General features: G+C 39.6%; 1 protein-coding gene across 8 annotated transcripts; it reads right to left on the bottom strand.

Moving 5' to 3' along the window:
• Positions 1–4,157: 4,157 nt before the first annotated feature.
• RALGAPB (Ral GTPase activating protein non-catalytic subunit beta) lies at positions 4,158–108,354 on the bottom strand. Of its 8 annotated transcripts, none has more exons than XM_060189881.1 (31): positions 103,547–103,674; positions 99,648–99,793; positions 87,878–88,093; positions 82,709–82,911; positions 78,893–79,056; positions 76,564–76,750; positions 72,477–72,608; positions 66,096–66,274; positions 63,786–63,934; positions 63,444–63,660; positions 59,722–59,923; positions 55,937–56,104; positions 55,074–55,188; positions 54,548–54,695; positions 47,946–48,010; positions 43,939–44,068; positions 41,902–42,035; positions 38,393–38,575; positions 35,813–35,964; positions 33,599–33,786; positions 28,853–28,959; positions 27,042–27,194; positions 25,092–25,301; positions 23,128–23,286; positions 21,053–21,218; positions 16,139–16,261; positions 14,141–14,277; positions 8,474–8,582; positions 7,233–7,311; positions 5,755–5,903; positions 4,158–4,980 (listed from the first exon to the last, which is right to left on the bottom strand). In XM_060189881.1, exons 3-31 carry the CDS (start codon positions 88,061–88,063, stop codon positions 4,787–4,789), a joined length of 4,488 nt encoding a protein of 1,495 aa, XP_060045864.1. In that variant the 5' UTR covers positions 88,064–88,093; positions 99,648–99,793; positions 103,547–103,674; the 3' UTR covers positions 4,158–4,786. The 8 variants fall into 8 exon arrangements, with proteins under 8 accessions (XP_060045864.1, XP_060045872.1, XP_007521696.1 ...); XM_060189889.1 differs by having other exon boundaries at positions 99,664–99,793; XM_007521634.3 differs by lacking the exons at positions 99,648–99,793; positions 103,547–103,674 and adding an exon at positions 108,081–108,354.
• Between the last annotated feature and the right edge of the window lie 7,984 nt (positions 108,355–116,338).

Below are 116,338 nucleotides of genomic sequence, written 5' to 3'. Positions count from 1 at the left end.
CATAGAGAAAAAGACTTGGCCCAGTTGTGGGGTGACTATAAAGTCCCCAGAAAAGGAGCCCAAACAGATAGTATCAGAATGTGCATCCAAGAACAGTCCCCTGGCAGGCTGTGCCAGACTCAGAACTGAAGACCAGAAATTACATAGACTGGGTTGGGATTAGGGTGACTTCCTGGCACTGGGTGCTGAAGGGGCCAGGGTTAGGAAAGAGCTAAGTAGCACAGTGGGGATAACTTGAACATGTCAGAAAAGTCATTTTTCTGTTTTTCAGTGCAAAAATGCGTCATGACTTTTCCGACAACCAATTATTTTCTTGCCAGAGCCTAAAATAAGGCCACTGTGAAGTCAGCCCAGGGAAGCTTCCCCAGTTACCTGGGCCCAGCTGGATGTCCTTTGGATGTAGGCAGAGCAGGCATAAACACACCACTACAGGCGTTGACAACTCCCAACACTGACTTCCAGGTGGAGTTAGAGGAGTCACATACTAACATCATGTCAAGCCAATGCCACTCTCAGCAAAAGACATGCACTATCTTTGCAGCACTTTTATCCGAAGTGCTACAGTCACCTCACACTTATGATTCGGGCATTAAGGTAGTAATCTACCCACCATGGAGCCCTGTGCAACTCACCCAGATCCAAGGACGGGATGGGGATGACCTTCATGCCTCTCCCCTCTCCTCACTGCCCAGGCCTGGCAGACCTCAGGTTTTCTGCAGAAAGACAGTATAGCTGGCGTTCACGTTTTCAGGACAGTGAGTCTATAAGGTAGGTTTGTAGGCAGTGCTTTAGTTATCCCAGCTCCTTCCACCACGAAGGTTACTTTTCATGAAACTATAAAAGTTGAATAAAAAACCCACATAATCTAAATCAAGAAGGGCAGCCAAAGCAGAGCAGATGCCCCCTGGAAACAGCAAATCAGGAACACACATACACAAGCCAAAGTCCCAGTCTGTTACCAAAAGCACACACAGCATTACTAGATAAGAATCTCCTTAAAATTTAATTGACTAGATGTATTACATTAATTATTCCATGGATTTCTTCTGGACAAAGGATCAGCATAAATACAAACAAGCCTCTCTGGGCCTTATTCCCTACCCGACGAAGAGAAAACACAAGAGGCAAACGGACACAGGTACATCTTCATATTTACATTTTGCCTTTACTTTACAGTTCAGTGCCTGAAATATTTACAGAAAATACAATAAGAAAAAGATCATGTCTTGGCAACATACCGACATTCATACAAACTGTATATATGATTTCAAGCAAATAATGATACTGTGTATTTTTAGCCACAAATGCCAAGCCCTTCAGAGGAGAAAGATGTTCTTGGTCACTGCAAGAGACAAGAACTTGGAAAACTTGTTTTGCTTCAACAAATATTTATTGGGCGCCTACTATATGCAAGGCACTGTGGAATCCCAAATTAAACCTTTTCCTTCACCATAAAAAAAAGTAAAGTATCTGAAGAACATAAGATGATATTCTGAGAAAAATGCTATACAGTACATGGCTTCTTTAGCTACTGAGAACCACAGTTTGATTCCACATTGAGCGGCAGGATTACTTCCCATTTATCTCAGGAAAATAGGCTATTAAGGAAATCTTTACAACAGACCACCTAGCTCAACTTAATTGTTTCATGTAAACATATAAATCAATTCTTTTTAGGAATATATAACCTGAATGGGCTTTAAATGCTGAATGGAGAACTACTGCCAGCAGGAGTGTCAAATTATCTCCAATATTATCTCTTGTACTCTACCACAAAGCATATCTTTGAGCCAGGCTGGCTCCCACTTTGGGAGATCTATGGATTTTCCACCTTCCAATAGAAATAAATACTCTTAAAGACTCTGCCTTTCTAGAAGTCTGCAGAGTCTGACAATTACATCCCCAGCATACATTACATTACACACACACACACACACATACACACACACACACACACACACACACTTTAGACCACTACATACTAGCCAAAGATGTACGTATTTGTATGAGTCCAGAAGAGAAGGAGCTGCCCTGAAATAGAGGACCTGGACATGGAGGACAGGACAGGATACTATGCATATGGCCAGGGCAGGAGAGGGTCACCCACCATTTAACTACTTATAGCAAAAAGTCAACAGAAAGGAAGAGGATTACTAGGAGTAAACACTGGATAAAAAGATGAAAGGTTAGAAAGGTATTCCTTCCTTTCCCCATCTTCAGTGCTTCTAAGCTGAGAGGAGGAGGAAAGCCTAGTCTCCAAATGTGGAAAAGTATTATGAGGTGCTGCCTCTTTCATTTGGGTAATGCTTTTCTTATCATTGAATACCACATTCACATACAGTGACTGAACTGTCTAAGCCACAGACCAAACTGGCCCTGGCTTCTCCCATAAAGGATATGAACACACAGTAACAAATTTACCTAGTGCACTATCAAATATTATTAGAAACTAAGTATGTTCCTCTGATATTATTCTACTTAAAATGATTTTTAACAAAGGCAGTTGGGTGAACCTAGTGACAGTGAACTCAAACCCACACTTGTGAAAGGTTCATGGGTTCTCTCACCATACTTAGTAGATGTCAGTTTAGAGCAGAAGGAACCAGCACCTGATGAGATAGATGTACTCCATATTCTATTTGCACTGTACATAAAGGAGTGTCATACTTCAGGGGCTGCATGATCTGGAACCCAATCCCTCCTTCCCTGGGAGACCACAAAGTTTTCCAGATCATACACTGCACTCAATATAGCTGTTCACTTACCAAAGCCATTAACAAATACAGAGTTGCCAGAAATTAGAGCAGACTGAGGAATCAGCAAGCCACCCTCCTACATACTCCACTGCACATTCGGCTGACAGTAAGACTATGGCAAAGAGAAAAATCTGAAGAATCACACTGATCAATTAACTTAAACCCCTACATCAGCTATTTTTTTTAACCTGTGGAATGTTATAAGTTGCACATCAATCTATAGCCTTCTTCATTCACTTCCACTAAAACAAGGACACATTTTCCCTCTGAAATATCAATCTGGCGTTTCTATTAAAATTGTAAAACCTTACCTTACACCTGTTGAGCTACTAGAAAACTTTTTGAGAACTTGCTAATCTTTATTATATAATGCCCCAATGAAACCATCTGGAAACATCAACTTATTGCCCAGATTAAAAAGAAAGTTAATTACTAAGTAATAGTATACCCTGAATGGAAACTGGAGGAAGTTACCTTTTACCTGAGCTTAAAATGAACATGAAGAAAAGGGGTGTGGCAAACTTAAAACAGTTATGTCTGAATTTCTTGCCCATAGATGATAGAATTTATGTTTTAGAACAGAAACATCTGCATAGGGAACTAGTTTCTACATTATTCCCAACCCTGTGATTAAATTACTAAAATAAACCAAACAGGCCATGTATAACCTTGGTCTACAGAATCTATTGACATCAGAGTTCAAGTGGGAAGACAGCCCTTCTACAACTATGATTACTTCTCTTTGGACTTTAAATATGACTTATTTACTAAATGTAAAATGATCCTAATAAAGAAGAAAGCAATAAAGACGAGGACTCTAGCACTACAACAGGAATCCTTGTAGAGATGCAATGTATCTGGCCACCTCAAAACTTTTATCCCTGGTAGAAAAGTAGCAGCGAGGTAACAGAAGTATATCTAAAACCCTGGCAAGGATTTGTTGTGCAGAAGGTCCAGAAAAAAAAGACAAACATTTCTAACAGTCACACAAGGAGGTGGTAGTCACTAATGTTTTTGCCAATTTGATGAAATCCAGTAGCTCTTAGGGAGAGATCTGAATTAGTAGCATTGAGACTACTTCTTAAACCCCAAATCAGAATCCTTTATAACTACTACAGTTTGTTGCTTGGTCCTGAAATGAGACAGTGGAGGAAATAAAGTAATTTTCAAGCCTTCCTGTGCATTTACATTCTTAATATTTAACAAAGAAATTAAAAATATTTTAATCTACTGATATGTGACCAAGCTACACAGTAATGGAGAGTAGAGGTATCATTGCTCTCTTACAACTGTCCACAACCTCCATTTGGATCCCACTAAAGGACAAGGTTGTACCTCCATTTTTTATATATATATAAAATATATATATATATATATATATATTTTTTTTTTTTTTTTCCCCCTGGGTCACCCAGGAACCTACAGATCTGTGCAGTGATGAGAATAACTTTTTGAAATGTGGAGAGAAAATTTAAAGTACTTAAACATCATAATTGTTATCTGAATAAAAAGCATTTATGTTCTTTTCTATCAATTTGACAGCTGAATAAAGTGAGCAGAAGGTGAAGATTTCTTTTCTTTTTCATACTATCAGCATGATGGCCTGGAAGATTCTCAGACAGATTTAAATTTTGAACATAACCTCCTAAAAAATGAGGTATAAAACTATCTCCAAATTCTAATTTGCAAATGTGATACTATCAATGCACATGTTTAACTGAGTTGCATAAAAGCCTTTCTCCTCAAAAGGTATATATTTAACCAAAATTGTCACTTAAAAGAAAGTTCATGGCTAAAATGTATATCTTCATTACCAGTAGGAATATGATTGTGTCTGGGAGCCCATTTCACTAGAAGGTCAAAAGTCTTCTATCAAATGGGCTTATAATGTGTTTCTTCTATTCTGGTGATTAAACAGTAAGCTCTTCAGGAGTGATTTGCTTTTATTTTTACAGTGATCACCTATCAAACTGTTTTGCTTTGATATTATAGCCCCAAACTGGAGTTCAATAGTTCCAGACAGCAGTATATTAAGAACTGCAGTTCTTGAGTCCAATTTCCTGGAAAAGTGAAGTATAAAATTCTGGCTCCAACTGCTTATTTCGGTACTTGTTGACAATGTCGGTGATTTTCTGTTTCCGGCGGACATGTGGTGGACTATAGGAATCACTTTCCAGTCTCTTTCTTCTACAAATATTAATGACAGTCTGCCTCACCAGAAAACCTTGAAAACAAAGGATTTTTAAAATAAAAGTGAATAACTAGTCAGTTGGTGAGCTATTATCTGAACATTCAAGCTACTTCATTCTAATTAAACTTCCTGTCTCTGGAGAGATGGACAGAGCCATTACACTATGGCAGAACTGTCAGAAGAAGTACATGCTGACAAGAATAAAACAGCATCAGAATATGATCTGACAACCGATTCCTGTCCTGAATTATAAATAACTATCTGCACTAATACTTGATGTTTATGGATTAGAATTCTACTCATATTTAATAGGTTAAAGCACAGTGCAGAAGAAAACATACTTCCTTTTTAACCTGAGCCACAATATTTTCCATATGTGGGATCTATAACATCACTGTTTGTTTATTTATTTATTTATTCGTTCATTCATTCATTCCCTTTTGTTGCCCTTGTTGTTTTATTATTGTAGTTATTATTTGTTGTTGTTATTGATGTCACTGTTGACGGATAGGACAGAGAGAAATGGAGAGAGGAGGGGAAGGCAGACAGGGGGAGAGAAAGATAGACACCTGCAGACCTGCTTCACTGCCTGTGAAGCGACTCCCCTGCAGGTGGGGAGCCGGGGGCTCGAACCGGGATCCTTACACCGGTCCTTGCACTTTGTGCCACCTGTGCTTAACTTGCTGTACTACCACCCAACTCCCAGCATCACTGTTTTTTTATTTAAGTTCATTTTGGGTCACAAAATATTATAGGAAAATGCCCCCCAAGGTATCCTAACCCTTCAGTCACATACTCGATGCTTACCAAGGGCTCTCCTGCTGACTATCATCCCATCCACAAGAGGGATGACCATGTTAAATTTTCCAGTGGCTCCTTGAATTTTTATACGGAATAATCCAGTGTTTAAAGGGTGAATGAAGATGACAGGAACTTCTTTTTCCAGAGTGGTAGATCTTAAGAAAAGAAAGAAAGCTTTTTTTTTAACCCCAGAGCTAATCCCCCACATGCACTGTAAGAAATGGGGCTGGGCAGTGGAGCACCCAGTTAAGTGTGTGTCACAAAGTGCAAGGACCCAAGTTCAAGTCTCTAGTCCCTATCTGTAGGAGGGAAGCCAAGAACAAAACAATAAGGTCACAACATACATGAAAAAGACCACAAAGAAATTGCTTGACTTGGCTCTCAAACAAGCTTCCACAACAAAGGAAGACTTGTTCCTCACCACCTCACCCAAAGGAAGAAGCCTGCCAATCAGCTCTGACCCCTTCTCCTGCAGTTCTATCATCCCATTCCACAGTGAGTTCCTTCTTACACTAAGCAAACTGTTAGAATAAATTTATCTTATGTACAATGGGAACAAATTACGTAGCATAAGGAATATACTTAACAAAAAGTTTTGAATGATATCAAGAGGAGCTCTGTGATGTATGAGATATGATTATTTGTATTTGGTGTCAGACACCATGAACCAGATTACTTTCTCCTTCATGTACTGGCTATGTGACTTAAAGGAATAACAACTGAAAGTCTACTGTATCCCATTTGTAAAATAACTTATTTCAAAGTATTTGCTTAAAGCAAAAACCAAATAACCTTAAAAAAAAAAAAAGCCTTGAAACTATACACATAACATTGTTACTTTTCTTAGAATCATATTATTTCTTTTGTATTCTTTTTGTTTGCATAAGCAACTGAAGTAGACATCTTAACACTATAATAAAGTTGGTGTTATATTTATTTACAAATTGGGGGGGAGTGCTAAAAGTTAACTCAACCAGCATAGAACACACTTCCCTGTCTATGACGTTCTAGGGCCAAGGCATAGAACTACATGGGAGCACCCTGGACTGCACCTAAAGAAGAATATCTGTCCCATCTGCATCTCCTCTCAAAAAAATAAAAATAAAAATCATTCTATTAAATAGTCCATATGACCAGGATAATTTAATTTAACTGCTACCTATTCACAACCAATGTAGCTCCATTGTTTCTACCTGGTGTTGCTATTTTTATCATGTTCTTTGCTAATATTTATTGCCTCTACTTCCATCTTTCTTTGAGCTGCAGCTAAATATAAAATAGTAGTTATTTTAAAACCCTTGCTAATTTGATCACCTGGTACATTTATCCTCAAATACCTTTGATTTTTCCCAATCACGCTTATTTCCTACTGCCTTCACTCCTTTTTATTATTTCCCTATTAAACTACAATTAACATATATGTCAAATAGGTTTTTCTATGCTTCAATATCTGTTGATAAATTTCAAGCAAATAAAGAGTGTACCTTAAAGAAGTGCTACTATTTGCAGTAGTTTCTACACCAGTGCTGATTTCTGTCATCAGGTCTGAGAGGGGAAAGTTTTCTAAAAGGAAATAATAGTACTAAAGTTAATATCATTGTCATATTCCCCAGATAAATAACAGAAAGTATGATTTTCTAATCTAATTTACTTATACAAGAAAACAAATACATGGATTGTGATATCCTAAAATGTATGATCTTATCTATTTCCCACAAGTTAAAAAGAAACAATTCTCTGAAGACATGGTCTTACTAAGTTTGGAGCAGAGAGTTTTAAAGGAACATTATCTGTGGGACTGGAGAGAGAGCATGAAAAGACTTCATGCTTGAGGCTCTGAGTTTCCAAGTTCAATCCCCAACACCACCATAAGCCAGAGCTGAGCAGTGCTCTGGTATCTGACTCTCTCTGTGTATATCTTCCTTTCTGTGTCTATATTTCATTTAAAAATGAATATTTTAAAGTTTATTTATTTTATTCTAATGAGAGAGATACAGATGGAAAGTTACAGAGAGAGAAAGACCAAAACACTGTGCAATTCTGGCTTATGGTGGTGCTGGAGAATGAACCTGGGACCTGGAAGCCTCAGGCATAAAAGTTTTTTTTTTTTTGCATAACCATTATGCTGTTTCCCCAGCCCCTGAATAAATATATATATTTAAAGATTTTATTTATTTATTCATGAGAAAGACAGGAGAAAGAACCAGATATCACTCTGGTACATGTGCTGCTAGGGATTGAACTCAGGACCTTATGCTTAAGAGTCCAATGCTTTATCTACTGTGCCACCTCCAGGACCACAATATTTTTTAAAAGAGCATTATCTGTGGTCTCTGAGGATTTAGTTGAAATGCAGCTACCATACTTCTCAACAAATTGGGTAAGATTTTAGAAACTTATCCATAGTCAACATCCTAAAGACAAATCAATCTTTATATTAGACTAAATAATAGGGTTCATGGAGAGAAAGTGAGAAGCACTCCTCCTTCCCCTTTTCAGGTGTCCTGGATAACCATGAGCTACAAGCAGCAGGACCAACTGACAACAAACTATGAACTGTTACACTGAATATTGCTAACTTGTTGTAATCAGCAATCTGATCAAATCTCCACAACCAGCCCCCTTTTGGTCAACACACCATACACAAGCCACCACTCATTTTAGACAATTAGCATGTCACTGTTATTCTGTGATTTTATTTATAAATAAAGTTTATATATAGTACCGATATCATCATAGCGTTCCACCCAGACTACAGAAACTCTTGTCTCAGGTCCAAGGGGAGGTATAGGGCGACCCTGAGGCAGTTTCTTCACTCTGGAACTGGGACTGAGCTATATGAGGCACAGGAAGGCAAAAGAGGAGGGAAGGGGGGGGGGGGGAAACTGGTTTAGTATAGACTATCCAAACATACGTTATCAAGTTGCCCAGTAACTCATTAGGTCTTAAGAAACTAGTTCAGGAAAAAAAATTAATATAATACACTGGCAAGAAAGCTCTTCCTTGAATCTTCTTCTTCTTTCTTTATTTATTTATTCCCTTTTGTTGGCCTTGTTGGATAGGACAGAGAGAAATGGGGAGCCGGGGGCTCAAACCAGGATCCTTATATCGGTCCTTGAGCTTTGCGCCTCCACCCAACTCCTCGACTCTTCTATTTACTAAGTCCCAACCTAGAACAAAAGCATGCAGACCTTAAATTCTCAAAGGAAAAGTAAGGAATATTGAGCAATAACTTACATTAATAAAAAGTAATAAATATTTCTGTAGTGTTAAGAACATTTTTTTATATCTCTATGGGCAGAAAGAATTTCTACCCCATCACAGCAATATCATTGACTTGTCTGGGATTCTAATCTCTAAAACGTCCAACAAAAAAGATGATCCTAGTTATCAGAACAGGTGTTTACTACTGCACTCTAGGCAAAAAGAAATGGGGGTGGGTGGGATTTAATCCTTTGTCATCAAAAAGAGAAAAAAGTTGCACAAGTTTTTACTATCTTGAAGAGGGCTTGCTTCTAGTTTCTCTGTCCACAAGCTGACTAACAGGACAATGGAATCCCTCTTTAGCAAACTGGCACTCTGAGTCCTACTAGTTTCAAATCATACAACAAAGTTTATGTTAAAAGTCCTAAACAAAACTCATACATATAAAGACATAAGAATCTCTTTTGTAAGTTGAATTTTTAAAAATACAGCAAATGTACAAGTTCTTAACTTGTACATTTAAATATCCAGTAGCTATAGCCCAAAGATATTTCCCCAGATTTTATTCAGTTCTGGATTTATAGAAAAAGACTGACTGTGGCCTGGGTGGTGGCATAGTGGCACAAGTATTGGACCCTCAAGCATGAGGTCCTGAATTTGATCAGATCCCCAGCATCACATGTCCCAGGGTGATACTCTAGTTCTCTGTCTTCTCTTGTAAATAAATCAATCTTTAAAAAAAAAAGAAAAAGAAAAAAAAGGAAGAAAGAGAAAAAGGAAACGGGAGAGGAAAGGAGAGAAAAAGAAAAAAAAAAGGAAATGACTGGGAGCAAGACGGTGGTGCACCTGATTAAGCACACACATTGCAGTGTGCCTGGACCTGGGTTCAAGCCCTTGGTCGCCACCTGCAGGGGGAAAGCTTCACAAGAGGTGAAGCAGAGCTGTAGCTGTTTCTGTCTCTTTCCCTCTCTATCTTTCCCTCCCCCCTCAATTCCTCTGTCTCTATTCAATAATAAATAAAAATAATTGAAGGGAGAAAAAAATGACTGTGACCAAGAAACTTCTCTCCAAACAAATGGCAGATATTCAGCCACTCAGACTATTTTCTTAGCATCATGACTCATAGTCAGCTTTGAATCAACCTTTGACTTCTCAGCAAAGACTGAAAGGGTTCTTGTGAACAAGTCAGGCCTACCTGTATAATCTTCTTTGTAAATTACTCAAAGAAACACTAACTACATTGAAAAAATTCCTAGGGTGGGGTGATAGCGTGATGGGTATGCAAAGAGACTCTCATGTCTAAGGCTCCAAGGTCTCAGCTTCACGCCCCCAGCTACCATAAGCAAGAGATGAGCAGTGCTCTGGTAATAAATAAATAAATATAGAATAAAATAAAATCAACACAGGAAAAAGGCCCTGTTGCCATACAGTATAGCATAATCACAGAATATCTTTCTCATTCAAAAGTTCCACCACAGGTAAGAGGAGGACATTATACAAAACCAAAGTTATTGGGAATCATGTTAGATTTGCATACATTGGTGTCTCTCAACTAACTTTCTTTTTCTCACAAAAATATTACCCTTCTGAAAAATATGTTTTGGGAGCCAAGAAGTAGTACACCAGGTTAAGTATAAAGTGCAAGGACCCATGCAAGGATCCCAGTTCAAGCCCCCGGCTACCCACCTGCCAAGAGAATTGCTTCACAAGTGGTGAAGCAGGTCTGCAGGTGTCTATCTTTTTCTCTCCCTCTCATCTCAATTTCTCTCTGTCCTATCCAATTAAAAAAAAAAAAAAGGAAAGGAAAGGAAAATATGTTGCAATAAAATTCTTTATAAAGCAATAGTTACATTGCAAACAACTAAATTTATATTAAGACATATAACAAGTCCAGTTCAGTTTTTGAAGGCATCTTTATCCTGTTTAATCCCAAAAGCATTACTGGGTCTTCGGGGAGAAAAGAAAACCTTAGTTTTTCTATAAACTTTTTATGGTAGGAATTAGTGAGCATATAGGAATAAAAGATTAATATAATGAATACAACTTATTATCTTTAATTTCCAACTAGTTGAAACATATGGTCTGTTTAGACTTGCTATGCACTACTACTGAAAACCCGTTATTATATAACCTAATGTCTCCATTGAAAGTTCTAAAAGCTAGAGAGAGAATTTTGCCCCATACACTGACATTTATTTCTTTATGGATACAGGGAGAAACTGAGAGGGGAGGGGAAATAGAGATGGAGAGAGAAAGAAGCACCTGTAGCACAGATTGACCACTCGTGAAACTTGCTCCTGAAGTTTGGGCACTGGGGGCTTGAACCTGGGTCCCTGCACATCATAACATGTACAGCTGACCAAGTGCACCACCACCTGGTCTCTACACTGACCTTTTGATCTAAACTCTTGTTAAACTCACTCAATAGTGCTACTAGATTAAAAAAAAAAAAAAAGGGGGTTTCTTAAAGTTTCCCACATATATTATGTCATCTGCAAATATAGTTTTACTTCTTCCTTTCCAAGCATTATGCATTTTATTTATTTTACTTTATCGCACTACAATGAACCTCCAGTACTATGTTGAACAGAAGTGGTGAGCACTGATATCCTGATCTTGTCCTCCATTCAGGGCAAAAGCATTAAAGAATAAAGTATATTTGTGGGGAGCTGGGTGGTAGCGCAGCAGGTTAAGCGCACGTGGTGCAAAGCTCAAGGACCGGCATAAGGATCCCAGTTCGAGCCCCCAGCTCCCCACCTGCAGGGTAGTCGCTTCACAAGTGGTGAAGCAGGTCTGCAGGTGTCTATCTTTCTCTCCCTCTCTGTCTTCCCCTCCTCTCTCCATTTCTCTCTGTCCTATCCAACAACAATGACATCAAAACAACAATAAAAAAGGGCAACCAAAGGGAATAAATTAATATTAAAAAAATACCTTTAAAAAAAGTATATTTGTGAAAGTATAATGTTAACTATAGGCTCTAGGAGACCTATATTTCAGACTGAGGACATCCCCTATTATTCATGGTATGCTGAAAGTTGTTCTCGTGACTCAGTATTGACTTTTTGTCAACTAATTTTATTTTCCTACATTTACTGAGATGATGACGAATCTTATTTTTTTTGTTAGCAGTCTGCAAAGTACAAGTGATAAAAGTACCATAGGTACTTTTTAGTATATGTTCTAAATCAGTCTCTTGCATTTATGAACTAAACCGATGCTCTTGTTATCGGTGGCTAGCTGGTCATTTTCCAATACGGATTAAGAGGTAATGAGAGGAAAACACAGATAAAGAAAATGTTGGGTCTGGGTAATGGTACATGTTATCATGTCCAAGGACCTGGATTTGATCCTCACTCCCTACTTATAGAGGAGAGGCATCACAACCAATGAAGCAAGCTGCAGGTATTTCTCTTTCCCTCTCTTGCACTATTTCTCTCGTTTATCATCATCATAACAACAACTAAAATAATAGGAAAGAAATGACTGTCAGAAGTGGTGGATTTATCATGCAGGTACCAAGCCCCAGAATAACCCTAGTGGAAAGGAAAAAAAAAAAAAAAAGAGGGAAAATCTATTGAAATGTCAAGAAAAAACACAAAAGCAAAGTATTTTCTTATATAATAGCTGCTTTGTCTCTGATTTCATAGACCGATTCACATAATGGGCTATGCTAACATGGGGTGGGGGCGCCTGAGTGGTGGTGCACCCCTTTAAGCACACATATTACCAAGGGCAAGGACCCCTGGCTCCCCACCTGCAGTGGGCCAGTTTCACAAGTGGTGAAGCAGGTCTGTAGGTGTCTTTCTCTCCTTCTCTATCTTGCCATCCTCTCTCAATTTCTCTCTGTCCTAATGTAAATTAGAAATAAAAAATTAAAGAAAAAATGGCCACCAGGAACAGTGGGATTTACAGGACAAGTATCGAGCCCCACAATAACTCTGGTGGCAATTAAAAAAAAGCTGCTACTGGTATATAGTCAGACCTGTTTAAGCTAGATGTTTTATGACTAGAGGTGTAGATAGAAATTTACTGCTGAATTACAGAAGCCAGATCTCCCACCTTCTGCACCCCATGATGATCCTGGTTCCATACTCCCAGAGGGATGAAGAATAGGAAAGCTATCAGGGGAGAGGATTGGATACGGAGATCTGGTGGTGGGAACTGTGTGTGATTGTACTGCTCTTAGCCTATGGTCTTGTAAATATTTCCATTTTATAAATAAAAATTTTAAAAAGGGAACTAGAAAAAAAAAGAAATTTACTGATGAAATATTAGTGGTTAAAACACAAAACGAGGGGTGTCGGGTGGTAGCGCAGCGGGTTAAGCACATGTGGTGTGAAGCGCAAGGATGGGAGTAAGGATCCCGGTTTGAGCCCCTGGTTCCTTACCTGCAGGGGGTTGCCTCACAAGCCGTGAGGCAGGTCTGCAGGTGTCTATCTTTCTCTCCCCCTCTCTGTCTTCCCCTCCTCTCTCGATTTCTCTCTGTTGTATCCAACGACAGTAATAACAACAACGAAACAACAAAGGCAACAAAAGGGGCCTCCAGGAGTAGTGGATTCATGGTGCAGGTACCGAGCCCCAGCAATAACCCCGGAAGCAAAAAAAAAAAAAAAAAAAAAAAAAAAGGCAAGGGTAGATAGCATAATGGCTATGCAAAGAGACTCTCATGCCTGAATCTCCAAAGTCCCAGGCTTAATCCCCTGTACCACCATAAGCAAGAGTTGAGCAGTGCTCTGGTTAATAAAAAAAAAAAAAAAAACCAAACTAGGTTTGAAAAGAAATGAGGGCAGAAAAATAGCATAATGGTTATGCAAAACAACTCATGCCTAAGGTCCTTTTCCTAGATTCAATCTCTTATACTGCCAGCAGCCAGATCTGAACAGTGCTCTGGGGATTGGGGGAGAGGCTGGAGAATGAGTGAGAGAAGCAGAGTGGTTAACAGAATGGCTATATGGCTATCTTAAAATTATCTGTTACAACCTTAAAATCTACTTGTTGTAAGCAAGCTTTAAAAAAAAAAAAAAAAAAGAAAGAAAGCATGAGAATCTGATTTTCAATAAGTAATATTTTAATGAATCAGTACTGCTATAATTACTCTCTGGATTAAAGCTAAAGCTTTTCAAGCATGATTCTATAATTATCCCATTTCACTACCAATTTGTGGCTATATATTAACAAAGTGACTTACCCTCTGTGAGGAATTAAGATTGTCTGTGTGATTAGGGAAAAGCTCAAGTGTCAGGGATGGCTGTTTCAGAATTCCTGGCATAAGATCCATGTTTGAATCACTATCTTGGTCCGAGATATTACTTTCTAATGAATCAGCTATGAGGTAAAGAAAAAAGCAATTATAATACTTGTTGATCTTTGGGGTGAAACCTGTTTATACAAATAGTTTAAGCAATGTACTGTTTTTAGAGGAATGATTGGCAAACATTTTCTATAAACAATCAGGAAATAAATGCTTTAGGCTTGCGGACTATCTCTGCTGCATAATCTGTGTTTTATTACAACTCTTTAAAGATATGAAAACTAGGGTCAGGTGGTGGCTCACCCAATACCATGAACACATTACCATGTGGCAAAGACCTGGGTTCAAACCCTTAACCCCACCTGCAGGGGTGGGGGAGGGGGGGAAGGGAGGGAAGCTTCACAGGTAGAGTAGTGCTGCATGTATCTTTCCTTTTCTCTGTCTCTTTCTTCCACCCTCTCTCACCCTCATCAAAAAGAAAGGGGGAAAAATGAGGGGAAAGGCCTTTGGAAATGGTGAAGCCATGCAAGCATTAAGCCCAGCCAGTAATCCTGGTGGCAATAAATTACACACACATGCAAACTCTCTGTTCCTAATGATCTCAGTTTGGTCTCTGCCATAGTTTGCAAGCTCCTGCTCTACAGGGTAATTGAGGTAGACCAGAGTATATTTGTCTTTTCAGATATAGAACGTGAAAAGCATCTTGGTTATTTTCTGAATTATTTTGATTATATATTCAATAATGCAGCACAGTGCCAAGTAACATGGGAACCCCCTTAAGTTACAAAGAATCTACTCTCTCTAAGAAAGAATATATCTTGTTAGAGACAAATATAAAGAGAGTTATAAAATTTGAAATAGAAAAAAAAATTTTAAACAAATCTCAAGTAAAAGTTAAGTAGAAGTTAAGCTGGAAAAAAAAAAAAAGAAGTTAAGCTGAACAAGTATAGTTGATGTAGTAGGTATTTCATGGCAGGAGGTGAAGACCTAACTATGGAAACTACAGTGCAACGACAAAAATCTAGTTCTGGGAGGTCTAAATTCATACAAACATGTTGGGCAAGAACAGAGACTCAGTAAAGAAAACAGATGGGGCCTGGCTTCTGGAGTGAGGGTGGTAATTCGTAGCCCTAACAGAAAAGCAAACTGTTGTTAAGATATTAACATAGACTATGGAAAGTTCATTCAGCTAGGGACATGCCTGGCCCAAGCATATAAGATAAGGAGAGATCTTGAGTGAGAAATCAAAGCTCTAACTACAAAGGTCAAGAAGCTGTCAAGGTAGGTCATGTGTGAAAGTCATTAGCCTGGAGATGAAACCAAGAAGTATGCAACCCACCCTACAATGGTCTCAGTGAAGAAGAAACATCCCATCAACTGCCTGGTTGGGCACAAAGAAATGGTTTTAATTTGTAAGAACCACAAGTTCTAGGCAAAGTAAAACTGAGTTCAGATGAGAAGTAACAATCACTTCTGGTCCCTTAAGAACAGTTCTGATCATCTTTTCTAGAATGTTAAATTTTCTTCTGTTTAGGTCATTCAGATGACATGAGAAAACTACAGAATTTTCTGAGTTTCCATAAAAAGATTGTCACATGTAAATAGGGAAGTAGACAGGGTCCATTCATAATCAGAGAAAGAAATAAACTAGAAAGCAGGCTTCTAGATATTGATTAATAAAGACATTAAAGAATGGGTTGATGTGGGGTTCTTTCACCATTTAAGATTATTATTAGTTTCCTCATCTTTAATTCTGTAAGAAAAAGAAGGTAACCTCCTTTACTTCTGCATAATCTAAAAGCTATCAAGCCTCAAACCTAAAAAAAAAAAAAATGCTTTAAATGATTTCAGAATTTCTTTTAGTATAGTACTGTATAAACCAGTGGGGGAAAAAAAAAAGGCCTGAAAACACCACCATATAGAAAATGTTCTTACTTAGGGACTCCACAGGAGAAGGAACCACAAAAGCTATTTCTGTAAGGGCATCAGCATAATACAGCACCTTCTTCTGTCCATTGAAAATGCTAGCCCCAATATCTTCAGAGGCGATCATTTCATCTAGGAATGAGAAACACTACATCACTGCTCCAAAAAGTGGTAAAAACCAGTATCATCCTGCTTCATGAAATTTTAAGTTAGTAAAATGATATAATAGCAGAAGGTTTATTTCTGACAAGAACAAGTATGCATGAAGAATGTACTATAAATATGTACTAAGTCTGTCTCTTTTTGGTGGAACTGGGTCCTCATAAATGTGTGATTTCGCTGCTCTGGGCCACTTTTTATATTCAACTACAGACATAGACATATAGAGTGAGGAGACAACACAACACCAAGCTTTCCCCATTACCACAGTACCTCCCATGTGGTGGCAGGGTTTGACCCTGAACTATACACATGGAGAGTAAGCAATGTTACCTCTTCAGACCCTTATTAAATATCTTCACATGAACTTTAAATCATGACTTATTTTTAAAATATTTATTTCTGAGAAAGAGAGAGAGAAAAACAGAGGGGACAGCACCACTAATCTTTGGCTTACAGTGTGTCATAGAAGCTGGGAACCCTGGGGTCTCAGGTATAAAAGTCTAGTACACAGGGGCTGGGAACTAGGGCTATTATCAGTTGTATGTACTCTGGCTTTCTGATCTTTACTGTTTCTCAGCTTCATTTCCATTCTACCCCTCTTAACAGTGACATTATATAAAAAGTCATAGGCATTTAGTATTAGTACCTGCTCCAAGTCAGCAGTATTTGTTAACTACAAAAAATAAATTTATTAAGACTGAATTAATCGGGAGTCGGTCGGTAGCGCAGCAGGTTAAGCGCACGTAGCACAATGCACAAGGACTGGCGTAAGGATACTGATTCGAGCCCCCAGCTCCCCACCTGCAGGGGAGTCGCTTCCCCCTCTCTGTTCTTCCCTCCTCTCTCCATTTCTCCCTGTCCTATCCAAAAATGACAACATCAATAACAAAAATAACTACAACAATATAAAACAAAAGGGAATAAATAAATTTTTTTAAAGTTAACCTTTAAAAAAAAAGACTGAATAAAGAAAAATCTTAAGCCTTAGTACACCATCCTAACTGCCATGGGTCCTCAATAGGTGATGCAGTGGTATGTGTGTGTGTGTGTGTGTGTGTGTGTGTGTACACACTAATACACAGATGACCAATATTTTGATGAAACTTGAAAAGTGTAAATGAAGAGTAGTTCGCAAAGATAAATAAGTAAATACTCAAATGCAATCATAGTTATTTTTTTCCTCCTTGGGCCAGGGAGATGGTTCAGTGGTTAAGCACAGGATATGCATGCATCAGGTCCTAAGTCTGATCCTTGGTACCACCTTATACTAGAGCTGAGGGGAAATTCTTTTTTCTTTTTTTTTTAAGATTTTAAAAAAATATTTATTTATTTATTTATTCCCTTTTGTTGCCCTTGTTTTATTGTTGTTGCTGTTATTGATGTCGTTGTTGGACAGGACAGAAAAATGGAGAGAGGAGGGGAAGACAGAGGGGGAGAGAAAGACAGACATTTGCAGGCCTGCTTAAAGGTGGGGGGCTTAAACCCCCTTAAAGGTGGGGGGCTGGGGGGCTTGAACCAGGATCCTTACGCTGGTCCTTGCGCTTTGCGCCATGTGTGCTTAACCCGCTGCACTACCACCCGACTCCTGAGGGGAAATTCTAAAAACAAAAATTCTTCACCTTGAATAATAGGAGATACCTAATGCTGGTAAGAATTCTAGAGTTTAACAAACTTTTTCTGTAACTTATCAGACAACAAGACTTTGTACACTCTGTCACAATTAGTTCTGCCACCACAGCATGAAAGTAGTCACAGACTCATATGAGTGAGTGTGGTTAAGTTCAATAACTTTACTTACAAAAACAGGCACAGAGAGTGGCTCAGAAGTAAAGTATATGACTTGAACATATGAGGTTCTGGCTTCTATCCCTGGCAACACCACATAAAATGATGATACTTTGGTATATGCCTCTTTTGCAATTACAGAAAGAAAGAAAGAAAGAAAGAAAGAAAGAAAGAAAGAAAGAAAGAAAGAAAAGACAAGAAAAATATGAGATAAAGCTTGTTGATTTGTGGGTTAGATGGTTTCACAGGTGGAGGCACTTTGTACCTTCTATGGTAGTCACCTCAACAACTACTCTACTCTTCCCTTATCTGCCGCAGGCATGGAACATGTGTGGTACTGGCCTTGCAGACCAGGTCTACCTGTTCTTTCTTAATAGATACAGAGAAGGCAGAGAAGCAAAGAGAGAGTGAAAGCAAGATGGCAGCACAGAAATTTTCTTCAATGTAGTATGGGTTGGGTTGCATACATGGTAAAGTAGCACACTATCCAAGAGTTATTTCACCATTCCACTTATCTATATATTTCAATTGGGGTCACTGATCTCTGTTGTCATAGGGACAGACTTAGGGTGGCTCAAGCACTGTGTAAATCAGGATTTTTAGAGTAAGAGGGTTCTGTAACCCAGTTAATCTCCCTTAAGCTAGTGTGATATGTGAACATAAAAGCCTGGAATTTGGAATTGCCTTTTTTTCACTATGAAAGAATATAGAGGATAAAACCAACACAGAGAACAAAGTTAGAGAAAAATTACAAAGAAAAACAGTGGTGACAAAATGGTAACAAAAGTGCATACTAATGCTCCCAGAGGGATAAAGAATGGGAAAGCTTTCAATGGAGGGAATGGGATACAAAATTCTGGTGGTGGGAATCGTACCCCTCTTATCCTATTGTCTTGTTGATCATTAGTAAATCATTAAAAAGAAAAATATATATACTACTCTCCAGAATTTTCAATAGCAATGGCAATAAATTACTTTCAAAATCTAAGTCAGTTTTTTTTTAATTTTTAAAAATATTAATTTTTTTCCCTTTTGTTGCCCTTGTTGTAGTTATTATTGTTATTGATGTCGTCATTAGGTAGGACAGAGAGAAATGGAGAGAGGAGGGGAAGACAGAGAGGGGGAAAGACAGACACCTGCAGACCTGCTTCACCACCTGTGAAGTTACCCCCCTGCAGGTGGGGAGCCGGGGGCTTGAAGTGGGATCCTTATGCCTGTCCTTGCGCTTTGCGCCACGTGCACTTAAGCCGCTGCGTTACCGCCTGACTCTCCTCAGTTTGATTCATGTTTTCTGCAACCTGCAAACCACTATAATTGTCCAACTGATGTTATCAGGACAAACATGCATATTTTTACCTATTTTGCTTAAGCACATATTAAAGGGTATGTGTAAATTAAAATTACTGTGTAACTCCAAATGCTGATTCAGCTTTGCAAGAAATTACAGATCACAAGCCACAATGCTATCTCGTGAAATTTTAAGAGAGTGTTATAAAAGTATGTTTAATTTTATGATGTAAATCATTGGGCACAGGCATTATTCACTTTGGAGAAATAATAATTAAAGTTCAGTGACTTTAGGAGCCTTTAAAACAAAAAACATTAGCCAGGTAGGGCAAAGGTCTTAGGTTTAAATTTGCTCTGGTACTTGCTCTGGTACTTGTTATCCTGAATATAGTTCCACAGAATTTGCAGAGATGAGGAGGAACCTCTTAGAGGTAATCAGCTGCTTACAAAGGTTTTTATATAATAACCCTAGGGTGCAACCTTTAATGATAGCCACAAAGTCTACAAAAGATATTTGTTAAAAAGAAAAACCTGAAGACTTCAGGTGTGGAATGACAACCCTTCAGCTTCATCACTCGAGTGACCTTTCCTTTCATAGTATTCTCTAATTCCATTCCAGGTGGTCCACTCCCCAATAAAGTCCCCAAACCTAGATATAGACCAGGTCCCCTGAGATAGAGCATATGTTCACAGGGAAAAATATATACCTGAAAGCAGAAGTACACAAGAGTCTGCAGGGAGTACCCCGCAATACTTCATCGCACTATTCCAGCCTTTAGGTCCATGATTGGTCAACAATTTGTTTGCTTTGTATGTTAACTCTCTTTATAGCCACCAGGTTCCAGATGCCAGCATGATGCCAACCAGACTTCTCTGGACTGACGACCCCACCAATGTGTCCCGGAGCCCCTGTGTCCTGGAGCCCCACTTCCCCAGAGACCTACCCTACTAGGGAAAGAGAGAGGCAGACTGGGAGTATGGACTGACCAGTCAACGCCCATGTTCAGCGGGGAAGTAATTACAGAAGCCAAACCTTCTACCTTCTGCAACCCACAATGACCCTGGGTCCATGCTCCCAGAGGGATAAAGAATGGGAAAGCTATCAGGGGATGGGATATGGTGATCGGATGATAGGAATTGTGTGGAGTTGTACCCCTCCTATCCTACGGTTTTGTTAATGTCTCCTTTCTTAAATAAAAAAATTAATAAATAAATAAAAAGAAAAACCTGCATTTATTAGACAAAATATACTTGTTAAGAAACTGTATTACTTATCACAGATAACCTAAATTTACTATATTGTTAGAGAAAATTGAATTTACTCATACTCTGAAACAATAACTTTAACAGCCCTGTAATAACTAAACTACTTATTTCAAATTATCATTTTACACACATAAAATTTATTTTAATACATACAATGATATATATATGTGTGTGTATATATATATATATATATATATATATATAAAATGGTAAACTAGTTTAAATGTATATTACCCATGTACATAGAAACTGTCTAAAAGATTATAAAAATATTAGCCTCCTGTGATGACTGGGATTTAGAAAAAAGAGAACTTTTCCTTTATAAACCTTCATTTTTGTTTAAAAAAAAAAGTAAAAACTCAATAGTAAAGAGAGAAAAGGCAAGAGTGACAAACAAAAAAATATATATATTATGAATTTTACCTTGTTCAGGTCCTTCACCATCATCACAACTATTAATAGACCAACTGGTGGAAACATGCCCAGTCCAACCAGGATGTCTGCCCACATCAACTGACCAGCCAAGAGAGAGCAAAAATTCAAGGAAATGTGGCTGAACATTCCTGGAAGATTCCACATTCTTTAAAATCTGAAATATATAACACTCATTAGCTATAGTGAAGGAAACAAAAAAGCATTTCCAAATAAATCTTCATAAAATTCTCTTTTTCTGTTTGAAGTGTCTAACAAATCAAGACTAAGCTCAGAATAAATTTGAGAAATTATCACTGTAGTTAAAGGTGTGCGCTTCAGAGTTGAACAGATTTGGGTTCATATTCAGACTTAACTTGTGGCAAATTTCCTTCCTTCCCCTCCCTCTCTCCTCTCTGTTCCTAGTAGTCACCTCTAGGATTTGTTATGCAGGGGATAGAACCTGGGACTTGGGAGCCTTGGGCATGAGAGTTTCTTTACATAAGAATTATGCTACCTATCTCCCTCTGTCTCTCTCTCCCTCTCTCATATTTTATTTATATGAAATAGAGACAGACTGAGACCAGAGCACTGCTCAACTCTGGCTAATGGCGATGCTGGGGTTTGAACCTGGGACCTCAGAGCCTCAGGCATGAGTCTTTTACATAACCATTATACTCTCTCTCCAGCCCCTTTCTTTTGTTTCTTAAATTCCTCCTAGAAGTGAGATCATCTGCTAATGTTCTTCCCTCTCCTTTTGATTTCTCACTTATTTTACATAGTTCCTTCAAGATCCATTCGAGTTAGCCTACCTTTCAAATGGTCAGCCTTCAATCTCTATAAGCAATGCTTTTGAATTGTTTCTGTTTCATTCTTTTAAACTTATATACTTCTCCATAATCATTTAGTTTCAAAGGATTTAAATACTAACTACATGATGATGATTCTAAAATTCATGTCTCAGTTTAGACATCTCCCTGGAGCTCCAGATACTCATATCCAACTACATACTTAACTCTTGGATGTCTAATAAATACCAAAAACATAATGGAACTAAAACAAGCTCTGATTAAGACCTTCAGTAAAATCAGCATGTCCCATGTTACGTATCCTCATCATGACAAACATCATGACTAACCTACATAGCTGTTCATCTAACTGCCACCCCCTCCACAACACACACCTCACATTCAGTCCATCAGTCAACTCTGTTGGTTCTACCTTCATAACATACATCTATTTAAACTTCTCTCCATTTCGACTATTAAAATCCAAATACAAGACATGATCATCTCTCTCTGGACTGTTTTATTTATTAATTTATTCCCTTTTGTTGCCCTTGTTGTTTTTTATTGTTGTAGTTATTAACTGTTGTTACTGATGTCGTCGTTGTTGGATAGGACAGAGAGAAATGGAGAGCGCAGGGAAAGACAGAGGGGGAGAGAAAGATAAGACACCTGCAGACCTGCTTCACCACCTGTGAAGCGACTTCCCTGCATATGGGGAGCTGGGGGCTCAAACTGGGATCCTTACACCAGTCCTTGCTGGTCCTTGCACTTTGTGCCACCTGTGCTTAACCTGCTGTGCTACCGCCTGACTCCTTCTGGATTGTTCCTAACTGTTCTTCTGTGTCTAGACTACTCATCAATGATTTGGGGTTACATAAGGGGAGCAAAGCATTGCTATAGCTCGTCTCTAAATTACAATTGTTGGAAATCAAAGAGGCCTGGGATGTCAAATATCAGTTTCCATCATTTCAGAAACTACTGAGTCACAACAAAACTTTAAACATCAAGTATAATTCATTTCCTATCATGGATACGCAAAAAGTCATGTACAGCATTAGAAATCTTACCTCGGGCTGGGGAGACAACACAATGGTTATGGAAAAGCTTTTCAAGCCTGAGGCTTTGAGGTCTCAGGTTCAATCCCCGGCCCCAACATAAGCAAGAACTTAGCAGTGTTCTGGTCTCTTTCTTTCTCTCCCTCTCTCTCTCTCTTTGGATCTTTCCCTCTGTATCTATTCTTTCTCATTAAAATAAACTAAATAAAAATTAAAAAAAAAGAAAAGAAAAAAGAAATCTTACCTCTTGGCTGGTTTTCTGACCCGGCTTCATATAGAAAATAAAAACAGTATCAAAGGGACGACATGGCAAGAGATCCAGATACCCAATGTCATCAAAAAATCCAGGTATCATGGAGTCAAGTGCAATAAGGTGAGGAGGTAGACGACTATTTGCAGGTTCCTACCATCAAATAAAGAAATTAATTCTTTTGTTCCTATTATATTTTTTTCATCACTCTAGTTAAAAATGAGTAGCTCACAGCTTAGTAAACATAATAAAATGACAGAATTAGAGCACAACCCTCTTGTATAACATTCTTGTATACTTCCTGCTAGTTCCTTCATTTCCCTTTGTTATTGTTAAGCACAACTACAGTAAATAAATGTTGGGTCCTATTTTCTCTATGATGTATCTTCCACAATTTTTTTCTTTATTATTTAGCTGGAGAAATGATGATTTATAAGACTGTTGTATAGGTGTCTAGAAGTTTTAAAGATATTTTTCTCATTCATTCCAAGATTAAAGTACAAAATGGAAAAACCACTTTATTACATAGTCTGGCAGTTTCTAGCAAAGATGAACATATTTTTACCATAAACACAAGATTGAACACAATGGTATTCACCCAAATGAATTAAAAAAAAAAAACAAAAACATGTCTAACCCAAATCTGAACACAGATATTTGTAGCAGCTTATTTATAACTGCCCAAGCTTGGAAACAATCAAGGTGTGGGTGAATGGATAACACCTATAGACTAGCTTCACCACTCATGAAGCATTCCTCCTGCGGGGGGTGGGGGGGTGGGGTCGGGGGGAGATATGAAACCATAGCACTAAAGCTTTCTTCATTGCCCTAACATCTCCCATGTGATGCCAGGTCTTGAACCTGGGTCACATACATAGCAAGCAAATATTCTACCTAGTGAACTATATCTCCAGCTCTTTGCACCATCTATCTGTTTAGTCTATCTACCTACCTACCTACCTCAGAGAATTGCTCAAATATGGCTTGTATGGCATTGAACCTGGAACTTTGAAGCCTCAGGCATGAAAGTCTTTTTGCATAATAATAAAAACTGAAAGTCTGTGTCAATCTTGTAGCTACACCATTTTTTTCAATAGCATATGCTCACTTCATATGTGTCACATTTTATATCTAAGATGGCGAACTTAACTGATGAATGTATGTAATTTTGACTACTCTACTAGTCTCACATCTCTCTCCCTCTCCTTGGGCTTCCCTACTCTCTGTGCCACACTACTGAAATGAAGTCAATTAACAATTCTACACTGGTTTCTAAATATTCAAGTGAAAGGGAGAATGCATTATCTCTCACTTTAATTCAAAGTTGAAAGGTGAAACAAGTAAAAAGCTAGGTCTCTGTGACAGTGAGCCTAGCTGTAAAAGGGAAAGTTTTTGAAGGAAATTAAGTATACTGCAATGAACAAACTAATGATTTTAAAAAAAGGGGGGGTGTCTAAGGCTTTACTGCTGATATGGAGAATGTTTCAGTAATTTTAACAGAAGATCAAACTAGCAATAATATTCCTTATGCCAACAACTAGCTCAAAGAAAGGCCATTATTTTTTTCAATTCTATAAAGGCTGACAGAAAGCCACAGATGAAAAAATCTGAAGGCAGTAAAGGTTGATTTGTGAAGCTTAAGAAACCATCTCTATAACACTAAGTACAGAACAAAGGAGCAGGTATAGAAGCTGCAGCAAGTTACCCAGTAAATATTTAAGATTATTAATGAAGATGGTTTGCCCATTTCAAGGTAGCTAAAATGGCTCTCTACTGAAAGAAAAAGCCCTTTGTGAGATGTGATGGTAACTATAATAGCATGACGTTCATTTACTTGCATGCACTGTAAGATTTTAAAATTAAAAGTTTAAAATTCATCTACTGTCATAAAATTGCTTTAGCTATCATCACCTGGAATAAACATAAATAATTTATAGATAAAATTTTATGAAACTTACCTTCAATGCTTCTAATGACAAAAATCCAAAATGTGAAAGAAAAAGACGTGCTGTTTGGAATTCCTGGGCAGGAGGTGGGGGCTTACAGTCGGTAACTGGATCAGGAAAACTCCTCTTCTGCAATTCTTCCTCACTTTGTTGTTCAAGGTGTATTTCATAAGCAATCTGCTGGGCCATACCATTCCTTAATTTTTCATGTCTCTCTTCTAACTGAAATGAAACCAATCCTCATTTTTGAGCTATTATAAAAGTTACACATTAATCTTAATTTTAAAATGAAAGTAAAGCTACAAGACAAAAAAGTGAAGACCATTTTCACTGCTCGATCACTGCGTTTCAATTCAATACAGAGTATGCACCTTAGCAAACACGTTTCAAGGTTTAAAACAAATACAAAAACGAACAAAAAGCCCCTACTTCATAGCCTCAACAAATGACTTGTTGTAAATTAAGCCACCCTATCTCTGTTTCACTTTGAATAGGCAAGAATGGGGGTAGAGTTTTTGCTGTCCCCTCTCCGTCACTATCTATCTTTCATCCTGTGTGATTCCGTTTTGAAGTCATCCATATGGATTACTGGATTATCTTTCAGAGATACCTGTGTCCTCTCCTCCTTCCCTTCCAAACAATCCATTTTCTCTGATGAAAAGTGGTCCTTTTAACCTGATTTACAATTCTACAATATCCTTGCCTTCACATCTTTGACTATCTATAAAACATACTTTGTGCTTGAGATGTGTACTTTTAAAAGTTACAATGCTGAAATTCCCTCCTCTAACCATAAGTCTCTACCAGTAGCTCTCTAGTCTTTATTCCAGGCTCACACTTAGCTGTCATTGTGATATCTGATATTTCCCCAGGTCATCAGCATATTTCCAGCTTTATCTACTTTCCCACCAAGCTTAAACCACCAAACTGAAAAAATATTTATTTATTGAATAGAGACAAAGAAAACTTGATAGGAAAGGGAGAGATAGAAAGGGAGAAAGCCACCTGCAACACAGCTTCATCACCTGTGAAGCTTCTCCCCTCCTCCCCCACAGGTGGGTACCACAGGCTTGAACCTGGTTTCTTGAGTATTGTAACACGTTCATTCTACCAGGTGTGCCACCATCTGGGGCATCAAACTGAACATCTTAATATTCTCTCCTAAGAACAGAAAATGGCTGTTGACATTTTCCCTTCCATATTCTCTCCCCTGTCAATCTCCTCACCATTCAAATTTCTGACAAGTTAGGATCCAAGGATATTCGAATAGTCAGCAGAGTTACTACCTCACTATAGAGGTAATGCTATTAACCACAGCTGGATTGCCTGGCAATTTTAAGTACCTTCTTTGATTCTCTATTTTATTTCTAAGAATTATGATTAAAATTTACTCAAGTTATTTCAGTTTCCCTTCTTCCCACCTCTCTTCCAACAGAAAAATCTGATCATGTTATCACATTACTGATATCTAACCATGGACCAACTGAAGCAGTCCAGAGACACTTTTAAAAGATGACCAGCTTCTTTCAATCGAACACAATCTATACTTATCTAACTACTGGGATGTTGAAAAAGTCATTGACGTATTTGTTCTGCTTTTCTATGTAACTATGCATCATGACTTTTCTGACAACCCAATGCATAGTAACCTCCTAGACCACAGAGTTCTGGGTTATCTTACTGTAACATTCAAGAAAAGACTCCTGAGCTGTCTATCAATAGGCATTCTGGGGGTCAGGAGATGGCTCACCTGGTAGAGTGCACTTTACAATGCATGAGGATGTGGGTTCGAGCCCCCAGTCACCCTGTGGGAGCAAACTGAAGGAACTGGGGAAGCTTCATGAGCAGTGGAGCAGTGTCCTGGTGTCTCTTTCCTTTCTCTTCTCCTCTCCCTCTCCCTCCCTGTCTCTCACCCGCTATCTTAAAAAAAAAAAAAATTCTCTTAACAATAATTAATCTTACTTCTTCAGTGACAATTTCATGCAAATCTGGTATGCTCAGATCTGCTTTCACAAAAGGAATCTTATCCACCTCTTCAGGAAATGGTCGATGTTTCACAGTATATTTAAATCCAACATCATTTTTAGGAACTGGACGAGGTTCAGGCACAAACAGCTGTTAAAATAAAGTAACATAATGCTTGTATTACACCTGCAGTCCTCTATGACAACAGGTATCTTCCTTTCTCTTAGACTTCTGTGTTTCCCTAGGACTATGTAACACATGAACTTAACAGAATGTGCAAATCCAACTATTAGCAGTTAAGGATAAAAAGTCTGTGTACCAGTGTACTCTATTTTTATAAAAATGTTCATCAGTTTGATTAAGGGTGAAATGTACTGATACCTATCTTGGGGAGATGTTAAAATGTATACTTATGACAACAAAGATCCTATAAATCAACATTTCCTTAATTAAAAAAGAATTATAACTCTATTATCTTATGGCTTTGTAGATCAATATTAAATCACTAATAAAAAATTAAAATATAAGGGACCGGGTGGTGGCACACCTGGTTCAGCACATCTGCTAAAGTGCACAAGGACCCAGGTTCAAGCCCCCAGTCCCCACCTGCAGGGGGAAGCTTTATGAGTGGTGAATCAGGGCTGCAGGTGTCTCTCTGTCTCTCTCCCTCTCTATCTTCCCCTTCCTTCTTGATTTCTATTTCACATTTCTATTTCGATTGTCTCTATCCAATAATAAATAAAGGCAATAAAAAATTAAAATGTATATAAAATAAATAAGATGGTAAATATTAAACAAAAGAAGAAAAATCTCCAGCAGATTTAATGACTAGAAAACACAAGTAGAACATGAACTGGAGTTGGTGTATTGCACCAAAGTAAAAGACTCTGCGGTGGGTGGGGGGAGAATACAGGTCCAAAAAGGATGACAGGACTTAATGAGGGTTGTATTGTTGTATGGAAAACTAAGAAATGTTATGCATGTACAAACTATTGTATTTACTGTCAAATGTAAAACATTTATCCCCCAAGAAAGAAATTTTAAAAATTCCAATTTGAATAAAAAATATAGAACACACACACACACACACACACACACACACACACAGACTTAATGACTAATATTTGAGCTTTAGACCTCAAGTGCCCTAGATGTGAATCTCCCATATTCAACAGTAAATCAGAGGGTAAGGCTCACATTTCCTTCTTTTCCAGGACCTCTCAAATCATTCCATACAATAAAGTTTACTGCACATGTCTGGATACTATGTTCATTTAGAACTTTAGTGTGGCTATCGTCTCTCAGTTAAGCCACACTAAAGTTCTAAATGAATCACCATCACCATAAATTAGAGCTGAGCAGTACTCAAAAAAAGACTGTGCATATATAGTCATATAAGAGTAAGTCATATAAAGCAAACTGAAATTAAATTCTGTTGTCAAAGACATCATACAAGGTGTATACCTAATTTTATCTAACACTGTATGACACTGTATGTGAGGCCATTCAAAGTAGTCATTTTTAATTATAAGGAAATAACAGAATTACTTGGAAAGCTTTCTGAAAATAAACCTGCCTTAAAAACATCTTATAGAAAAACTAAATGGATCTGTAATTTTCAGATGATATTGGCATGAACCCACTGTCAGAAAGGTGGCTATGATCAAAAGTACTTACTTGATATATGTCAAACATTTTTATCTTTGTTTTTTGTTGAAATGTTGGATTTGACTTTTTAATCACATCCTTCCCACCCTCTCAGCCCACCCTGCCTTCACTCTGGGCCACTCCCCTGTAACCTGGAATACCTTCTGATTTGCTTTTGCTCCTCTGGGTAAAAGGCAAAGCTGTTGTGCCCAAGCAAGTCTTCCAGACATTCCCCGGACCAACACAGTGACAGAGGGGAAGAAATCATCTAAAATAAAACATTGGTGTGAAAGTTTTATTTCAGAAAACAACCATTTGAAATATACCTATTATCAATGTGCAGAGTTTCTAGTAAGCAAAGTGCCATCAGAGTGCTTCCTAAACTTTCATTCTCTGCATTACCTGTGGTTTCTGTCACACCTGTGGGGTATTAGGTGCTATCATCTTATTTGTGTCAAACGCTTTAATTAATTTAAATCTATTTTAAAAGAAAACTGTGTATCTCTATTTTAACAGAAAAATGAGTTTGGATGGTTTAACTATATGCATTTTAAAACACATGCTTAAAATAAGGTTCACCAATGTATCTATTACCATGAGCTCACATACCTCGGTGTTTACACTTAAACAGTTTTAAGAAATCACTGTCCTAGCAAATACTCTTAACTTTCAATGCTAAGAATTATGTAAGTGCAGAAGATAGACTGTCTGGATGTTTAAATGCTGGTGTTACACTGACCTAGGTCTTTGTGAACCCACTGCTAATCATAGTCAAGTATCTTTCTGTCCCAGCAGAAGTTATGGGGCAGTGTCCGGGAGGTGGTGTAGTAGATAGGGCATTGGCATTGGACTTTCACGCATGAGGTCCTGAGTTCAATCCCTGGCAGCACATGTACCAGAGTGATGTCTGGTTCTTTTTCTCTCTCCTCCTATCTTTCTCACTGATAAATAAAATCTTAATTAAAAAAAAAAAAGAATTGACCAGTTATTAAAAAAAAGTTATGGGGCAACATGAAGAGGGTAAATAGTTTAGGGCTAGACATCTGGGGGCGAGAGTGGGGTTTACTACACCATTATTTATTTTTTGTCTCTAGTAGGAGTCAAATTTGTCCAAACCTCTCTCTGACCTATTTCATAAATTACTGTAATGAACTACTAAGATGTCTACACAATTCCAATTTTTTTATATCTTTGGTAGATTTCCAATAAAATTACTTAGAATGAGAGCAGGAGAGTCTTTGAGAATATGGAAAAGGATTGACATTTGCCTCCTCATGTGTGGAAACCTGAAGGAGATGGTAGGAATCAGCAGATTGCTTGGGAGTAGGAGGGTAAAGGAATCAGGAATAAGCAGCAACTGGCCAGGGAAGCTTAACAAGTCCTAATTTGGGATAGAGAAAGAAGAGGTGCTTTCAGGAAACACTTGAGACCAGCACTTTTGGAGTTGGACTATAAGAAAAGACCTTGACTATTTTATATTCAAGTCACTGTATCTTCAACTACTGGGTAGTTTTGCTCATATGTGAATTATAGGGAACTAAAACACATGGACTTGAAAAAAAAATCTTTTTTTGACCAACCTGTCTCTAATACTTTGTGAGAACTATGGAGATTATCATAGAGGGAGGCAGGGTGTCACGAGAGTTTTGATGGTGGCTGCAATATATACCTATACCTATTAGTATGGGACAATGGAAACAGACAGGGACAGTACAGGATTCAGAAAATTAGAAATGTAGTCCAAGTCAAACTTTAAACTTCTCATGTAATCCTGGATAAGTCAAATATGCTCACTGAGGCTATTTCTTCATGTGAAAATAAGGGAGCACCACACTAGATGATTCCCTTTATGCTCACAGATTCTAAAACCTTTTCTTAACCATCATTATAATAAGGGTCTCTTTGAGAAAATGTTTGTTTAATATAGTGGTTAATTCTAATTATCATATGGAAAATATATGTAGTTTGACTGGTTTGAGTTGTAGTAATAATTAAATAAAACTTGGGGTGGCTATAATTATAGGGGAAAGGAAGACACCAATGCATTTTTGTTAGTGGAAAAATCACTAGGGAGTTTTCAGTAGAGCATTTGAACAGTTATATCAGTATTTGAAGATGAATATTACAATGGCAGCAAGTAGGGTGGAAGTAAGGATAATTTTTTTTTCACAATCAGAGTTATTGTTGGGGGCTCAGTACCTGCACTATGAATGTGTACACTGCATCTGGTGACCATCTTTTTTTTTCCCCCTAATTTTTTTATTAGATAGAACAAAGAAAAACTGAGAATGGAGGGGAAGGTAGAGAGAGAAAAGCTATACACCTGCAGAACTGCTTCACTGCTGGTGAAGTGTCCCTACTGCAGCTGGTAGTATGTGCGCTGAACCAGGTGTACTTCTGTTGGGGCCTGATAAGTAATTTTTTTTTCCTCCAGGGTTATTGCTGGGCTCGGTGCCTGCACCATGAATCCACTGCTCCTGGAGGCCATTTTTCCCCCTTTTTGTTGCCCTGTTGTTGTAGCCTTGTTGTGGTTACTATTATTACCACTGTTGATGTTGTTCATTGTTGGATAGGACAGAGATAAATGGAGAGAGGAGGGGAAGACAGAGAGGGGGAGAGAAAGATAGACACCTGAAGACCTGCTTCACCACCTGTGAAGCAACTCCCCTGCAGGTGGGGAGCCAGGGGCTCGAAACGGGATCCTTACGCCAGTCCTTGCGCTTTGCGCCACATGCGCTTAACCCACCGAGCCACCGCCTGACGCCCAATAAGTAATTTTTTAACTGGAAGGAAGTGGGAAGATAAGACCAAATAAAAATAAAATGCAGCAGGGCACCAATGTAAAAACACTGTGGTGAAGGGGAGGGTGGCCACTGGGCTTCCCGGCATGGCGGGGGGGGTGGGGGGTAGGGGTGGGAAGTGGGGATGGGACACAGTCTTTTGGTGGTGGGAGTGGTGTTTATGTACAATCCTATTAAAGTGTAAACATATAAATCACTAATTAATATGAGAGGCGAAAAACTGATCATATGTCTAGAACTTCTTAAAACACAGACTGAGTCTTTTTAATACATAGGCTGTCTTCGATATGTTGTCTCTCCCAAAAGCCTAGACCAGGGAGAACAGAAGCAACTGGTAGCACAGCTATATACAAGATGCTGGGTATTATCCAGCAAACCCTAACAAAGGGACTTTCCAAAGTTAACCCTATCACCAAATAATGTGACGATAACAATAACTATCCATTTTCTTCTTGAACCCTAAGACAACAGGAACCTCACATTTCCACTATAGAGCCTATATTTCCCCCAGTCCTGGAACCGTAGGGTGGGGCCTACTTTTCTGCATGCTGCTCTCAATTCAAATCAAATAATATTGCATCCGCGGATTGCAACCTAATCAACACGAGTGCCACCCCAGCATGCTTCACTTCAGACTGTGACCAGAGACTTCAGGTGTGGAATGACAACCCTTCAGCTTCATCACTTGGGTGAGACCTTTCCTTTCATAGTATTCTCTAATTCCATCCCAGGTGTTCTACTCCCCAATAAAGTCCCCAAACCTAGGTATAGTCCAGGTACCCTGAGATAGAGCATAGGTTCACACGTGCCCATAAACTAGGGGAAAAATATATACCTGAAAGCAGAAGTACACAAGAGCATGCAGGGAATACCCCCAACACTTCATCTGCACTATTCCAGTCTTTAGATCCATGATTGTTCAACAATTTGTTTGGCTTTGTATGTTAACTCTCTTTTCAGCCACCAGGTTCCGGATGCCAGCAAGATGCTGACCAGACTTCCCTGGACAGACGAGCCCATCAATGTGTACTGGAGCTCCACTTCCTCAGAGCCCCACCCTACTAGGGAAAGAGAGAGGCAGACTGGGAGTATGGATCGACCAGTCAATGCCCATGTTCAGCGGGGAAGCAATTACAGAAACCAGACCTTCCACCCTCTGCAATTCACAAGGACCCTGGATCCATACTCCCAGAGAGAGAATGGGAAGACTATCAGGGGAGGGGATGGGATATGGAGATCGGGTTATGGGAATTGTGCGGAATTATACCCCTCTTATTCTATGGTTTTGTTAATGTCTCCTTTCTTAAATAAAAAAATAAAATAAAAAATAAAAATAAATAAATAAATAACAAAATGCAACAATTTAGGCAAAAAATAATAAGGTACTACACTTGGGATGTACCGAGAAGTTTGCAGAGGAAAGGAAAAATTCAAGTCAATGGGGAAGTGGAAACTTAGGAAGTAACAGGAAGGAGAAAGCAAAGACTTCTCAGAGTTCAACCCTGTGCAGGTTATACCAATAATTGAAACAAAACAGTGGGGAGTGTGGTGAAGGAAAGAAGGTAGGAAAGATTCAAAGTTCAAAAGGGAGGAGTGATACTGATTTTCTTTTTAATTATAATTATTATTTTGGATAGAGACAGAGAAAAGTTGAGGGAACGTGGAGGGGGGGGATAGAAAGGAAGAGACACCTGCAACACTTCTTCAATGCTTGTGAAGTTTCCACCTTGAGGTGAGGACCAGGGGCTTAAAGAAGGGTCTTTCAGCATCATTACATGTGTGTTTTACCAGGTGCATCCCTGCCCAGCCCTTGATACTGATTTTTATAAACATTAAGCACCAGAAAATACCTTCTAGAATAAAACTTTGTATAAAATCACAGTTTTTTTCCCCTGAAATTCAGATACATATATAAAACTTGCAAAAAAAAAAAATTCTACTTTTCCTTTTCGGGCCCTCTGTTTCCCATAACCAGAATTCTAATGGATTAATGAAAAATTACATGTAATCTTTTATTCTCAGGTTCTGGAAAGATCAGTACAACTTGAAAACACTGAAAAACATGTTGATTTAGCAGTGAAAAAGGTGTAAAAAGCTAAAACTTACTCTGTTCATTTCCAAGAGGCTGCTCCAGCATTGCTAGGATAACACTGTTATCCAGGACAAAGTACCGGAAACTATGCTTGTTTACGGTTGGCAGTCTGGAGTATTTAATCAAAGTGGTCTCATTCACCAAACTACAAGGAGAGGCAGGACCACTGGGTGAAGGGAATGCACCAAGCAACTGCATAATACTGTGGGGAATGAAATACAGCAGTTAATTTCTAAAGTAAAACCTTAAGTTTACTTCATGAATCTACATGTCCTTCTACTCTTCTGAATTTTAACTGACCACAGTCATGCTTCCATTTACAGATCAGATTTACTCCCTGTATTGGACACTGTGGTGTGGTGTTCAGATTTCCCTCTCTCCAAGACTGAGAAATCTATTTTCCCATATGCAGAAAGATGATGGTCACAGCTTTCTTTTTAATGGGGGATTAATAGTTTATAGTAAATGCGTGAAATTTCTCAGTTTTCTGCAAAACACTTTCACCCCCAACCTAGGTCTTCCTCCATCATCATGCACCAGGACCTGAAAGCTGACCACTCCCCATGCTAAACCCCAGTCCTTGCTTTGGTGCAATACACCAAGCCCAGTCCAAATTCTACTTTTATTTCGCTTTATGCTCATATTTCTTTTTTTATTTTGTTTATTTTTATACTTATTTATTTTCCCTTTTGTGGCCCTTGTTTTCTTATTGTTCTAGTTATTATTGCTGTCGTTGTTGGATAGGACAGAGAGAAATGGAGAGTGGAGGGGAAGACAGAAAGGGGGAAAGAAATATAGACATCTGCAGACCTGCTTCACTGCCTGTGAAGCGACTCCCCAGCAGATAGGGAGCCAGGGGCTCAAACCAGGATCCTTATTCGGGTCCTTGCACTTTGTGCCATGTGCGCTTAACTCGCTGCGCTACCGCTCGACTCCCTCTGCTCCTATTTCTTAACTTCTGTCTATGAGGAGATGATTCCATACTCATCCTTCTCTCTGGCTTATCTCACTTCACATGATTCCTTCAAGCTCCATCCAAGATAAGGTGAAGGTGAATTCATCATTCTTAGTAGCTGAGTACTATTCCATTCTGTATATATACCACAACTTTCTCAGCTACTCATCTGTTATTGGATATCTGGATTACTTCCAGGTTTTAGCTATTACAAATTGTGCTGCTATAAACAGGATAGCCACAGCTTTCATATGAGTTCCTCTCCAGAACTATACCTTTTATCAGTGAGAATTAGTTAAACCCCAAATATTTTCTTCCTAGGACAGTCCATATTCAATAAATGGCTGATGCAGGTATATATAATCCCAATTTCTCTGCACTAACTTGAGAGAACTCCAAAGAGTCTAGTGTGCCAACTAGGCCATTAAAGTGAAGAGGCTCTCTAAAATCCTTTTTCTTAAAAGAAAAAAAAATTTTAATTGTCTATTTATTTATTTATTGGATAGTCAGAAATGGAGATGGCAGGGGAAGGTAGAGAAAAGAGAGACACCTGTAGCCCTGCACCACTGTTCATGAAGCTTTCCCCCTACAGGTGGGGACGAGGGGCTCAAACATGGGTCCTTGTGCATTAAAAGATGTACACTCAACCAGGTGCACCACCAACCACCTAAAATCCTTTTCTAATTCTAATATAAATGACTTTAATCAATGTGAATCTTTTTGTTGGGGGGGGGAGTGTGTGAAGGGGGTCCAGAGAAGGTCCAAGCTTTCAGTCCTAAGTTCCTGATTAAAACAAACACACATACATACACACACACACACCTTTTAAAAAATGTATCCTGAGAAAATTATCTTGAGGGGGTTGGGAGGGCACACCCAGTTGAGCACACATGCCACCATGCACAAGGACCCAGGTTCAAGCCTCCAGTCCCCACTTGCAGGGGGGGAGCTTCTTTGGGGAAGCAGTGCTGCAGGGGTCTCTCTTTTTCTTGCTCCTTTTCTATCTTCCCTTCCCCTTTCAATTTCTCTTTGATGCTATCCAATAATAAAATAAATCCTCCTTGATACCTTTGTCTCTGTTCCTGTCCCTCCCTCCCTCCCTATCTCCTTTGCCCCTATCAATTTTTCTGTCCTGTCAAGTTATAATAAACATAAGATTAAAAAAAAAAACTAAAAAATTCTGAAAAGGCTATACTTAAACAATTGAAGTAGAAATAAAACAATACAGATCACAGCTCATTCACGCAGTTACTAGGTACAATCACTTCCATACCATGTTAGGGTAGCTTCAGCAGCATCCTTCACCCTCATGGATGCAGGGTTGGGCTCCTTATCTCCTTTGTACTTGACCTCTTGTTCACTGTTCTTAGACTTACTTCCTGATATACCAAGTTCCACAATCTCCAATACTTCCTTAAGACAGTCCTACAAGAAGGATGAAAAAAGTCAGTTTTTTTAAAATAATTTTTATCTATTTATTTATTTTTTATTTATTTATTTATTTTAACCAGAGCACTGCTCAGCTCTGGCTTATGGTGGTTCGGGGGATTGATCCTGGAACTTTGGAGCCTCAGACATGAGAGTCTCTTTGCATAACCATTATCTACCCTCCAGCCAAAAAAAGGTCAGTTTTTATAGTAATATTCAGTGAGAAAACAACAAAAAAAAAAACATTAATTACCCTTATTCATAGTTTGAAATATCCCTGGTCAATAAAGATCTAAAAATATTTCATTAGAAAAAAGATATTTTGGGCTAAGTCTATAGCATAATGTTACACAAAAGACTCTCATGCCTAAGTTCCAGGTTCAATTCCTGGCATTACCATAAGCCAGAGCTGAGCAGTGCTCTGGTTAAAAAAAAAAAATCTGTGCCCCAGGATGTAGCACAATGGATAATGTGTTGGGCTCTCAAGTATGAGGGTCTGCATTGAGCCCTAGCATTGTATGTGCCAGAGTAATGCTCTGGATCTTTCTCTTTCTCTCTCTCTATTTCCCTCTCTCCCTCATATAAATGCATTAAGAAAAAAAGGTATTTTGAGAACAGCTGGGATGGAGGTGTGCAATGAATAGAGTGTTGGACTCTCAAGCTTGAGTTTAATCCCAGACATCACTCAAGCCAGAGCGGTGCTCTGATTTCTCTCTCTCCCCTAAATAGATAAACAAATAAATAAATGTTTTTAACATGTATTCTGAGAAACCACACTGAAATAATATTAAAGTACATTATTATAATTACTGTTTTTGTTGTTCATCTCCTAGTGTGCTTAATTTATAACAACTTTATCTTAAGTATGTGTGTATGTAATATCCACAATTTCAGACAGACTGAAGGACTGGGGGGGGGGGTTTAGCATGGATAATAGGAAACACTGAATTCTAACAGTGGTTGTTCCAGTGATAAGAGTCAGTTTTTTTCTAACTTTCCTTAATTGGAACACATTAATTTCATGATAAAATAACCCCCCAAATTTCTCTAATTATGTTTATTCAAGATAGAGACCAGAGCACCATTCAATCTTATCAATTATATTCTTGTAAATTTTCATAGATGAAGAAATCAGAAAAACCCAAGATAAAGAGGTATAAACAATAACTGAGTTAAACATGGATGGATTACAGTATGCCAGATTATCCAAATAATCCAAGTTTATCATCAGCTACAGGTATTTAAAAATAATTTCTGGTATCATAACTTTAGAAGCTATAATAAAAATAACATTGGGTTTAATCAGCAATATTGTCTTCAAATCGAATAAAGTGCTGTGTAAATATCCAGAGTGTGTTGTCTCATTACACAGTGAATGTCTACCTATAAAGAATTATGTCTTGAAGGCAGAGAAATATATATGAAACAGAATTTTCAGATACCAGTAATAATTACAACCAAGTGGTGCTCTAGGTTTACAATCTGGCTATCAACTACTCTTCTTGGTTTGTAAACAAAATGCCTACTGGCTATCTTGTGGCTACCATCCTTTCATAAAAGAACTTTTTGTTGTTTTGCGTGGGCTATGTTGTTTTCACCGGGCTAGCTTCACGGGCGGGTAACAGACGACCAGGGACTCATGGCTGGGTTGTACGCAGTATCTCTTTATTCATGCAGGACGCAACACAATCTAAGACGAGCTAAGCTAAACTCAAGGTAAAGTACTCTAAAACTCACAATGCTGTCTTTATATATACTTCCCAAGTAGGGTGGAAACAGGATGTGACATAGAGAGGGTGGAGAGAAAAGTGACTGGTGAAAATCAGAGTGTGACAAAGAGGGGGCAGATTAGGTGAGAATCCTATCACTGAACCACAAATGCCCTAGAGAGAGGGTGGAACTTGTTAACAGTGGTTATGTAAATAGAATGAAGTGGTTATATAAATAGAATAGTGTTAAGCAGGGGGGGATTTAAACCAAATGAAACAGAAGGGGTCTCATGCATACCAACACTTTTTTCATCAGATAACTTAGTCAAGGCCCAGTTTGTCCTGTGATTTCACCACTCTGGGCTGCTTTTTTCATTCAGATGGGGGCTAAGAATGGGAACATGATAAAACAACACTAGAGTTTCCTCTGATGCTTTATCACCTCCCATGTGATGATGGGGCTCAAACAAGGACCATTCACATTGCAAGGCATATACCCTATACAATTACCTCTCTGGCTATCAAAGCCCCAAATATCATGAGTAAGCATAATGACAGATTTTAAATTGTGTTCAAAGGACAGTGTTCTGCCAAAACAGAACAAGCATAGTTAAAGTGTTATTATTACACTTAAAATTTAGATAATCATTTTAAAAGGTAATTTCTGACAGTGCATCTTTATTTCTACTTACTATTTTAAAATCTCAAGAACTAACCTTCTCATCAAGTATATCAGGGTGTTCTGTCAGCCAGACACAGAGACACTGAAAAGCTGCCACTATCATGGAGTGCAGATCCCGGGAGTGAAGAGGAGCTGGCCGGCTACACTGGTAGACAATGTAGCTGCACACAGAACTGATGGCTCGCTTCTGGTCTACTGAGTCAACCACGACCTTCACCTGAGTATAGTCACATGGGAAACACAGTTAGGCAGGAACCAATGTGCTGACTTCAAAGCATCTGTACTGACACCTGGCCTCTCAAAGAACATCATAAACTAAAGGAAGTCTCACTTTTTAAATAAGCATAAAGAATTAAATAACTAAAATGTGCCCTCAAATAATACTGAATTAAAAGATGTTACTTAGGGAGTTGGTCGGTAGTGCAACGGATTGAGCGCACATGGCATGAAGCGCAAGGACAGGCTTAAGGATCCCAGTTCCCCATCCACAGGGGGGTGGCTTCACAGGCAGTGAAGCAGGTCTGCAGGTGTCTGTCCTTCTCTCCCCCTCTGCCTCCCCTCCTCTCTCAATTTCTCTCTGTCCTTATCCAACAACAACATCAATGGTAACAATAACAATAACGACAATAAGGGCAACAAAAATGGGAAAAAATGGCCTCCAGGAGCAGTGGATTCGTGGTGCAGACACTAAGCCCCAGCAATAACCCTGGAAGCAAAAAAAAAAAAAAAAAAAAGGAGTTGGGTGGTAGCGCAGCGGGTTAAGCACACATGGCACAAAGCACAAGAACCGGCTTAAGGATCCCAGTTCGAGCCCTGGCTCCCCACCTGCAGGGGCATCACTTCACAGGCAGTGAAGCAGGTCTGCAGGTGTCTATCTTTCTCTCCCCCTCTCAGTGGCTTACAGTTTCTATTTCTGAGAACATATGTTCACAGCAGCGCTATTCACAATAGCAACCCCAATACACATCAACAGATGAATGAATATACAAACTGCTGCATATAAATAAGGTATTATTTAGTCATGAAATGAAGTAAATTCCGACATATTCTATAACATAAATGAATCTCAAAAACATTTAAGTAAAAAAAAGTCAGAGACTGGGTCTGGACAGTGGCACACACATTACATACAGTACCCAAGGACCCAAGTTTAATCCCTCAGTCCTCACCTGCAGGGAGGAAGCTTCACAAATGGTGAAGCAGTGCTACAGATGTCTCTTTTTCTCTCCTCTATCTCACCTTACCTCTTGTTTTCTGTCTCTTTCAAATAAATAAATACGATTAAAAAAAATCAGTCACATATTGTATAACTCAATTTGTAACAAAACATTCTAAATAGGTAAATTCTTTGCCAAAACACGGATTGATGGCTGTCAGGGATTAGGGGTGGGGAGAATCAGAAAGCAATCAATAATGAATAAAGAGTTTCTTTCAGAAATGTACAGTCATGGAATCATTAAAATGGCTAGCTTTATTTTATATGAATTTCACCTCAACAACAAAAACAAAAAGTAGCGGGGGGAGAAGGGAAGAAAGAGAGAAGAAATAGAAACAGCCACACATTTCTAAGGTTCAACAAAACTTAAATAAAGTTACAGAAGAAATCTGATAGTACAGTCAATTTATACTAATAGTGGGAGGTGGGGGAGTTGCACAGAGAGCCAACTGAAATGTTTTAAAATAGGCATTTGGCGCAGGTGCCGCTGCTTGACACAATACCAGCTTCACAGGGAGTTCAACATGGCTGGAGTCTCCAGGCCAAACTGAAACCATCTTGCCTTTTGCCATGTATAGGGCTTTGGATTAAGCTCTGTGTGGTCTTAATAATATTTACCTATGGCCAGGCTCAGAGCCTGACCAATAACAAAAGTAATGACAAAACCTGCACTGTACTCTGTAAGACTGATCATAATGGAACAAGCAATATCAGCAATGTGGAGTTTTTCAGGAGGCTCCAATAGGAAAAATTGTTTTCCCCTTTATCTACATCACTTCCTTTAGTATTCCCCCTAAAATATAAAGATTGGTGGTTCCCACAGTGGAGGGGCCACCTTACATAGCATAATTAATTAAGAGAAAGTTATGGTACCTGCCTAAATACAATGGGCCTTTTAATCTACCACCCACCACTATGCTCCTACTTCCTTATGCAGGAATAGTACATGAGAACCTAGGTCACACAGTGAGCATACACAGAAGATGGATTCCAGCTACAGAGCTTAACTTTATGGAGAGGATGGCCAGGTCAGCATCACCTTAGTGCCTTCTCAGTAAGGAACAAAACTCCTTGATCAAACAATGGAACAGATTTTATGAAAAATGTGCTGTTCAATTTGTTTAAGGCCCCTAGAAACATGACAAGCTTGAGCTTTCTATAAACCATTGGCTTCTGATGCATAGGGGCAAGAGAATGGCATAAACATACAGGTAGAATATTAATCTTAATCAATAGGAAATCCACCGAGCACACAGGTACAAGAGTAACAAAAAATATAAAACTATGATGTGATATCTAGGGAGAAAAGTGCTCCTGGAATGTGAATGTTCCACAAAGCAGGAGGTGTTCCTTACCTGTGCTGTTCTTACTTGGTGATTTTTGTTTTAATAATCAAAAACTTGGTGATTTCTGTATTAGTGACTAAAGCCTTGGTGATTTTTGTTTTAATAATCTAAGCCTTATGAGACTATAAAAATAAAGTTCTGCTTGAGTATGACAGAGATGTCTGCTTGAGCTTGATTCAGCATCAACTCACTGGTCTCTCATTCTTCCTCATTCTTCACCGACGCCTCTCCTCTTTCAGGTTACCCTAATAACCTGCTAGGGCTGTGCCCCGGCAGGCACTGTTTATAAAGAGTCCTTTTCTTTCCTTTACCAAATTTTGATTCATTAAACTCGATGATCTTACAATGTCTTGCTGAAATTTATATTAAATACAAATCATAAGTATCCTATTATTGTGTGCAAATAAACTAGTAGCTGTATTAAAATGCTTACTGATACAATTTATTAATCTATTTATTTTTATATTTATTTATTTTCCCTTTTTGTTACCCATTGCTTTTTTATTGTTTTATTGTTGTTGTAGTTATTGATGTCGTCGTTGTTAAATAGGACAGACAGAAATGGAGAGGGGAAGACAGAGGGGGGAGAAAAAGATAGACAACTGCAGACCTGCTTCACTGCTTGTGAAACGACTCCCATGCAGGTGGGGAGCCAAGGGCTTGAACCAGGATCCTTACTCCGGCACTTCACACCACATGTGCTTAACCCACTGCCCAACTACCACTGATACAATTTAAAAGCAAAATGCATCATTCCTATTCTCTGACTCTATAAAAGAAAAGTAGTGTTCATTTTTATAAAATATCATCTAGAGATGCATTTTTACACACTGTGGATAGAAATTGTTTGGATATAACTAATAATGTAATATAATAGCCATCTCAAAGAATAAGGAGTCATGGGGGTGGGGGGCTAGGAAGTGAAAGAAAGACTCATGGTCTAAAGTTGCTGGGCTAACATAAAATGAATGTTCTCCTCACCTTTGCCAGGCCAGAGAGCAACTCTAGGGCTGCCAGTGATATGCTCATGTCTTGCCGCCATTGGGAGTTGAGTCTTTGAGTGACGAGATGAATGCTGCGAATCAGGAGTCCAGCAGCTGAATCTGTATTAAGAGCTAGGATATAACCCCAATGCCACATCCCACAGGGAGGGAAAACAACTAAGCATTAGTAACAAGAAGCACAGCATTCCACTAGGCACAGACCACAGCAGCCACAGTGAGCACAACAGGCACCCAAGACAGTGCTATGCTCCCATCCCCCTAGCCTGAGCATCAAGCCTGACTCAACAGTGCATAAGGTACACATACCAGCCTACATACAGTACTTTCAGCTCCCAGCTTAGGGATTACCATACAGACAATCACTAGGATCTAGCAGTTTTAGTGTCATTCTTACAATAATGTAATTTACAACAATGCAAATCTTAAAATTTCTAAATTAACTCAGAGAGTTGCATTAAAAGATCGTAGAAAGACTATTAATGGTTTCCTTAGGTTTTTATACAGGAATGGATTTTAAATTTAGAATCTCTTCAGATGCTGGGAATTACCCTAAAACATCTGTTGAAATTATTATGAGGGTTTAAACCATCAAAGTCACATGCAATGCCTTCTCAAATGTATTTTAACATTCAAGTCTCCAAGACTTTTTTACACTTGTAGAAAGATTGAATAGTCAAGTCAGTGTATTTTTTTGGGCCTACAAAGTAATTATTATTTAGCTAGTAGTAAATTAGGGCAAGTTAAACTGAATTTACAAAGGAAGCTTTAGGGATATTATACCTGTCAATCCTATCAGAAAGAGGGCAGTGACAACAGAAAAAGGAATGATCATTAAAGAGAGACATTCATGCAACACTAACACATATCTGGATTTCTTAGTAAAAAATATTTTACAACTTAACAAGCAGAACTCACTAACACCAATTCAAAATGCTGAAACAAACAGTAATCACTTCAACACTTACATTAGGACACATGCAATAAGGCACAATTTTATTTAGTTTAAAAGTGTTTTTGAAGCATGAAAAAAGTCATTTTAACCTGTAGTGTACTTCAATCAGTGAACATAATGTGTAAAGTAACATTTTAAATAGCTTCTTTATAAATGCATGCTGAAAAGTATTGGACATCCACATAGTGACTTTAAGTATTTGATATGCTCTATATTGACAGTAAACTTAAACCAATGAAACATGTCTCAAGTCCCAGGCTCATCAATTCTCCAAATGACTGAAGATTTTAACTTACATCTAAAAATCAAGACTTCATTCCAAACTAGTTGAAATTAATACCCACAGACTCAATGTGGGTATTAATTAATTATACTATTAGAATTTGTGGAAAAAAGAAAAACAGGGGCTATGTAGCATAATGGTTATGCAAAGAGACTCTCATGCCTGAGGCTCTGAAGTTCTAGGTTCAGTGCCTCACACCACCATGAACCAGAGCTGAGCAGTGCACTGGTAAAAAAAAAAAAAAGAACAGAGGCACTCACAAATCCAATAAAATTACAGCAGAGAGTAAAGAAGGCCACTGAACAGGATGCTCTGCTAATGAGTGTTTTATTTGATAAGGTAAAAAGAACCTAACCAAGTATAGCAGGATCATAAGCTTCAAACATGAAAACAGAGTCTTCTCATGTTCTCATCTAATGAATATTTTTTCACTCCCGAACCACAAAGAAAAGACATTTTGCATGAATAACATTATAGATTTAAGGTAGAGCCCACATATTCTTTGACTCTGTTAATCACTACCTGGTATAAAAATCCATTACTATTCTAACATATAAAATTTAATAATATATCACCCAAAGTCTAACTGCTAAAATTTATAGAATTGAATTAAAAAGATTTTATTTTCTTACTATTTTAGCCTATTTTATATCCGATTATACTTAAATACATGAAAATTTGTTAACATTAAAATTATGCTTAACATATTTATTTTGTAGATCTGTGCATTCTGTAAACTTTAAATTAAAAAAAATAAATCAGCACCAAACACAGCTTACCATAGTCCCTAAGAAGAGCCTGAGCAGGTCTTTCACTATCAGGAGTTGTAGGCTCTGTACTTCCACCACTTGCTGAACTAATTCCACTATTAGTGCGACTGTGACTCTTCAAGTTATTTTCTCCACCACCCTAGTCAAATGAAAATGAATCAAATGCTTAACGCTATATCTATAGCTTATGAATAGAAGCTTATGAATAGAGGCAGAAGTAAATCAATATTGTAAACCATTATTAAATCACTAATAAAAATAAAAAAGCTATGCCTGAGGCTGCAAAGTCCCAGGTTCAATCCCCCGCACCACCATAAGCCACAGCTGAGAAGTGCTCTGGTAAAAATAAATAAGTAAACAAAAATAAATAAATAAATAAAAATAAGTCATTCGTTAAAAATTCATGGTCTGGGAGATGGCATAGTGGATAAAGCATTTGACTCTGAAGCATGAGGTCCTGAGTTCAATCCCTGGCAGCACATAGACCAGAGTGATGTCTGGTTCTTTCTCTCCACTTATCTTTCTCATTAATAAATAAAATCCTCAAAAAAAATTCATGTTGATAAAATGAAATATGCCAACTAAATAGCACCCAGTGTAATGATAAAAACTAAAAAGGAGTTTAAATGTGGTGTTTTTGCCGTCAGTCCACAATCTTCCCCCTTTTTTCCACCCAGGGCTGTGGCTAGGACTTCATGCCTACATGATTCTACCATTCCTGGAGGAATTTCATTTTTATTGCCCCCAAGGTTACTGCTGGGACTCACTGCCTACATGATGATACCACCACTCCCAGTGACCACTTTTTTCTTTCCCACAATAGAAGAAAAAGAGAAATATGGGGGGGGGGGGAGAGACCTATAGTGCTGCTCCACCACTTGTGAAGCCTCCCCTGCCCCACATGCACATACAAGTGGGGACTGGGTCCAAAACCCAGCTGCTTGCACATGGTAACCTGTGTATCCAATCCCTGGAGGACATTTTTTTCTTTTATTTCCAGCTAGCAAGGAAGAGAAAGAGACATAGAAGAAGAAACTGCACAATATTGCTTCATCACTTAAGTTGCCCAGATGAGTGGTGCTACCATGTGGTGGCCAGGGCTTGAGTCTAGCTCCTTGCACATGGTATAGTATAGCATATGTTCTACTGGGTGACCTACCTTCCAGTGCCTCCTTTTCATTTTAACTAAATTTCACTAGCTAATAACTCTTAGTTCTTAAAAAAGGAACCAAGAGCTTCCCACCAAAATTTCAGACAGGAATGCAATCTTAAAAATATACAAACTGGGGGTTGGGCAGTAGCACAGAGGGTTAAGCACACCTGGCGCAAAGCTCAAGTACTGGTGTAAGGATCCTGGTTTGAGCCCCCAGCTCCCCACCTGCAGGGGAGTCGCTTCACAGAATTATTTTAATGGTTTACAGTATAGTCTTTAACGCATTGACAGTCTCTCATTTCCCCTTGATTGGTGTCTAGGAGACACACCAGGATCCCAATGTCCCTTCACCCTGTCCCATTCCCTCCTTCCCCAGAGTCCTTTGCTTTGGTGCAAGAGTTTCACCTTACATTTTCCCTTACTGTTCTCTGGTCTTAAGTTCTTCCTATAAGTAAGAACATTTGGAATTGGTCTTTCTCTTTCTGGTTTGTTTCAGTCAACATGTCTTCGAATTCCAACCACAATATTGGCAAAAGAGATGACCTTATTTATCATTTTAACAGTTCCAAATTATATTCCTCCATGAGGATAATTTCTGGAACCTTCCGTTCCACCCCGGTTCCATGGCTGCCAATTCTTAGCAACATCACCCCGCCAGATATTCGTTGGGATGCGGCATCATCTAAGTTCATTTCCCACGTCTACGCTCGACCGGACCTGCCAATATACGCGGATATCTTCGCCCACCCTGTCCAAACGCTTGACGTCTCGTCACCCAATCTGGTCCCCTATGCCTACACTGAACTTCTCTGTTCCAGTCTCTTGGAAACAGAGTTGGCAGTCAGCTGAGGTAAAGAACAAACACCTCATCACAGACCCCTGCAAGCGACCCGGCTTTGACCTAGCACGTTATGATTGGGCCCTCCTCAATCGCTATCGAACAGGCCATGGCCGGTGCGCCGCTATGTTCCATCGCTGGGGAGCCAGAGACGACCCGAACTGCCCCTGCGGCTACAGACAGACTATGACCCACATAGTCAACGACTGCCACCTCTCCAGATTCAAAGGAGGTCTCGAAACTTTACATCAGGCTCAACCTGACGCTGTTGACTGGCTACGGAAGAAGGGCAAAACGCTAGAAGAAGAAGAACAGCTGCATAGTACTCCATCGAGTATATGTACCATTAACTTCCATAGTCTCTTAACTAACGTTTGGCATCTGGGTTGCTTCTAGATTTGGGCTATTACAAACCATGCTGCTATGAGCACTGATGTGCATAGGTCTTTCTGGTCAAGTGTTTTTATTTTTCCTGAGTAACCCTAGGAGAGGGACTGCTAGATCAAAAGGTAGATTCATTTCTAGAGGTCTGATGAATCTCCAGACTGTTTTACATATAAGTTGAACCAAGTTACATTCCCGCCAGCAATGTAGGAGAGTCCCTCTTCCCCTATAGCCTCTCCAACAGTTGGTGTTTCTATCTTTTCTAATATGTGATATTCTCACAGGTGTAAAGTGGTATCTTGTTTTTATTTGCATTGAGCATTTTTTTCATATGTCTGTTTGCCCTCTGGATGTTTTCTTTGGAGATTCTACCCATATCTCACCCACATTTTTTCAATAGGGTTGTTTGTCTTTGTATAGTTGAGTTCTGTGAGCTCACTAAGTATTTTGGTTATCAGTCCTCTGTCTGATATTTGACACATAAAGGTTTGCTCCCATTCTGTGGGGGATCTCTGTTACCATATTGATTCCTTTTGCCGTGCAGCAGCTTTTCACTATGATATAGTCCTTTTGGGCTATTCCTGCTTTTGTTTTCCTTGCAATTAGATTTGAGTCAGTGAAGATGCTGCAAAAATTTGTGCAGAAGACAGTTCTGCCTTTTTAAATTTAATATTATATTGTTTCTAGTTTAACTTCTAAGTCTTTGATGCACTTAAGAGTTAACTTTTGTATATGATGAAATTTAGTGGTCCAGTTTCATTCTTCTGTATGTTTCAACCCAGTTTTCCCAACACCATTTGTCGAACAGGCTCTCCTTTTTCCATTTCATGTTTTGGGTACCCTTGTCAAAAATTAGCTGACCATTGCTGTGGTGGCAGAAATAAGAATCTTAAGTAGACACTATCTAGAAATGAAGACAGTGTTTAGCTGGAATTTCTTTCAGGTACTTGATATATATTAATGAAGCACCGAAAGGTAAAAAAAGAAAAAAATCTTTAAATATATGATATTTTTAATTAATTTTTAAAAATTTATTTCCTTTTTGTTACCCTTATTTTACTGTTGTAGTTATTACTGCTGATGTTCTCGTTGTTGGATAGGACAGAGAGAAATAGAGAGAGGAGGGGAAGACAAGAGAGGGGGAGTGAAATATAGACACCTGAAGACCCACTTCACCACCTGTGAAGCAACGCCCCTGCAGGTGGGGAGCTGGGGGCTCCAACCAGGATCCTCATGCTGGTCCTTGCGCTTTGCGCCACATGCACTTAACCCACTGCGCTACTACCCAACTCCCAAAATATATGGTATTTTAAAATAGGATCCCTCTGAGTCAGTGAACTGAATTTACAAATAAGATGCTTTTAAAAATTATAAGATAGCAGCTAGAGAAATAGTTCAGCTGGCAGAGCACTGGACTTGCATGCCTGAGGTTCTAGGTTTGATTCATAGTGCTACATTTACCAGAGTGTTGCTCTGACTTATATCTCTTTCACTCTCTGTCTCATGTGAAATTCACTCTCCTTCATATATGATAAATAAAACACATCTTTAAAAAGGTATAAGGACAGCCATTTTGGAATACCAGTGATATATCAGAAGTTAATCTATTTGCTGACAGATTTTATGTGGTATGCTTCTTACCATCTCCATTTGGCAACCAATGGCTTCTAAAAGTGCTGAATCCTGTACAATATTTAACATTGCCCCTGCAAGAGCAAAAAAAAAAAAAAAAAATTATATAAAATACATGGCAGAAATATTAAGTGACTAAAATTCTCAATAGGAGTTTTTTAGCTGAATACTAATAAAATTTACATAAGTTACTAATAAACCTACTGATATCCCAGACAGATGCTTTTAAAATAATACTTATTAAATTATTTACTGGAGACAGAAATAAAGAGAGGGAAGGGGGAGATATAGAGGGACAGAGACAGAAAGATACCTACAGTACTTGTTTCATCATTCATGAAGCTTTCCTACTGCAGGTGGGAGGGCTTGAACCTGGGTTCTTGTGTACTATAGCATGTGTACTCAACCAGGAACACCACTACCCAGCACCCAAAAAGTTTTTTTAGAAATGCTCTAGTTTTGATCTGTGCCTGAAGTTTTTTTTTTTGTTTTGTTTTGTTTTGATTTGATTTTTACCAGAGCACTGATCAACTCTGGCTTATAGTGGTGACGGAGATTGAACTTGGGACTTGGAACCCTCAGGCATGAGAGTGTCTTTGCATAACCATTATGCTATCTAGCCCTGTGCTGTGCCTGCAGTTTTAAAACTACATTTTTCTAAAAAAGAACATAAAGATCAAACTTTATTTAATGGTATAGAATGTTCATTATCAAAAATTCTTAACTTGCATGAGAAGCCAGATATATACATCCCTATTTCAAGGATAATAAAAACTAAGAAAATACTATAGAATATACAAAGCAATAAAAACAACAAAAAACAGGTTCTAATCTTAAAAACTTACAAAATGAGGACCAGGTGGTAGCACAATAGGTTAAGCACACATGGCGTGAAGCCCAAGAATTGCCTCAAGCATCCCAGTTCAAGCCCCAGCTTCCCACCTGCAGGGAGGTCGCTTCACAAGCAGTGAAGCAGGTCTGCAGGTGTCTGCCTCTCCCCCTCTCTGTCTTCCCCTCCCCTCTCCATTTCTCTCTTTCCTATCCAACAACAACAACAGCAGTGGCAAAAATAACAAGGGCAACAGAATGGAGAAAATGGCCTCTAGGAGCAGTGGATTTATAGATCAGGCACCAAGCCCCAGGGATAACCATAGAGGCAGAGGGGAAAGAAAAAAAAAAAAAAAGCAGGAGTCGGGCAGTAGTGCAGCAGGTTAAGCACACATGGCGCAAAGTGCAAGGACCGGCATAAGGATCCCGGTTCAAGATGCCGGCTCCCCACCTGCAGGGGAGTCGCTTCACAGGTGGTGAAGCAGGTCTGCAAGTGTCTATCTTTCTCTCTCCCTCCTGTCTTCCCCTCCTCTTTCCATTTCTCTCTGTCCTATCCAACAATGACAACATCAATAACAACAATAATAGCTACAACAATAAAACCAAGGGCAACAAAAGGGAGTAAATAAAAATAAAAACTTACAAAATAAAAATCACAGCTCTATCTTTCTGACCACACTGCTTTTTAAGAGTGATCAAAGTCACACAGCTCAAGGGCTTGCTCATGGCTGTATATTGTCAAGACACACTGCACATATTTATCATCAAGGAACTTAAATCCCTGGAAAGGATAACACTGAAACAAGATGGTGAGCATTGCACACTACCTCTTATCCTGTTATAGGAGTATTCTTGTCCACAATGGAAAAAAGAGAGGACGGACACAGCTTTGCCAAGCTATAACAAGAATGGCAATTGACTCTTCTTGGAAATAGGGAGTTCAGAACACGAGTAATAAAGCAAAATCAAATGCTCTATCCACTATAGAAATTATCTGATTTCAAGTTATATGTTATTTATATAACCTAAAACACATAACTTAGAAGAACATTTATATCAAGTCATTCCCCTACATAACACCCTCTATGTTCAAAATGTATTGGATAGTGTGTCAATGCATTTGGGAAGAGATTTAATCTTTGGTCACAGTGATTATGCCAAGTTCAAAATGTTTCTAAATGCCCAGCCTAAACAAGAATACATACATTATTTTTAAAATTATTAAAATGCTGTATCATGAACCTCAGATATGGGAATGCAAACAGCAAATAAAACTTTACTGTGAATCTAGAAGACGGTGCATGTAATTAATGAAATTAATGGAATTTGAGATTTGTCTTTTACCTAGTTGTCTCTTACTTTAGTTACTCACTAATTAGGTGTTTTGGCAACTCTGACCTATCTCATCAGAAGCAATCTCTTTCAGTTGTAAAGCTTTTAAGAACCACAACTTCTCTTTTGGTGATGTAAAGATTTTAAGTAAACGTATAATCTCACCTTTCAACAGGATAAGTACCTAAAGACATTAAAAATAAGGCCAATTCAGAACTTATGAAGCCTATAACTACTTCCCAAGACATTCTTAGGGATCAGTTTCTCCAAAGGCATGAAGTTCTGCCTCTAAGGTTTTGCAGGCTGGGATGTTATTTGGATTCACTTGCTTCAGTAAGACCTCTTTCAGGTGGCTAAAGAATCCTGCCTTTCTGAGCCACCACTACTTATAGTTGTGATATTGGTGCCCAGGGTTGAACGTCAGTGTTAATACTAAGATAAAGTAACGAATGAAAACTCCTTGCTCTCCAATACAATAATCTGAGCACTGAATTTTGTATACCAGGATCTTCCTGAACTTGTTTAAGGAAAGTTACTCGGTACAATACTAGGTCTCTCAGTCAATCCAAAAAATATTTGTTTCGCACCAAAGTAAAAGACTCTCAGGTGGGTGGGTGGGGAGAATACAGGTCCATGAAGGATGATAGAGGACCTAGTGGGGGGTGTATTGTTATATGGGAAACTGGGGAATGTTATGCATGTACAAACTATTGTATTTACTGTTGAATGTAAAACATTAATTCCCCAATAAAGAAATTTTAAAAAATAATAATAAAATAAATTTTTTAAAAAATTTGTTGACATATTTTTGCTGGGGCAATCAAACATTTAAACAATGAAGATAATTTCAGACAATCTGCTATGAAAAAAATACATAAGACCATTTTTTTCAATTTTTTAAATATTTATTCCCTTTTGTTGTCCTTGTTTTTTGTTGTTACTGATGTTGTTGTTGGATAGGACACAGAGAAACGGAGAGAAGATGAGAAGAGAAAAAGGGGGAGAGAAAGATAGACACCTGCAGACCTGTTTCACCACCTGTGAAGCGACTCCCCTGCAGGTGGGGAGCCGGGGGCTCGAACCAGGATCCTTATGCCTATCCTTGCGCTTTGCACCATGTGCACTTAACCCGCTGCACTAATGCCCAACTCCCAGATAAGACCAGTTCTAGCAGGAGTGTGTAAGGAAGGGGTTCCCTAAGAAGATGACAATGGAAAAAAAAAACAAGCAGACATGTACAGAAAAAAAAAAAATTCTAAAGCAGGAGAAAATAGCAAGTATGGCCCTGGAGTAGTAAGGATCTGGATATGTTAAACAGATGGGGAGGCAGAGTGGAGCCCGGTATGAATCAAGAGCAGAAACCAAACAGGAAAGCAGAAACAGAGAAGTCTTGAGAAGTATAACTCTAGCACCTCAGCAGGTCAGAAGGAACATGGATGTTGTTCTATTATAATGGTAAGTCACTGGGATAGAGACAAGTATTATCTAGTGTATTTTTTATTTTTTGGATACAAACAGAGAAATCAAGAGAGATGGGGAAGACAGACACCTTGGGGCTGGATGGAATGTACCTGATTGAGTGCATGTTACAATGTTTAAGGACCCTTGTTAGAGCCGCTGCCACACCTGCTGGGGAAAAGCTTTTTGAGTGGTAAAGCAGTGCTGGTGTCTCACTTTCTCTTTCCATTCTTGATCTCCCCCTACCCTCTCAATTTCTGGCTGCCTTTATTCAATAAAGGGAATAATGATAGTAAAAAATAAAATGAAATAAAGACATATTCAGCTGTGCCTCACTGCTTTTTATTTTTCAAAGTGTATTTTAAAATAAAGGAAAACTAATCATAAACTATGCTTGTCTTATACCAAACTGTCCTCTTTTGCCTCTAGCATCCGTGCAGCTGGGGACCAGGCGGTAGCACAGTGAGTGCTAACGCACGTGATGCAAAGCACAAGGACCGGCATAAGAATTGGGGCTTGAGCCCCCAGCTTCACACCTGCAGGGGAGTCACTTCACAGGTGGTGAAGCAGGTCTGCAGGTGTCTATCTTCCTCTCCTGTCTTTCCTCCTCTCTCAATTTCTCTCTGTCCTATCAAACGACAGCAATAACGACAATGATAATAACAATAAACAACAAGGGCAACAAAAGGAAGAAAGAAAAAAAAAGAATCAGTGCAGCCATGTTAACCAAATAGAGTCAATCCAGCTTCAATTTCTTGCATATAGTAAAAGCCCAGACTTGTCTCACCCTATACTTTTGTGAATAAACTGGAAATACTAGTTTTAAAACATATTATTCTTTTTTTATTTCCTTTTGTTGCCCTTGTTGTTTCATTGTTGTTGGATAGGACAGAGAGAAATAGAGAGAGGAGGGGAAGACAGAGAGAGGGAGAGAAAGACAGACACCTACAGACCTGCTTTACCACTTGTGAAGCGATTCCCCTGCAGGTGGGGAGCTGGGAGCTCAAACCGGGATCCTTATGCTGGTCCTTGTGCTTTGTGCCACCTGTGCTTAACCCGCTGCGCTACTGCCCAACTCCCAAAAATATATTATTTTTTAATAAGGACTGGAAACTCTATATGCTTTAATATGTTATCTCAGTACTAAAATGAAAAGTTTGGTGGAATTTCACATTAAAATTCAGTTATATTTACCAGTACTCATAAAAGAATGTAGTTGGGGGTCAGGCAGTAGCGTAGTGGGTTAATCGCACATGGCGCAAAGCACAAGGACCCGCAGAAGGATCCCAGTTCAAGCCCCCGGCTCCCCACCTGCAGGGCAGTTGCTTCACAGGTGGTGAAGCAAGTCTGCAGGTGTCTATCTTTCTTTCCCCCTCTGTATCCCCCCCCCATCTCTCTCTGTCCTATCCAACAAAAACAACATCAATAACAACGATAATAATAACCACAACAATGGTAAATCAACCAGGGTAACAAAAGGGAAATAATGGCCTCCAGAAACAGTGGATTCAGGTGCAGGCACCCAGCCCTGGCAATAACCCTGGAGGCAAATAAAATAAAATAGAATGTAGTTATGGGATGGCTTTTTTTTTTTTTTTCTTCTTTTTCCTTTTGGTTTAACTATCTGCTTTACTGATTGCGAAACTTTCCCCCTGCAGGTGGAAATTGGAGTCTTGAACCCAGGTCATAGTAGATGATAACATGTGTGCTCTACCAGGTGTGCCACCACCTGGCCCCTCTAGAATATTCTTTAGAATAATCACTTTACCTGTTGTGCCAAGTAAAATGACAGCAGAAATTTCATAATCAGTGATAAAGGTGTCTCTTTCTACATTATCTCCTCCTTCCCTCTCAATTTCTGTCTCTACTCTAAATAAGTAAATATAGTAAAGTAAAATAATTAAGAGAGGAAGAATTTTCATCTAAGAAACTTTTTCTTTCAGAGTATCCAAATTATCACCAAAGTGAAAGAGGAAAGCAAGGACTGCAGATATGAGAGTTAACAGAAAAGTGAAACATAGTAAAAGTTATGCACAGAAAGGTGCTTTTTTTTTTTTTAAATTATATTCACAAGTCTATAGGTATAATCAGCACTGTTTAACCCTAGTGCAAGGCTAGGATAAACTGTCATCTGGGTTTAAGCAAAGATAGAGTTTAGAAGTGTTAAAGGATATGATATCTAAGCTAAGGAGGAAAGAGGTGACATAACAAATAGTGGAAATGAGGATTTAAAGTTAGAGTGGGGAGGGCAGGATTGGGGTCTTGGGTTGGGGGTGAGAGTTTGCAGATACACATGATGCCAAGCTGGGGAATGTAGCCCATATGGGTAGACACTGTGCTACAAACCATTAACTTCCTAATAAAATGGGAGAGGCAAAAAGAAAAAGACAAAAATAATTTTAAAATAAAGGGAAAACATTAAGTAAATAGTGTTGGGGAAATGGGGTCAAAATGTATAGAAAAATGAACCAGGACCATCACATGCCATCATACACAAAAGTACAAGTTGGATTAGGTATGGTAAAACCAAGAACTTTGGGGTAGAAGAGGAAGAGAGGGAAAGGGGACTGTGAACTCAATGCATGGTAATGGAGGAGGGTTTAAGTTGGTATTGTGAGTGATGTGCAAATATCTATCACAGAAAGATAAGAAACTGCATTCATGTGACAACTATCTTATAAATCATAATTTATCTGATAAAATGGTTAAAAAAGAAAATTTTTCATCAAAAATTTAGTTAAAAAACAAACTTATATGCAATTGCATAGTATATCTTCTAAATGGCTGAGTTCTCGTATTTCCATTTCTATTCTCTCTTTTTCAAGTTTCTAGGACCTTGTAAACAATAATGTGAAAAAGGAAATATGATAGCCCATTTCTTTAACATCTTTCCAAAATGAAAGGGTTTATTCTTCCATAACCAACTTAATATTATACTATACTTTCAAGCACCCCAACCACTATTGTCAAAAAAACAATGGGTGAACACAAACCTAATATCATTTGAGTGTTGTTGGGATCTGTTTCCGTTTGCAAGGCACCTATTAGTATATTCACAAGTCTCAACTTCAGGGACAAAAAAGTTATTGGTTTATCATAGGAAGAGCTGTCATCATTGCTGAACTTTCCTTCCAGGACCACCTGAGGAAGAAAGCAAATATTTAAGATTGACTGTTCTAGTGCACTACACCCAGAAAGAAAATGCTACAGTGAATGACAAAGAGAAGAGTACTTAGCAAACAAGAATTTCAGACTCACTAAAAATAACCACTGTGCTAAGTCTGTCACTAACTCACATAACATACGTTATCAGATGTCATTAGCCTATGATCACTTGAAATGATAGAAGGCATGCTGGCAGACTGACAGAAGAAACATCACAACAAATCAACTCTGTTAATCCGCTTGAAATAATATGAATGTTTAAAAAGCTCATGCTCCATCTTTTTAATACAATTTGACTTGAATTAGTACACCAAAGAGAATACAGAACACAAAAACGTTTTAATCAAAAATTACCTCAGATTTGACTGTGCCAAAATGATGAGGGAGGGGTAATAAAGAAAGCAGGATGTTAATGGAAGATCTTCTCAGTTCTGTTGGATTTACATAGCTTTTGAATTTTGAAAGTTCTCTGGGTGGGGAAAAAAAAAAATATATATATATATATTAGTATTTTAAAGTATGCTTTTGGCCAAACATAGGTATCTCAATTTTTGCATAATTTAAGTACTGGGCTGGTTCTACAAAGAATACTTCAACTACTCACCACTGAGTTTATATTCTGCAATATGAATACATATGCATGTGTGCTCTCATGTTTATGTACATAAGTGTCTCTATGCAAAATGGTTAGAGATTAATAAAATTATTACAGATTTAACAAATATGACTGATTCTAGACTTTCTTCTTTTTTTAAAATTATTTTTATTGGATACAGACAGCCAGAAATCGATAGAATGAGAGAGAGAGATAGACACCTGCAGCACTGCTTCACCACTCGCAAAGCTTTCCCCCTACAGGTGGGGACCAGGGGTTCAAACCTGTGTCCTTGCACATTGTAATATGTGCGCTCAACCAGGTGCACCACTACCTGGCCCCTGACTGATTCTAAATGTACATTCTATTTCATAAAGGTAGAGTTGGGACTACTCATCCCTTTAGGCCAAATCAAAAATAATTCAACCAGCATATGGACAAATGAGAATTGAAAGGCATCAGGGGATAAGGAAGATGCAGGTGTTCTACACTCACTTAATGTGGCCCAAGTTCTCTTGGGCTATGAAGACAACTAAGCAAATTAGGAAATTGGGAAGGAAGCATCAAAGCAGAGCAGGCCAAACCAGATTATTGATATAGTAGTAAAGAAATGATGGCTTACCTGTCAGGCAAAATGGTTTCAAGAGCTGAAATAAAGTAAGGAACCACAACATCAATCCCTTTCAAGTCACAGCAGAACAAAGGAGGGGAGTTTAGAATAACGCTGGCCAAGACAGGATGGCACACATAATCATTTATCTGCAAACCTTGAATTAAAAGCATGTAAAATCTAGGAAAGCAAGAAAAAAAATTTAAACAAACTGCTATTTGTTTTCACAAATAATGTTTTCTATAGTCATCTGAGAGTTCATTTCCAGTTTCCAATATTTCTATCTTTTAAAGGTATTACTGAACTTAGAACAATTCAGATCAAATACACTAAGAATCAAATAGTTTATCCTAATGAAAAGGAAAAACAAACATGTAAGTTTATTACACCCTCTTAAGGTTTTAACTTTACAAGTCAAAATTATAGATGGCATAAAATGAAGAAGCCAAAACAAAACAAATAGCTGTTGTAATTATCACTCAGCTGAAAGCATTACTCAATTGAAGTAAATGGAGCAAAATTTTGCAGTTTTCTACAATTACTGAGGGAAAAAATATTTCTTTTTCCTGCTTTCTCATAATTATTTTGGGAGGAGTTTATAGAGAAAACTTATTCAATCTTGCATTTATGATATGAAGTTACTGAAAAAAGACTCCTTTTAGGAAAATATCTGAGTATACCTAACTTTTTTTTTTCTTAATTTTTTTGGGAAAATGTTGCTTTACAAGACAGTTGTCTGAAGGGTACAAATATAAAAGAACCACATGTTTTGGCATGTTGCAGGTCAGGGCTGATAGACAGTAACTGTAACTACATTACACTGAGAATCAGTGAAAGAGCACATGGCACATGTCCTAACAGCAGCCACACTTCGTGAGTCAGCTTATGTCATAAGTCTGTTCTCCAGCAACTTTCCAAGTTGCTCTCTAGGGAGATATTCCTTACTTTTCTCTTTTCTTTTTTTGCTTCCAGAGTTATTGCTGGGGCTCAGTGCCTGCATCATGAATACACTGCTCCTGGAGGCCGTTTTTTCCCCCTTTTGTTGCCCTTGTTGTTTACTTTTAACCTCATCCCCTAAACCTCAACAACCAAGCATTCTAGCTTCCATCATCCAAGAACACCTATATTGATACACTCTTCTCCCATCATATGACATTGTTCTCTTAAGATAAATATAAAAGTAAATTTAAAAACCTCTTCAGGAATAACTATCTCGGCTCCTTATCACATTTCAACTTATTTCAATTTATCTTCTATCCCTAGAAATCAATTAAAAGACATTGTTAGCTAATAGCCAATACCTTCTCAACTGCTAAATCTAAAAGTCATATCTAAATATTAAATCATTCTAACTTTTTAAAGTCCTCAACCTATTACATCCCTACCTCATTATTTTTTGGCGATTTTCTTCAAAGATTGCCTTCTCTTTACTAGTCTTTCTTTTTGTTTGTTTTTATCCCCTTTTGTTGGCTATTGTTGTAGTTATGTCATTATTGATGTTGTTGGTGTTGGATAGGACAAAGAGAAATGGAGAGAAGGGGGAAAGACAGAGAGGGGGAGAGAAAGATAGACACCTGCAGACCTGTTTCACCGCCTGTGAAGCGACTCCCCTGCAGGTGGGGATCTGGGGGGCTGGAACCTGGATCCTTGTCGGTCACTGGCTTCACACCACGTGTGCTTAACCCACTGCGCTACTGCCTGACTCCTTTCTAGTCTGGTTTTAAACACTACTTAATCACCAGATGTAATCAAATCAGTCTATAATCCGTATGTACTTCTCTATTAAGCTTCAGATCTGTCTGTCAAAAGCTTACGGGGGGGAGTTGGGCAGTAGTGCAGTGGGTTAAGCGCAGGTGGCACAAAGCACAAGGACCAGCATAAGGATCCCAGTTCAAGCCCTCTAGCTCCCCACCTGCAGGAGAGCTGCTTCATAGGCAGTGAAGCAGGTCTGCAGGTGTCTATCTTTCTCTCTCCCTCTCTGTCTTCCCCTCCTCTCTCCATTTCTCTCTGTCCTATCCAACAATAATAACTACAACAAGGACAACAAAAGGGAATAGATACATACTTCAATAATGAAATTAGTATACAGAGAACACAGTATTCCTATGAATAGAGACCACAAAGACAGAAAAATAGAAAAAGGGGAATGTCATTTTGATCTCTGAAGATATTCTATAGTTCTTGTCTTTTCTAAGAGTCTACTGACCCTCAGAATGTAGTAAATAGCACTATTTTCTTATAATGCATTCCCTTTTGCTTGAAGTTACACTGATAGAATTTTCCTATAAATTACAACTAAGACCCTATGATTAATATATCTCTGACTAAATCTCTTCATGTACCACTGTGTTTTGTGTCAATATGTTTGTGTACTTGGGTTTCTTCTAATGGAGTCAAAGTAATCCTCTCTTATCTCAGATGTGCAGATACACCTATCATTTCAGCAGTAGTGTGAATCATCTATTGAGGAGGGTAAATGAAGTCAAGAAAAATAAAAGAGGCCATCACAATTTAATTTAGGAAAAGGATGACAAGACCTGAAGCATCACGGTAGACAAAGGCAAACGCTAGAAGAAGAACAGTAGACAAACAGTAGAAAGGTTAGAAAGATTAAGAAGCAGAGAGGTCCCTTTGGAATATAACTAATATGCCTTCTAGCTATCTACAAAACAGAGACCACCCCACCCCAACTTTTCATCTGCACTAGTCCAGCCTTTAGGTCCATGATTAGTCAACAATTTGACTTTGTATGTTAACTCCCTTTTCAGCCACCAGGTTCCAGATACTACCATGATGCCAAACAGACTTCCCTGGACAGACAACCCTACCAATGTGTCCTGGAGCTCCAATTCCCCAGAACCTCGCCCCACTAGGGAAAGAGAGAGGCAGGCTGGGAGTATGGATTGACCTGTCAACGCCCATGTTCAGGGGAGAAGCAATTACAGAAGCCAGACCTCCCACCTTCTGCATCTGACAACGACCTTGGGTCCACACTCCCAGAGGGTTATAGGAAATCTATCAAAGGGAGGGGATGGGATACAGAGTTCTGGTGGTGGGAACTGTGTGGAGTTGTACCCCTCTTATCTTATGGTTTCCTTTTAATTTAAAAAAAAAAAAAAAAAAAAAAAAAGCAAGAAGAGAGGTCAACAAAAATAGAGGGAGAAGAACCTAAAACAACTCCTAATTTCTGACCTGAGAATGACTGGCAGAATCATTCACAAAAATGGTTTGAAATCACAGATTAAGATAACGTGTTCCTACCCAACTTGCTAACACAGTCTAAATAATTTCAAGAAAATCATTTAACCTTCTGTAATTCTCTCCTAAACCCGCAGGACAAGTGAGTGCTGCTTTTACTCTAAAATAAGAGAGACAGAGAGAGAGAGAGACAGACAGACAGATATTTTTATCTGTGCCTCTGTCCTATCATTTTATATTACTATAAAATCAGTGTTATATAGCTTTACTTGAGAAAATTAATTCCTTGAAGAAGGACTTAGAATTAACATTTTTGTCTTAGCAGTTCCATCTACACTGTCTATTACTGGGTCAAAAATTACCAAAACTTTGGTTTTTCTAAGGATAATAAATAATAATTCTAAAACAAAAGGTGTTGGGGATCTTTACCAATCTTATGCAAAGATGAAAGAATTCAACAAATTTTTCAGTTACTTACAAACATTTTCAGGTGTTTCAGATCAACATTTATTTATAAATCTAGCCTACCAAGCCAAGCTTCAATAATTTTACTATCAAATCTATAAATGAAAGAATAAACAAAAAAAAATTTCTAAGACCTGGATAAATAAGCTGGCAGAATCTCTTCTCCAGTCTTCTTGCTACAAAAAATCCTACACAGTGTCCCACAAGCCTCAGCTCTTCCTGCTTCATAGTTATCAGGAAATTCACTTGCATCAAACATAGGATTGGAAACCATGGTGTCTGTGGACATTTGTGACCCTTTCCGTCGAAATTCCATGCTAGCTTGTGTTGTGATGGCTGGGGAGAGAAAAGGAGGGTTTTATTATACTTGTCCATATGCAAATAGGCTCATGGGACCCTGGACACAAAGATCAAATATTGGTGTCATTAAATAACTACTTGAATAGAATCCAATAATGCTTTTGTTTAGCAACTATATCTTAATTTTTTAAAGGGCTCTCTGAAATCTTCTTTGAAAATAAGTAACAATTAATTTACAGTGGTCTTATCAGTCTAAAAGATTCTGCAAGAAGCATTTTTCAACTAAATTTTTCATCAGCAGAGTATGTATGTATATATACACACACACGCATATATGTATATATATAATTTGACTTTATTATTTATTCTGTTTATTCCTTTCCCTATAGAATGATGTTTAGACATTTGGGGAAAAAAATTGCTACTATAATTTACAGGTTACCCCGGATAGATATCATAATTAAATGGGCAATTCCATGTCCGTTTGTATACTGTTGAGGAGAGGGCAGGTAAGGACAAGAAATGGGTAGGGAAGAAGAGAAGGCATTCCCACCACCCACCCAACTCCAAAACACACACCAAAGAAATCGCCCAACCAAGCAAAATGAGAATGAATTTTTAACAACCACAGACAGCAGTTAAACTTGAGGTTGATAAATCAGAAAATAGGATTGGCAAGGAATTTTATTAAAGTCATTCATTATCACAGAAACAGAAGCCCTTTGAAAGTTGCCTTTATTTTCAACAAAAGATTTCACAGTGTACTAAAAACTCACTCTGAAATCTTTTATCACTCTACATGAAATGTGCAAGTTGTTTTATCATATTGGTTTAATAGAATGCAGAGTCAAGCATAAATCTTTATGCAACTTCCCATGAGCCATTTTTAGTCCTGAATAAGCTATCCAGCAAAAAATACAATTGAAAAACACTACATGCAGAATGCATACAAATCAAAACACTAAATCTGTATCAAAAAATAAGCTTAAAGCTTAAAGGAAAAGAAAGAAAGCCAAAACACAGTTAGTGCAAAGTCCTGGAGTTCATGACATGACCAGACTAGTGTACAGAAATAATGGGACTGATTCAGGCAGATTAATTTGCTTTTGCCAACAATCTTCCCCATTCAAAACACAGAAAAGTATTTTTCTTCCCAAGTGCAAGAACTACAAGAGACAATGACAATCAAATTTTAATGGAATTATGAAAAAAAATAAAAACATGACTGCAATTAAGGAGAAGCTTCTGGTTCCTACTTACAAGATTTATAAGAAAGAAGAATTTGGATAAAAGATGCTGCAAGATAATAGAAATAAATGGAAACAAATCAAAGGACAGCAATAATTATAAAATACTTCAAAGATGGTGAAATTTTTACAGTAAGTTAAGAAGCTTTTTTAGCTTTTTAAAAAGTTAGGTTAAAAGCTTTATGATACTGCAAGCTAGTTCAAAAACATAGGAAATTGTGCATTCAGATCCAAATTTATGATTTTGTCATGCAAAACAATGAACAAAAGAAATAACACAACTACAAAGAATTGAGGTTTTGAACTGCCCATAACGTGCATTAAAATTTTAGTTCATTAACCCTTCCCAGCTCAATGTTAGTTTTATAAAGCATGGTGTGTCACTGCATAAATCTAAAGCTAACCACTTCAAAGAAGCAAACATTTTAAGTTACTGATGAACTGCATGGCAGAATTCCTTGATGGCAGCCAGTACTCAGAAAATAGTCTAACAGCATTAACATTCCTAGCACCCCCACCCACCCCCAGAGTAGTGCCCAACAGCATTCTAACCCATTCAACTATCTGGATGACTCGTATCACCTGATAAAGTAACAGACTTTCTCATCTCTGAACACAAGGAACAAAAGCATTTATACTTTCCTCACCAAAGAAAATATTAATAACTAAAAATATTTTTTGCTTACATATAATCAGAATCTTGGTTTTTCTCATTTAGTGCAGTAAGATGAAAAAAGCTGTTACAAACTCCCTAAAGTTTGAGAAAAATCTATAAATTCTCCTTAAGTCAGCACACCAAGGATACAGCAGGCTCAACCACTCTGAATTTAGTGTCAATAGGTTGGTACCCAAAAATTAATTGTAAAAACTACATTTTAATAAAAATATAACTAATTCATTCTAGAAAACACAATACAAATAAATAAAAATATAGTTCAGAAAATTCAAAATATAAAACATATAAACTTAACAAGTCAAAAATGGTTTCCAAAGTTTTCATTTAGTCATCACAAGTACATTTACTCAGCCACAAATAAGTACTACTTCCAAGCATACAAATAAAATATGGAAATGGTAGAATATAAAATATCTGAAGTTGACCAAAATAAACAAAGTGATTACTGAACTCTACCATGCTATCTCAAATTATATTCCTTCCTGAAAATATTTTTACAGCTTTTCTAAATTATTTATATGAACATCTATAAAATATTTATATGTGTATATTCACAGATATAGACCTTAGTTCTGAGAGAATAAATTAAAAAAAAAAAAAACAGACAACCTTATGGCCGTAAGAGAAGTTTTCTTCTTAGAATTAACATTCTCCCCAAAGATAAATCAGGCATTCTTTTATCTCAATCTACTTCCAACCCTAATGGAAAAGTGCTTTCATACAAAACCTCTGATATGCTCACTAATGCATATATAGTACAGTGCCTGGCACATAGAAACCACAGCTCAGTAAATGCTAGCTAGCATTACTAGTCAGTTCTCTTAAGACATGCCATAAATATTATCTGCCCTCCCTATCCAACCTACCAAAATGCAGACTATGCCACTACTTCTGAGTAAAATTTCTATCAAGTTTTATATAGACAGTTTCAGTTCTGCAATAAAATCCAAATGTAGGGGGTTGGAGAGATAGCATAATGGTTACGCAAAGAGAAATTCATGCCTGAGGCACCAAGAACCCCAGGTTCAATCCCCAGCACCATCATACACCAGAGCTGAGCAGTGTTCTGGTGATAAATTAATAAATAATAGTATCTAAATGTACACATCAAGGTTGAGCTATTAATTCACCAAGAGTGTAACAAGTTACAGAGCAAATATTATTTTCTTTAATGTCCCTTAAGTTCTCCAGACTAAATCTAAGAGTTTAAATTCTTCCATGAGGCAAAAATGTTCTGATATTGGTATGTCCTAATATGTAAATGGTTGTCAAATTTTAATTAAACACTCCTTGTAAATAAATTTTTAGTCAAAATCTTTAGTTATCTATAACAATATTATTATCCTGGCTGACATGAAGGGAACTCCCAGGCCATCAACTAAAAGGAATTTGATTCAACAAGAAGCAGCTAACCTGGTGTATCTAATAAAACCAGACAAAGGTCAAACCTCATAGAACACACAAAAAAAAGCAGGTAGGAAAACTTCAAAAATTCTGTTACTTCAGCTGGAAGGGGTTAAGCACAAGACATTTGCTGGTCAGAGACAGCTTTTCTTTACATGTTAATCTTGCAGGTAGGAAAGAATAAGAAGAAATAAAGAAAAAATGGTAACATTTCTTGAGCAATATTTACCAGTCATGCTGCTGTCTCTGTTTATCCCATTATGAAGTTTACAGTGAACAAATGCTGCATCAAATAACCATGATCCAAAGAGATTCAAGATGCTGTTAACCTTTGGTCTCTGAGGGGCAGGCAGTGGACGGGGTTCTGAACTAGTCTGATTTGGACTTGACAGAGGAGAGGTGGAAGATGTCTGGTGCTGAACTTTCGAGGCATGAGCAGTACTAACCTATTAGAACACAAGAATATATCCACATTCATGAAAAGTTTGAGAAAAATCTGAACTTACCTAAAAGGATGGCAGATTAAAAAGCCAACTTTAAACAGCATAACAACAGTGCTGAAAACTCTTACTGTGCTTGTCTTCATGGTGGCCTTATTCACAGTAACAGCCCGGTGCCTCCGATTATGTGGTGGGGTAGTACTGACAGCAGTACTTTGAGGCATACTTAATCTGTTCACGGGTGTTGGAGGAGCACTGTCTGATCTGGGTCTAGAAATGCCTTTTAAGAAAGATAAATGGAATTACTCTTCATAGTTCAAATCAGAAAAGTTCGCTCAAGTAACACCAAGTTCTAAGAGGCTCTGAACAGATTATCACAGAGATGGCTAGTTGCCTAAGAATATCTTTCACTTTTCTTCCTGTATAATAGAAAACATTTTAAATGGTCATGGATACACAATGTACAAGTACACTTTTTAAAAAACTTATTTAATTCACAAAATGTAGAGGGAAAGAGAGAGGAGAGAGAAACCAGAGGAGTACTTTACTTTGTCATACAGTGCCAGGGATAGAACTCAAGATCTCAAGGCTGCAATTCCACAGTTCTATCCACTGTACTACATCTTGGGCCACTAAGACTTTTTAAATCTCCCTCATAGCTAGATGTAGTCATGTCCTAACTATAGGCAAGAGAAAAGATGTTCAGTGGGTCTTTTAAGAAATTTCTTTAAAAGGCCCAGTCAGACATCGACTCTCCTTCCTTCCTAGTTCTTTAAAAAAAAAAAAAAAAAAATTATTGTTGAATGTAAAACATTAATCCCCCAATAAAGAAATTAAAAACAAAAAAGCTGGAACGCATAGTCAGCAGCTAACTCAGCAAGTACAACATACTGATGCCTCATTACGTGTATGTCCTTGAGCTTAATATCTTGCATCAGACAGGACCACAATAGACAGCACAGGAGAGGGAGGGTACTCATGAATGGTGGAACTGTGCTGTATCATATACCTCTTGCTCTCCTCTTTGTGTCAAAAACTGTACAGGGGCCAGGTAGTGGCGTTCCCAGTTGAGCACCCACTTACCGCACTCAAGGACCCAGGTTTAAACCCTAAGTTTCTGCCTACAGGAAGTTTCACAAGCAATGAAGTAGTGTTGCAAGTGTCTCTCTGCCTCTGTTTATCCCTGTCTCTCTCTCCTTCCCCCTTATCATCGTGACCTCTGTCTCTATCCAATAAAATTAAAATAAATAAAAATTTAGAAAATATATAGTAAAAGTTGGACTGAGAAGTAGCTCAGCAGTATCATGTACGAATGAGAGCTCTGGGTTCATTACTGACAACTCATTTAAAAATAAAAGATAGCTGAAACTTATCAATCATCTTGAACCACTAAACAGTACACAAAACATAGAGAAAAACAAAACTGAAGTGTCTTCAATACATGACAGTGGTAGAACTGCCAGAGCAATTCTGTATTGCATAAGTCTTTGTCTTAGCATGTATGAAAAGGAACTATTTTGCTGAAATCACTTTTACTTTTTGTTGTTATGTGGCTTTCAAACTAAATCTGAATTAATGTATTTACTATGTGACATATCACATAGCCTGCAGTTGTTACAGTGGGTAAGGCACTAGACTCAAGCATAAGGTGTCAAGTTTGATCTCCAGCAGCTAATGTGTCAGAGTTCTTCTTCACCCTCTCATAAACAAATAATCTTTAAAAATATATATAGTAATATATTAACAAGTGCATATACAAATGTCTTACAAAATATTAAACATCACTGCCTTTCAACAGATTAAAAAAATTTTAAATTTTCATATTTCTAAAATACAAAAAATAAAACAAAAACAAAAACAAAACCCAAAACCAGCATTCAGGCTCATTGGCTAAAGTGCTGGACACAAGGTCCTGAGTTCAATCCTCAGCATCACATGTGCCAGGGTTCTCTCACTCTCTATAAGTAAATAAGTATATTTAAATAAAAATATGAAAATTTAAAACACTAGTTTACAGAAAGTATAATTTGTTTCCTAATAATACATAGAATAAAGGCACCTAGTGCATTTTTAAAAATAATTAATTAATTAATTGTCCATTTTGTTGCCCTTGTTGTTTTAACCTAGTGCATCTTAACCTGTGTTTTCTTGGATTATTAGTGAGCATATGACTTTTTTCTTCCGTAAATCACTTATTTATACCTTGTGCTCATTTATCTACTAGTTTGTTGTTTGTTTGTTGCTTGGCATTATTTGATCTACTTATATAAAGACAACAAAAACCCTATAAGCTATTACATTTGTTGTAGATAAATTTTCATAGCATGCCACTTACAACCAAATATGTTCATCTTCTTTGGATTTTTTTTTAATCATATTATTGGACTTGAGTTACCTAGATGTAGTTCTTCAAACATCTAATAATATAACCCCAAATTCACCTAAAAATGCATCCACTAGACAGCTGATTCCACGCATGGCACGAAAAAATATTTGAGGCAGCTGCTTAAGGCAGGGATACTGATTTAATTCTTGAGGCATTCCGCTCACATTCAAGAACTGCTCCTGAAATTTGGGAGTAGAACTTATAATGGCTGGGTTACTCAAATCCACGGGGTTACTATTAAAAGAGAAAGAAAAATTAATTATACATTTAGAAGTTCTTTAACAATTAAATATATGCAATCTAATATAAAAATAAAATTGTTTGTGCCTATTTCTCTCGTCCAAAGAAGAGAATTATATATATATATATATACTAGAACACAGACAAACATTAATACTTCTTTACAGAAGATATGGTGTGTGTCTACATGAATTTACCTATTCAGAGAATCCAAATCAAAGTAAGACAAAGTCTAAAACTATTTAAAGTATGAATATATATATTAGACACTAAGCAATAGAATGGAAAGCTATAAATACATCAATAGGGTGTAAGAGAAAAATGTTTACTCTAGTATATTATTGTTATTATGTAGTGCTGTAAGAGAACCAATGGCCCTCAGGTATATGTATACTGATGAATAACTCCCCTGGCCCAATTTTTTTATTCTTTCCTTGTTGTGAGAATGAGAGAGGAAAAACAGCTCAGAGAAAAGAGAGATACCAGAGCATCACTTCAATATCTAGAGAGCTCTCCCAGTGCTGTCCACAGTGCTTCCATGTGGTATTACAGCCTGAACCCAGAGCCTCATACATGGTGATTCATGCACTCTACTAGGTGAGTTCTCTCCCATTACTTTGTTTTCATATTAACTTTATTTTTAAAATTTTTTATTTATTCATATTAACTTCTTTAAAAAGTAAAATAAGGACTAGTGTTACTTCATGTGTACATACTAGAGTCATAAATTTCATCAAAGCACAGCACTTGGGCTTGAATTAGATATTCTCTACAAATATTTTAAATATTCTTATTAAAAATATTTACATTCCCACCACAAAAATAGTCTGCCAAGCTGTTCATTAATTGTCCTCTCCAATTCAAAGCAATAATGAAATCAAACTATCAAGTACATTAGGGAGGATTTCCAATAGATGTAGAGTCAAAAGAACTAGGATGAACTATGCAGATCTAAGAAAGGGTGCGATCTTCTCTTACTACAGCACTGATAGAGCTGAAGGGAGTCATGCCAAACAAAATCAGCAAGAAGGAAAAAGTCAAAAATCAGATGATCTCACTCACATGTGGGATGTAAACAGACAACAACAGTCAGAGAAACAGATGGGGAGTCAGGCAGTAGTGTGGCGGGTTAAGTGCACGTGACACAAAGTGCAAGGACCAGCATAAGGATCCCAGTTCAAGACCCTGGCTCCTAAATTGCAGGGAGGTAGCTTCACAGGCAGTGGAGCAGATCTGCAGGTCTTTTCTTCCTGTCCCCCTTTCTGTCTTCCCCTCCTCTCTCCATTTCTCTCTGTCCTATCCAACATCGACGACATCAAAAACAATAACTACAACAATAAAACAAGGGCAACAAAAGGGAATAAATAAATATTTAAAACAAAACAAAACAAGTCAGATGAAAACAAACCCAAAGACTTTAAAGCTGAATTGAATTTACCAAACAGGAGAGAGGGAAGGATAGAAGAGGCTCAATGGACTGACACCTTGGAGTGAACACAGGGTGGCAAATATGATTTCAAGAGTGTCCTAGGGGGTGACTCAGTGACTAGAGTGTTGGACTTAAAAAGATGGAGTCCCAGAATTATATGTGCCAGAGTGATGTCCTGATGTTCATTCTTTCTCTCTCACTCTATTTCTGTCTCTCCCCCACTGGCTGCCCCCACACACACACTCTCTCTCTCTACCCCCTGAAATCTTTAAAAAAAGAATGGGGAAGAGAACATAATGGTTAAGCAGAAAAGACTTTCATCTCATGTTCAGTCCATCATATCACCGTAAACCAGAGCGGAGCAATGCTCTGGTATCTGTCTCACGTCTCTGTATCTCAATCTCTCTCATTAAAATGATAATATATTAGGGCACCAAAGTAAAAACCCAGTGGTGAGGGGTAGACATGCAGCTTCCTGGGCCAGTGGGGGGTAGGAGTGGGCGGGAGGGATGGGTCACAGTCCTTTGGTGGTGAGAATGGTGTTTATGTACACTCCTAGCAAAATGTAGACATATAAATCAGTAGTTAATTAATATGAGGGGGGGAAAATCAATTGTATGTCTCAAAGTTTCTCAAAAGACAAACTGAATCTTTTTAATATATAGGCTATGTATTTGATATGCGGACTCTCTCAAAAGCCTAGACCAAGTAGATTAGAAGCATCCAATAGCACAGCTATATACAAGATACTGGATACTGTACAGCAAACCATAACAAAGGGACTTTTCAAAGTTAACCCAATTAACAAATAATGTGATGATAACATTAACTATCGATTGTCTTTTTGAACCCTAAGACAGCAGGAACCTCACATCTCCACTATAGAGCCCCTACTTCCCCCAGTCCTGGAACCCTTGGATAGGGCCCACTTTCCTGTATACATCTCCCAATCCATACCAAATAATATTGCATCCGCCGATCACAACCTAACCAACGCAACGATTGCCACCTCAACATGCTTCACCTCAGACTGTATCCAGAGACTTCACATGTGGAATGACAACCCTTCAGTTTCATTACTTGGGTGAGACCTTTCCTTTTATAGTACACTCTAATTTCATCTCAGGTAGTTCACTTTCTAACAAAGTCCTATAACCTAGATATACACCAGTTTCTGTGAGAGAGAGCTTATGTGCACACGTATCCATAAACTACTGCAAAATATATACCTGAAAGCAGAAGTACACTAGTGTTTGCAGTGAGTACCTCCCTAACACTTCCTCTCCACTATTCCAAGCTTGGGATCCATGATTGCTCAACAAATTGTTTGGCTTCATATGTTAACTCTCTTTTCAATCACCAGGTTCCAGATGCCACCAGGATGCTGGCCAGGCTTCCCTGGATTGAAGACCCCACCAATGTGTCCTGGAGCTCAGCTTCCCCAGAGACACACCTTACTAGGGAAAGAGAGAGGCAGACTGGGAGTATGGACCGATCAGTCAACGCCCATGTTCAGCAGGGAAGCAATTACAGAAGCCAGACCTTCTACCTTCTGCAACCCTCAACGACCCTGGGTCCATGCTCCCAGAGGGCTAGAGAATGGGAAAGCTATCATAGGAGGGGGTGGGTTATGGGGATTGGGTGGTGGGAATTGTGTGGAGTTGTACCCCTCCTACCTTATGTTTTTGTTCATTAATCCTTTCTTAAATAAAAAATTTTTTTAAAAATGATAATATATAATTTAAGTCTTTTAAAAAAGTTTTTTAAGATTTTCTTTTTTTACTTTTTTATATTTATTTATTTTCCCTTTTGTTGCCCTTGTTTTTCATTGTTGTTGCAGTTATTGTTGTTATTGATGTCACTGTTGTTGGACAGGACAGAGAGAAATGGAGAGAGGAGGGGAATACAGAGAGGAGAGACAGACACCTGCAGACCTGCTTCACCGCTTTGTGAAGTGACTCCCCTGAATGTGGGGAGCTGGGGCTCGAACTGGATCCTTATGCCGGTCCTTGCGCTTTGCGCTATGTCCGCTTAACCCGCTGCACTACCGCCCGACTCCCCCTTTAAAAAATATTTTGGAGAGAGGTGAAATGACTCACCTAAAACATACAGGTCTGGGGGACTGGGTGATGGCACACCTGGTTAAGCACAGATAGCACCATGCACAAGGACCCAGTTTTGAGTCCCTGCTCCCCACCTGCAATGGGGATGCCTCAAGAGTGGTGAAGCAGTTCTCCTGGTGTGTTTCTTTCTTCCTCTATTTCCCCTCCGCTCTCAATATTTTTCTTCCCTATCAAATAAATTTTTTTAAAAAGAGAAGAAATGACTGCTGGGAGCAGTGGATTCCTAGTGCCTGGACTGAGCCCTGATCATAACCCTGGAAGTGGAAAAACAAAACAAAACATACAGTTCTGGGGGTAGATAGCATAATAGTTATGCAAGCAAACTCTCATGAATGAGGCTTGAAAGTCCCAGGTTTAATGCCCCACACCACTATGAATCAGAGCTGAGCAGTGCTCTGGTTGGAAAAAAAAAAGGTGGGGGTGAGAGTATAGTGGTTATGGAAAAAGATTTTCATGCCTTAAGCACCAAGGTTCCAAGTTTAACCCCAAAAAACTAGACTAAGGGAAAAAGTAACAGTTTACATTCTACCCTTTAAACATGTTTTAAATATACTTTTTAATTCAAGAAAGAACCAGAGTATCACTAGTACGTAGGGTTCCTGGAATTGAACTCAGGAGCTCATACTTGGAAATTTAATGCTTTATCCACCATACCACCTTCTGAGCAGCAGTGCTATGGCCTGTCTCCACCTCTCTGTCACTATCTAGAAAAGATCACTCAGAGCAGTGATACCCTGGAAATAACAAGAACGAAATAAAAAATTAGTCTGTCACAGTGTCAGCAATAAATACCTAGAGATGTGCAGATAGATTTTTTTTTTTTTTTGCCACGAGAGTTATCACTGGGACTCAGTGACTGTACTAAGAATCCACTGCTCCTGGGGGCCATCTTTTTTTTTTGTTTTTCTTTTTCCCTTATTGGATAGGACAGAGAGAAATTTAGAGAAGAGGAAAAGATATAGAAGGGGAGAGAAAGATAGACACCTACAGACCTGCTTCACTACTTATGAAGCAACCCCCTGGCAGATGGAGAGCCAGAGGGCTCAAACACAGATCCTTACACAGGTCCTTGTGCTTTATACTATGTGCACTAGACTCAGTGTGCCACCAACAGATGCCCTTGCAGATAGATCTTTGAGGAGAAAACTATAAAGCAGTTCTATAATAATAATGATAATGATACATCTATAAGATAGTCAATATTTTAGGGTTGTTAAGATAGCGCACTTAGGGGAATGGGGCTGTAGCGCAGCAGGTTAAGCGCATGTGGCGCAAAGCGCAAGGACAGGCATAAGGATCACCAGCTTGAGGATCACCAGCGTGAGCCCCCAGCTCCCCACCTGCAGGGGAGTGGCTTCACAGGCGGTGAAGCAGGTCTGCAGGTGTCTTTTTCTCCCCCTCTCTGTCTTCCCCTCCTCTCTCCATTTCTCTCTGTCCTATCCAACATCAACGACATCAACACAATAACTACAACAACAAAAAAAACAACAAGGGGAACAAAAAGGAAATAAATAAATTTTAAAAAAAAGAAGTGATGCTGACAAGTATGTAGACACACACACAATAAAAAAAAAAAAAAAAAAGGATAGCTCACTTAGTGTGTTCAAGCCCAACCTCCACCCCACACAGAAGGAAGCCTTGGTGTTGTGATGCCTTTCTCTCTTGTCTCTCAATTTTTGCTTCTTTTTATCTGAAAAAGTCATCCTTGAGTGGTGAAGTCCCAGTGATGACCAATAAAAAGAAAAAAAGTTGAAACTTGAAAATACCTAGAGGGCAGGAGGTAGCATACTTAGTAGAGTATACACACCACCATGTTTAAAGACATAAGTTCAAGACCCTAGTTATCCCTACCCCCACTGGAGGGATGCTTCATCAGTGGTGGAGCAGTGCTGCAGGTGTTTCTCCTTTTCTCTCTCTCTCCCTACTCCCTTTCTATTTGTGTCTTGTGCCCTCTATCAAAAAGAAAGTAATTTAAAAAAATAATAATGAGGAGTCGGGCAGTAGTGCATGTGACACAAAGTGCAAGGATCGGTGTAAGGATCCCGGTTCAAGCCCCCAGCTCCCCACCTGCAGGGGAGTCGCATCACAAGCAGTAAGCAGGTCTTCAGTGTCTATCTTTCTCTCCCCGTCTTCCCCTCCTCTCTCCATTTCTCTCTGTCCTATCCAACGACAGCAACAACAACAACAACAACAATTACAACAATGATAAAAAAACAAGGGCAACAAAAGGGGAAAAAATGGTCTCCAGGAGCAGTGGATTTGTGGTGCAGGCACCGAGCCCCGGCAATAACCCTGGAGACAAAATAATAATAATAATGATGATGGCCATGTGTGGTAGAATCAGATCCCCAGCGCTAACACTAGTGGGGGCGGGGGGAAGATTCTAGGAATGAAAATATTGAAGAAAAAAATCAGTATTGAAAAAAATAAAATACATCCTCAATCCTCCTAAAAAGGCAAGCTCAATATATAATACAGCTTTTCCTAAATATAAATACAGGCGTAATACAAGTCTTTGGCAGAGTTGCTCAGTTATACCTCTCTTCATTCCGTTTTCCTGCAATTATCACTTGTCCAGTTCAGGTTGTGGGTAATTCCAAGGCACTTACTGACAAAAAAGCACATGACACTAAAATAACAGTACCTTAACATATGTAAAAAGCGAAACCATGTTTGTGCAATACACTCATTATCCATCTCAGGAGGGATCAAACTGGCATCTTCATCGGGAATTTTAAATGAAGGAAATGAAGGCCCATATGTAAAGCGCAGCAATCTAGGAGGAAAAAGAGCACACCACTAAGTTTGTTTCTTAAAAGATAAGATACATGTAGAATTTTAATGTTATAAGAGAAGAGAGGTGAATTATACATTATACTTCACTTCGGTGAGACTGAAAACCCCTAATATAAAAAAGTAAGGAGGGTAGGGCACCAAAGTAATAACCCTGAGGTGAGGGGTAGACATGCAGCTTCCTGGGACAGTGGGGGGTGGGAGTGGGTGGGAGGGATGGGTCACAGTCTTTTGGTGGTGGGAATGATGTTTATGTACACTCCTAGTAAAATGTAGTCACATACATCACTAGTTAATTAATACGAGAGAGGGAAAATTAATTGAATGTCTCGAAGTTTTTCAAAACACAAACTGAATCTTTTCTCAATATATGCAGTGTAATTGATATGCAGACTCTCTCAAAAGCCTAGACCAAGTAGATCAGAAGCAACCAATAGCACAGCTATATACAAGATACTGGGTACTGTACAGCAAACCCTAACAAAAGGACTTTTCAAAGTTAACCCAATTACCAAATAATGTGATAACATTAACTATCGATTGTCTTTTTTAAAAAATATTTTATTTTATTTATTTATTCCCTTTTGTTGCCCTTGTTGTTTTATTGTTGTAGTTATTATTGTTGTTGTCGTCGTTGTTGGATAGGACAGAGAGAAACGGAGAGAGGAGGGGAAGACAGAGAGGGGGAGAGAAAGATAGACACCTGCAGATCTGCTTCACCGCCGTGAAGCGACTCCCCTGCAGGTGGGGAGCCGGGGTTCAAACCGGTATCCTTATGCCAGTCCTTGTGCTTTGCGCCACCTGCGCTTAACCCACTGCGCTACAGCCCGACTCCCCATTGTCTTCTTTAACCCTAAGACAGCAGGAACCTCACATCTCCACTATAGAGCCTCTACTTCCCTGGAACCCTTGGATAGGGCCCACTTTCCCATATGCCTCTCCCAATCCATATAAAATAATATTGCATCTGCCGATCACAACCTAACCAACACAACGATTGCCACTTCAACATGCTTCACTTCAGACTGTGTCCGGAGACTACACGTGCAGAATGACAACCCTTCAGCTTCATTACTTGGGTGAGACCTTTCCTTTCATAGTATACTCTAATTCCATCTCAGGTGGTTCACTTTCTAACAAAGTCCCAAAACCTAGATATACACCAGTTTCTGTGAGAGAGAGCATATGTTCACACATCCGTAAACTACTGCAAAATATATACCTGAAAGCAGAAGTACACTAGAGTTTGCAGTGAGTATCCCCCTAACACTTCCTCTCCACTATTCCAAGCTTTGGGTCCATGATTGTTCAACAACTTGTTTGGCTTCGTATGTTAACTCTCTTTTCAGTCACCAGGTTCCAGATGTCATCAGGATGCCGGCCAGGCTTCCCTGGACTGAGGACCCCACCAATGTGTCCTGGAGCTCCGCTTCCCCAGAGACCCACCCTACTAGGGAAAGAGAGAGGCAGACGGGGAGTATGGACCGACCAGTCAACGTCCATGTTCAGCGGGGAAGCAATTACAGAAGCCAGACCTTGTACCTTCTGCAACCCACAATGACCCTGGGTCCATGCTCCCAGAGGGATAGAGAATGGGAAAGCTATCAGGGGAGGGGGTGGAATATGGAGAATGGGTGGTGGGAATTGTACCCCTCCTACCCTATGGTTTTGTTAATTAATACTTTCTTAAATAAAAAAAATAAAAAATAAAAAAGTAAGGAGGGGCAACCCAGGTGTCCAACAACAGATGAGTGGCTGAGCAAGCTGTGGTATGTATACACAATGGAATACTACTCAGCTGTAAAAAAATGGTGACTTCACTGTTTTCAGCCGATCTTGGATGGACCTTGAAAAATTCATGTTAAGTGAAGTAAGTCAGAACGGAAGGATGAATATGGGATGATCTCACTCTCAGACCGAAGTTAAAAAACAAGATCAGAAAAAAAAAAAAAAAAAAACACAAGTAGAACCTGAAATGGAATTGGCGTATCACAACAAAGTAAAAGACTCTGGGGTGGAAGTAAAAGACTCTGGGGTGGGTGGGTGGGCAGAATACAGGTTCAAGAAGGATGACAGAGGACCTAGTGGGGGTAGTATTATATGGGAAACTGGGGAATATTATGCATGTACAAACTATTGTATTTACTGTTGAATGTAAAACATTAATTCCCCAATAAAGAAACTTTTAAAAAATTTAAAAAAAGAAAAAAAAAGTAAGGAGGGGCCAGGCAGTGGCACACCAGATTAAGTGCACACATTATAGTGTGCAAGAACCCAAGTTCAAGTCCTTGGTCCCCACCTGCAATGGGAAAGCTTCACAAGTGGTGCAGGTATCTCTGTTTTTTCCTCTCTTCCCTCCACCTCCCCTCTCAACTTCTCTCTGTCTGTATTCAATAATAATTTTTTAATTAAAAATGTTAATAAAAATAAATAAATAAATAAATAAATAAATAAATGACAAAATAGGGGCCATGCAGTGACAAACATGGTAAAGCATTATGTTACCATTTGCAAGAACCCAGGTTCAAGTCCCCTGGTCCCCACCTGCAGGAGGAGAAGCTTCACAAGTGGTGAAACACTATCACAAATGTCTCTCTCTGTCTCTTCTTCCTTCCCTCCCTCTCTCTTAACCCCCCCTCTTCTCTGTGTTTCTGTCTCTATCCAAAATAAATTAAAGATAAAAATAAGAATTATTAGGGGCCAGGCGCACCAGGTTAAATGCACATGGTGTGAAGCACAAAGGCAGGCGCGTAAGGATCCCAGTTCAAGCCCTAGGCTCCCCACCTGTAGGGGGGCTACTTCACAAGCAGGTCTGCAGGTGTCTTGCTCTCCCCTTCTGATTCCCCTCCTCTCTTGATTTCTCTCTGTCCTATACAACAATAGAAATAACAGTAACAACAACAACAACAGCAACGACAATACAACAACAAAATGGAAAAAATGGCCAACAGAAACCGTGGATTCACAGTGTAGCCAACAAGCCCCAGCAATAACCCTGGAGGCAAAAAAATAAAGTATTGAAAAAGGAAATTATTTTTAAAAAAATAATAAATGTAGAAGAAAACTTCTGGTTATATAAAAGTATTTCTACATTGTTTAGTTTCTTAAAGTATCATTTATTTATTTATTTTATTTTAATGAGAGGGCAATACAGAGAGAAAGATACAGTGATAAAGACCAAAGCACTACTTAGCTCTAGCTTATGGTGGTACTCAGGATTGAACCTGGGACCTAGGAGCCTCAGGCATAACCATTTCTTTTGCATAACCATTATGCCATCTCCCCCAGACCCCCTAAATTACTATTCAAACCATTTACATTACTTGTAGTCATTTTTATTTATAATTTAGTTTTCTATTTATATAAATTATCCGATACATACTAATTTAAGAGTCTCATGCTCTACTGACTGAGCTAGCCGGGCTGGCCTAATATATCAACAATATATATTTTTTTTATAATTTTAATTATCTTTATTTATTTACTGGATACAGACAGAAATCGAGAGGAAGAGGGAAAGAGACAGAGAGACACCTGCAGCCCTGCTTCACCACTCGCAAAGCTTTCCCCTTGCAGGTGGGGACCAGGGGCTTGAATCCGGGTCCTTGAGCACTGTAACATGTGTGCTCAACCAGGTGCACCACCACCCAGCCCCTTCAACAATATGTTTAATGTAGTTAAATGTTGACTAGATTTTTTTAATTTAATTTAATTTTTGTTAACTTTTTTTTTCCCTTACCAGAGCACTGATCAGCTTTGGTTTATGGTGATTCACACAGGGGACTGAAACTGGGACTTCAGAGCCTCAGGCATGAGAGTCTCTTTGCATAACCATTATGTTATCTACCCCTGCTCTAGAGATAATTTTTTACAAGACAGTTGTTGGGTCAGAGCGACAGATCACCAGGTATAGGTCAAGTTCAAAGACAGTAACGTACCTTGATGTGAGTGCACAGATGACCTTGCTCCACTGCTCTACTACTGCTGGATGATGCCTCCAGTTAGCCACCATCTCCTTGGCTGTTTTCCAGTAAGGAGGTGTTGGGAAGCACCTAGTACAGGCTAATAACCAAACCTCAAAGAGAACACCAATCAACTTCTCTGCTAGACTCTCAGCAATGCCACCTTACAAGCAAAAAGAAAACATATTTTTCACATGTTTATTTTTAAAGCAGTATCTTTAATTCATAAGATTTGGGAAAGTTGGTTAAAATTTTTTTTTTCTCTTAAAAAATGTAAGTGCTAAGTTTTAAATTTCAAATAATGATTTAATAGTAAAAATAAGAAGACATCATTTGAGTTCCTAAGAGAAATCACAGATGCATCAATGTGTTACCACTTTGAAAGTCTTTAAATCACCTTATTCAGTGTTTATAGAAAAGCACATAGAGTGGAGAAAGAAAAGAATAAGTAACTCTGCTGAACTAGCAGTCAGCTTCTATACCAAGTAGTTTATACACATAATCCTTACACTAGATATTTATAATATCAATTATACCACTCAAAATTGAGAAAACGGGTTCAGGAGACTTAATTTACCCAACTTCACACAGCTAATAAGTGAAAGAATCAGAAAAAAAGAGAGAGAAAGACTGGGAGTATGGATCGACCAGTCAACGCCCATGTTCAGCGGGGAAGCAATTACAGAAGCCAGACCTTCCACCTTCTGCATCCCACAATGACCTTGGGTCCATACTCCCAGAGGGATAAAGAATAGGAAAGCTATCAGGGGAGGGGATGGGATATGGAGATCTGGTGGTGGGAATTGTGTGGAGTTGTACCCCACCCCTCCTATCCTATGGTTTTGTTAATGTCTCCTTTTTTAAATAAATAAATAATTTTTAAAAAAATATTTTATTTTATTTTATTTTTTGAGAGAGATGTAGAGAGAGAAAGACACAGAGAGAAATACCAGAGCACTGCACAGCTCTGGGTTATGGTGGTGCGGGGGATTGAACCTGGGACTTTGGAGCCTTAGGCTTGAGAGTCTCTTTGCATAACCATTATGCTATCTACCCCCAATTTAAAAAAAAAAGAATCAGAAAAAAAATACTGATGTCTTTTTACCTCCAAACTTAGTTAGAAATTACTTCATGAGTCTGAAAGCCATTGTTCAAAAGAAAGTGAGACAGAGAAGGCAGCAAAAGGTCAGATGCAATGTAAGACAAAGCCTCAACTAGAAAAATAGAGCTACTGGAACTAAAGAGAGTAACAGTGAACTTTACTTACTCTAGAATGCAAGCTTGAGGCTAATAGAAAACATTTTTAAGAAGATATATTTCAAATGAACAAAAATGAATCTTCAATAATAAACAGCTCCAGAAGAGGATGAACTGCCTACCTTGAGTTGTCACACTGAGTTCCCTGGTATGGGAAGCATGTAACAGTCAATGAATGAGCCAGTGACTGGCCACTTATTATCGATATTGCATATTATACTAGAGATTCCTATCAATATTACTTAGTTTCTTCATATACCAAAATTTTAGAAATTCTTCCTGGACATTGCCTCTGTTTGAAAGCAAAGTCACCCTAGCAAGTCTTCTGGTAAGGAGACAACACAAATGAATGAACACTAAGGGAAATGGAATTAGAATATAAACTTGTAGTCTGTGCATACAGTATTATAACATCAGAGGAGGGCTTCTAAAATATGGCCTCTAAAACTGGAGGCTTTTTAATGGATATGTAATGAATGCAATACTATCTCACTTCCAAACTGAAAAATTTAGGACTCTTTTAAGTTTCACTTACTGAAGAAAATGTCTTCTGTATTTATCAAGTAGCTTCAGACTACTTTGATAATTATTTTATAATCAGATACATTACCTGTATGCTGCAACTTAATTACTTCTTTCTGTGTTCCAACCAACTAGACCAAACAAGTCAATAATTTTATTATTATTAAATATACACTAATTCACTCAATTCCTCCCTACATTTGCAAATTAACACTGAAGGTAATAACTTCATATTATGCCTGTCTTTATATCTGAAAAAGTCAGCCTGGAACTATTGACCCTGGCTCGTCAACTATTGTGCCAAAAAAATTTTAAAGACTTTGCTTATTTATTAATGAAAAGGAGGGAGAAAGAGGAGAAGGCATGAAGCAAAGGATCAGTCTAGCCCAAACAATTCCAGGAATCAAATACATGCTTAAGAATCCAACACTTTATCCAATGCCAAAATTTAAATCTACAACTCAGAGTATGAGGTTGAACTATACTTGGAACTCAGAAATAAACTATGAAAAAATAAAAGACACACCTTGAATAGTTGGCTGGGCTAGAAGTATGTCATTGATCTGCAGAAGAAACAACAGTAAGACTTCCCAGGTTTCTCGAGCCATGATGGATGATTCCCGGGCCAATTTCTGAATGGCTCTCAAGACCTGTAAGCACAGTCGAATCTGACTGGAGCCCTGTTCCTGTCTGAAGAAGAAAGACAAATATTATTACTAATAAGCCTTGAGGACAGGCACGCAATAGTCCTTAATAGCTCAGCTCCATAACAAAATCAGCAGACCTCTTCACTTCAAAGCTACTTCCTTCCCATTATACAGCCTGTACTTAAATCTATGAAACCTTAAAGTGCTCTTTAGAGAGAGGGGGGAGAGTACAACTATGTTAGTTTCCCTTCTGGATTTTTTATATCTAAAATGAGTTTGCAACCTAACAGGTAATCAATAGTTTCTGTTGAATGAATGAATAAATGCCCACACCAACTCCTGATGCTCACACAGAAGCTAAATGATTTTTGTATTCCTTTAAAGGATATGGACAGCATATTAAGCAAAGAGATCCAAAGAGCTAACAGACATACGAAAAAATGTTCAAAGTCACTGGTTAACACAGAAATGCTAATAAAGACAACAATGGAAACTACTTTACTCCTGTAAGAATGTCATGCATCAGGAGTCGGGTGGTAGTGCAGCGGGTTAAGCACATGTGGTGCAAAGCGCAAGGACTGGCATGAGTATCCCGGTTCAAGCCCCCGGCTCCCCACCTGCAGGGGAGTCACTTCACAGGTGTCTTTCTCTCCACATCTCTCTCTTCCCCTCCTCTCTCAATTCCTCTCTGTCCTATCCAACAAGGGCAACAAAAAGGAATAAATAAATAAATAAATAGAAAAATTTTAAAAAACAAGATACCAAAAAAAAAAGAAAAACAATGTCATACATCAGAAAGGACAACAAATATTGGGAAGTTGTGGGGGTAAAGGAACCTTCCTGCACTGCTGGTAGGAATGTTAATTGGTCCAATCCTTGTTGAAAGCAGTCTGGAGAACTCTCAGAAGGCTAGAAATGGACCTACCCTAGGACTCAGCAATTCCTCTCCTAGGGATATATCCTAAGGAACCCAACACACCATCCAGAGAGATCTGTGCACACCTATGTTCATAGCAGCACAACTTGTAATAGCCCAAACCTGAAAACAATCCAGGTGTCTGACAACAGATAAATGGCTAAAAAAAAGTTGTGGTATATATACACAATGAAATACTACTACTCAGCTGTTAAGAATGATGAAGTCACCTTCTTCACCTCATCTAGATGGAGCTTGAAGAAATAATGTTAAATAAGATAAGTCAAAAAGAGAAGGATGAATACAGGATGATCTCACTTGTAGACAGAAAAGAAAGGGGAAGCAAAAGGAACACTTGGACTGGGTTTGGTGTGTTGCACTAAAGCATAGGACTCTGGGGTAGAGACAGGCGTGGTTTTGAGGTCCTGGTACATGATGGAAAACCACCTAAGTTGGGGATGAGAGTGTTTTCTAGACATCTATCATGGTAAGATGAAAAATTTTACCCATGTGTCAACAACTGTACTGTAAACCATTAACCCAGTAAAATGATAGTTTAAATGTGCAGTCATGAAAATTTTGCATGTGATGTCAGCATACTCACAAGACCCTTTAGAGCTCTGGTTGTCTGCTAGAAAAAAAAACTGTGGACCCAATGGAATACCCAACAGGTTGCCCTAACTGAAGAGATATGCAGGCAACTGCCTCAGAGATGGGTTCTTGCTACTACTATTCTAATAAAAAATAAATATTTTTTAAAAGGGCAGTTTAACCCAAGATAAAGGTTTCTAACATTCCTTAGATATCCAAGGGCAAACAACAGTTTTACAACTCCTTTTCTAGAGCAGAGGACCTTTTTTTCCCCCAAGTGAGAATACAAGAAATCAAAGTGTTGGAAAAAGGATTGAAGAAAAACACTAAAGTCCAAGCCTTAACTCTTAAACCTAGTTTCCAGGAGCAGGGCAGTGGGGTACCCGGTTAAGCACAAAGAGCACCAGGCACAAGGACACAGGGTTTGAGCCCCTGCTATCCACCTGTAGCAGGGACACTTCATGGATAGTGAAGCAGCCTGCGGATGTCTTTCTCTTCCCCTATCACCCTCTCTCAATTTCTCTCTGTCCTGTTGAATAAAATAGAGAAAAAAAGAACTAGGCTAGGGGTGAGATCATTTTGGAGAAAACAGAGAAATTTTACACATGTACCAACAACTGTATTTACTGTAAACCATTAACCCCCAATAAAATAAAATAAAAAAACACCTTACATACCAATTTAGAAGGATCTATTATAAACAATATACTAAATACTACAGAATATTTCCTATTACTATTTCCATTTGAAATTATTAAGTACAAGCAGCAGTAACCTATTTTATACCTGAAGTATTATCAGTATTGCATCAGACACTATGGAAGCCCAAAATGCATGAACTCAGTTTCTGTCCTCAAGTTGGTTAAGCAGGGAAAGTTGATATACACATTGATAAGAGACAAGCAACAAAATTTAAGAGTGGCATAGGAGTGTCATACAGATTCAAAGATAGTATGATCTCTAGGCCTGGAAGGTCAAGTAAAGCTTCTATTTACAAGGCAGAATTTAAGATGTACCAATAAGAATGAGAGGTCCCAAGTTCAACCCCCACCCCCAGCACAAATATAAACCAGAAATAAACTGTGTTCTGGTGAAAATGAGTAGATAGAGAAAAAAATAAAGAAGGATGGAAAGAAAGAGAAGTTAGACAAAATAACAGGTAATGATGGGAAAGATCTTGTAGGAGTAAGGGAAATAAGTCTGACCATATCTATAACTATAGCAGCTAACCTGGTAAGGGGCCACTTGATCCTACCAAGGGATGGTGTGTGGGTGTGGGTATGGAGGTGTGGGTGTGTAGGCGCGCACACATGCCAGCCAGCCAGCCAGAGCAAGTTGTTAAGAGTAATCTTTGGCTTCACTGTGTACAATAACACCATCCCCGAGACTTTTAGAATTCTTTTTACCAGAGCATTGCTCAGCTCTAGCTTATGGTGGTACTGGGGTTTGAACCTAGAACTTCAGAGCCTCAGCCATAAAGACTTTTTGTATAACCACCACACTACCTCCCTGACCCAAGACTTTTTCATTCTTCATATTCTAGACAGACACAGAAAGAGAGAGAACATTTTTATGCCTGAGGCACCAGAGGTCCCAAGTTCAATCCCCAACCCCAGCACCACCATAAACCGGAAATAAGCTGTGTTCTGGTGAAAATGAATGGATAGAGGGAGAAATAAAGAAGGATGGAAGGAAGGAAAGATAAAAAGGAAGAAAGTGAGAACAGAGACAGAGGGACTACAATATTATTCTATCATTTGTGTAGCTTACTCTAGTGCCATGATGCTCCCCTGTGCTAAGGCTGCACCCAACTGGGTAAGCTGTCTCCTAGAACCCTGAAAGATATATTTCACTGTAGAAAATTAAGTGTCCTTAGCTTAAGGATAGACAAAAATTATGACAGGCAAAAGTATGTTTTTTCTGAGGAAGAGATCACAGACTTTAGTATTTAGTAGCTATTAGATCTCAGAAATACAGTCTTTAAAATGAACATACATTTGTTTTAAAAAAAAATCCTAGGAGCATTATATAAGTCTACCTCCACTATCTTTTGTACAGTTTTTAATTCAATAAGTATTGTTTAAAGGAGTACGAAAATCAGCTCCTAAATACAATGAAATAACATTTATTTCACTATGATCCTGAATATTTCACTATGATCCTAACAATATAGATGGGTATAACTTACCTCGGTACAAAAAGATTTTGCAGGTGTTTTAGTATACTTTGAACATAGTGATTAGGTTCTTTAATAACTGGCAAAGGAATAGAATCTTTCGGCAACACTAAAGCCATAATCCAGTCTGTATATACATCAACACAGTATTTTACAGTCTCTCCATCCAATGGAAGGGTCAGACCATAACAAATTACTTCCATAGTCCATTTTACCTAAACAAAAGAAAGTACATGTATAAAATTATCAAAATTATCAATAGACTGATTTAAAATCCTAACCTCAAGAGGCCTAGGACAGATTCTATCCTAGAGTTTCTGGAGGAAGCGTGACCCTGTCTATACCTTGTTTCTGGATCTTGATTTCTGTCCTTTAAAATCATGAGAGAATAAAGTCTAATTGTCTGACTTTTTTAAAGTGGCAAACTTTTTTAATTTTTTTATTCATTTTAATATGTAAACATTTAATATATATATAAAATGTTTTATTTCTACATATGTCCATATATATATGGAGAGAGATACAGGGAGAGAGAGGAGCCCAGACCACTGGTTAGCTCTGGCTGATGGTACAGGGATGGAACCTTGGACCTCAGAGTCTCAAGCAAGAAAGTCTATGTTGTCTTCCCAGCCCCTGAAGTGTCCTTCCTTCCTTCTTTTTTTCTTTCCTGCCTTCTTTTTTTATTGGGAGGCTAATGGTTTACAGTTCAGTTATTGGCACATGGGTACAATTTTTCATCTTCCCATGACAGGTGTCTGTAAAACACTCTCACCACCTAACTAGGTCCTCTTCTACCATCATGTACCAGAACCTCAAAGCCACCCCTCCTCTAACACTTCTCTCTGTCCTCCTTGCGCAGAGTACTTTGGTTTGGTGTAATTAAGTCTTAATCTTTTAAATTACAAAAAAATGTTGATTTTTGTTTGTTTGTTTGTTTGTTTTCCCAGCCAGGGGTTATCACTGGGATCTAGTTCCTGCACAGCTCTGCTGTTCCCAGTGGGCATATATTTTTCTCAAACATAGGATGAGAGACAGGTAGAAACAGAGAAGGAGAGAGAGATAAAAGAAAAGGAGAGATATCACAATGCTCTGCAGGCATACCTATGTGGTGAATGCACAAGCCCAGGTCGCTGCACATGACAGTTATGTACAGAGCTCTCAGCAGATAAACCACCTCCTGGCCTCTGCCAAAACTTCCTTAACTGACAGAACATTCAACTCAAATAGGGACCAGATTAATTCAGAAGTACACATTATCTATTTACAAGACATAGACAGCATTTCCTAAGCAAGATTTAAAGAGAAAATTATTTCTCAATGTCAAGTCTATGTTGATTTTTACAATTTAGATATTATTGTCTGTGAAATAAAAAGTACAGGTTATCTTAATTTTCTATAGACTGGAGACAGAAAGCTTTAGATATTTTTCTCTTGCTTACAACTATGTGTCACCTAGGAAATTATATATATATATATAGTTATTGTACATACTATGAAACAACAAACTACAGAAAGGAAAATGAACCGCTTAACTCATTTATTTTATGACTATTTTCCCTGTCAAGAGGCTACTTATTTCTCTCTTTTTCCTTCCCTCCAGGGTTATCACTGGGGTTTGGTGCCTTCACTATGAATCTACTGCTACTGTGGCCATTTTTATTTCCAATTTTTTTTGTGTGTGTGTGTTATAGGACAGAGAGAAGCTGAGAGAGGAGGGGGAGATAGAGGTGAGAGTAAGAGAGAGACACCTGCAGACCTGCTTCACCACTTGCAAAGCAACCCCCTGTAGTTGGGGAGTGGAGGGCTCCAAACAGGATCCTTGTGCAGGTCCTTGTGCTTTGTACTATGAGCGCTTAACCCAGTGCGCCACCGCCCAGCCCCCTATTTATTTCTCAATATATCAGTTTATTGAGGACTTACTAAATTACAAGACTGGTTGTCAAAGGAGTACATTTCCACATATCCCCAAAATAGGTGCCAGCACACCTCACCCACCACAAAGCTGTCATCTCTCTCCACTGGAGGGCACTGGTCCTAACATCTTCCCCCACCACCACCTCTCACCCCCCACCCCTGCCAGCTTCTCTTCTGTGTCCTTAGATCTGCTGAAATAGACCATAATTTATTAAAGTTTCTCCCCTCTATATTCTCCTCCATTGTTTTTCTTAAGTCCTACCTATAAATGAGATCAACAAAATTTGTTTCTAATGGAAAGATAAGGGCTAGAGAAACAGTATAATAGTTATGTAAAAAAAACTTTCACGCCTGAGGCTCCAACACCCCAGGTTCAATCACCAGCACCACATAAGCCAGAGCTAAGCAGTGCTCTGATCTTTCTGTAGCTCTCACTCGTTAAAATACAATAAACTATTAAAAAGAAGAAGAAGAAGAAAAGGAAAAGGTGAGAAGAGCAGCTGAGTAAGAACAAAGAAATTAACTGGTAGCTCAGTGGGTTAAGCACACTGCAAAGCACAAGGACTGGTGTAAGGATCCAGTTCAAGCTCCCGGCTCCCCACCTGCAGGGTAGTCCTTTCACAGGCAGTGAAGCAGGTCTGCAGGTGTCTGTCTTTCTCTCCTTCTCTGTCTTCCCCTCCTCTCTCCATTTCTCCTGACCCAACTGAATCACATTGTCTGGGCTCAAAGAACTTGCCTAAGACACTGCTGAACCACTACCTGCAGTCCTGCAGTCAGGAAGGATGAGTAAAGTACAAAGGAAAAAAAAAAAAAAGGAAATAGCCCAATCTGCATCAAGAGAATGAACTATTGAAACTGATATACTCCAAATATGTTAGACTGGAAAGTTGAAATAAATTCCAGGAAAATTTCTGGGACAAACTACTAAGCAGATGACCAGTAAGCACTTGTAAAAAGTAAGAATGGCCACTGGGAACCAGAGTGCTGAAAAATAACAAGTCATGGCAGAAGAAATGAAAAAAAAATTCACTTCTTCATTAACAGGATTAATATAAACACAGCTGATAATTGTATAATCCTTGTAGTTTATGAAGTACTTTCATAAATATCATCTAACCGTCAAAATAGTCCTGTGTAAGAGCTAAGGAGATAGCTAATAGATATGCAAAAAGACTTTCATGCCTGAAACTCCAAAGTCACAAGTTCAATCCCCAGCACCACCATAAGCCAGAGCTGAGGAGTGCTCTAATAAAAAAATTAATGAATTATCCTGTTTAAAGAACCAGAAAGACAGCTCACTTGGTAAGACACCTGCCTTGCCATGCACATGACCCAGGTCCAAGTGTCCACTAAGCCACGTGAGAGTACTACAGAATAGGAGACACTTCAGTGCTGCTGTGTCTCTGCTGTCTGTGCCTCTATCTCTCTCTCTCTTTTTTAATATCTCTATATATATAACCTGAAAAAGTTACCCATGAGTAGTGAGGTTCCAGCACTTAAAAAGTAATAATAATGGGAACCAGGTGGTGATGCACCTGGATGAATGCACAAATCATAGTGCACAAGGACCCAAGTTCAAAGCCCTGGTCCCCACCTACAGGGGAGAAACTTCTCAAGTGGTGAAGAAGTACTGCGGGTATCTCTTTTCTTCTCTACCTCCCCCCTTCTCAATTTCTCTCTGTCTCCATCCAAAATAAATTAATAAAATATTTAATAGTAATAATAATAATCCCATGTAAATAAAATATTTAATAATAATAAATAAATAATAATCCTGCGTAAGAGAGTAAAACAGCCTCACTTACAGACAAGAAAATGAGCTTAGCAAAATTAAGCAATTTAGTCCTAGTCACTGCTAGAAAAGGTAAAGCTAAAACCTGAACCCTGATCTTCCAATTGGAAATGTGAAGCTATTCTCCTCACACCATTAACAATTCTCTAACAAAGAAGGGGCCAGGTGATGGTAACTAGTTGAGCGCACACATGACATACCATGTGCAAAGACAGTCCCTACATGCAAAGGCAAGGCTTCATAAGCAGTGAAGCAGGACTGCAGGTGTCTCTCTCTCCTTCTATCTGCCACTTCCCTATTTTTCTCTCAATCCAAAAGTTTTTAAAATTTTATTTTTTAGGGAGTCAGGCGGTAGCACAGTGGGTTAAGTGCAGATGGCACGAAGCACAAAGACCAGCATAAGGATCCCAGTTCAAGCCTCTTTCCATTTCTCTCTGTCCTATCCAATAAAAATGACATCAATAACAATAATAATAACCACAACAATAAAACAACCAGGGCAACAAAAGGGGGAAAAAATAGCCTCCAGGAGAAGTGAATTTGTGGTGTAGGCACCTAGCCCCAGCAATAACCCTGGAGGCAAATATATATATATATATTATTTTTTAAGTTTCTCTAGCAAAGGCTTTGGTGAGAAGTTTGGTCATACTAGCAGGCTTCTGTATCATTCTAAGAACCCCTTCATGAATTTTTGCTAGCAACTTAACATCAGCAGAGTCCCCTGAATCCAAGTGCAGAGAACAAGCTCTAGGCCACACTAAGAGCTCTTACCCAAAGGGGGCTGGGTGGTGGCACACACGCTTGAGTGCATATATTACTATGCGTAAGTACCCAGATTCAAGCCCCAGCTCCCCACCTGCAGGGGGAGAACTTTGCTAGCAGTGAAGCAGTGCTGTCTCTTTTTCTCTCTATCTCTCCCTCCATCTCAACTTCTATCACTATCAAACAAATAAAATATATATTTTTAAGTATATTTTTAAAAAGCTCTTATCCTTAGCAATAGCAAACAAACCAATTCCAACCACTTCCATTCATAGTCTTAGTTACTGTGGAGCATCTTATACCTGAAGTGAGGTGAGCAGGCATATAGAGAGACAGGAGAACTCAAGCTGGAGGACATTACACAATAGGTCTTCAAACACAGACCATCTAGAAGTAGAAATGAAAACCTCCCAAACACCTCTGAATGGAAATCTGAAGACCAAGCCTATAGTTTAGGGTAAAGGGCTGAAGTTTGTCTCAGACAAATAGCCCAAGTAGAAAATTAGGTCTGAGTAGCAGCAAGTCCAGGAGGACAATGTTACAACCTGTTTCTTATAACCCCCAGAAACTCTGAGGTCCTATCTTCAACCCAGCTAAGGTCAAAAATGAGATATCCCACTACACTGATCAGAAACACATTAAAAGCATGACACTAACTAAATTCTTTGGTAACATATTTTTATAAAGAGGAGTGAAAATGAAGAAACACTTACTTCTTTGTCAGTCTTTAATAAACTCTCACTGCCAGCCACTGAAGGGGTACCTAAGGCCTGCCCAAGGGGATGGACCACTGCATTTGCCACCTCTCGTCCAACACTCTCTGGATAGCTGTGCAGCACACTGGTGTGGCCCTGATCATTCTGGATCACCAAATGCAGCGACCTCCACTCAGAGTACATCGTGCCGCTAAAGGACTATCCAAATGGCACCTGAAAGACAAAACAGAATTGTGTGTCAAGTTATAGGTTTGAAATTAAGAGATAAAAATACAGATTTTCTCTATACAGCAAGATAAAGAAGCTGCAAACAACTGCTTCAAAAGGGACATACACACAAAAAGAAAAACACCTAAATGTTCTGAGATATCCTAAAATAAAATAGCCTTGTGTTAAGATCAAGCAGAAAGGAACTCTTTGAGCACCTCTTCAAAGAATACCTCTCAGAAGGGGGAGGGGATGGGATGCGGATTTCTGGCGGTGGGAATTGTGTGGAATTGTGCCCCTTTTATCCTATGGTTTTGTCGGTGTTTCCTTTTTATAAATAAAAAATAAAATAAAATAAAAAAAAGAATACCTCTCAGAAGCCCGAGCCCAGAGTGAGGCCCAGGAGGTGGACCAGTGGATAAAATAGTGGGCTCTGGTGTATGAAGTCCTGAGTTTGAGTCCCAGTGTTGCATAATAACCAAAGCCAGAATGATGCTTTGGTTCTCTCTCTCCTCTCCTCTCTTTCACTAATAAAAAAAATTAAAAGCCACACAGAAGGGGCAGATGATCATTACCAGGAAACTAAAATTATTACATTTGGTGTACTCATAGCATTAGAGAATTCGTCTCCTCCTTTTAAAACAGAAAAGGTAGAAAAATGAAGCTCTGTAATGAAAGACAAAGGAAACATTTACTTTAAGAACCAGTGCTATCAGCCAAAAGTTTTCAAGAATCCACTACATGTTAGAATACTCCTGCAATTTCCCACCAATGTCCTTAATTAGACATAAATTCTTTTGCGAGTAAGTTATTCCTACAGCAGTGGCACATAAATTTATGATAGTGGAACAGTGGAATACATATTAAGAGTTACCACTTATGGGACATTAATAATAAGTATTATTATTATTACTATTATTATTATTGTTACTATTTTGCCTCCAGGGTTGGCTATCACTGGGATACTACGAATGCACTGCTCCTGGTGGATTGTTCCCTGTTTTATTGGATAAGACAGAGAGAAATTGAAAGGGGAGGGGAAGACAGAAAGGGGGAGAGAAAGACAGGCATATATCTGCAAACCTGCTTCACCGCTTGTGAAGCGACCCCCCTGAAGGTAGGGAGCTATGGGCTCGAATCGAGATCCTTGTGCTTCATATTATGTGTGCTTAACCTGGTGTAACCCCACCCAACCCCCACAAATATTAAGTGTTATCCCTATTTCACAGATGTGGAGGGAAAAAAAAAACTGGGGCCAGGTGGTGGCACACCTGGTTGAATGTACATGTTAAACTGCACAAGAACCCAGGTTCAATCCCCTGGTCCCAACCTGCAGGGTGAAAGCTTTTCAAGTGGTGAAGCGGAGCTGCAGGTGTCTCTGTCTCTCTCCCTACCACCCCCTTCCTATTCAATTTCTGTCTCTATCCAATAAATAAATTAAAAAAAATTTTTTTAAAAGAAGTCTGCTTCCAACCTGAGACTTCAGATGTATGACACAGGAGAGCTAGGTTTTGAACCCACCTGTGTTAGGGTCTAGGGATCAGCTCTTAACCATGGTATGTACGGCCTATCCCTATCCTATAAATTCTGCTTCTCCCTATGCTGTGTATTCTCCATGAAATGATACTGCCTACCGTATGAGAACATTTAGCCACAGAAAATACAGCTATATAAATGCAATGTAAATAATACAATAATCAATGATACAAACAGAAGTAAGTCAAATATGGTCAGGTCTTCCCAACTCATTATTAACTATTGTTTTCTATATGTTCTACAAACTGCCCAGTCAACAGAGTTTAAGCAAAATATATGAATACACTTCTGTTAAAAAAGTTCTCTCTTCACAAGTCGAACCTGAAATGCAATTGGAGTATTACACCAAAGTAAAAGACTCTGGGGTGGGTGGGTGGGTGGGGAGAATACAGGTCCATGAAAAATGATGAACGAAATAGTGGGGGTTGTATTGTTAAATGGGAATCTGGGGAATGTTATGCATGTACAAACTATTGTATTTACTGTTGAATGTAAAGCATTAATTCCCCAATAAAGAAATAAATTATTTAAAAAAAAAAAAAAAAGAGCACATGGTACAAAAGAAAAAAAAAAAGTTCTCTCTTGGGCAGAGGGTAGATAGCATAATGGTTATGCAAACAGACTCTCATGCCTGAGGCTCCAAAATCCCAGATTCAATCCCCTGCACCACCATAAACCAGAGCTGAACAGTGCTCTGGTTAAAAAAAAAAAAAAAAAAAAGTTCTCTCTCGTGGTCCAGGAGATGGCGTAGTGGATAAAACACTGGACTCTCAAGCATGAAGTCCTGAGTTCAATCCCTGGCAGCAGATGTACCAGAGTGATGTCTGGTTCTTTCTCCTCCTATCTTTCTCATTAATAAATAAATAAAATCTTTAGGAAAAATAAAGTTATCTCTCGTGGTCCAGGAGGTGGTGCAGTGGTTAAGGAAGTAGATTCTCAAGCATGAGGTCCTGAGTTCAATCCTCGGCAGCACATGTACCAGAGTGATGTCTGGCTCTTTCTCTCCTCCTATCTTTCTCATTAATAAGTAAAATCTTTTTAAAAGAAAGTTCTCTCTCAAGTCAATTTTTCTTCATACTGGGAAGGGATTAACATTCTTCCGTTATCTTTAAAAACTTCATTCCTGGAAGCAGGGTGGTGATGCACCTGGTTATGATGCAAAAGTATCCAGTTTTAACTCATCAATCTTCTTCCAATTAGTACTAATCCTCTTATTGGATGCATAGTATTTCATGGCATAATTTACTCAACCAATCTCCTAATGATGTGCATTTCATTTTTCTTTCTGTCATCAAGAAATAAAATATAGACAGAAACAGAGAGGAAAGAGGGCGACAGAGAGAAAAGAGGGCAACAGAGAGCACACCTGCAACAGTGCTTCACTGTTCATGAAGCTTCTCCTTGCAGGTGGGGACCAGGGGCTCGAATCCAAGTCCTCATACATGGTAAGGTATACATGTGTGCACTGTACTGGGTGAGTCACCACACAGCCCCTTCTAATCTGAAAGAGAGACAGACATAGAGATAGATTAAGAGATACGGGGGTTGGGGGGATACTCCATATCAATGCTCAGTTCTAGCATATGGTGGTGCTAGGGAATGAAACTTTTAACATCTGGGTGCATAACCAGGCACTATCTATGTAGTACCTATATTCTGTTTTCATTAATTTTCAATAGAGGCAGACAGAGAATGAAAGAGACCATAGCATTAAAGCTTCCTTTGATGCCCCAGGGGGCTTGGAGTTAAACCTTGGTCACACACAAGGCAAAGCAGCACACAATCCAACAGAGCTATTTCACTGGCCCTTTGAATGGTTTTAAAATCAACAGTCCTTGCTGTATTACTTCCCTCCAAGAAACTAGAATAGCTTCCTTTTACATTAGGAATGAATGAGAGTCTTTCAATTCTCACATATTCCACTATCTCCTGCTAGGAAAACTGGTTTATTATTTACTAAAACTGGTCAGTTTAGCAGGGGCCTGGTACTGGCACACCTAGCTGAGTGCACGTGGCAGTGTGCAAGGACTTAGTTAGGTTCAAGCCCCTAGCCTCCTCCTCTAGGGAAGAAGCTTCATGAGTAGTGAAGCTGTGCTGCAGATGTCTTTCTCTCTATAACACCCCTCCCCTTTTTTAACTTATCTGTCACTATCCAATAAATAATGTATTAAAAAGTAAAATAAGGGGGCTGGGTAGTGGCGCAGCAGGTTGGACGCACATGGTGCAAAGCACAAGGACCAGAGTAAGGATCCCAGATGGTTTGAGTCCCTGGCTCCCCACCTACGGGGGTGTCGCTTCACAGACGGTGAGGCAGGTCTACAGGTGTCTTATCGTTCTCTCCCCGTCTTTCTCTCCTCTCTTGATCTCCCTCTGTCCTATCCAACAGCAACAACAGCAATAACAATGATGGCAACAAGGGCAACAAAAGGGAAAAAAGTGGCCTCCAGGAGCAGTGGATTCTAAGTGCAGGCACCGAGTCCCAGCGATAACCCTGGAGGCGAAAAGGAAGAGGAAAAGAGAAAAGAAAAGAAAAGAAAAGAAAAGAAGAGAAAAGAGAAAGGGAAAGGGAAAGGGAAAGGGAAAGGGAAAGGGAAAGGGAAAGGGAAAGGGAAAGGGAAAGGGAAGAGAAAAAAAGAATGGGAATCAGGCGGTAGGGCAGCGGGTTAAGCGCAGGTGGTGCAAAGCACAAGGACCCGAGTAAGGATCCAGGTTCAAGCCTCCGGCTCCCCACCTGCAGGGGAGTCGCTTCACAAGCGGTGAAGCAGGTCTGCAGGTGTCTATCTTTCTCTCCCCATCTTCCCCTCCTCTCTCCATTTCTCGCTGTCCTATCCAACAACGACATCAATAACAACAATAGTAACTACAACAATAAAAAAAAGACCACAAAAATTTTTTTTTAATTTTTAAAAAAGAAAAAAATAATACAATAAAATAGGTCAGTTTGATAGGCATGGAGTGATACTTCATGTTCTAGTCAAATGTTTACCTGTATTTTATAACTTCCAGTGTTGGGTCTGGCTTAGGTCTTTTTCTTCCTCCTATTCCCTCTATTGACAATTTTCAAACTATGGGTCATCATCAGTGTAATAAGTAATATTTTAATTATGTGTGATAAGATATAGTAAAGTTATCACATGTAATAGAGGTAAGCAATATTGTTTATATATACATATGTTCTGAGTAACAATATAAAGTATGTTTACTATGGGTCTAGATCTATGTAGTCTACTAAACTTCCATGCAAGATAATTCCTATTATTTTACATTCATTTGGAATTTACTTCTAAGTAGAAAGAAGGTCCAATTTTATTTTCTTCTAGAAACATAACAATGGGAGATAGCACAGGTGTTGTGCTCTCAAGCATGAAGTTCTGAGTCTGATCTCTGGTACTTCTTCTTCTTCTAGAGTTTGCCCTTCTTCTGTAGCCAGTCAACAGCGTCAGGTTGAGCCTGATGTAAAGTTTCGAGACCTCCTTTGAATCTGGAGAGGTGGCAGTCGTTGACTATGTGGGTCATAGTCTGTCTGTAGCCGCAGGGGCAGTTTGGGTCGTCTCTGGCTCCCCAGCGATGGAACATAGCGGCGTACCGGCCATGGCCTGTTCCATAGCGATTGAGGAGGGCCCAATCATAACATGCTAGGTCAAAGCCGGGTTGACGCTTGCAGGGGTCTGTGATGAGGTGTTTGTTCTTTACCTCAGCTGACTGCCAACTCTGTTTCCAAGAGTCTGGAACAGAGAAGTTCAGTGTAGGCATAGGGAACCAGATTGGGTGACGAGATGTCAAGCGTTGGACAGGGTGGGCGAAGATATCCACGTATATTGGCAGGTCCGGTCGAGCGTAGACGTGGGAAATGAACTTAGATGATGCCGCATCCCGGCGAATATCTGGCGGGGCGATGTTGCTAAGAACTGGCAGCCATGGAACCGGGGTGGAACGGATGGTTCCAGAAATTATCCTCATGGAAGAATATAATTTGGAATCGACCAAGTGGACATGGGGGCTACGGAACCATACTGGGGCACAGTATTCTGCAGTGGAATAGCATAATTGCAGAGATGATGATCGTAGTGTGGAAGCGCTCGCGCCCCATGAGGAGCTGGCCAGTCTTACAATGATGTTATTCCTCGCGCCCACCTTTGCTGCAGTTTTTATGAGATGTTTGTGAAATGACAGAGTGCGATCGAGAGTAACGCCAAGATAGACTGGCTGGGCTTCATGCCGGATTGTCGTATCGCCAAGCTGCACATTAAGCTCATGCGAGGCCGAGGCATGGTGTAGATGGAAAACAGATGATACCGTTTTTGCAGTGCTAGGGATTAGTCGCCATTTTTTACAATAATCAGATATCAGAGACATGTCTTTCGTGAGTGTTTCCTCAAGGATGTCGAACTTTGATGCCTGAGTTGCACAGCAGATGTCGTCGGCGTAGATGAACTTCCTTGAAGAAGTTTCTGGGAGGTCATTGATGTAAATATTAAATAGCGTAGGAGCCAGAACAGAGCCCTGGGGGAGGCCACTTGAGACAAGTCTCCAGCTGCTAGACTTATCACCCAGATGCACCAGGAATCTTCTGTTTTGGAGAAGAAACGATATAGTGTTGGCCACCCATGGAGGCAGGCATCTTGAGATCTTGACTAGGAGACCACGGTGCCAGACCGTGTCATAGGCTGCTGTGAGATCAACAAAGACAGCACCCGTCTTTAAATTCTTCTGGAATCCATTTTCAATGTAAGTTGAGAGGGCCAGGGCTTGTTCGCAGGTAGATCTTCCTGGGCGGAAACCAGCTTGGGCGGGTGATAGGAATTTCTCTGTAAGATGAGAAATACGTGACAGAAGCAGCCTCTCAAGGAGTTTGTAACACACGGAAAGGAGAGAAATTGGTCTATAGCTGGCGGCCAGTGTTGGGTCTTTCTTTGGTTTCAAAACCGCTATTATCTTCGCACGACGCCAAACTTTGGGCATAGACTCAGATTCCAAGATGTGGGACAGGAATGAAGCGAGCCACTTCTTTGCCGCGGGACCCAGGTTAAGAATGAATTCTGGGGTGATGTTATCATAGCCAGCAGCTGTTCCCGGTTTAACCCTCTTCAAAGTGTCTTCCAGTTCAGACAGTGTAAAGGGAGAGAGTTTTGGAGATGGACAAGATAACCGGAAGTGGGATGACCACTCGTGGGAAATTTCTCTTTTCCAGACTGGGTCGATCTTAGCACATCCAACTTGAGTTAGGTGACTGGCCACTGAGTTTGGAGATACGGGAGGATGGGAGACGGGAGGGGGTTGGCTACCGGCACCCAGTCTGTGAAGAAGCTTCCAGGTCTTCCTACTTGAGTGGGTGAAGTTCAGACTTTCCATGAGTTGTTGCCAGCGGGCTTGGCGTGCTGCATCCAGGGAGGCAATGAGATGGTCAGCCACAACTGGGTCGCCCGACTCATCATACTGCTTTAGTAGTTGCTCGCATTCAGCATCAAGACAAGGCGTATAGTTAGCACGTCTCCCACGAGGAATGGCTTGGGAAGCTGCTTTGAAGATGGCTTGGCGGAAGCGCCTATAGGAATCTTCAGAGGGGATAGAGTTAATTGGAATTGCAGGAACAGATTTGTTGGTAAGATCACTGAACAGACGCCAGTTTGCTTTCCGAAAGTTCCATCTTAGTTTCTCTGAGCACAGAGTCAGTGGGAGCTGGAGACCAATGTGGATGATAGCTGGGCGGTGATGACTGTGCGGGAAGATCTTGAGATCTCTGGTACTGAATGTGCCAGTGTTGCTCAGGTTCTTTTCCCACACCTCCACTCTCATAAACAGATGTCTAATCACTTGTTAGTGTCATCTGATAAAAATACTTTCCCATTGACTTGTTTTTTTTAAGTATTTTATTTATTTTATTTTTGAGAAAGATGCAGAGAGAGAAAGACACAGAAAAACCACAGCACTGCTCAGCTCTGGCTTATGGTGGTACGGGGGATTGAACCTGAACTTCAGAGCCTCAGGCATGACAGTCTCTTTGCATAACCACTATGCTATCTACTCCCGCCCCCCCATTGACTTGTAATGCCAATTCTGTCATATATTAAATTTCCAGTTTTATAGAAATCTATCTAGGTATCTGCTCTACTCAACTATTTGTCTAGTCCTATGCTAATGTCATATTTTAAATTCATTGGCTTTATAATTTTTTTAAATTTCTTTATTGGGAAATTAATGTTTTACATTCAACAGTAAATACAATAGTTTGTACATGCATAACATTTCTGTTTTTCATATAACAATATAACCCCCACTAGGTCCTCTGTCATCCTTTTTGGACCTGTATTCTCCACCCCCACCCACCCCAGAGTCTTTTACTTTGGTGCAATACACCAATTCCATTTCAGGTTCCACTTGTGTTTTCTTTTCTGATCTTGTTTTTCAACTTCTGCCTGAGAGTGAGATCATCCCATATTCATCCTTCTGTTTCTGACTTATTTCACTTAACATGAATTTTTCAAGGTCCATCCAAGATCTTTTTTTTTTTTAAAGATACAGAGAAGCAGACAGTCAAAGAGATCACAGCACCAAACTTTCCTTCAGTGTGCTAGGCGCTGGGCTTGAACCTGGGTCACACATGTAAGATATTTTCCTATCAGAAAGTAAGTTTCTCCACATTCACTATTCCTTCTTTAGATTTATTTTAATTATAGGTGCAACTTGAGAAACAAGGAAAGACACAGAGAGAAGCAGACTGCTGCAGCAAAGTCAAGGGCTCAAGATGTGTTTAGGGGTGGAGAAACAGGAAGGAGTTGGGTAAGGGCGCTCATCAGTAGATGATTTAAGTTGTTGGTGGGAGGGGTGTGCTGAAACCTGTCAAGGGGAACCAAGAAAGTACAGTTAACAAAACTGTCTCATACATCATTTCCCTACTAAAATGTAAAAATAGGGAGTCGGGTGGTAGGGCAGCGGATTAAGCGCAGGTGGCGCAAAGCGCAAGGACCGGCATAAGGATCCCAGTTCGAGTCCCCGGCTCCCCACCCGCAGAGAAGTCACTTCACAGGCAGTGAGCAAGGTCTGCAGATGTCTATCTTTCTCTCCCCCTCTCTGTCTTCCCCTCCTCTCTCCATTTCTCTCTGTCCTATCTAACAATGGCGACACTAATAACAACAACAATAATAACTACAACAACAATAAAACAAGGGCAACAAGAGAAAATAAATAAAATTTAAAAACTTAAATAAAACGTAAAAATAAAGAAAATAATTACTTTATTCATACACGGCACTGCTCCACTATCCAAGGAGGTCCCTATGCTGCGCATGATGCTCCCATGTGGTGCTAGGGTTTGAACCCGGGGTCTCACGTACAGCAACATGCATGCTCTATCAGGTGAGCTATCTGCCAGCCCTTCTTTTTAATCTCTTTATCGACTATTCTCAGACATTTACTCTTCTAAATAAAATTTCCAATGATTTCATCCAAAAGGAAATAACCATAGTTAGGATAGTAGCTGGGAGAGAGCGCTCAGAACCTACATGCCTGAGGCTCCAGATTCAATCCCTGGCACCACAATTACTGGAATGGAGCTCTGGCATTTCTCTCTTTCAATCCCTCTCCCTCGTCTGAAAACTCATTATCCCATATGAAAGGAAATGAATCTCTTTTTAAAAAGTCTTGCTAGAATCCTAACTGAAATTGCTTATTCTACCTTCCCAGTTTCTCCTTCTACCAGTTTCACACATACGATACAAGCTATGGCCACAAAGAACTACTGATAGCTGCTCAAACCCAACACATTCTATCAGGTCCTGTATCACACTGCTCACACTACACACACCAACTAAACTACCATCCCCCACCTTAATCTGTCTGATAAAGTGTGCATCCTCACAGCACAGCTCAAATATCCTTTCTTTGGTAAAACTTTTCTTGATGGGCAGGGTGGTGGTGCATCTGGTTGAGCGCACATGTTACAGTGTGCAAGGACCTGCGTTCAAGGCCCTGCTCCCCTCCTGTGGGGGAGAGGGGGCCTTCATGTGGGTGAAGCAGATCTACAGATGCCTCTCTGTCTCTCTTCTTCCCTATCTCCCCCCATCCCTCTCAATTTCTGGCTGTCTCTATCCAGTAAATAAAGGTAATAAAATTAAAAAAAAAAAAAACTTTCCTGACTACTCACATCACCCCTCCTCTCCAGTTCAGAGTGCCTATTACAGGTTGTTTACAGCAAATGTAATGTAAATTATTCCAAATGTCTTCCAGAAAAAAATCATTGTTTGTGGGAGTCCGGCGGTAGCACAGTGGGTTAAGCACACGTGGCGCTAAGTGCAAGGACCCGCTTAAGTTGGAGCCCCTGGCTCCCTACCTACAGGGGAGTCGCTTCCAGGTGGTGAAGCAGGTCTGCAGGTGTCTATCATTCTCTTCCCCTCTCTGTCTTCCCCTCCTCTCTCCATTTCTCTCTGTCCTATCTAACGACAGTAATAATAACTACAACAATAAAAACAAGTGCAAGAAAAGGGAATATTTTTTTAAATCATTGTAATTATGTAAGCCAAAAAAAATAAACTTTTTATACATAAATACAAAATGCTTTGTGCTACTTTCAAATGCACTGCTTTCCAGTAATGCAAAGAATTGTACACATTAAAGGAAAAACTTTTGGGAGTCGGGCGGTAGCGCAGTGGGTTAAGCGCAGGTGGCGCAAAGCGCAAGGATCCCGGTTCGAGCCCCCGGTCCCCCACCTGCAGGGGAGTCGCTTCACAGGCGGTGAAGCAGGTCTGTAGGTGTCTGTCTTTCTCTCCCCCTCTCTGTCTTCCCTTCCTCTCTCCATCTCTCTCTGTCCTATCCAACAATGACGACAACAATAATAACTACAACAAGAAAACAACTAGGGCAACAAAAGGGAATAAATAAATAAATACTCTTAAAAATTTTTTAAATATAGGAAAAACTTTTTTCCCTTTTTCTTTCTTTTTGATAGGTAACAAACAGAGAAATAAAGAGGGAGATAGAGACTGAGAGGAGGAGAGGTACCTGAAGTACCATTCCAGCTGCAACAAACTTTGCCCCCTGCAGATAGGGACTGGGGTCTGGAACCAAACTCTTCAAGCATAGTAATAGATGTGATCTATTGCATGAGCCACCACCAGCCCCAGGAAAAAAAAAAACTGTTAGAAATTTAGTATACAAAAAAATTGTTTACCATCGAAAAAAAATCCTATCACTAAAGGCTATTTGTGGTATCTGAGTTAATCACAAGAAATATATAAATTTATTTAGTCCTTATTTTATGCCATTGCTTGGTTTGGGGTGTTTTGGTTTTTGTCTGTGATTTATTTGCTTTTAACCAGAGCACTGCTTAACTCTGGCTTATGGTGGTTCTGGGGATTGAACCTGGGATCTTTGGTGCCTCAGGGATTAAAGTCCTTTTGCATAACCACTGCTATCTCCCCAGTCTCTCATGCTATCAAATATACAGAAAGAAATGTTATATTACTGTCTTAATTCTCAAGTGCAGAGAACATCATTACTTTCAGGAAACAAGAGCAGTACAGCTTAGGCCCTCTGGACAAGGACGTCCCTAGCTGCAGCCACCAACAGGATAACATAACACCATGGCATATAGAACTCCACTGGGGCTGGCCATGGAGTTGTCTGAAGCTCCATCATGCTAATGAACAGGCACATCTGTAAGGCACCTCCAACTGTTGCCATCTCCCTAACCGTTCACCCAAGAGCGGTGTATGGATGTTTTGCCAACACATATACAGACATAAAAATATCAAGTACCTTGAGCCAGTTATGCCAGTTAATTTATCCTTATCAACAATTCAGTAGAAAACTGCACAAAGACCTCAATGTTCTATTGTACATACAGGAGAAATTTAATAGTCCATCAATAATGAAATCCTTTTACCATCCTGGCCCAGTAGAAAGCAGGACCTGTGTTCTGTGAGGCTACCAGTTCAGTTATTAGTACCACACATGCCAAAGCAGTGCTCCGGTCTCTGGGTCTCTCTTTTTCTCATAAATAAATAAATAGGATCACGAGATAGCTCACCCAGTTGAGTATATACCTTCCACGCATGAGGTTCTAGGTCTGAGCCCCATACCACATGGGAACACTATGTGACACCAAAGGATGCTTCACATGCAGTAGAGCATTCGGTGGTGTTTCTTCTTTCTTTCCCTCCCTCTTGTTTCTATCTAAATTAAAAAGAAAAAAACAAATTTTACTGTGAGTTGTGAACTTTCTCAGTCACAAAGCCCCCAGCACCGAGGGCCAGCTAGTGGCATACTTGGATGAGAATACATGTTACAAAGCCCCCAGCACCAAAAACTACACACATACACACACATTTATTGGTTAGTACTTGGATGGGATAGAATTATCAGGTGCCTTGAACTAGTAATATCACTTAGCATATAATTATAAACAATTCAGTAGACCAAGGTTCAATCCTCCAAACCACATAAGCCAAAGTTGAGCAGTGCTCTGGTAAAAATAATTAATTTTTAAACAAATAAATACAAATAATTCGGTAGAAAAATGCACAAGAACATCTAGGAGGTAGAATGGTGGATAAAGCACTGAATTCCCAAGTATGGGGTCCCAAGTTCAATCCTGAGCAGTGCATGTCTCCAAGATGTTCTGGTTCTCTCTCCCTTTGCATGTCTCCAAGATGTTCTGGTTCTCTCTCCCTTTCTCATTAAGAAAGAATGGAAGAGAAAGGAAAGAGGGAAGGCAGGAAAAGGCATTCACTGCACTATTTATTATACATAAAGTGGGAAGTTGGCATAACTTAATAGTCCCTTAATTATAGGATAACTTCATATTAGGGCATTTTTAACTCAATGTATTATTATGTAGCCATTAAGCAGAAAGGCAAGTATAAAAGGATATGAAATTAAAGTCAAGGCTTATAACTAGATCTACAGATTCAAACCCCAATTCTAGCACCTGCAATTTGGGAAACCTCACCACTCAACTCATCTTCACCTGTATAATGAAGGGAAACATCAAGACAATAACTAACTTCAATACTGTTGTGGTGATTTTAGAATCAAAACACATAAAATTTTGGGGGCCTGAGAGATAACATCATCAGTGAGACAACAGACTTCCATACCTGAGACACCACAGGTTTCAAGTTCAATGTCTGAAACCACCATAACTAGAGCCAAGCAGTGCTCTGGTAGAAAAGAAAATGAAGGAAAAGAAAAAAGATGCTGAGGGTAGCACAATGGGTTAAGCGCACACACATGGCACTAAGCGCAAGGAGCGGTGCAAGGATCCTGGTTCAAGCCCACAGTTCCCCACCTGCAGGGGGGTTCGCTTTACAAGCAGTAAAGCAGCAGGTCTACAGGTGTCTATCTTTCTCTCTCCCTGTCTTCCCCTCCTTTCTCAATTTCTCTCTGTCCTATACAACAGCAGCAGCAATGGCAATAACAAAATGGGAAAAATGGCCTCCAGGAGCAGTGGATTCATAGTGCAGGCACCAAATACCAGCAATAACCCTGGAGGCAAAAAGAAAAAAAAAGAAAAAGAAATAAGATGCTGGAGATAATACCTGGAACATGTCCTATACTTTGGTGAGTAATCAATAAATTAAAGATATTATAGAGGAACAAATATGTATCATGAAAACAACTAGCTGAACACACACACACACACAAACACACACACATATATAACAAGAGACTAGTAAGATCACAAAGAAATACATGTGGTAGCTTCAACTGAGTAGTAAAACTGCTTAAAGTGATGTAATACGTTTGAATTAATAAATTAATAAAGTATCTGTCAGCATCATATATATACATACATATATATATATATATATATATATATATATATATATATATATATGAACATTAGACACTGACAGGAACCACCAAAAGTTATTACCCATCCGTTATGTATTACACTAGGAAGGAGCTACACTAACAGAACTTGGTTCTTGTTTTTAATAGGTTTATAGTTAAACTTGGGAAGTAAGGCATACATAAATAAATAGCTATAGTATAACTTAGTGTTTAAGTGCTAAATGTCACTTTAAACTAAGCTACAGGGCAAGATACTATGTTAGTTCACAAAACAAAAACAAATTAAAAAATGAACTGAGCTGAAAATAATTGACTAAAATCAGGGAAGATAACAGAGTAAGGGTATGTGAACTAGACACTAAAAATTACAATTCTGACAAAGGCAAGAAAATTAAGGCTAAGACAGAGTAGAAAGGCCAAGTAGGGGGAAAAAACAGAAAAAAGATGGCCTCCAGAAGCAGTGGGTTCGTAGTGCTGCCACTGAGCCCCAGCGATAACCCTGGAGGCAAAATAAATAAATAAAACTTGCTTTTCAAGTAGCAAAAAATAAAAATAAAAACTCAGCATGGCAAAATAAATAAATAAATAAAGCTATATGTGGAAGTTATAAAGTTTCAAAAACAAGCAGTGACCAATTCTGAAGGACTACAAATATCAGACAAAGTTGGGCCCAGTGGTGGCACACCTGGTTGAGCACACATTACAATGCACAAGGACCCAGGTTTGAGTCCCCGTCCCCACCTACAGGGGGAAAGCTTTGCTGAGTGGCAAAGCAGGTCTGCAGATGTCTGTCCCTCTAGCAACCCCTACCATCTCAGTTTCTGTCTGTCTCTATCCAAAATAAAGGTAATAAAATTAAAAACAAACAAACAAACAAAAAACAGAAAAAGTTACCCGTATCTGTAACCTTGGAAGCTACTGCAGCTTCCCATGGAAGAAATGAGAATACAGAACTCTGGTGGTGGGAACGGTGAGGAACTATACCACTGTTATCTACTAATTTTGTAAATCAACATTAAGTCACTAGTGAAAAAATTGTAAAAATCAGAAAAAGTTTAACTTTACCATAGCAATGATCTAGTAGGAACTGAATTCTTATTAAATAAATGTAATGTAAGTGTACAAGACAGGCTGCAGGATCAGTGAAAACCAAACTCCAATGTAGCTAGTCTACTGAAAGGCAGAGCAGGAAGGGTTGGGCATTTGTAGTGTGATATGAAGACATAATGTATGTCAGATGATTAAGGCTGTCTGTCAGTGCTGTGGTTAAGGATTCAACCAGTGTCTAGCAGAAACCTTTCCAAAAGTTAATGTGACAGGAGGATGGGGTTTAAGGTGGCAGTGCTCCCCTGCAGATCACTTACTTTCTTTCCCAATTCTGCATATGTCTATTTTCTAGATAATCTCTCTAAAGGTTTCTACTATCTAGTGATGATGGTTGAGAGACAGCTTATGAGAGGAGGTACTGCCAAATAGACAGCATGAAAGTGCAGTCTAACTGGTAAATTACCAAAATGATCGATGTAGCGGTAGACACACCATGACCACAGCCTGACGTTAGTTACATCAGTGGCTTTAACCAGCCTCTATCATGTGCATTCTACACAATGAGCACAGAAAACATAGTAATGAATATAAACACCAAGCCTGTTGATAAGGAACATCAAATCTAGTAACAGAGAACAGTTTTTTGAAACTCCATAAAGTAAATCCAGACATTAGCTATTTCATTGAGTAAATATTTATTAAGTATCTTCTATGTGTCCGGTATTGTGCTAAAATATAGATGAACAGATGTAAGCAGGACACTACGGTTGCCTACGAAAAGGCTTCACAGTGAGGAAGACAAGAGAAAAACCCATCACAATGCCATAGATGGGCAACACCATGAGTTATGAAGATGACATGACAGAAAAACTACTGGAGATCTTGCTTGAGAACAGTAGACCCTTGAATCATTAATCATTTTAAAACTTACACATGCTACTTCATTTATTCCTTTACCAAGTCTGGAAAGTTAAAATAAGACCAATGTCACTAGCCACTAGGTTAAAAAAAAAAAATTACACAGTAAGACTATGACTTGCTCAGGGTCACATCAAGTAACAGTAGAGCTGGGACAAGAAACTCCACCTTTTGCCTCGTAGTCCAATGATTCTTCCTTTTGTTCTGACTCCATACCTCACATATGACCTTGGACAAGTCACTTGGCATTTCTTTGTCATAGTTTCCTCATCTGCAAAACAGGGAGAATACCTGCAGTACCTAGCTAAAGTGACTCAGGAGAAGGATCAAATAAAGCAATATAAATCAACATATTTGCAGATGTGTAAATACAAGGTACACATTATCAGGCATGCCTTGTTTATCTTAGAAAAGCAGGGTACAGGGTGCCAAAATACTGAGTACATAAATGAACTGAGTAAAGGAATGCTAGATTTTCAGGTATACAAATGTACTCAAGGTCATCTATAAAGCAGAGAGACCACAGTTGGGAAAACAACTCAACTGGCAGAGCATCAGACTTGAATACTTGATCCCAGTTCTACCCTTGGTGCTGTATGTACCAGAATGGGGTGTGTGTGTGTGTGTGTGTGTGTGTGTCCATAAGTCTGTCTTATGTGGTATCCTCATATGTAATAAGCAAACCTACTTTAAAAAATAAAGCTAAAATGGGAGTCGGGCTGTAGCGCAGTGGGTTAAGCACAGGTGGTGCAAGGCACAAGGACCGGCATAAGGATCCCGGTTCGAACCCCGGCTCCCCACCTGCAGGGGAGTCGCTTCACAAGCGGTGAAGCAGGTCTGCAGGTGTCTATCTTTCTCTCCTCCTCTCTGTCTTCCCCTCCTCTCTCCATTTCTCTCTGTCCTATCCAACAACGACAACAACAATAATAACTACAACAATAAAAGAACAAGGGCAACAAAAGGGAATAAATAAATAAAATAAATATTTTAAAAAAATAAAAAATAAAAAAAAATAAAGCTAAAAGAATGTGTCTCACATTTCTGTTCTAGTCCTATTGACTCCATAACACAAATACCAAACAACTGAAAAAACAAAATATTCACCCATGCACCAGGTTCTAACTGTTAGGGATACTAGCAAACATCTGAATTACAAGGAAGAAGGACAGGTTCTGCCTGTATTCCTTCCCAGAGGTAGAAAACATTGCTTGTGAGAGTCTTTCCAGGGGGAAAAGAAAAAAAAAGACCCAGCCTCTCCCCATTAGCACCACTGTTATGTCGCAGACACACTCTATATAACAGTAGCCACAGCCTCATGTAACTACTGAAATGTACATCAAATAAGAAATTCAGTTTCTTAGACTAATCATATTTCAGATGTTTAACAGTCACATGATTAGTACCTATAATTCTGGATTGAACAAAGTTCTGTCAACACAGAAAGTTCTATTTGAAAGAGCTTCTGTACTGTACTTTGATTTGTATTGGAAGGAGACTAACAACTCTTTGAGGACAGAAGCTGTGGCATATGTATCTTAACACCCTCAGTACTTAGCAAAGTTCATTCTATACACCAATCACTCACTATACATTTAATTAAGTAACATAGCAGACTATTCTATACACCTTCCCCATTCTCAACTCACATGCAAGCAAGTATACACAACAAACAATACATCTTTTCACTTGAGAGAATAGGGTTTGAAAGGGAGACTACTTCCAGAGGAAGATTGTCTGCATACTCGTTCTACATGTCTAAGAGTCAACCAGGCAGGACAAGTTAACTACTTTCTCCATCCGTAAAATTTGGAATTAGGGCCACTATAATAGCTCATCTGGATAGTACACTACTTTGCCAGTGTGTGACCAAGGTTCAAGCCCAACTCCTACTGTACTGGAGGAAGCCCCAGTGCTGTGGTCTTGATGTCTCTCTCTCTCTCTCACTTCCCCCCACCCTCCTCCCCTTTTTTTCTCTGTCTCTATCTGAAAGTCAAATCAGAGTGGTTAAGCCTAAGTGATGACAAAAAAAATTTGGAATTAAACTCGATAAATTCATCTTGCACCAAAGGAAATCATGTTGTCTACCTAAAAGCCTTTTATACATATTAGGAAACACATCTGCTAACAATGATGGAAGAACTCAAATTTAAACGACTCTATCTCTTGGTCTCAGACTATCATGATTTGAATGAATTACTCTTGGTCTTTAGCCGGGTATGCAGAATTTTCCATTTTACTTTGTGGATCAACTAGAGACTTAAACCTTAGCCTCAAAGATTAAGTTTCTTCTGTGTGCCAAAGTCAGAAGTGGATACTCTGTCCCTGTCTGACCAGAGATACAAGAGTTAAGTTTCCTGGACATCTGAATTTAACATAAATTGTCCCTATAGAGGCCAGGTGGTGGTGCACCTGGTTGAGCACACATTATAATGTGCAAGGAGCCCCTGCTCCCCACCTGCAGGGGGTCCACTTCAGCAGGTCTGCAGGTGTCTTTCTCTCCCTCTATCTCCTTGTCCTCTCTCAATTTCTATCTTATCTAATAAATATTAGGAGAAAAAATGGCCTCTGGGAGCGGTGGGTTCATAGTGCTGGCACTGAGTCCCAGAAATAAGCCTGAGGGCAATTTTAAAAAAAAAATGGTGCAGGGAGTTGGAGATAACATAGTAGGTTAAGTGCACATGGCACAGTGCAAGGACCAGCATAGGGACCCCAGTTCAAGGCCCCAGCTCCCCACCTGCAGGGGAGTCTCTTCACAGGCGGTGAAGCAGGTCTGCAGGTCTCTATCTTTCTCTCCCCATCTTCCCCTCCTCTCTCCATTTCTCTCTGTCCTAGCCAACAATGATGACATCAATAACAGTAACAACAACAATAAAAAAAAAAGGAGAATAAAAGGGAAGATAAAGTTTTTTAAAAAAAACTTTTAAAAAATGGAGCTAAAAAACAGGTAAGACTCACGGTAGTATGGGGAGGATTGTCTACAAAAGATCTGAAGGAAATGTTAGAGGCTAGGAAGATAGCTCACCTGGTAAAAATCTCCTATGCTCAAAGCACTGGATCAAGCCCCTAGACTTTGGAAGCTCCAGTGACAGCAACAAAGGAGCTCCATGGATGGCGGAATGGTGCCGTAGTCTCACCTCTTTCCCTCCCCCCACTCTCCCCAAAAAAACCCCAAAAATTTGGGCAGGGAAGGCTGCCTAGCAGTAAGGCAAATAAATGTGTGAGGTCCTGGGTCCTGAGTTCATTTCCCTAGCATCATGTAAAAGGGGGAGGGGGGGAAGGAAGGAAAAAAGAAAGAAAGAAAATGTTATAAGTTAAGCAACCAGATACAGAAAGAAAAGACCATGTTGTATAAGTGAAAGCAGAAGTGTGTCCCTTTGGGTGGAATGTGGAGAGAGAAAGCACATAGGACCATTCAGACAAAAGAGTGAATGGTAACATACAAAGAACTCAGAGGTTAGAGACACTGTGCCAAGAGCACAGGATACTAAGCAAAATGGCAAGCCATCAGTTTGCAAGATCCCGCTTACTTAGAAATCCTGCAGGAAAAGTTACTTCCTGCTCCCAACAAGCTTTCACAAGGTCTTCAGGGGGCCTACTGCAAAGTTCTCAGCAGTGGAACAGGTATTAAAGCAGCTCTCAGAGCAACATCCTACACGCTTCAACTGGAGAAATCACTGAAATGACTCCTAGGATGCACCATTCCGTCTGGTAATTATTTGCTGTACGGCTGTACAGCAAATCTGCTATGCAAATTCTCTGCCGTACACTGAAATTACATGGTGAGGAATTAAAAAAAAAAAAAAAAAGTACGCATCCAAAAGTATTTTTTAAACGCAGGTTCCTTATGGCCTGGGGGGTGGAGCAATGGATAAAGTGAAGGACTCTCTGGCTTGAGGTCCCGAGTTCGATCCCCCGCAACACATGTACCCGAGATGCACCGGAGTGATATCCAGTCCTCTCTCTCTCTCTCTCTCTTTCCCTGTCTCATTAATAAATAAGATCGTTTTAAAAATTAAATTGCAGGCTCCTTTCACTCCACCTCGCCTCCAGACATCCGGTCTCGTTGATCTGGGTGTACTAGATTATATGGGCATGGGAGGCGGCACCTTTAAAAGCCGCCCCCTCCGAGTGTTTTTATTTATCTATTTATTCTTAGCTTAACCGTGCAGCAGAAGCGGGAGAGGCCCTGACCCGATCGCTGGGAAGCTACCTCTCTGGAAGTCGGGCCACCTGCGTGACCTTGGGCAACCAAGCAGGCGCGCGCGCACGGCCGGACCTCGGGGCCTCAGTGCCCGGGTCCGAGAAATGGGGGCGATCGCCGTGGAGTGAAAAGGTGGCCGTGCGGAGCGAGCACTTCACAGGGGCAGCCGCCGCCTCCTGCTCCTCCTCGGGGGTCACCGCGCCGCAGGCAGCGTCGCCCCGCCGGGCCGCAGCCCCCACGGCGCTTCCGCACAAGCCGAGTGTCAGCCCGGGACCCGCCCCCCCTCGCCCCGTCCCCTTCCCCCAGGGCAGCTCCCCCAGGCCGGAGCGGCTCCGGGCTCTCCCGGACCCCGTGGGTCCCCTGGAATAGGCGGAGCTGCGCCTCCGAACACGGGGTCCCAGGAGACCCCCGGGCCCCGCAGCGAGGCTGGAGCGTCCCGGGCCCGCCCGGCGGAGAGGGAAGGGGAGGGTCCGGCCTGGACGGGGAGGGCCGCCCAGTTACCTGAGGCGACGGGCGGGGCCCGCATCTCTGGGGCGGGCGCCGCCGCCACCGGCCGCACTCGGCCTTCCGCCTCACGCCGCCCGATGCATAGGGCCGATGCTTTCACCGCTCTGGCCAGCTGTCCTTCAGCGGTCGGTCCGTCCACCCGTCAGCGACACTCCGAGGGCGCCCGGGGACGACGAAGGCCGGTCTAGCAGACCGGCAGGGCTGCGCTCAGGCAACTTCCGACTGGCAGGGGCGGCAGCGTCAAATATCTCCCTGAGTCGAGTGCACACGGCGCGTGCGCAGAGCCACTACTCGGCGATTTCAGCTGGTCCGAAAGTGGCGGTGTTAAATAATTCCCGACACACGGAGCCGGAAGCTGCGCGTGCGCAGCTATCCCAGATCTCCGCGCGGGGCGCCGGCCCTCCTCCCTTTCCGGATCAAGTGACATAGAAGGAGTGAGGTGATAGCTGCTCCTGCTTTTTCGCATTCATGCCTGGGGAGCGCCCCACCCGCGTCCCCAGGGAATCCACCTAGACTTCCTTGTTTCCAGTGTGGATGTAGAAAGGAGTTTCTCTACAAGAACCTGTCTACTAGTCAGGCTCTAGAAATTTCTCACATCCCACCACCACAATACCCTTCCTTGGAAACGTCGCCCCATACACGCCCTCCTTTATTATCTGGGCATAGCATTAATTATAAGAAATTCTCAATTCTGGGCCAGGTGTAGGTTACAAAAATGAATCCGACACTGGATTCAAAGTAAATCCCGTTAAAAGAGCTGATTTTGATGTAAGTGACAGGACACTACTAGAAATAATAGTAGGAGACAACAGTTTGAGCAAGTACCACCTTCAATAATTTGGCTTCAGCTTCAGTATGATCAGAGAGGTACAACCTAAGTGCCTTGATAGTGTAAAGGGGGAAACTAACTAAAGAGGGAGGAATTGGCCCTTAAAGGTGTCCTTGATGCTCAGGGAGGATGGGATAATTGTCGTGGGGGGGGGGGGGGCAGTAGAGGAAATGCTGACTTTACACATTCAGTTAGAGACTGGGAAGTGGTGCAGTGAGTAAGATGATACTGGACTTCAGAGCATAAGGTTCTGGGTTTGATCCCCTCTGCCGCAAGAGCCAAACTGATGCTCTGGTGCTGTCTCTCTCCTATCTCTCTTGCTCTCTCCCTCTCGTCAATAAATTTTATTTACTGTGTGTGTGTTTATAGACAAACTGAGTGGGAAGGGGGAGGTAGGGAGAGAGAGAGATACCTACAGCCCTGCTTCAACGCTTATGAAGTTTTCCCCCTGCATGTGGGGGGGGGGGGTGGTGGAGGTTTGAACCTTGGTCTCTGCACTATAACCTGTATGCCCAACCAGGTGTGCCAAGCCCCCAAACCCAGCCTTTTTTTAATTTTTTTTTTTGTAACACAGCACTCCTCAACTTTAGCTTTATGGTGCTGCTGGAGGTTGAACCCGTGTGGTTGGAGCCTCAATCATTAAAGTAGCCCAAAAGGTGATGGAGTGGATAAAGTACTAGAAACTCAGTGTGAGGTCCCAAGTTCAATCTTCAGAATTGCATATACCAGAGTGATGCACTGGTTCTCTTTCTCCCCCACCTCACTCTCATTAGTAAGTAAATCTTTAAAAAGAAAAGTAGGGAGTCGGGCGGTAGCCCAGCGGGTTAAGCGCAAGTGGCTCAAAGCACAAGGACCAGCGGAAGGATCCCGGTTCGAGCCTCCGGCTCCCCACCTGCAGGGGAGTCGCTTCACAGGCGGTGAAGCAGTTCTGCAGGTGTCTATCTTTCTCTCCCCCTCTCTGTCTTCCCCTCCTCTCTCCATTTCTCTCTGACCTATCCAACAATGAAGACATCAACAACAATAATAATAACAACCACAACAACAATTAAAAAAAAAAAGGAAAGAAAAAAGAAAAGAAAAAGAGAATAGAAAGGGGAAAAGAGGGGGGCTGGGTGGTGGTGCACCTGGTTGAGCGACATGATACAGTGCGAAAGGACCCAGGTTCGAGTCCTTGGCCCCCACCTGCAGGGGGAAAGCTTTGCAAGTGGTGAAGCAGGGCTGCAGGAGTCTATCTCTTCTTCCCCTCTCGATTTCTGACTGTTTCTATCCAATAAATGAAGAATAAAAACAAATTTTAAAAAAGAAAGGAGACGAGGGAAAAGAGGAATAGGAAGAGAGGTGATCACAGAGGAAGGAGTGACATGAGAATTACTATCCTCATGGGAAAGATTAGAAAGCAGAACATTTTGCTACCTCCTCTCACCTCATCTAAAACTCCCCAGGAAACCTGACTAAGGAGGTAAGAGACAAGAGTAAAAGGGATGGAGCTATAGCCAAGACACTTTGTGGATCAAAGTAACACACTTTTTAATTATTATTTTTCTTTACTGGGGAATTAGTGGTTTACAGCCAACAGCAAAATACAGTAGTTTGTACATGTGTAACATTTCTCAGTTTTCCACTTAACAATCTAACCTCCTCTAGGTCATCCTTCGCCATCATGTTCAGTGCAATACACCAACTCCAGTTCAAGCTCTGCTTTATGTTTTCCCTTCTGTTCTTATTGTTCAACCTGTCTATGAGTGGGACCATCCTATATTCATCCTTCTCTTTCTGACTTATCTCTCTTAACATGATTCCTACAAGTTGCATCCAAGATTAGGTGAAGAAGGTGAATTCACCAATTGTAATAGCTAGTTAGGGAATACTTTTTATAAATAGTCACACTATTTTTATTTATGTATAACACTCCACATAGGAAATGATTCAATTTTTCACTGTTATGAAAATGGAAACATTTTGTAATCTATCCTGACAAGAACGAATTATTCAGATCTGAAAACATAATGAACTGCTCACTCAAATAAAACATGGATCTCAAGAACATTACTTGTGGCAAAAGAGATGTGCATTCAAGTACACAGTATGATTTATTTAATATGTATGAAGTTTAACATGCAAGTCATGAATGTTAATATAAATTAAAACAGCAACAGGGAAAACAATTCAAGTGGTAGAGGGTCAGGCTTTCATATCTGAGGTACATGGCTCAGTCCCCTGCATTACCTGGACTGAAGAGGTGCTCTGGCGCTCTCTCCTTTTCTCTGCCTCATATGAAACCATCTGTCATAGTTAATAAATAAAATGCATCTTGTGTGACAGATAGCATGATGGTTATGCAAACAGACTCTAGTGCCTGAGACTCTCTGAGGTCTCAGGTTCAATCCCCCATACCACCATAAGCCATAGCTAAACAGTGCTCTGCTTAAAATAAATAAATAAATAAATAAAATACATCTTTAAAAATAAAAAGAAGCACTGTTTGTATGAGTGGGGTTCAACTTAATGTAACACAAATATTTGCTTTCTGTTTTAATTTTTTTATTTGATAGAACAGAGAGAAATTGAGAGGGGGTGGGAAGGTAGAGAGGAAAAGAGACAGAGAGACATGTGTAACACTGCTTTGCAGCTTGTGAACTTTCCCACAGTAAATGGGGACTGGGGACTTGAACCCTGGTCTTTACACATAGTAATGTGTGCAGTCCACTAAATGAGCCACCACCTAGCCCCTAAAAATATTTTCTTATTAATACATATAGTTTGTAGTGCCCTTCTTGTTTTATTGTTGTAGTTATTGTTGTTACTGATGTTGTTGTTGGATAGGACAGAGAGAAATGGAGAGAGTAAGGGAAGAAAGAGAGGAGGAAAGAAAGATAGACACCTGCAGGTCTTCACAGCTTTCGAAGCGACACCCTGCAGGTGGGGAGCTGGGAGCTCGAACTGGGATCCTTATGCCGGCCCTTGTGCTGACCCTTGCACTTTTGTGCCATGTGCACTTAACCCGCTGCGCTACTGCCTGACTCCCTGGTTCTCTTTGTTTTTTTAAGTTAAAATTGATTTGGTTTTCTACTTATCTTTTATTCCTTTTAAATTTTTATTTTAAAAAAAGAAACACTGGCAAAAAACATAGGATAAGAGTAGTACAACTCCACACAATTCCCACCACCAGAACTCCATATCCTATCCCTGGTTTTTTATTTATTTTTTTTTCTCTTCCATTTTTTAATTGGGGAATTAATGTTTTACATTCAACAGTAAATACAATAGTTTGTACATGCATAACATTTCCCAGGGTTTTTTTTATTATGTTTATTTATTTGATAGAGACAGCCAGAAATCAAGAGGGAAGGGAAGCTAGAGAGGGAGAGAGACAGAGAGACACCTGCAGCACTGCTTCACCACTCTTGAACATTTCCCCCTGCAGGCGGGGACTGGGGGCTCGAACCTTGGTCCTTAAGCATTGTAACGTATGCACTCAACCAGGTGCGCCATCACTCAGCCCCAACAGATGATTCTCTAGAGAGGAGACATACATGGCCCACAGACATATGCAGAAATGTTCCGGTTTACTTATCATAACAGAATGCAAATCAAAACCACATTGAGATTCCACCTCATACCTGTGAGAATGGGTTCTATCAGTAAAACAAGAGAAGATATGTGTTGGAGAGAGAGGAACTCTATTACACTGTTAGTGGGAATGCAAACTGCTACAACCACTCTGGAGAACTGTTTGGAGAATCTGTAAACAAATACAAATGGAGGGAGCCAATGCCGCAGGTTAAGTGCACGTGGGGCAAAATGCAAGGGCTGGGGTAAGGATCCTGGTCCCCACCTGCAGTTGGTTGCCTCGCAAGTGGCGAAGCAAGCCTACAGGTGTCTATCTTTCTCTCTTCCTCTCTGTCTTCCCCTCCTCTCTTGCTTTCTCTCTGTCCTATACAACAACAGCTATGACAAAATAACAGTAACAACTACAACAAGGGCAACAACAAGGGCAACAAAATGGGGAAAGTAGCTCTAGGAGCAGTGGATTCGTAGTGCAGGCACCGAGCCACAGCAATAATCCTGGAGGCAGGAGGCAGGCGGTAGCACTGCAGGTTAAGCACAGGTTGGTGCAAAGCTCAAGGACCTGCAGGCATAAGGATCCCAGTTGGAGCCCCTGGCTCCCCACCTACAGGAGTGTCCCTTCACAGGTGGTGAAGCAGGTCTACAGTTGTCTGTCTTTCTCTCCCCCTCTCTGTCTTTGTCTCCTCTCTCCATCTGTCTCTGTCTAACAACGACATCAATAACAACTATAAAAAAAAAAAGCAATGGCAACAAAAGGGAAAATAAATAAATTTTAAAAGAATAACCCTGGAGGCAAAAAAAATAAATAAATAAAGAGAGAGCCAAATACAAATGGAAATGCCATATGATCCAGCAATTCCACTTCTATGCATATACCTAAAAGATATAACAACACTGATTTGAAGGGATATATGCACCCCCATGTTCACAGTGGCTTTATTCACAATAGCAAAAACTTGGAAACAATCAAAATGCCCATTCAACAGACGACTGGATAAAAAGATTATGGGACATATACTCAACAGAGTATTATTCAGCAACAATAATAATAATAAAGATGATATTGTGTCCTTTAGGATACAGTGGATGGAATTGGAGAAGATTATCCTTAGTGAAGCAAGTAAGGAGGTGAAGGACAACTACAGAATGGTTTCACTCATGTGCAGAATATAGAGAACTGAAAATACGAGTGTGAAAAAAACAAAATGTCAACCCATATCTAAGACTGCAGGAGAACTATAGTGGTTATCTATGAAGGTGAGGATGTGAATACAGACCTTCGGTGACGGGTGTGGTGAAAACTAATTAACTAAATAATATAATAATAAAGAGAGACAGAGAAATGGAGAGGGGAGGGGAAGATGGAGAGGAAGAGAGACAGAGAGATACCTGCAGTCCTGCTTCACTGCTCCTGAAGTGCCCTCCCTGCAGGTGGGGAGCAGAGGCTAGAACCCAGGTTGCTGCTCATTGTAACATGTGCGCTCAGACAATAGGCACCTGTCCCTCACAGTCGAGGCATATATGGGGTCTCTCAGGGCCCCTCCAATGCCTCTTCGGGGCTCTCAGAGTAGCAGGGAGTGCTCAGAACCCATACCTGGAGGATCGGGTTCACCTGGGTCGCTCAGGGTGACCAAGTAGAGTAGAGTGACACCAGACAGCCCCCCCCCACACACACACAGAAAGTTATATAATTATAAAGACAGCCAATATCTATGACCTTGGGAGAACTATTACAGTTTCCAGTGGAGATGATGGGGACACAGGTCTCTGGTGTGGGAACATTACAGAATTATAACCCTATTATCTCATAATTTTGTTAATATTAAATCACTAACATTAAAAAAAGAAAGTTTCTTTTTCTTTTTAAAGACACCTTTTTAAAATTTTTTATTACATTTATTTATTCCCTTTTGTTGCCCTTGTTGTTTTATTGTTGTCGTCATTGTTGGATAGGACAGAGAGAAATGGAGAGAGGAGGGGAAGACAGAGAAGGGGAGTGATAGACACCTGCAGACCTGCTTCACTGGTGGAGAGCCAGGGGCTGGAACCGGGATCCTTACCCCAGTCCTTGTGTTTTGTGCCACCTGCGCTTAACCCACTGTGCTACCGCCTGACTCCCTAGAAAGAAATTTTCTAAGTCTCATGTTAGTGATTAATACTGGCAGGAACCAGAAATGCAGTCCAGGCAGAGAAACCCATTCCCAGACTAAGACATATCTGTCTCATGCTCCATTTCTTTCCTCTGAAGAGTCAGTTTTCCAGTACCTTGGTGTGTGAGGTCAACCTCATAACCTAAGAGTTCCAGGACTTGTGTCTATAGTATTATCCATCAGCCTCATGAATAGCTGGTTCAAGGCAAAGAACCTACTCCTGCTAGCTGCTGTATTTCTTTTTAAAAATATTTTATTTTACTTATTTGTTTTCCCTTTTTTGTTGCCCTTGTTGTTTTATTGTTGTAGTTGTTATTGTTGTTACTGATGTCATAGTTGTTGGATAGGACAGAGAGAAATGGAGAGAGGAGAGGAAGACAGAGGGGGAGAGAAAGACACCTACAGTTGCTTGTGAAGCAACTCCCCTGCAGGTGGGGAGCCAGGGGTTCAAACCGGGATTCTTTCGCCAGTCCTTGCTCTTCACGCCACCAGAGCTTACCCTGCTGTGCTACCTCCCGACTCCCTAGCTGCTGTATTTCTTTCAACATCTTGTGCAAGACTGGTTTGCCAGAATGATGTTGATATGATGGTTTGGGGTGATTCTTGTTTGATATTTCATTACTTTTCAATGAAAGAGAGATAACAGAGAGAAGCCAGAGCACTGCTCAGCTCTGGCTTATGGCAGTGCTGGGGATTAAGCTTGGGACCTCAGAGCCCCAGGCATGAAAGTCTTTTATGCAACCATTATGCTATCTCCCCAGCCCCATTAAGTGACTCTTACCCATACTGAAACCAGACTGAGTTCAAAATTCTCAGCCACCAACAATCAATTCACTGAAGTGCACTTGTGGGCTGAGCCATTGGCTTGTACCACTCTACTCAGACCATGACCCTCCTCTGACCTACCACAGTTAAGAGTTACAGGTGAAGAGTTTTGGAGGGGCATAGCAGGCATCCTTGCTCTATACTCTCAACTCCTTTCCCCAACTGACCCCTAGGATAGTCACCTCACCTTCTTGGACAGAGATGCCATGTCTATCTCTTTGAAGACATTTGAGACATTGCTTGGCAACATCAATGGACTTCTCCTGTGGATGTATTTTTTTCAGCTCTAACTAATGTAATGCCTAGTGCTCTCTTCCATCATAGGTCACGGAGAACAGGGAGGGGGTGATGGACTTATCTTGGATAAATGGGACTGCTTTTCTCTTTCAGCTTCAGATCCTTATGCTTCAGATCCTTGCTGCTAGTGGTATGTGGAAACTAAAAGTATGGTCAACACTGAAACTACTTTTTTTTTTTTTACCTCCAGGGTTATTATTGGGGCTCAGTGCCTGCACCATGAATCCACTGCTCCTGGAGGCCATCCCCCCCTTTTGTTGCCCTTGTTGCTGTAGCCTTGTTGTGGTTACTATTGTTGTTGTTGATGTTGCTCATTGTTGGATAGGACAGAGAGAAATGGAGAGAGGAGGGGAAGACAGAGAGGGGGAGAGAAAGATAGACACCTGCAGACCTGCTTCACCACCTGTGAAGCGACTTCCCTGAAGGTGGGGAGCCGGGGGCTTGAACTGGGATCCTTACGCTGGTCCTTGTGCTTCGAGCCACGTGCGCTTAACACCACTATGCTATAGCTCGACCCCCGAAACTATTTTTTAATATTTTATTTACTTATTGGACAGAGACAAATCAAGAGGGAAGGGTGGGGG

The sequence above is a fragment of the Erinaceus europaeus genome, chromosome 1 (genome assembly GCF_950295315.1).
Source record: "Erinaceus europaeus chromosome 1, mEriEur2.1, whole genome shotgun sequence".
Classification (NCBI taxonomy): domain Eukaryota; kingdom Metazoa; phylum Chordata; class Mammalia; order Eulipotyphla; family Erinaceidae; genus Erinaceus; species Erinaceus europaeus.
This window is presented reverse-complemented; position numbering and strand designations above follow the sequence as displayed.

Coding starts and splice junctions, on each gene's coding strand:
- RALGAPB (XM_007521634.3), bottom strand. CDS start 88,063: ATGTACTCTGAGTGGAGGTCGCTGCATTTGGTGATCCAGAATGATCAG. Junction 7,312..8,473: donor GGAACGCTATGATGATATCG/GTACTATATATA, acceptor ATTTCCTTTTAG/AAAACTTTCCCCTCTCAGAC. Junction 5,904..7,232: donor AATAGTAGCACTTCTTTAAG/GTACACTCTTTA, acceptor TCTTTTCTTAAG/ATCTACCACTCTGGAAAAAG.